Source organism: Lepidochelys olivacea (genome assembly GCF_965140295.1).
Source record: "Lepidochelys olivacea isolate rLepOli2 genome assembly, chromosome: 4".
Lineage (NCBI taxonomy): Eukaryota > Metazoa > Chordata > Testudines > Cheloniidae > Lepidochelys > Lepidochelys olivacea.
The window spans coordinates 129,309,017-129,453,195 of record NC_140414.1 but is presented as its reverse complement, the minus strand read 5'-3'; the positions used below and the strand labels follow the sequence as shown (position 1 = coordinate 129,453,195).

The window sequence follows — 144,179 nt, the reverse complement described above, 5'->3', positions numbered from 1 at the left end:
CCCTAGATGTGGACTCCTAAGGTTTGAAAGCAAAGTGGTTTCAGTGAATGAACCTAAACTCAGGTAACTTACTGAGCTTCAGAGCATGGTACCAGGCACACCTTTGTGGTCAACCCTTGGTCTGCCTTTTCATTATCATCACAGTGCTTTTCCTTATGGTGGAATAATCCTGGGAAGTGGGTTTTTCATACTTTCTGTTGTGGGGAGTTTAAAGTAATGTGCTATGTACATTGAATGGTTACCGTATGCCCATAGGTCACAGTGATTATGATCACATAAGTCATTTCTATATTTGATTATACTCATGTGAAAGTAACTCTGAAAGCCAGAGAGCAAGTTGTTGTTGGATCATTACTGATGCATAACTGATTGCACAGTTTTTCATTAGTACCACAATTCCCTAGACTCTAATTAGTTATGGGCAGCTGCTTTGTCAAATCACTGTGTGACAGCTATGTCAGTCTCCCACATGTCTTCGGGAGCTCTTACTGTATTAGGTTTATGAATTATTGTGGATCAGAGGTTGTGTGTCTTTCTTCTCCAGGAACTAAGAATGGGGGAGGACAGGGTGTGACTGCGCAAATTCACTCAGGTTATAATACTTCCAGAGAGGCTCACACATACTAGTTCTAGAGACCAACTGAAGTGACGTGGGACTCACCCGGCAGCACCTCCTGCTGGTCATCCTGGGAATTAGCTCTGTTTCTAGCTCCGGAGCACCCTCTGCCAGTCTGTCTCACCTGTCGTTGGCCCCCGTGTCCCTCCCAGACCCTGGTGCCCCTCTACAGCAGGGTTCTGTCCTCCTCCATACCCCCACAGCTCTGGGTCTCCCCTCCCCAGGGAACCCCCAGCCCTCTATCCCCACCTCGCCTCAGTCTATGGCTACTGCCAGTCACCATCTAGCCACTGCTCACTGGGGCAGACTGCAGTATACAAGCCATTCATCATTGGCAAAGAGGGGTTTGGACCTGCTGCCTTTGCCTAACCCCTGGGTTGCAGCCTCTGCAACCCCAGTACTTGGTTCGGCCTTTGACAAGGCCTGCAGCCTGGGAAGTTGCCAGGCAGGAGCTCCCCTGCTCCTCTCACCTTTCCCCAGCCCTTCTCAGTTGCCTGCACCCTCAGCTCCCAGGCAGCTAGGTCCTTCTCCCTCTGAAGCTGGAGGGAGAGTGTCTAGCTCCTGGCTCATAGCCCTTTTATCAGGGCCCGCTGTGGCCTGATTGGGGCATGGCCCAGCTGTGGCTGTTTCCCCAATCAGCCTTTCCCCAGCAGCAGGCCTCTCGCAGCCTCAGCCCTCTCCCAGGGCTGGTTTAACCCCTTCAGGGCCGGAGCAGGGTGACTATCCCGCTACACCAACATACAAAGAAAGGACTTTTTGATAAATAGCCTGAGTTTAAACCAACTCGGGGCCTTCTTTCTGATCCAGCAAATGGACAGGGCCTCTTGTCCAAGGGGAGCCCCAATGCTTCCTGGGAAGGGTTGGAAGGACTTTTGCCTACTGAGGTCCCGTAAGATTGATGGGTGACCTCTTTCACCATGCATATGGGAATTCTTAGCATGTGTGTAGGAACTTCTATTGTTTTTAATGTTTTCTTTGCAGTGCTTGGACCTTAAAAATAAATGTGCTTGCTTATAAAGAGCTGTGTGGTAACTCATAACTGCCACTGTTCATAGACTTTGAAGAGTAAGCCAAGTGCAGATGCTGGCCTGTTTAGGCAGTCTGGCTTTCGGAATATCCCAGGGCAGGCAGGGAACTGTGCAGCCTGGGAAAAATCCCACCAGGAGAGAAAGAAACACGGGTCTCTACCTAAGACTGGTGATGGCTAAGGAGCCAGGAGTGGATGGCCTTGAGGGACCACTGAGGGGGAATACAGGTACAATTGCCTTGAACTGTGACACACTGCATGTTTATTTCTCAAAAACTATGGAGTATGCAAACCTCTGTACTTTGATTTGACTGACAGCGACTATTAGTCAATCAGAGTGCAGCAATTTGAATAATTTTTCAGTAACTGCACTGTGAGTTTGCAAATCTCTCTACCCAGGCTACTATAATCCCTCTGCTCTGATTGGTTCAGCTCCTATATTCTGAACTTTCAAGCTGTATTCAAGCAATGAAGATACTGCCTTAGCTTCTCACTGCCTTTCGGTTAGGCAGATGACAACCTGGGACCTCAGAGACTACTGACTGATGCAAAATGGGTCCATTTTACTTTCTTTATCCTCCCACTCCTCAAGTCTTCCTCCTGCCTGTTATATTTACCTGTTGAGTCTTGTCATAATCCTAAATTGCAAGCTGTCTGGGGCAGGGACCTTTTTTGTTTTACTTGATCGTACAAAGTGCCTAGAACAGTGATTCTCAAACTCTTTTTCGTGGACCACTTGAAAATTGCTGAGGGTCTCAGGGGACCACTTAATGATCTTTCCCAATGTTGCTTGTACCATTAGCTAACTATTGTAAAGCGCTTGGATAAAAGCGCTATATTAAAAAAAACAATAATTAACTTTTTTTTGTTCTACAAATAAAAGCACACAAGCACCATTCATATTTTAATATGAGTAGTCTTACCTTTCTAGTGCGATAGATGTGCCTTCTCTCTTCCACCATGGCAGCCCCCGAGCTGGGGCTGGGAAGGAGGGGGGTTCTCTCCCCGCCACAGCAGCCACAGAGCTAAGGCTGGGAAGGAGGGCCATCTCTCCCTTGCAGCCACAGCCCTGGAGCTGGGGAAAGTCACCTCTTTCTCTGGCCACCGCAGCCCTGCACATCCCAAATTCCTCCCACCCCCTCTTCTCACCCCACTGCCCCCTCCCACCTACCCCATATTCCCTCCAAGGCCACCACCTCACCTTACTTGTGCATCTTCTCCAGGGTCGAGGCACCTAATTAGTGGAGCCACGTTTGCACAGCTCCACTAATTAGCTGGGTGGCCCTTCATTCTCTGGTGTATGGCCACCCAGGCATGCACCTTAGAGGGAACTATCCACGGACCACCTGAATAGAGCTCGCAGACCACTGGTGGTCCACGGACCACAGTTTGACAACCTCTGGCCTAGAACAATGAAGCTGTGATCTGTGATTCAGCTTCTAGGCCAAGAGAGATTTTAATTTTTTTAAAAACCCATTACCATTTCAGTACTTTACTAACCCATTTAGGTTGTTTTGTAGGTTTTATATTCTCTTTAATTTAAAATGTCCATACAATAAAAGAATAGCCCAAATGTGCTTTGTATTAACTAAGCAATAATCATATTCTAGGTTAATAAATTCCTCCTCTTTAGCCTGGGTGTTTATTGTAAACACGTCAGTGGTTGACCTTTGAGCTCAGTCAGCTAGGAGACAGTTCTTTCCTGGTTAATAGGAGGCAGCCTGAAACCATCATGTAACTATATATACACAATCATGTCATCGGGGGTGTGTATACATATATTTTAGGAAAATAATAAACAAAATATTTAGAAAAATAAAAAGCTTTTAAAATCAAGATTGGAAAAATAATTAGCAGGCAGAAAAGACATGGTCTATTATGCCGTATCTAATCTCCTGCCAAGAATCTGATTTAATAATAGAGCAATAACCTTTTTTTTCTTCATGACCAGATCCTGAGCCTCTCACAATACATGAGCACAATATAAATACTCCAAGAGCCCCATTCCCACATGCTTGCTTTTCCTGGTAAGACTGCAATTCTCTGTCTTGTTTTTTTGAGTCTGGGCTAACACTAGAAGGCAAGTGAAGTGCTGTAATACTGTCTGCATGCAAGACAATCTTTTTACATTTTGTTTATTAACCACTCTGATTCACAGAGCTGGCCTGTGGATCCTGGGAAGCCAATGACAGCCCCTCTCCCAAACAGATAAAGAAAATGTGAGCTGGCATAAACTGGCTGCTCAATTTTGTGACGTGAAATCTTTTACTGTGTTTTTTCTAAGTTCTAAAAAGGCAGAAAAAAAGAAAAAGTCATTTCAGATTGGGTGGGTTGATTGTTTTATGGGGTTTTTTGTTGTTGTTGTTTTGGTTTCTTCAGTGTCAAGAAAAAAAGGAGAGATTGATAAAATGAAGGAAGGGAGAGATGAAAAAAATGTGTGTGTGGTTGTGGTGGGGAAGGGAAGTCTTATTTCTACCCTTTGTCCAGATCCTATAAATCCTGTCTGTGCCCCGGCTTGTCACATCTCACATCCGCAGAACTGGCCATAACATTTTTGTTCAGGCCTATAGAATAATCTTTTGCCACTTTCCTCCCAACAAAATATAAGCAGTTCCCACCCACCATAGTCAGACCACTCTGCACAAGGGTGGCCAGAGACTCTGGGAGGATTAGTGAGCTTCCTCTGTGGGATACACTCCAAATCAAACTGGCTCATTTGATACAAAGTGTGTGTGTTAGAGGGTCAGGGGATCTCTAGGTTCCCACAGGCTCCAACTGCCGAAATGGGGGCCCAGCTGCTTTTTCCATTCAACCTAGTGATCAGTTTATGCCCATTCATATATTCAAGGCTCTTTACAAGAAAAAGGGCTAGGCCAGTGTTAATTTTTACCTTCCTAGCTGACCCCTATTGGGTGGGGGAGGGGCTGTCCCAGGCTTCCCCAGGGCTCATAGGTCAGTTCTTTGCATCAGAGAATATAATGAAGTATAAAAGAGCATGCTCCTTGCAGTAAAAAGAACGAGGATTACTTGTGGCATCCTCCTCGTTCTTTTTCCTGGTACAGACTAACATCGCTACCCCTCTGAAACCTGTCTCCTTGCAGTGTTTCAGGTCTCCCCTTGCCCTCTAGTGGTAGGCCAGACTCAATGCGAGCTACGGAAGTGCACTCTGAAAAGCCAGACCCACCTATTCTCTCAGGCCTTTGTCTGAGGGTTTGGGAGCTGCCTTCTCTGTGTATCTGCATTGTGCTCATCCACCATGGTAGTGAGCATGGTATAAAAACCTAGAAATATTCAGGGGTTAAGTTTGTTTGTTTTTTCTGTTAAAATTGGCATGCTGAGTTCTGATTGTAAGAAATTGTGCATGGGTCCCAGACACATTGTAACAGACATTTGATGTATGCTGAAAAGTAAATAGAACTGCTCTATTATCTTTTATTATTATTATTTATTCTTATTTTATTCCATGCCACAGGGCAATGAAAGCTTCTCCTGGCTTGGTACGGCTGGCTTCTAACCCCACCTCAGGGGATTTCTGGTTCTACAGAGGAAGGGAGCATAGGAAATGAATAGGGTGAAATTTCCAGGTTGAATGACCAAGGAAAACCCCAGTCTTTTACAGCCTACATATGAGCCCTACTTTGACTAAACAGCAGAGGCTGTACACTCCCATTCACGCTGGAAAATGTGCTGTGCTCAAAAAACATTTTTAGAAATGGATCAAAAAACCCAATTTCAGTTCATCAGCCAAAATGGCCAGCCCTATCATTATTGCTTAAGGCCCTTCCCTCTTATCTTTTTCCACTCTCCCTCTTATCTAATCTAAATCTAGCAGGCCTTAATTTTTGGCTATTTTGGTGCCCTGTGATTTCCTAGAAACATAATGTCTAGAGCTATCTGTGAATTGTATCAGAATAAATTTTAACAGAAATGGGTTGTTTCATTAGGAATTAAATAAACTCCAAAGTTTTAAAAAAAATCACAAAGTTCATGATAGCTTTTTAAAGAGATTTGTTTATAATATGTGCCCTGTGTTCCCACATTTTGTGCTATGCACAACCAAGAAATAAACTTCAGATAACATGATCAGGAAGAGATAGAGCCGGCATTCACAGTGGACACCAGGAACAAGACATGAATTCCATTGAAAATCCTTCTAAAAGAATGTTGCCATTCTCTCAGAGAGAGAGCCCGACAAGGCCCAGCATATCTAAGCACTGAACACATCATAAACTTTGTAATGGATTCTGGTTGTCACCTTTCACAGGTTCCAATCTTGGAAGGATTTTTCTTTGCTTTCTGTGTATTAGTGTTTGCTTGGTTTCTATATGGCATGAAGACTTTGTGGCAACCTCTGAAGACAGTTAGGCTTTCTCTTGGTGATATCTCCTCCAGAAGTTGCAAAGTTCAGCACCCTTGAATGCTAACTTTATCTGTAGCACTCAAGAGCTTCAGCGTCAGCCTTGTTAGCTGCATTGTTCCAGAGGATCAAGAATGGAGAAGTGGTCTCTGATACAGCTATGCCCTCACTTGTTGATAGCCGTGTAGATTAAGACCAAGGCCTGACCCAGCCTGCTTTGCCTCCACTTTATCCTTCAAGTCCATCCTATTTCTCCCAAAAGATATTCAAACTAGAGTCTGCTCCTAACAAAAATATTAATAAAAGCGCAGAATATAATTCTCTTTCAGGAAAAAATAAACTGACAAAACACATGCTTGCCCCACTCAGCCGCACTGCTGCTTTTACAGGCCACCAACCACTCTTGTCTAGTTAGATAGTAGTACACTCTTTGGGCAGAGACTTTGTCATTTTTGTTGTCTGGAAAGTGCATCTATCTCTCATCTGCAACCATCACTGTAGTACCTGAGCACTTAGCCTGTTGTTGAAACAATAACTAATCAAACTGTGATTACCTTAGTCTCAAGAATGGTTTCCAACAGCCATTTAAAAATGTTATGTTCTGTTGCTGATAGTTGGCAAGCTGTTACTTGAAATCATTGTTAAGGTTTTGTCTGCACTAGCAAGTTGTACTGTTTTAACTATACCTATATAGTTAATGCAGTACAACCTCACTAAGGCCTGGTTTACACTGGGAGGGAAGGGGAGGATCGATCTAAGTTACGCAACTTCAGCTACGTGAATAATGTAGCTGAAGTCGATGTACTTAGATCTACTCACCGCAGTGTCTCCACTGTGGTGAGTCGATGGCTGACGCTCCCCCGTCAACTCCACCTACGCCTCTCGCTCCGGTGGAGTACCAGAGTCGACGGGAGAGCACTTGGGCGTCTGTGACAAGTTGGGTCACAGAAACCCCCGGGGAGTTGCCACCTGATGTGCCAAGACTACTTCTGCCCCTGCTTTCCCTGCCAGTTTGGGACTCCAACATCCTGTCTTGCTGAGCCAGACATGCCAGTCTGCTCCAACACAGACCCAGGGTCTGAATCACGTACCCCAAAGCTGCAGACTTAACTGAAGGCAAGTTAAGAAGTGTTCCTGCCTTTAACACCCAGATGCCCAACTCCCAATGGAGTCCAAACCCTAAATAAATCCGTTTTACCCTGTATAAACTTTATACAGGGTAAACTCATAAATTGTTCACCCTCTATAACACTAATAGAGAGATATGCACAGCTGTTTGCCCCCACCCTCACCCCCAGGTATTAATCTCTGGGTTAATTAATAAGTAAAAAGTGATTTTATAAAATACAGAAAGTAGGATTTAAGTGGTTCCAAGTAGTAGCAGACAGAACAAAGTGAATTACCAAGCAAAATAAAATAAAACATGCAAGTCTAAGTCTAGTGCAGTAATAAAACTGAATACAGAAAAAATTCTCACCAGTTTCAGTAAGCTTTCTTTTACAGACTAGTCTCCTTCTAGTCTGGGTCCAGCAATCACTCACATCCCCTGCAGTTACTGTCCTTTGTTCCAGTTTCTTTCAGGTATCTTTGGGGGTGGAGTGGCTCTCTCTTTAGCCAGCTGAAGACAAATAGTGGGGTCTCCCAGGGGTTTAAATAGACTTTCTTCTGTGGGTGGAGACCCTCTTCTCTCTCCTATGCAAAGTCCAGCTCCAAAATGGAGTTTTGGAATCACCTGGGCAAGTCACATGTCCATGCATGACTGAGTTCCTTACCAGCCAAGCCACATTCCTTGGAAAGCTCAGATGTGGACTGGCATCTCCAAGTTCATTGTTGGCTTAAGGGCTTCTTGACTGGGCACTTACTGAGAATAGTCTTTTCTCAGGAAGCTGACCAACTGCTTCACTAAAATCTACTTAGAATCAGACAAGTATACAGCCAATATTCGTAACTTCGAATACAAAAATGATACATGCATACAAACAAGATTAATAGATTCAGTAGATCATAACCTCCACAGAGATATGTTACATGGCATATGTAGCATAAAACATATTCCAATTATGTCATATATATACATTAATAAGCATATTTCCATAAAGCCTTATGGGGGACACTGTCACAGGTGTCGATTTATCGCATCTAGACTAGACATGATAAATCAACCCCTGCTGGATCAATCTCTGCCTGCCAATCCAGCGGGTAGTATAGACAAGCCCTTAGTGTGGATATAGCTTCGTCTCACACAGGATATATAGCTCTGTCTCATACAGGAACATATAAGTCATCTTTATACCAGAATAGCTGCATCCACACAAGGGTTTTTACTTGTATAACTATACTGTTAACATCCACTAGCTGCATATAGTTATACCAGTATAGCTTTTCTAGTGTAGACTAAGCCTAAAATCAGGAATGGTTTCAGAGAACAGCCCACTAAACAGATTTTTAGTGGCAGAGAATTGTGTTGCAAGATAGTTGGGAAGCTATTATGTTAAACTACAAACCCTGCAAACATCAGATTTGATGTGTAAGTGGGCTGTAAAATTCTGGCCACTGTACAAGTGGTATCTGCTTTACGTTCTGGGGTAAGGTGAAAGCCTGCTCATCTCATGCCACAGCACCATATAGCAGGTGATTTATACAGTGATTTGTAGCAGCAGCTGAACACAGGAATTATGTGTTTCCCTGAGATACCAAAGTGTGATTACTGAAAGTCAGGTGTTATGAACTGACCTTCCCCCAGAGCAATTCAGTCAAGTTTGAGAGAGACCTGGTGGTTTAACCATTTATTGAAAACTACAATAGGATCTAAAAATATGATCCTGGCCCACAATTACAGCAACCAAGTAAAATATCACTCCCCGTGGTCAGATGAACCATTTCCTCTGTCTAGAGGAGTCTGTCACCTCTACACCACACAGAGAAGCTCTTAACACACTCAAATATATCATAGGCTACACTAGGGTGTCTGGTTTTTGACTGGAATGTCCGGTCAAAAAGGGACCCTGGCGGCTCTGGCCGTTAAAGGTTTGGTCGGTGGCGCAGTGGGGCTAAGGAAGCAGCTGGGGGCTCCACGTGCTGCTGCCTGCCGCCTGCCCCCACCCCAAGTACCGGCTCTGCAGCTCCCATTGGCCAAGAACCGCAGCCAATGGGAGCTGCAAGGGCGGTGCCTGCGGACAGGACAGCGCACAGAGCCGCCTGCGGCTCCACGTAGGAGCCGGAGGTGGGACATGCTGCTGCTTCCAGGAACTGCCTGAGGTAAGCGCCACCCAGAGCCTGCACCCCAACCCCCCTCCCATGCCCCAACCCCCTACCCCAGCCCTGATCCCCCTTCTGCCCTCCAAACCCCTCCATCCCAGCCCAGAGCACCCTCCTGCACCCTAAACCCCTCATCCCCTGCCCCACCCCAGAGCCTGTACCCCCAGCTGGAGCCCTCACCCACCCCCAACCCTCTGCCCCAGCCCTGATCTCCCTCCAAACCCCTCGGGCCCAGCCCGGAGCACCCTCCTACACCCCAAACCCCTCATCACCAGCCCCACTCCAGTGCCTACACCCCCAGCCAGAACCCTCACCCCCTTCCGCACCCCAACCCCCTGCATCAGCCTGGTGAAAATGAGCAAGTGAGTGAGGGTGGGGAGAGCAAGTGACAGGGGGGCGGGTGTGGAGTGAGAGGGGGCGGGGCCTCAGTGAAGGGGCGGGGCAGGGGCGTTCAGTTTTGTGCAAGTAGAAAGTAGGCAACCCTAGGCTACATATGAGTCCTGTGACATGCACATACACAGTATGTCCAGACATGCCCAACCATGGCTCCCCCTACTGCTGGAAAACATGAAACACATACTAAAAAGATAAACATTAAAAACAAGAAGGGTAAAGGTGCCTCACCCAGGGGACACAGGAGCATCTAATGGTGAGGCCTGTATGGGGGTTCTCCAGTCCCCTAACACAGGGGATACTGATGTGTTGGAATAGAAAACCAAAATCTTTTTCCAGCCTGGGTGACAGGCTTACTCAAAAGGGGAATATATAGTTGACATAATGGTCTAGATAATATTTAGCCCTGCCATGAGTGCAGGGGACTGGACTAGATGACCTCTCAAGGTCTGATACTGGATAGTGATACTGGATTTCCACCAGTGTACTACCATTGACTTGAAAGGCCTTACTCCTGATTTATTCCAGTGCAAAAGGGTAGTCTTTCTGTGGGGGAAAATCTTAACTCCATGACAGTATTTGATGTTCAAATGCCATTCTTAAAATACCACCATTTAATAGTCCCTACTATTTAATGCAAATATATTTTGCACAGTCTTTCATACAAACTGCAACTCAAACTGAGGTAAATAATACAGGCCCAGATTGTGTCTTCCCATGGAAAAACCCACAGACAGTGACATAGCAGGGGTTCCCTTGTAAAGCTCTCCACAGTTGGGGTTGGGTCTGTAGAAAACGTTTTAGGGACCACCTCCAAAATCTGATGTATGCCCAAGGATTGCAAGAAACTCCAGAGATCTGTAGGAGATCGGGGCCATCCAAGCAGAGGCTGTATGCCTCTGCACCATGTCTAATCCCAACACCCACTCCCCGCAGCTCCCTGGTAAAGCACTTGTGCAACCTACATAAAGGGGAGGTAAGTCAATTTACTTACTTAATTTACTTACCAATTAATTCTGTGCTACAGAACTCCTCTATCTGATATACAGCAATTGCACAGACCATGAGTTCATATCCTTGTGAGAGATTAGATTTTCTATGGGAATCCTCTACATACTAAAAGTGGGAATTATAATAGGATTCACTTTCTTTCTCTTCTTCATTATTCAGTGGCAGTCTTTTCCGTAAAACAGGTTACGCACACTCACGTGGGCATAATTAGCAGTTTTAAATTTATTTTTAGAGAATAACACTCCAAAAATAAACCGTTACAACACAGAGTTACAATGCTCCCTTGCTGGACTAACATCACTAACTAGAGATTTGTTATTTTATTTTAAAAAGAAGATAGTACAAGGCCTAAACCTTAAATTATATATATTTATATCTTACAAAATAAATAGATTGGAACTTCTGACAATTGGATATCTTCTGCTTTCACATAGGCCCTAGGTATTATATTGACAACTAGATAAAACGTTTAGTTGTACCACCAAACCAATTGTTTCAGCATTCACAATATGGAGCACATACAAAATAAGAGAAACTGACAATTGCATTGTTGTAAGGCTCACGTGGTGTCTTTGGTTCCATGATGTAATACAACTCATGAAGACATTTGGCCTCCAATCTACAATTCCTCCTTTATGGTGTTTTCCCAGCCTAAATCCAACTGATTTTTATAAGATTACAGGAAACTGCACTGAGATCCAACTCACAGATTCAGTCTGGGTTACACTGGCAGCGTTAGCTCCTCCCTGCAGGGCTGAGCTGGATCTGACTGGTGCTCAGCAATGGCTCCCAGTTTGTACCCCATATAGAACTCACTGCTGGTTGGTCAGGAGCTTCCAGTCTCTAACTAAGGGCTTGTCTACACTGGCACTTTGCAGCGCTGCAACTTTCTCGCTCAGGGGTGTGAAAACACACCCCCCTGAGCGCAGCAAGTTTCAGCACTGTAAAGAGCCAGTGTAGCTAGTGCACCAGCGTTGGGAGCCACACTCCCAGCGCTGGTAGCTATTCCCCTCACGGAGGTGGGTTTTTTAGAGCTCTCTCCCAACGCTCTGCTGCGGCTACACAAGCCACGTTAAAGCGCTGCCACTGAAGACGTGCCCTTAGGGTGTATGTGTGTACATGCAGGAATGTCTTCCCTTAATGAAGCTTTCCAAACTAGCTTCAAAACAGCAATTGAGCATTGTTAACTTCCTGCAGTCCTAGTGTGTTGAAATGGCAACTACTTGTTTGCAGTCACTCAAGCCTCTATACTGCCACCTTGTCTTGGAATGTTTCCCTATCAACTCAGAACAGCAGCTGTAATTACAGCAATGGGTTTCGGCAGAACACCAGACAAAAAGAAAAGGGGGTTACACTTGTGCTCCCCTCCCCCATGTACATCCTGTGTGTTGCAGAATGTTCTAAAGCAAGAATAAATAGTAATGATAATAAGTTTAGTTACCACATAAAGACAAAAAGAAAAGGAGTACTTGTGGCACCTTAGAGACTAACCAATTTATTTGAGCATAAGCTTTCGTGAGCTATAGCTCACTTCATCGGATGCATACTGTGGAAAATGTAGAAGATCTTTTTATACACACAAAGCATGACAAAATACCTCCCCCCACCCCACTCTCCTGCTGGTAATAGCTTATCTAAAGTGATCACTCTCCTTACAATGTGTATGATAATCAAGTTGGGCCATTTCCCACTCTCCTGCTGGGCCCAACTTGATTATCATACACATTGTAAGGAGAGTGATCACTTTAGATAAGCTATTACCAGCAGGAGAGTGGGGTGGGGGGAGGTATTTTTCATGCTTTGTGTGTATAAAAAGATCTTCTACACGTTCCACAGTATGCATCCGATGAAGTGAGCTGTAGCTCACGAAACCTTATGCTCAAATAAATTGGTTAGTCTCTAAGGTGCCACAAGTACTCCTTTTCTTTTTGCGAATACAGATTAACACGACTGTTACTCTGAAACACATAAAGACAGAACTACTCTTGATTTTTCTGCATCCTTCCCAGCAACATTAGCAGGACATCCACTGCAGATGAAGGGGAGTAAAATCATGACACCTGGGTTATATTTCTTGATCTGGTTTGACTCATGGCCCTGGTCTACACTGGGGGGGAGGAATCGATCTAAGTTTTTCAACTTCAGCTACGTGAATAATGTAGCTGAAGTCGACGTACTTAGATCGACTTACCGTGGTGTCTTCACTGCGGCAAGTCGACTGCTGCCGCTCCCCCGTCAACTCCACCTGCACCTCTCGCAGCGGTGGAGCCCAGCAGTCGACGGGAGAGCGCTCGGGGATCGATTTATCATGTCTAGACTAGAAGCGATAAATCGATCCCCACTGGATCGATCGCTGCCTGCTGATCCGGCGGGTAGTGTAGACATACCCATGATGGTGTAATCTGACAAGATGTGCAAGGCATTTGGCCAGATTCTGATGTCAGATACATCAGTGCAAACCCAGAGTGAGATCAGTGGTAACTGAGAGAAGAATATAGCCCATTGCATGCAATTACCAAAGGTCTTGGCTCTGACAGAACAGCAGATAAGAATTTTTTGTTGCTTAAAATCTTCCAGAGAAATATATTGAGAAGAGGGGTATGTGGGGTGTTTCCAGCCTTATCAGTGTAGTTCATTAAAGTGAGCAACTCTGTAAAGTCCCTTGGCCATTTCCTTCTGCTTTTAATCTGCTCAGTGTAAAGTTCTCTGTTCTTTATGCTTATTCCTTTGGACATATTAAATATCTTAATATTAGTAGTAATAATAGTACTTTGCTGCTTCAACACCTTTCATCCCAGGCTCTCAAAAAAACTTCACAAACATTAACTGATTAAGATACTCAACACCTCTGAGGCAGCTAAATATTTGTTGTGTGTACCCATTCTGCAGACAGGTTAAATGAAACAAGCCAGTGGCAGAACCAGTTCAGTCTATTGGTTCAATGTACTTAAAATATGTAATTAATAAGATATGGAGTAATCCAGTGGACTGAATATGAAGATAGGGCCTAGGATCTTCTGATTTTTATTGTTGGCTCTGACATGGATTTGCTGTCTAGCTTTGAGCAAGTCACTTTACCTCCCTGTGTCTCAGTTCCACCATCAGCAAGGTGCAAAGAATAAGTTACCTGCTTCACAGGGGTGTTGAGCATTTACTACTGAGTTTGTATTTGTATAGCATTTTGAAAACAGAGAGCGCTATATTAATGTTAAGAATCCTCACGAGGGCTTGAGTTGTTACCACAGACTGTTGTTATGGGTGTTCTCATGCACATCCAGACTGCAGACCAATAGGTTGTCACACATCCCACATCTCTTGCCCTTTGGTCTGGGGTCCACCTCCCTTGCTATTCAAAATTGTGCAGCGTATCTCTGAGTTCTACAGTTACTGCTTCCGTAGACATTCCTTTCCCACTGATAGCTAGCAGTGGCCTCCCCACTCAAGGCTGCAGACCCTGATGGGGCCCCAGTTTCCTCTCCTCCTTCTCTTTCATAGCAGTGAAAGCCGGTAGATGCAGCTAGCCTGACTCCTCCTCCTTATTTCCAGGGCTTTTACAGGCTTTTAATTGAAAGCAAGAGCCTAGGTGCCTGTGAAACTGGAAACAAAGAAGGAAGTCATGCAACCAGCCTGCTCTTCGTGAACCACCAGCAAGCAATCTGACTGTTGTGAGGGAAGAAATTACAGGACTTGGTCACAGTGTCAATGTGGTGGAGAAGGAGAGGGTAGGATTTAAGATGAGCCCCAAGCTTGCAAGCTTGGATGGAACAGGGAGATAGTGCAGAGAGCTTGAGAAGGAAGATCAGGGGCTCTGTGTCAGCCATGTTGATTTGATGGCAGTTTGGCTGTTTCTAACTCTAGGCAGGGTTGAGGTAGAAACGCCTAGCAGTTGTGTGGTAGGGGAACCAGGCCCTCTCACTCCACCAGGTTCCAACCCAGGGGCCCTCTTGAGCACCATAATGCAGGAGTCCACCACCTGGGCTTCTTCCTACCACTCTTCTCCTCTCTTTGGGGCTCATCACGGCTGGCAGTTGGCCCCCGAGACCTAGTTCATGTTTCTCAGCAGGGTAGGGAGTCCCAGTTCAGTGCAGCAGATTTCCCGCTAGGGATGCCTACCTGACATAATCCCTTTGCAGCAGCAAGTGCAGGTCTGCCTCTCTCTGCCCACGACCCTGCTGTGCTGAAGAGACTTCCTTGTAAGTCCGTCCTCTAAGCAGAGCATGCCCAGCCGGCTTTTCACGGCAGGGTTTCCCAGGCCCAGTGCTGTTCCTGCACCCTTAACTATCTAGTGTGGGGTTTATTCACTCTGTCACACTGGCAAACACTATTTGGAAAATACCTCCGCATTTTCAGAGATGGAGGAACTTGCATGGGCATGCATGCAACCCCACACGTGCACGTACACACACACACACACACACTGGATAAGTCTACACTGCAATAAAAGACCCCATCATGGCCGCAACTGGCCTGGGGCGTGGGCTGTGGGACTATAAAATTGTATTGCGAATGTTCGGACTCGGGCAGGAGCCTGGGATCAGCAGCCCTGCGAGGGGAGGGTCTCAGAGCCCAGGTTCCAGCCTGAGCCCGAACATCTACACTACAATTTTTAGACCTGCAGCCCAATCCCCGCAAACCCCGTGAGTGCTGAGACTCAGCACTGCAGGTTTTTAGCACAGTGTAGATGTACCCACAGAGACCTGACCCCAAGAAAGCTTTATGTTTCTACGTCTCCTTAGCTTTTTTTAAATTTAACAATTGTGCCCCTAGAAGGCAGCAATGGGGATATGGCGACACTGCAGTCAGGAGGTGTAATTGCAGCACTTGTAGAGATACCTGAGCTAGCTTTGATCTAGTAACAATCGCAGTGAAGCCATGGTAGTACAGGCAGCTTTACGGACTAGCCCTGCCCTCTTGGGACACTGGGTACATACCCTAGCTTTCACTGCTAGCTCCAAGCTAGCTTGGGCATGGCTACACATGCTGCAATCAAACCTTCCGATTGCAATGTAGACATACTCTCAAAAATGAGGGCAAGGGCCTGGAAGCAGAAAGAATTTTAGTGCCTAGGATCTGGGTAAGCTTAAGGCAGAGCTTAGAGGGTCTGCAATGGAATGTAAGACCAGAGTTAATGGAACTCGAGTCAGTAGACCCTGGGTTTGAGAACCCAGTGCTGGAGCATCTACGTTGATTGCTGACCCTAGGTCGAGATTTTTTGAACCCAAGCCCCAACCTGGAGCTCCAACATATGTACAGCAGTACACAGGCCTAAGTTCAACCAAACATACCACAGACTTCCTAGTGCCCTTCCAAAATGCTCTACCCCTTTGTTTGCGGTGCAGTGTGGGAACATTTGACTGTCCACTCACACAGGACATTTGAGCTGCCTGCCAGCACATCCTGCTGAGCCATCATTTTGTTCCATGTGCTCCCAGTGACCGGAGCCAGCAACGAGAAGGCATCACCATTTGAAGAACTTCTCTTGCTTGTGCTTTCACTCTTGTTTAAGGAAACAGGAAGAGCTGATGGATATTCTGGTGGCATTTTCTGACCCACTGAAGGCACCTGACAGAGCTAATGATAGAGCAGAAGAAAGAAGAGGAGGAGGGTACAGACATGGCAGACTCAAACTCGCTGATGCTGCCCATGACAGTCATGATAGCCACTTCTGGAGCAGGGCCACAGGCAGTGCTTAATTTGTGCCAGGGCTTGCCAGGGCTGAGCCCCGGTAACTCTAGGCTTGGCAGTTCATAGCCCAAGCACCTCTGGGCTTGTTGCATCAGTTATGAATGTAAAAAATTTGCTTGAACCCTGGTGCCTCTTTCATCACAAATTAAGCAGGGTCACAGGCACAGACTGGTGGGACCACACAGTCATGCAGACCTGGGACGACCAGCAGTGGGTCCAGAACTTTCATGTGAAGAAAGCTACATTTCTGGCGTTGTATGAGCAGCTTGCCTTGCCCCTCCAGCATTAGGACACGCACATGAGGGCAACCATGTAGTCCCAAATCAGGTTGCTATAACTGTATGGAAGCTGGTTACTTCAGGCTGTAGCAGGTCTGCTGACAACCAGTTGGTTTGGAAAGTCGATAGTGAGTAGAGTGGTGGTGGAGGTTTCTGAGGCAATCAGGTGTGCGGTTTACCTGAAAGTGGCAGTAACTGCTGGCTTTGGGAAAGCAGAGTTCCAAACTGTGCCAGGGCCATTGATAGGACTCAGGTGCCATTAGTCTGCACTCCTGATGGAACATCTGAGTACACAAACCAAAAAGGGGACTACTCTATCATCATGCAGGACCTTGTGGACTTCAGAGGTTGATTTAGGAACGTCAACATGGGTTGCACTGAAAAAGTTCATGATGCCAGGATTTTCTGCTGATTGGAAGTCTGCATTCAAGGATGCCACCAAATGTCATTGTCATAAATGGAGTTACTGTTCCCACTGCTATTCTTGGGGACCCCGTGAACCCTCTTTTGCCTTCGTTTATGAAGCCATATACCGATATCAGAGAGCCTGGCAAAAAAAGGTTTAAATGGACTCTAAGCAGGTATGGAATGCTGGTTGAAGGTGCATTTGGCAGATTGACATCCCATTGGAGGGGTCTACAAACCCACTTGGATGCCAGTGTCATCAGTGCTGTCCATATTATTGTGGCCTGCTGTGCTCTTCACAACCCTGAGTCCAATCCCAAGGCTGAGAGATTTGTATGTAGACAAAAGAGGGCTTAGGGCTTGAGCCCCTGTCTGAGCTCAGGCTTACATTGCAGCACTTGGCTTACATTGCAGCTCAGGCTTACATTGCAGCAGCATCCCTAAATCTCCACTTCCGAACCCTGGCAGCAGGATCTAGGATCCAGTGTCCTGGGTCCAGAAGCACCCAAAGTCCAGAGGTGTTTAGATTCTGAGTTCCAGTTCAGAACTGATGATAAGCAATTAAATATTTAATTGCTAGCCTACCACTGGTTACCAGCTTCCCCTCAAATCCAGTATGTTGAACTCCTAACCACTGCTACATTCTTGCACTAACCAGGATAGCCATGTCATTAAGAAGATGAGGTTTGCTCATTTGTTTTGTTATGTGCAGTCTCATATGATGCAGTTGGTTTACACATGGGCTGTAATCAAAATACACTTCAGTTGTGTGTATTTTTCAGTTTGGTTAATTACGTTCACTGCATCTTTCACTGATAACTGGTGCTGCTACAATGTTGGGACTGATAAAAAGCTGCAAATATTCTTTACTTCCAAATAAATGTTCCATAACCTCTTGCAAGCCATAGTAAATCTACACTCCACATCACTGAGTTAAACCCAGGGTCCCCAACGTGGTGCCCTCGGGCGCAATGGTGCCTGCCGGGGCAGTTGTGAGCACTTGCAGGACACCGCCCGCCGATACGCCGCCGAGAAGCGTTGCTGTTTCTCGGTGGCATTTCGGCAGTGACGCTTCTTGCCGCTGCCACTTCTCGGTGGCATTTCGGCGGCGGGGTGTCTGGCACCTGCCACAGTCTTCTGGGAATAGGAATATGCTATTCCCACAGAAAGGTTGAGGACCACTGAGTTAAACCATCACTATATAAGTTAGTGCTGCCACTTGCTGGCTGTTTATTGTCTGTGCAGATGCTAAACCCTGCAGCTAGATCCCATAGGTGGGGAAAAAATGGATACTGTAGTATCTACCAGTCAAATCAGTAAAAAGAAAAGGAATACTTGTGGCACCTTGGAGACTAACAAATTTATTTGAGCATAAGCTTTCATGAGCTACAGCTCACTTCATCAGATGCATGTAGTAGAAAATACAGTGTGGAGATTTATATACACAGAGAACATGAAACAATGGGTGTTACCATACACACTGTAACAAGAGTGATCAGGTAAGGTGAGCTATTACCAGCAGGAGAGCCGGGGGGGGGGGGGGAGCCTTTTGTAGTGATAATCAAGGTGGGCCATTTCCAGCAGTTGACAAGAATGTATGAGGAACAGTGGGGGGTGAGGGAGGGTGGAATAAACATGGGGAAACAGTGTTACTTTGTGTAATGATACATCCACTCCCAGTCTTTATTCAAGCCTAAATTAATTGTATCCAGTTTGCAAATTAATTCCAATTCAGAAGTCTCTTGTTGGAGTCTGTTTTTGAAGTTCTTTTGTTGAAGAATTGCCACTTTTAGGTCTGTAATCGAGTGACCAAAGAGATTGAAGTGTTCTCTGACTGTTTTTTGAATGTTATAATTCTTGACGTCTGATTTTGTGTCCATTTATTCTTTTACGTAGAGACTGTCCAGTTTGACCAATGTACATGGCGGAGGGGCATTGCTGGCACATGATGGCATATATCACATTGACAGATGTGCAGGTGAACGAGCCTCTGATAGTGTGGCTGATGTGATTAGGCCCTAGGATGGTGTCCCCTGAATAGATATGGGGACACATTTGGCAACGGGCTTTGTTGCAAGGATAGGTTCCTGGGTTAGTGGTTCTGTTGTGTGGTGTGTGGTTGCTGGTGAGTATTTGCTTCAGGTTGGGGGGCTGTCTGTAAGCAAGGACTGGCCTGTCTCCCAAGATCTGTGAGAGTGGTGGATCGTCCTTCAGGATAGGTTGTAGATCCTTGATGATGCATTGGAGAGGTTTTAGTTGGGGGCTGAAGGTGATGGCTAGTGGTGTTCTGTTATTTTCTTTGTTGGGCCTGTCCTGTAGTAGGTAACTTCTGGGTACTCTTCTGGCTCTGTCAATCTGTTTCTTCACTTCAGCAGGTGAGTATTGTAGTTGTAAGAACGCTTGATAGAGATCTTGTAGGTGTTTGTCTTGTCTGAGGGGTTGGAGCAAATGCGGTTGTATCGTAGAGCTTGGCTGTAGACAATGGATCGTGTGATTTTAATAGTATACAGTGCTAAGAATCACAGGTCACATTAGTTTAATTTGCCTAAATTTTGCAAACAAAAAGTGTTCAAACTCCATTAAATAACATTTAACCATTAGCTGAAAACAATTTAAAGCATCTATCCCAATCCCTGCCAGTTCAGCCTCCACCTTCAGCTCTACTTTCCTGATTCAGCCTTGGCAAGGCAACAGGAGCAGTTGCCTTTTTAATATCAGTTATATACATGCTCCCTGATCTTTACCTAAAAAGCAGGATATTTCACCGCCTTCTGCTCCTTTTAACAGCCACGTGTAAACGAAGGCAAACAGCATCAACCAACGAAGGGGCAAATCCTAAGAAGAAATGCTGCCTCACGTTCAAAGGAGAGTGGCTGGGTGAAATAGTCGAAACAGAATCTTAACTGGCAAGATTCATGTACAACTGAGGGAAATAGTCCAGTACACTGCTGATGTGGGCTTGATCTGCAAAATGTATGCTGAAACTAGAATATCCAAAGATTTCTCTACAAGAAAGAAATGGGACGATGGATGGAAGTTGGATGACATGAAGAGGCATTTATCAAGCAAAGGTCATGAATCTGCTGTACATATTCTTAGAAGCATAAATTCTCACCCACTGGGATTTGACTTGCAAAGTATTCTATTAGAAACCACTAATGCCAGTGTGACGATGCTGCCTGTGGGAGCCAGCTGAGGTCACTCAATTAGGGTGAACTGCGAACAGAACAGGGTAGACAAACCCCAAATGCTGGTGGATATTCCAATACTTAGATTTACCAAGCCAGCACAAAACAGCTTCTATTGCACCTCACTGGTTACTCAGAAGTCCAAACAACGCAGTTCCCTTAAAGTGCCCAGCCTCTGGCCTCCATCCAGACACACATGTCTGATATGATGATGGTTACTGAAAATCTTATTTCATCATATAAAATAAATTGGTTAGTCTCTAAGGTGCCACAAGTACTCCTTTTCTTTTTGCGAATACAGACTAACACGGCTGTTACTCTGAAACATATAAAAGAAAAGGTTCTCCTGACCCCAAAGGACCAAGCCCCAGAGACCCAGGTCAAATAATAACTTAGATCTTACCCCAAATACACACTTATAGTCAATTCTTATTAACTAAACTAAAATTTATTTAAAAAGAAAAGAGAGAGAGTGTTGGTTAAAAGATCAATATACATACAGACTTGAATTCAATTCTTGAAGTTCAGATACATAGCAGAGATGAGCTCGTAGTTGCCAAAAGTCCTTTTAGAAATAGTCCATAGATTATACTCCAATGTCCATATTCAGGGTGACTCCAGTCAGTGACTGGGGATCTCAATCCTTATGGCTTGAAACCCAAAGCATATCTGAAATGAAGAAGCATCCTGTCCCAAGGTTTTTATACATTTTCTGCAGCCTTTTGGCCTGAGAAAACAATAGGCTTAACTTTCCTTCTTCCAAACATCATGGCAATTAGCACAGGATAATTTATCCATTAAACAGTTCAGATACAGGTTAACACAACCTTCAAAGAGACATAGACAATAATACTATTTCATGCAAGCATATGTTAATATTCTTTTTTTAATCTTTGAATCAAAGCTATAGCCATAGACAAGACTTGTTTGCTTACATCACAAGACCTGAGCAAAAATCTACTCTTCTATCTCCAACAATACACGCTTGCATTTCAAAACTCTATTCATTTACATATCTTCCTAACCAGTCTTTAAAGTTCAGCCATGGGTCAGGTTAGTCTGTGAAAAGAAAAGGAGTACTTGTGGCACCTTAGAGACTAACAAATTTATTTGAGCATAAGCTTTCGTGAGCTAGACAGTTGACAAGAAGGTGTGAGGATACTTAACATGGGGAAATAGATTCAATATGTGTAATGACCCAGCCACTCCTAGTCTCTATTCAACCCAAGTTAATGGTATCTAGTTTGCATATTATTCCACTCTTACTCCACTTTTTCATGTTCTCTGTATGTATATATATATCTTCTTACTATATGTTCCATTCTATGCATCTGATGAAGTGGGCTGTAGCCCACGAAAGCTTATGCTCAAATAAATTTGTTGGTCTCTAAGGTGCCACAAGTACTCATGGTCTTTTTGCGGATACAGACTAACCCAGGTGCTCCTCTGAAACCTGAGTTAATTAACTCTTTCTGGCCTTATCACCTTTCAATGAGATATTATATTACACTCTTAACGTCACAGCCAGACAGAAGAGACTGGAACTGATGGAAAGACAATGTTCAAAGCCAGAAGAAATAAAAATGCTCATAGACAATGTTCTGCTTGCAGTACAAATGAAGAGCTCCATGAACTGTGCAAAATATAAATGGCAAAATATCTGCATGTACCAACGAGCTGGTGTCACAAAAATTATACTTTTGGGTTTTTGGAGTCAGTCAACAGTGTTGTCCATGCAGAAATCATGTTGCAGATTCGTCTGTCTTCCTATCATCCACTTATTATTGATGAAAACACAGCTATTTCTGTTAACAAGATGCTTATAATTTACTTTAAATTCAGAACTGCAGCATCTGCAGTGCATAAGACAATGCTTGGTGAAATTATTAGATTATCTGCTTGTAATGTGCAAGCTATTACAGCTGCTATAAAAGATTTCTACACTCTGAATAAGCTGGACATGATGAAAATGATGATGTTCACTTCAGATGGTGCTTCTGTCATGCTAGGGAGAAACAATGGTGTTGCCACACAAGTCAAGCAGTGCATTCCACATTTAATAGAACAACACTGTGTGGCCCATCGAGAAGATCTGGGGATAGTCAATGCTGGTACCAATGATGAAGAAAATAGAGACACTTTTGAAGACCATTTATACAGTCCTCTGTTGATCCTCAGTCCAAACAGGACAATTTGAGGAAATGGCAAATCTCACAGAAAATGAGACTATATTGTTTAAACCTCTTAATGAAGTGAGATGGCTATCTAGACATTTTGCTGTAAGTGCTTTGATGAGCAATTATGAGACCCTTCTTAGATACTTTGAACATCAAATCTCAGAAAATAATGACCCGATAGCAAAGTACTGCCTGAATAAGCTCTCGGATACTAATTACCATATCACTCTAACTGCATTAAATGATGTCTTATATGAATTAGCAAAACTGACCAAATGCTTTCAGAAGAACTCTTTTTAACAACAGTTGAAGCTGTACAGTTAGCAAGGGCCCAGATCCGCAAGATGAGAGGACAGTGTCTCAAAGAAACAGTCTCTTGGAGCAACACTATGAAAAATCTAATTGCATCTAGCACAAGAGATAAACAGTTCAGCGGTGAATCTATTCTACGTTTCATATCCCTACTGTGTGATCATCTGAATCAAAGGTTTCCAGAAAACGAACTAAAGGAATGGGCAGCTTTTGACTTTGCCTTACTTTCATCACAGCAAATCAGTTATGAATTTGGCACTGAAAACATTAGCAAGCTAGTTGACAAATATAGAAAAATTTTGGACGTTAGTCAAGTGAAGTCATCTGCCCAAAACACCATGGAGAAGAACAAGTTCATTGTGAGCCAGTACAATGATTAAAAATACATAATTGTGGAGAAACATGAAGCAAAGTTGATGACAAATTTCCAGGAAATGATGAGTTTCAGTCTACAAAATGCAGAACAATACAGTGTAGTTTTATGACTGGTGGATATATGTGCAACCTTTCTAGCTTCCAGTGCTGACTGTGAGCGTGGCTTTAGCCTTATGAATAATATCAAAACTAAATCACGAAACAGATTGAAAGAAGATCACCTGGATATGCTAATGAGGATCAAATTTCACACTTCAAGTGGTGGAGAAGTAAACTTTGACACTGTATATAAACACTGAAAAAGTGGTAAAGACAGAAGAGAAAAGGTTCGTGACCAGTGGCAAGTATCTGCCCCATCATCTAGCCTGCCAACTACTGGCTCGGGGTCTCATTCCATGACAGTGATTAGTGGTCTCCTAAATTAAGAAAATAAATAAAGTAATTTCTTTCATGTGTCATAACAAAAGAATGTTTAATTTTATGTGTCACAAGTCACAACAAAAGGGGATATATAGCATACATAAAAACACTAGATAAAAAACTATTTTGTGTGTCAAGCCAAGAGATGTAATCTTTAATTTCAAGCATAAAGAAACTGTAACAATTATTTTATTTCATGCATCAATACTAATGATAAAATATTTTGTTTTCTATGTCAAGAAAATTGATAATTTTATTTTATGCCTCAAAGGAATAGGTACATGTAAGATTCTAAAAGGCTACTGAAAATTTTGCAGTGTTAATTTTCTTTTTATTTGATTTCATATTAAATAAACATCCTAAGCAGTGCACCTTGTTAATTATCCCTTGTTTTAATAATCTTTCTTCTTCTTCATGGTAACCTTTTAAAAATATATATTATATCTAGGTTTTTCGTTTCTACTGGTGGCACACATCGGCACATTACCTTGATATTCATGCTGCACATAAAAAAATTCATTCCACATATGGATGGAAAAAAATAGAGGGAACATTGCCTAGGGAGGGGGTCGGGAGCTGCTGGAGGGGGGCTTCCACTTCTCGGCACTGCTGCAGGGAGCTGGGTCGGGGCACGGGGGCTTTTTCTGCTCCGCCTGCCTAGCAGCTGGGGCTCATGGCTTCTGCCGCCAGGGGAGCGGGGGCAGGGGGAATTTTTCCAGGGGCTTGGCCCCACTTCAGGGACCACTCTCACAAGGAGATATTCCATCTGGAGGTGGGCTTTCTCCTACAGCAAGGGACTATAGATCAAGTGTCACCTCAGCATCAAGGGAAAGGGTGCTACTGCCCATATTTCATAGTTCCCAAGAAAAAAGGAGGCTGGAGACCCATTGCTGACCTACATCAGCTGAATATCTTTATTCGCAAATCAAAATTTTGCATGGTTACACTGGCATCAATAATCCACTCCCTGGAAAAGGCATGTGGTTCATGGGTTTCAACATGAGAGATGCTTACTTTCATGTGAACATTCATATCTTCAGATTCCTGGTGGGACAAGACCACTACCAGTTCATAGTACTTCCATTTGAAGCAGGGTCTTCATGAAAGTCCTCTCGGAGGTGGCAGCCCAGATGAGATGAAGCAGCTATACCATCTTCCTGTATCTGGATGACTGGCTCCTAATGGACAGATCCAACCAAGAGGGTCAGTTGGCAGCCCTATCTTTGTCCACCTTCTGGCATCCTTAGGAAACTGTGTAAACAGAAAATCTACTTTGTCTCCCACAAAAATACTACAATTTATAGGAGCACCCCTAGACTGAACCTCAGCAAAGGCCTACCTCTCTGGACAGGGTCCAGGCCATGAACAGCCTGACAGCATAAGTCACTCTCAGACCTCAAACCACAGTCAAGTCTGCCTCTCTCTACTAGGCCACATGGCCTTGTGTACCTACATAACACCATTTTCCAGGTTTCACCTCTATTTCCTACAGGTCTGGCTCCACTCTGTTTACTTACCAGACAGAGACAAAATGAACACCAAGGAAATAATTCTTGCCAAAGTCAGGACTTCTCTTGTATGATGAATGAATCTGGAACAAGTGTATGGAAGAGTCCCTTTCCTTCTGTACATATCCAATGCAACCATAATCACAGATGCATCCCTCCTAGGCAGGAGAGTCCCTTTGGGCAGTCACTCTGTGCAAGACACATGAACTCAGGGCTGTCCCTACCCATACACAAAGTATGTAGCTGCATAGGGCATCAGGAAATTTGGTGACCCAAATTTCCTGGTGCCCTATGCAGCTGCGTGCTGCTCCAGCCCCTGCCCTGCCTCTTCCCCATGCCCCCCTGCCTCTTCCCCAACCCCGCCTCTTCCCACCCTGCTCTGCCCCAGCCCTGCCCCCATTCCCCTGAGGACTGCAGCAGTGCCAGGCCTGCACTCACTGGCAGTCAGAATAGACCCAGACCCAGCCAAACCACCAGTGAGAGCTGGGGGGCAGTTTCCCTGCCCCCCAAGCCAGCCCCCGCCCCCCCATGGAGGCCTAGGACCCCACACATACATACCCTGCAGAGGGCTGCGGAGGGTCCCAGAATAGCTAGGGACAGCCCTGCATGAACTCCTCAGGAGTTCATGTACATATCATATGTGCATGTTGCATATCAATCTCCTAAAATTAAGGGCAGTCCACCAACCCTACAATGCATTCCTCCCACTTGTATGGTCCTGTCACAGACAGATAATGTCAGACAACATGACAACTGTCTTCTATATAAACAAACAAGCTGGAGTGAAATCTCTTACTCTATGGCAGTGATACTCAGACTGAGGCTCACAAGCCGCAAGTGGCTCTTTAATGTGTCTCCTGCAGTTCTTTGCAGCATATGATATTAAAACACTGTGTGATTTATTTATTAACCAATCAAGATGCTTTTACTGTGTTATTAAGCAATTGTAGTTGATAAAATAATAATACTTCATCAGTCATTTTGCTGTGAGAATAAAATATACTGCAAAACCCCGTTTATCCAATCTAGTTGGAACCGGGGCCAGATCTGATAATCAAAAATACGTATAAACTGGAGAATGGGAAAGTGCAATGCTACAGCGCCATCTAGTGGCCACAGGAGAGAGCGTCCCCTTTTGGCCTGTGTGCTTTGGTTGTCTGGTTAACACGAGAGCTGCATAATGAAGGGTCGAATAAATGGAGTTATATATATATACATATATATATATATATACATATATAAACTAAATATTTCCCCTGTCATACTGTTTAAATATGAATCTATACAGTAGTACTATAGTAAATGAATTCACACTACTGTGGCTCTTTTGGGTAAAGTTGATCATTAATTTGGCTCCTGAACCACTGAAGTCTGAGTATCACTGCGCTATGTATAGAAGCAATAAGTTTATGGAAGAGGTGCATAAGGAACCACATCACAGCCTCAGCAACATATCTACAGCATGCACAGAACTCTCTAGAAGACAATCTCAGCAAGCACTTCTCCACAGACCACAAATAGGAGATACACAGTTCCATCCTGAACGAAATCTTTGTGGGGAACACCATCCTGGGACCTGTTCACCTCCCAGACTTACAAGAAGTTCCCCTTCTGTTTCAGAGTAGCACTGGGCAAGGACTCCAGGGGAAATGCCTTTCTGTTATCCTGGATAGACCACCTGAGGTATGCCTTTCCTTCCATCCCACGGCTTCCACAGTTTGTGCAAAAGATTCAAATATGACAAAGCTGGAGTCATTCTCATCACACTGAACTAGCCCAGACAATTCTGGTTTCTGGACTTTTATGGATGTCAATCAATCCTCCCATCAGCATCTGTCCCTTCCTGGATCTATTAACTCAGGAGAACAGAAAGATAAAACATCCAAACCCGGACCCTCTTCACCTCTTGACCTGGTGTTTGGAGGGCATCAGATCTAGAACATTCATGTTTGGAGGCAGTTCAATTAAGTCTCAATCAAAGGAGAAAAGACTCCACCAGAAAATGTTAACTAGTTAAGCAGAGGCATTTCTCTATCTGGATACATCAGTTACTCCAGAAACAGTGGGTATTCCTGCTACTTTAGACTACATCCTCACTCTCAAGACATTGGGGCTTTCCATTAGTTTGCTAGCAGCAATCAGTGCCTTCCATCCTCTGGTTGAAGGATATTCTACTTTTAGGTTTCAGAGTAGCAGCCGTGTTAGTCTGTATTCGCAAAAAGAAAAGGAGTACTTGTGGCACCTTAGAGACTAACCAATTTATTTGAGCATAAGCTTTCGTGAGCTACAGCTCACTTTGTCGGATGCATTCATGAAGTGAGCTGTAGCTCACGAAAGCTTATGCTCAAATAAATTGGTTAGTCTCTAAGGTGCCACAAGTACTCCTTTTCATTCTACTTTTACTCACCTAGCAACAGTCAGATTCCTGGAAGATTTCATTAGGACCTTTCCATTGGTGGTGAAACAAACACAGCAATGGGACATCAATCTTATGTCATCAATACTTTTCAAACCACTCTTTGAATTGCTGGCCACATGTTCCACCTGTCCATGAAGGCTGTCTTCCTATTCGCCATCACACCAGCCAGAAGGATGAGTGATGTGGGAGCACTCATAGCTGGCCTGCCATGCACCACATTTCATAAGGAGATGGTTTCTTTTGACTCCGCCTGAAATGTATCCCTAAGGTAGTTTCTGAATTTCACATAATCAACCTATTCGCTTACCACTATCCTGTCCAAAACCTCATGTTTCCAAGGTGGAGAGGAGACTTCACTCTCAACGTCAGATGGGCTTTAATGTTCTATCTGCAGAAAACAAAATCAATTAGGAAGACACCTAGATTATTTGTTGCTATAGTGGAGCAATCACATGGAAGCATTATCTACTCAGCGACTTTCTGTGTGGATCTCTGGCTGTATCACTCTTTGTTATCAGCTGCTGTGTATACCTACTCTGGACAGGGTGAGGGCCCATTCCACAAGAACACAGGCAACCTCAATAGGATCTCTTCAATAAGTACCTATACTAGACCTTTGCAGGGCAGCTATGTGGAGCTCCATTCATACCTTCATGAAAAATTATGCCATGGTCCAGGCCTCTTCTGCAGATGCAACTGTTGCAACAGCAGTATTATTGCTCTGCAGTCCTAGTAAACCCCCTGCACCAGGAAGCAGCAAGTGACAGGAATGGAGCAGCGAAGGTGGGTCCTCCAGGGCTGCCTAGAGAGGCCTTACGGAAGCAGCCAGGCTCAGATAAAAGGCGCTGTCGGGCCTTAGCAGTTCAGTAAATTCCTGGCTGGGACCAGAGGAGTGAGGAAGGGTGCTTCTTTCTGGCCAAAGCCACCTGATAAGTAGCCAGGGTTTATGACTGGCTGAACTTACACTGAGATTGAAGGAGGGTGCGGGGAGAGAGAGAGAGAAAGAACGAACCTGAGGATGCTGGGTCCTGAGATAAGACTGGAGATAAAGCAGCCTGGTAGGAAAATGCTCACAGAAATAGCAGTGATGAATTGGAGTAAGCAATTTGTGGCTGCTGTTCATAAGATCCCTGGATTGGAACCTGGAGTAGTGGGCCGGCCTGGGTTCTCCTACTGGCCACAGATAAAGTGGTGTAAATCCCAAGAAGGATTATATGGGAGCCTGAACAAAGGGCTGAATTTAAAGGGCCTAGAGCTGGGGCTGAAGACCCTCGCGAGGGGAAATAGACTCTTTAATACTTTGGGAGGAGTTCATTTGGATTTTGACTCAGCCAGAGGGTCAAGCCACTGAAGACATCCCAAGTTTGGCTGACACCCTGCAGTGGGTGCCAGGAAAGAAAAGGACTGTGGTACTCTTTCCAGGTGCTTGGAGGCACTCAAGGTGACTGCCACTTTACAGATAGTAATGGCTCCATAGGTTGTAACACATTATCCATTATACTCTAGAGGTGGGGGAGGGGAAGTGTTCCCATTTGTAACATGGGACTACTGATAATCTTTGCCTACTTCACAGGGGTGTTGTGAGGATTAATTAATTAATGTTTGTAAAGTGATTTGAGACAGACAGCTGCAGCAGCACAGGAGCTAGCAAACAGAGCTGTAAACAGGGGAGTTTGAGTGGGAGTTCTGTTGGAGGAGAAGGTATTTGTGTTTGTTTGGCTTTGTATTGGTAGTATTTGTATGTGTAGAGGCTTGTAGGGGCTTTGTGCTGGGAGAGAAGCTGAGCCCTGATTAGGGGGCGGGGCTTCACTGACTAGGGGTCCTATAAAGGTAGCAGCCAGTCAGGCAGCAGCACAGACAGCTGTAGCGGCACAGGAGCTAGCAAACAGAGCTGTAAACAGGGGAGTTTGAGTGGGAGTTTGAAAGGGGAGTTTGTCTTGTGGTGCTTGTGTGGGGTTTGGTTTTGCTGTGGGTGGTGGTGTTTTGGTGTGGTTTGTGTTTCCCAGATTAACAGGATTTAGGTGGGAAGGCTATGACAGATTCAGAGGTGGCAGTGGGAGTGACCCATGTAGCAGATGACACAATGAAGATGACTGGATGTGGAAGCTGTGGTATGTACATGATCCTGGAGGGGGCACCTGGTAAGAGTTTTGTCTGCATGAAATGCCGTCTGATAGAGCTGATGGAGGAAAAGATCAGAGGTTTGGAGATGCAGGTGGAAAGTCTGGTAGAGTTTAGGAAGGGGTTTGAGCAGATTATGGAGCAAAGACATGAGGTATCTGAAGGGAAAAGCTCAGACTTGCAGATGGAAGCAGGACTAGGGAATTCTGAGGGGAGACTGGGTGAGGAAAGTGGTCAGTGGAAGCATGTGACTAAAAGAACTAGGCAGAGGAAAAGACGGGCTAGTGAAGGAGAAATAGAGCTTCAGAATAGGTTTGCAGAGTTGGAAAATGAAGAAGGGGCTCAGCAGGTAGTCACTGAAGGTGACAGGGCAAGGAAGAAGAGAAGAGCGGTTAGTCCTATAGGAAAAGGGGAAGAGTTAATGGAGATTACACCAAATATGAGCCCCAGGAGGATACAGGATGGGTTAAAAAGGATTACAAGGGAGAATGGGAATGGAAAAAACTTGCAGCCAGAGGGAACAGGGGATAGACTGGAGAATAGCACCGTCACTAGGAAAAGGCAGGTCTATGTGATTGGGGACTCTTTATTGAGAAGAATAGATAGGCCTGTAACCAGAGCTGATCCAGAAAATAGGAGGGTGTGCTGTCTTCCAGGTGCTAAGATACGGGATGTAGACCTGAGGTTAAAAAGGATTCTAAAGGGAGCGGGAAAGAATCCCCTAATTATCCTTCATGTGGGAACAAATGATACGGCTAGATTCTCACTGGAAAGTATTAAGGGAGACTATGTTAGGCTGGGGAGGACGCTTAAGGAAATTGAGGCTCAGGTGATCTTTAGTGGGATTCTGCCTGTTCCTAGAGAAGGGCAACAAAGGTGTGACAAGATTATGACTATCAATAGATGGCTTAGGCAGTGGTGCTATAAGGAGGGCTTTGGGATGTATGGCCATTGGGAGGCATTCATGGATAGAGGACAGTTCTCTCGGGATGGACTTCATCTGAGTAGGGAAGGAAATAGACTTCTAGGATGGAGGCTGGCACAACTGATTAAGAGAGCTTTAAACTAGGAATTTGGGGGAGATGGTTGGGAGATGTCCAGGTAATCTCCACGCCAGAATTTAGCATAGAGTGGAAAGAAAATGAAGTAAGAGTGGATACAGCTGTAGGTAGGAGGAAGGGCAGTGTAGATACAAGTCTAATAGGTTATACTGGTAGTAAAATAACCGTGCCTAATAGGGTACAGAATGTGAGTGAGGCCAAACAGCAAAAATTAAGATGTTTGTACACTAATGCAAGGAGCCTAGGTAACAAAATGGAGGAACTAGAGTTACTGGTGCAGGAAGTGAAACCAGATATTATAGGTATAACAGAGACCTGGTGGAATAGTAGTCATGACTGGGCTACAGGTATTGAAGGGTATGTGCTGTTTAGGAAAGACCGAAAAAAAGGTAAAGGTGGTGGAGTAGCACTGTATATCAATGATGAGATAGAATGTAAAGAAATAAGAAGCGATGAAATGGATATGACTGAGTCTGTCTGGGCAATAATTAAATTGGGGAAGAAAACTATTAGAGCCTCCCCTGGGATAGTGCTTGGGGTGTGCTATAGACCGCCGGGATCTAATTTGGATATGGATAGAGCCCTTTTTAATGTTTTTAATAAAGTAAATACTAATGGAAACTGTGTGATCATGGGAGACTTTAACTTCCCAGATATAGACTGGAGGATGAGTGCTAGTAATAATAATAGAGCTCAGATTTTCCTAGATGCGATAGCTGATGGATTCCTTCAACAAGTAGTTGCTGAACCGACTAGAGGGGATGCCATTTTAGATTTGGTCTTGGCGAGTAATGAGGATCTCATAGAGGAAATGGTTGTAGGGGATAATCTTGGCTCAAGTGATCATGAGCTAATTCAGTTCAAATTGAATGGAAGGATTAACAAAAATAAATCTGCAACTAGGGTTTTTGATTTCAAAAGGGCTGACTTTCAAAAATTAAGGAAATTAGTTAGGGAAGTGGATTGGACTGAAGAATTTATGGGTTTAAAGGTAGAGGAGGCCTGGGATTATTTTAAATTAAAGCTGCAGAAGCTATCGGAAGCCTGCATCCCAAGAAAGGGGAAAAAATTCATAGGCAGGAGTTGTAGACCAAGCTGGATGAGCAAGCATCTTAGAGAGGTAATTAAGAAAAAGCAGAAAGCATATAGGGAGTGGAAGAAGGGAGGGATCAGTAAGGAAAGCTACCTTATTGAGGTCAGAATATGTAGGGATAAAGTGAGACAGGCTAAAAGTCAAGTAGAGTTGGACCTTGCAAAGGGAATTAAAACCAATAGTAAAAGGTTCTATAGTCATATAAATAGGAAGAAAACAAAGAAAGAAGAAGTGGGACCGCTAAAAACTGAGGATGGAGTGGAGGTCAAGGATAATCTAGGCATGGCCCAATATCTAAACAAATACTTTGCCTCAGTCTTTAATAAGACTAAAGAGGATCTTAGGGATAATGGTAGCATGATAAATGGGAATGAGGATATGGAGGTAGACATCACCATATCTGAGGTAGAAGCGAAACTCAAACAGCTTAATGGGGCTAAATCGGGGGGCCCAGATAATCTTCATCCAAGAATATTAAAAGAATTGGCACAAGAAATTGCAAGCCCATTAGCAAGAATTTTTAATGAATCTGTAAATTCAGGGGTTGTACCATATGATTGGAGAATTGCTAACATAGTTCCTATTTTTAAGAAAGGGAAAAAAAGTGATCCAAGTAATTATAGGCCTGTTAGTTTGACATCTGTAGTATGCAAGGTCTTGGAAAAAATTTTGAAGGAGAAGGTAGTTAAGGACATTGAAGTCAATGGTAAATGGGACAAAATACAACATGGTTTTACAAAAGGTAGATCGTGCCAAACCAACCTGATTTCCTTCTTTGAGAGAGTAACAGATTTTTTAGATAAAGGAAACGCAGTGGATCTAATTTATTTAGATTTTAGTAAGGCGTTTGATACTGTGCCACATGGGGAATTATTAGTTAAATTGGATAAGATGGGCATCAATAGGAAAATTGAAAGGTGGATAGGGAATTGGTTAAAGGGGAGACTACAACGGGTTCTACTGAAAGGTGAACTGTCAAGTTGGAGGGAGGTTACCAGTGGAGTTCCTCAAGGATCAGTTTTGGGACCAATCTTATTTAATCTTTTTATTACTGACCTGGGCACAAAAAGTGGGAGTGTGCTAATAAAGTTTGCAGATGATACAAAGCTGGGAGGTATTGCTAATTTAGAGAAGGACAGGGATACCCTACAGGAGGATCTGGATGACCTTGTAAACTGGAGTAATAGGAATAGGATGAAATTTAATAGTGAGAAGTGTAAGGTCATGCATTTAGGGATTAATAACAAGAATTTTAGTTATAAGCTAGGGACGCATCAACTAGAAGTAACGGAGGAGGAAAAGGACCTTGGAGTATTGGTTGATCATAGGTTGACTATGAGCTGCCAATGTGATATGGCTGTGAAAAAAGCTAATGTAGTCTTGGGATGCATCAGGAGAGGTATTTCCAGTAGGGATAAGGAGGTTTTAGTACCGTTATATAAGGCACTGGTGAGACCTCACCTGGAATACTGTGTGCAGTTCTGGTCTCCCATGTTTAAGAAGGATGAATTCAAACTGGAACAGGTACAGAGAAGGGCTACTAGGATGATCCGAGGAATGGAAAATTTGTCTTATGAAAGGAGACTCAGGGAGCTTGGCTTGTTTAGCCTAACTAAAAGAAGGTTGAGGGGAGGAGATATGATTGCTCTCTATAAATATATCAGAGGGATAAATACCAGAGAGGGAGAGGAATTATTTAAACTCAATACCAATGTGGACACAAGAACAAATGGATATAAACTGGCCACTAGGAAATTTAGATTAGAAATTAGACGAAGGTTTCTAACCATCAGAGGAGTGAAGTTTTGGAATAGCCTTCCGAGGGAAGTAGTGGGGGCAAAAGATCTATCTTGCTTTAAGATTAAACTCGATAAGTTTATGGAGGAGATGGTATGATGGGATAACATGGTTTTGGTAATTAAATATTCATGGTAAATAGGCCCAATGGCCTGTGATGGGTTTTTAGATGGGGTAAGATCCAAGTTACCCGGGAAAGAATTTTCTGTAGTATCTGGCTGATGAATCTTGCCCATATGCTCAGGGTTTAGCTGATCGCCATATTTGGGGTCGGGAAGGAATTTTCCTCCAGGGCAGATTGGAAGGCCCTGGAGGTTTTTCGTCTTCCTCTGTAGCATGGGGCACGGGTCACTTGCTGGAGGATTCTCTGCTCCTTGAGGTCTTCAAACTACAATTTGAGGACTTCAATAGCACAGATATAGGTGTGAGGTCTTTTTTAGGTGTGGTGGGTGAAATTCTGTGGCCTGCATTGTGCAGGAGGTCAGACTAGATGATCATAATGGTCCCTTCTGACCTAAATATCTATGAATCTATGAATCTATGAATCTGTGGCTGAAGGGCACTATAGAAGTGAATAGTATTATTTTTGGTACCTAGATACTACCATGATGGAAGCCCTTGAAATAGATAAACTTTCAGTAGCAGGGCTACAATGCAAGCAATTACCCCCAGCAACTGATCACTTATCTGTGTTTCTCTATATTCTGAGATAGAAGAACAGCATACATGCTATGTTCCTTATTTTCCATATTAATTTGCATAGCACACTCCCTTGAATGGAAAAACACATGGGGTCTGATTCTCCTTTCACTTGCGTAGATGTTACTGGTGGGCGTGATGGCAGAACCAGAACTATATTCTTTAAGTGAATCACCATGGGAAACAATATGGGTTTTGTTTTATGAAATAATTTGAATTCACAAATATTTTCAAAGCTTTGGTCCACCTGGTTTGTCCTTTGTATTCTACTTGGTTTACCTGTCCATAATCTAGGTAGACTGATAGGTAGACTCTATAAGTGAAAACTGTGTATCTAGACTTCCATCCATTGGTCTGTACAAACATGAAGCAAATCTTACAACACAACAAGATTATTTTTATTTCTATTTCAAGGAGGTGAAAACTGAGGTTTGTAGTTCCGTGGTCCAAAGTCACACAGCAAGTCAGTGGCAGTGCCAGGAACAAAATCACTCTTTTAATGCTAACTTTAAAATAGTGCAGCATGGAGTGCTAGGGACTCTAAAAAAACAGGATTACCTTTTGAGGTCTGGAGGATCAAGCACAAGCAGCAAAGAGAAGTCTGAATTTGTCTGCCCTGAATTTGTTTGATCTTCTGGATAAAAATAATTTGAGCATCTAATGCTACCAAATTAGTTCAATGGCCATGATTCTCCAAATCATCTGAGCTGTGCTTGGAGGCATTGAATAGGGGTGGCTGCAGGGACCTGTTTACAGATTCCAGACTTAGAGCTTCCCAGTTTTTGCACAGCAGTAGCTCTTGCTTACTCCAGAGGAAGATCAGGCATAGCAGAGCTCTGTTCCACTACACTCTCACCGTCCCCTGCCCCCAGAATGCCCTGACACACCCGCCTCTTCTCTTTCCCTTTATGCTGAGACTGGAAGGGCATCAGCTGTATAAGGCAGCAGAGGTGCTTCCTTGAGAATTATGCTAATGGCTAGTGTCCCTACACAGAGGGAATTCTCCACTGGCTGTCTGCAGCCACTTTAAGGCCAAAGACTCTGGCATACTAACTTTCTTGCAATGACACAGTTGATATATGAAGTACCTATGTCCAGAATGTTTCATAGTGGTAACTGGGTTTTGTAAAATGTGCCTGTCTGTACTGATGATGAGCAGCATATCTGTCATATTTTAGATTTAGAATAAACAAAGCACAAGCTCTAAGTGCTCTGCCAATAACTTAAAATTACAACACGAAAATGCAATACCATCAGTTCACCCTCCTACAAAACCATTGCCCATACTCAAATGCTGCCAGCTCCACACACGCGCCAGTACATCAAGCCACCCACTCCTATTCAAAAACCATGTTAAAAACCTGCAGGGCCCCCCCCCCCACACACACACCTTTTTTTCTTCACCATCAAGTCCCTGATTGAGCAAAGCACACACCTAACTCCCTTTGCTGAATCAGGGCAGGTATCACTTTGCTCACATTAATTGATCCTCACAACACCCTTACCTGAGAATAGGCAGAGTCTGTTTTTTTCTTCACTCCTTAAAAAGGTGTTGGGGAGCACCTTTGAATAGCAAGTTAACAAACGTGATAGTTATCTTGCGGTGAAATGCTAAATGGAGACAAAGCACTGTAGTGTGTACTTTGAGGTAGCTAGGTGAGGTCAGAAGGCCTGGGATTGATCGTGCCTAGTTTACTGCACAGTAAAACTCCTCTGTTTTTACAATGGGATAGCTAATGCACATTAATTATTCTGCAGTAAAAACACACTGTTTGGCAGTGAAGACAGACTAAGGCTATATGTACACAACCCCAGAGTCTAGTGCACATTGTTATCCACACCCCTGTAGTTGTAAGTGCTGAGCTGTAAACTCCCCGATTCCTTCCCCACCCCCTTTGGACTCTGCAGGCACGAGGTTCCTAGTTTGCATTAACATAGTCCTGTTTGGTTTCAGAGTAGCAGCCGTGTTAGTCTGTATTCGCAAAAAGAAAAGGAGGACTTGTGGCACCTTAGAGACTAACCAATTTATTTGAGCATGAGCTTTCGTGAGCTTATGGGTTTCGTGAGGAAACCTTTTGAAGTGATAAACACCCATTTTTTCATGGTCTGTGTGTGCATCCTCACTGCATTTTCCACTTTTATGCATCCGATGAAGTGAGCTGTAGCTCACGAAAGCTCATGCTCAAATAAATTGGTTAGTCTCTAAGGTGCCACAAGTCCTCCTTTTCTTCATAGTCCTGCTTGAAGAGGATTGCACTAACATGGACTAGAAACCACTTAGTTTGTGCCCACGGCGTCCACACGGGGGAGCTGGAGCTCAGTACTTTGGTGTACACTGCTACTCAGACCCTGGCAGCCAGAACTGCAGGGCAGTGTTATCAAGCTCGAAGCTTTACCAGAAATCAAAAAAGTAGTCAGCATCAGAGGCTGAATTAAAACCCAGGAATTGCTGCTTCCCGGTCCTGTGTCCAAACTACCAGCCTGCACCTGTGTGACAAACACTGCATTGACATGAATGGTTAAAGTGACTTTTATGGTGTCTTTTCTGTCAACCCAGTGGAAACTGCTCCCTCCTATGACACAGAAAACAATCTGACATTATTGCAACTGGGCGGGTGAACCTTCAACATTTCCTGTTCTGTCCCTTTAGCTCTCATTCAGTTCAGAATGGCGTTTGTGTCTAACACATGAACACTTCCAATGAAGTATTGTTGCCTTGAGATTCTTGTTTGGTTATACTTGAGTTTCCAGTTGCTGCCTTTGCCTCCTATTTGGGTCTTTGCAAGCATAGGACCATTTAAAAGTATTCTGCAAAAGAAGAGAAATTGGGCTTTTGTCCTTTTTGCTTCCTCATGATGAAGATGACCTGAAGAGTTTTTTTGTAATGTCTTAAAAAAACAACAACAACAACAAAAAACTGTTTAAAGGAGGACTATTAAAGTGGCAAAGTCAAGCAATCAGATTAGGAAATGTCAGAATTAAGGTTTCTGTACAACTATAATTCCCCCCCACCCACACCCCCGTGCGTATGCATTATGATACAGTCTTTAGTTACATGGTCACATAGTTTCCCTCAGGACTCCTGCCTTATTCAGTGAATTAAACATTTCGTATTTAACACACACCATCCAAACCCTGCTCTGAACACACAATTATTTCTACCTGGGTATTTCTTTGGTGCTCTCACCATAGTATGAGTGACAGGTTTCAGAGTAACAGCCGTGTTAGTCTGTATTCGCAAAAAGAAAAGGAGTACTTGTGGCACCTTAGTGACTAACCAATTTATTTGAGCATGAGCTTTCGTGAGCTACAGCTCACTTGTAGCTCACGAAAGCTCATGCTCAAATAAATTGGTTAGTCTCTAAGGTGCCACAAGTACTCCTTTTCTTTTTGCATAGTATGAGTGTTTCATACACACTAATGAATCTATTTTCACAACATCCTGGTGAGATGAAGTGGTATTATTATCCCTATTTTATTGCTGGGTAACTAAGACACACAGATTAAGGCTAAAGCTGTCTTGTTCCCACTAATTTTGGGTGCCCAGTTTGAGATACCTAGGCCCTGATTTGTTTTCAGAGTACTTAGCATTTTATGGCGGTTTGTGTTCACAGCATTCATTCAGAACTAGTGAAACTGATATCCCATAAGACAATATTCTGGTTTTGGGAACTGTACCTTTAAGTGGTTTAGCTTCCCAGGGTGGGAACTTGGGGCAGACTACTACAGAAGCCTATGTTCTGTTATAGAGAAGCTGTTGGAACTGGTCAATGAATAAAGAGGATCTTTCAAGCACCTTGGAGTGATTACTGAACACCACAGTACGGATTTGTGTGGGGGAAATGGGTACTTGGGTACAAAATTATCCATTTTTGTTTCTCCAGATATAGTTGCATGCAAAATTAGCTGTTTGGGCTTACACTAGTTTAGTGACTAAGTGCACATGTACCACTGACCTCTGGAATAGCAGACCTGCTATTTGCCTATATTTGCCTATATTACCTGCAGTGTAAAGGCTGCAGTCTCTAGATGACACAAGCTCTAGTAGTACGTCTACAGAATAGTACAGCCTTAAGTTGAAGAAGTAGAAACCTGTGGTTTTGGAAGCAAAGGTCCTGGGTACTAGTCAGAGTGCCATAAAAGTGCTGTTTAACCTGAGTGTGGTGTCTAGACCATTGACTCTAGATGTACATATTTTGGGGGGTACAGCTGAGGTGCCTATCTTTGAAAATTTTGAGCAGAATAATAATTTTGCAGCGCCAACAGTCTGAGTCCCCATCCAAGAGTTTCATGTCTCAAGTCTCAGGGAGGACTGGCTGGAAGTAGGTTGGTCTTGACATTTAGAGCATCTGTCATCAGGCAGAATGCAGACTCTAGTAGTAGGTGCAAATCTGGCGTCATTTACCCTGTGAATGCCCTGGGTCAGGAGTGAACATTAGCTAAGCCCTGACTGTATAACTGTTCCAAGCTCGCTCTCCCATCCTTCTAACTGAGTGTTATATTCATAGCAAGCCAAATTCCTCAGGAGTCCTAGGACTGGAGTGGGGAATATTAGAGAAAACAGGGAGAAAAGATCTGCTGGCAAATAAGCCCCTTATCCCAGCTTGCTTGCCTAAAATGGAAACTGTGTAAACATGAACTATCAATCTTGTGGCAGACTAAAAACCATGTGACTGTCAAACAACATGATGGAGATATGATTTTCTCTCTGATGCATCACCTCTCACATCATCCTGCTTTGAAATTCCTTGGAACTACACAGGAGCATAATTGAAGACAGAGACAGGTAATTTGTTTTCTCATCTATTTCCAGTGAATGATTAGTCATTGATGCTGCCGCCAGTTGCCTGGTTGCGGGTTTTGTAGGAGAAGTTTTTGGTTTATTATGCCCCATGCAGGTTCCGGGGCAGCTGAGGAGGCAGTATGTGCTATTCAGCTTCCTGGGTTCATCAGCAAAGCTAAGATTTTGTCATAGATATTTTTAGTAAAAGTCATGGAGTGGGCAATAAAGAAAAAATCATGAAAGTCACAACCTGTCCCTGACTTTTACTAAAAATATCTGTGACAAAATGGGGATCTGAGTGTAAGGGGACTGTTGGCCCCTTACTAAAATTCAGTGGGGGTTTTTTGGTTGACTAGTTCCCAGTACCAAAAGAAAGGGGAAGGGGACAGTCCCCAAGGGGACTGGGGAGAGGCCAATGCTCCAGGTCAGCCTGATTGACAGGGCAGATCAATGAGGGAGTCAGGAGGCCGGAGACGTTCCATCCTCTGTGTGAGCTGGAATTGCCTGGGTCAGACAGAGTGGGACCGAGCTAAGGAGAGAGCAGGGGCCTGAGCTGAGTTGGGGAGCAGGGCCATGCCAGCCAGAGAGAACCAGAGAAGCAGCCCAGGGAGCAGGTCAGTGCTGGGAGCAGAGCCACGGAAGCAGCCCAGAGAGCAGACCTGTGCAGGGAGGAGAGCTGCAGCAATCAGAGCCAGAGGGGCCAGAAAAAGCAGCCAAAGGAGCTGGAGGCAGAGCATCAGCATCAGTGCTGAGGCAGAGTACAGCTGGAGCTGGATGCCTGGCAACCCTACTCAGGATTAGGGGAGCATAAAGGAGGAGCGTAGAAGTGGTTTAAGGCCACCTTTGTGCTTCTCTCCTGCTGCATTATTGCACCAAACACCGCTCACCAAGAGGATCAGGGCCTTCAGTTAGTTTCACTTTTCCAACTGTACAGCAGCCATGTTTTGTTGTTATTGTATAGTAGTTCTATTCCCTCTCTTCTCTTCTCCCTTTTCCCCTCTTTCATTTATTAATTATCTGGAAAAGGAGGTGACAACTGAGGTGGCAAAAATTTACAAAAAATACAAAATCTTCTAGGTTAGTCAATACTGCAGAAGAGCATGGAGAGCTTCAGGAGACCCCCCAACCAGTTAGGTGAATGGGCAGTGTGACAGCAGATGAAATCCTTTGATGAATATAAGGTAATAACATACTAGAAGGAATCATTTGAACCACTCATACACCTCAGTGGGTTCTAGATTAGCTGTAGTCAGTTTAAGGAAAATCTCCAGTGAACGTGCAGCAGCAGACAAAAAAAATTGAAAACGTAATACCAAAATCAATGGTATGACTTCACCTGGAATACTGTGTGCAATTCTGTTCACCCTGTCTCAGAAAGGTAAAGAAGAAATTAAGGGGGTTACAGAGACAAGCAAATGAGACATGGAGTCAGATTACGGCATGAGGACAGAATATAAAGATGGGGACTGTTTTGTTCAGAGAAGAGATGAATAAGGAGAGAAGTGACAGATGTGTTCAAAATAACAAATAGAGAAGGTACTTCCCATTTCTCATAATACGTCAAGGGAACATTTAGTGAAACCAAAACACACTAAAGAAAACACCATTTTACATAGTGCACACTAGCCTATGGCTAACTCAGAGCCACAAGATCTCATTGAGGCTAATAGCAGAATTTATAAAAGGATTTGATGTGTATGGATAATGGGAACATCCACAGTGATGCTAGATAGGTTAATTTTTAAAAGGAATACAAACCCTGAGGCTTCAGGGCATAAACCAACCTTTTAATGATGGGATTAAGAAGAAAAAAATCTACTATGAGCAGGTTATAACATAATTTTCCATCGGGGTTTCTTGCACCTTCCTCTGAAGATTATGATACTGGCATTGTTGGAAACAAAACACAGTACTTTAAAGAACTCTGATCTGATTCAATATGACGGTATATTCCTGTATGCACGGTCCCATTGACTTCAATGTGATTACTCATGTGGGTAAAGGTATTCACACACGTTTCCAGAATCAGACCCAAATCTTGTAAGTATTGTTTGGAGCTCATTGAAACCTTTTTATGGGTAGAGTTAAAACCTTGCTGAGATTGAAGGGTGAACTAACTCTTCAGTTAATGTAACTGTCAGGATCAGTTAATCAGAATCCCTCCACCTTTGGCTATGTCTACACTACAGACCTTACAGCAGCACAGATGTAGTGGTAAAAAACGCCTCCCACGTAGCTGCTGTTTGCCAGCAGGAGAGAGCTCTCCTGCTGGCATAATTAAACCACCCTCAATGAGTGGCCGGCATTATCTATGTCAGCAGGAGAGCCTCTCCTGTTGACATAGTGCTATCCACACCAGCACTGTTGCTGGTGAAACTTATGTTAGTCAGGGGGGTGTTTTTTTCACACGCTGACTCACAGAATTTTACCAACAAAAGTTTCACTGGCAAATCCAATACATCCAATAAGATACCAGATTCTAGTCCCAAAGTCTACTTGGGAGTAGAAAATCCGCAGGGTCCCAAACTTTGACTAGCTGCTCAGGTGAAAAAGGGGCAACAGTATTGTCCCACCACTACCAAACTGAAGCCACTAACCAAAAGTTAACATGTCTGACTGAACTTCCTCTTTCTAGTGCCACTAACCAAGCACAGAGGTTCTGCTTTACATTTGTCATTCATCTGTGGTGAGTGTGTGTGTGGGTGGAGTGGATAACAAAGAAAAGAGAAACGGATGACTTTGTGTACAAAACATACATCCTACGTAGGCAGTAATTAGAGGGCGGCAGCTATGTTTAGACTCAAATTACAAAAATGGTCCAAAAATAGATAGAAGTGTTACTTCAAACACTACGAGTAAGATGTTGTGGGCAAGTCAAACCCAGGCCATTGCTATTTTTAAAGTGTGTCTGTGGGCTGACAGACTTAGATGAATTAATTCACTTTTGAGAGTGAAGAAAAATATGAAAAGCAAATGAAAAGAGGTTTGGGGGTGGTTGTTATTAAAGGAAATGAAAAAGTGAATGGAACATATTAGTAAAGCTCAAATGCAGTGGCTTAGGGCTTAGCTCTTCACTGGCACACTCTAAAAAAACCACCTGCATGAGGGGCGCAGCTCCCAGCACTGGTGCACTGTCTACACTGGCACGTTACAGCGCTGAAACTTGCGGTGCTCAGGGGTGTGTTTTTTTCACACCCCTGAGCAAGAAGTTTGCAGCGCTGTCAAGTGCCAATATAGACAAGCCCTTAGATTTTCAAAAGTGACTAATGACTTTTGATGACCAGTCTGAGATTTCTTAAAAGGACCTGGACCCAAAACTATAAACACTCTTGAATATGTACACTAGATCTTCAGAAGGGAGATGTGTCGCATGGCAGTAAGCATGTTAATGTACCCCTGCAGGGATATCTGTGTGAGCATTAGAGGACATAACATGGCCTTTATATTTAAATGTCAAAAAAGATCAGTGTTCAGTCGCTTCCATTGTACATTGTATTTGCTTTCCCACACTTCTGATTACAAATGAGTTTTGTCACAACAATTCATCTTTCCTAATAGCATACTGAACAAGCCATATGACAGGGACTTGCTTAGTGTCTGACTAAAGTCAGTGGAACGAGTCCAGTTCATTTCAGTGAGATTTGGATCAGGGCCCACAGGGTCAGCTTTGAGGGTGGAATTTCATCTTGGTGAAGGCAGTGTTCATCAAGACCAAGTTAACAGACTATCAGCCCTTCAGTTTACAGTGGGGAAGACAGTATGTTAGGGTACTTCCATGCTATAGAGCAGTGGTTTTCAAACTTTTTTTTTCACGGACCACTTGAAAATTGATGAGGATCTCAGCAGACCACTTAACGATCTTTCCAAATGTTGTTTGTATTGTTAGCTAACTATTGTAAAGTGCTTTGGATACAAGCGCTATATTAAAAATAACAATAATTAATGTTTTTTGTTCTACAAATAAAAGCACACTACTCATATTTCAATATCAGTAGTCTTACCTTTCTAATGCGATAGATGTGCCCTCTCTCCCCCACCGTGGCAGCCCCGGAGCGGGGCTGGGAAGGAGGGGGGTCTCTCCTTCTCTCCCGCCCCACATCAGCCCCCGAGCTGGGGCTAGGAGGGCTGGGGGGTCTCTCCTCCAGCAGCCACAGCCCTGGAGCTGGGGAAAGTCGCCTCTTTCTCTGGCTGCCACAGCCCTGCATGTCCCAAATTCCCCCCATCCCCTCTTCTCACCCCACTGGCCCCTCCCACCTACCCCTCTATTCCCCCCAAGGCCACCACCTCACCTTACATGTGCGTCTTCTCCAGGGTCCAGGCACCTAATTTTTGGAGCCATGCCTGTGCGGCTCCACTAATTAGGTGGGTGGCCCTTCATTCTCTTGTGTGCAGCCGCCCAGGCACACCCCTAAGAGGGAACTATCTGCGGACCACCTGAATGGAGCTCATGGACCACAGTTTGAGAACTTCTGCTATACAGCCTAAATGTTCAGATACTGTGTGCACCTCCCAACCTCTGACACATAAGCTGAACTGCTGTGAACCTCCTCTCAAGATGCCTGCCCAGAGGATGTCTGAAATTAGTCTGCAGACAAGTCATAATTTCTGACAGACAGTGATGTTTAATAATGTGTGTATTACTCATGAGGAATACACAACTAGCCAACACATTTCAAAACCAAAATGTTTCTGCCTGTGCTGTGTGATAAGAAATATTTTTAAAGGGTGCTAATTAACACCTCATTTTCCCTATGTGGACAAAGTCAGAGTAGTCTCACTGAGGGGTAGTGCATGGCTTGAAAGAGTATAGAAGGTACAATCTCAGACACTATGGTTATGGGAATCAATAAATACCTAGGCACTAATGGTATCTGTATACCAGTCATGGACCAGTCATTCTGTGGGTGGAACTGACAATGCATTGACATCCAAAAATGTCAGAATAGTGGGCCCTGTGTAACTGAATGCACTCCTGTATTCACACCCTGCACATTATTCTAGTAATCTTTGTATAAAATGTGACTCGTGAGGTATCATTTAAATCCCCCCAGGAAATGTTAAAGGAGCCTGTTCAAACTCACATAGCCCCGATTACACACAACTAGTCAAGCAGGTCTTAAACAAAGGGATGTGTGGCTACCTCAATTTCTATATAAGCTGTAAACAGAGTCCTCAGACAGGAAGAGAGAAAAGACAAAGAATCTGCATCTCAGCACACACAGGTGAAAGAAAATAGCATGAAGCATCTTTCCTCACCAGACTTAATATCTCCTTGCTCTCAACTGAAAAGAACTTTGGGGGGACTGAGCTATAAAAGTGAGGGGCAAACATCCCAAGTTATCTCTTTCCCTGTCAATCTCCCTCTTTGCACCTCAGAAGACAAAGGAAACAGCCATTAGACTTTGGGGGAGGGGTCCTGACCTGAAAAATTTTTGGTCACTAATGGTGTTAGAAGAATGTGGTAAGGACTTTACTATGAATCAAGTATAGTTTTAAGTTAGGCCCCAGAAAGCATTTTATCTTTTTTCTTGTCACCATTTCTAACTTTTATGCCTCATTACTTGTACTCACTTACAGCCTCTTTTTAGTTACATAAACTTGTTTTATTCCTTAATTAAAACTAATCCAATGTGGTTAAGTTTTCTGGGTAACTCCATTTAAGGCGGCAAGTTTGTTGGGTATTGTTCCCTTAATGAGATAATGGACCTAATATCCTTGGACTGTTCAGGAGAGGGCTGCACAGTACAGAACATACTTCTGGGTGTCTGGGACAGGGAGAGTGTTGGGGTCACCCTGCAGAAGTAACCCAGGCTGTTAAAAGCCAGAGTGTAACCTAAGTGTGGCTGGCAGGCTGCAGTTATACACAGATACCCAGGGTATGACTTGCATGCTGAAAGGCTATCTGAGCAGCCCAGGTGACAGCTGCAGCAGCAAAGCATTGTAACTAGGGCTTTCAATTAATCACAGTAAATTCACATGATTAACTCAAAAAAATTAAACGTGATTAAAAAAAGTAATTGCAATTAATCGCAGTTTTAATCTCACAGTTAAACAATAAAATACCAATTGAAATGTATTAAATATCTTGGATGTTTTTCTACATTTTCATATATATTGCATTCTGTGTTGTAATTGAAATCAAAGTGTATAATATTTTTATTACAAATATTTTCACTGTAAAAAATAAATGAAATAGTATTTTTCAATTCACCTCATACAAGTACTGTAGTGCAATCTCTTTGTCTCTTTGCATGGCACTTTTGTAGCCAGCATTGCAAAGTATGTATGTGCCAGATATGCTAAACATTCGTATGCCCCTTCATGCTTCAGCCTCCATTCTAGAGGACATGCTTCCATGCTGATGACACTCGTTAAAAAAAAAATGCATTAGTTAAATTTATGACTGAATTCCTTGGGGGAGAATTGTATGTCCCCTGCTCTGTTTTACTTGCATTCTGCCATATATTTCATGTTATAGCAGTCTCGGATGATGACCTAGCACATGTTGTTCATTTTAAGAACACTTTCACTGCAGATTTGACAAAATGCGAAGAAGGAACCAATGTGAGATTTCTAAAGATAGCTACAACACTTGACCCAAGATTTAAGAATCTGAAGTGCCTTTCAAAATCTGAGAGGGACGAGGTGTGGAGCATGCTTTCAGAAGTCTTAAAAGAGCAACACACCAATATGGAAACTACAGAACCTGAACCACCAAAAAAGAAAATCATCCTTCTGCTGGTGGCATCTGACTCAGATAATGAAAATGAGCAAGCGTGGGTCCTCACTGCTTTCAATTATTATCAAGCAGAACCTGTCATCAGCATGGACGCATATCCTCTGGAATGGTGGTTGAAGCATGAAGGGACATATGAATCTTTAGCGTATCTGGCACGTAAATATCTTGCAACGTTGGCTACAATAGTGCCATGAGAATGCCTGTTCTCACTTTCAGGTGACATTGTAAACAAGAAGCGGGCAGCATTATCTCCTGAAAATGTAAACAAACTTGTTTGTCTGAGCGATTGGCTGAACAAGAAGTAGGACTGAGTGGACTTGCAGGCTCTAAAATTTTACATTGTTTTATTTTTGAATGCAGTTTTTTTTGTTCATAATTCTACATTTGTAAGTTCAACTTTTACTTGTATTAGGTGAATTAAAAACTACTATTTCTTTTCTTTTTTACAATGCAAATACTTCTAAATATAAAAAGATCACTGTACACTTTGTATTCTGTGTTGTAATTTAAATCAATATGTTTGAAAATGTAGAAAACATCTGAAAATATTTAAATAAATGATATTCTTTTATTGTTTAACAGTGTGATTAATTGCTATTAATTTTTTTCATTGCTTGACAGCCCTAACTGTAACACACACAAGGTTGCAGGGCAGGTGTGAGACAGCCCCTCACCGGCCTGGATTGCACCCTGGAATGCCACAGCCTATTGGTCTGCGTTGGAGGAAATAATGAGGTAGATTTTTTTCTTTAATTATTCTCTTTTCCAAAGATACTTGTTTTCCAAAGTATCTCTTGCAGTTTGACTGAGATTTAAATACAGGTCTCCAGAGGTACAGAGCAGTGCAGTAATCCAGATTTAGTTTGATCTGGACTACATTGAAATATTGGTTAAACAGGAAAAATAGAAGGATTTTAAGAGCGACTAGAAGTTTGGGATAGGAATATACTTTATTTCCCCACCCCCACCGCCACGCACCTCCCACCCACCATACATGGCTCAGGATCTACCATAACAATGCTGTTATTATAGAATGGGCAAATGTCAGGATAGGAAACTTGCCACTGTCTGGCTACAACTAAGAGGAAGAACTAAAGTCTCCTGTGCTCCCACGCCACTGTCTACCTGTCATCCATACTAAATGGTCTTGGCTGCAGAGGGAATAAGATTGGAAGAAGAGGGGGTTAAAAGAAACTTGAATTAATAAAGGAAGATTCTCATTAGGATTCTGCTGACTCTCAAATGTTCTGATGTTTGTTTTGTTTGGCTTTTCTATTTGTAGCATGGCATAAACCCCTCCAGTTTGAATTTCAATTGATTCCTTTTGGACAGGCCAGACTGCATTTTAACTGCTAGAAGACTGAAGGCCAGACTCTAATCTCAGCTGTGTTGGTGTAAATCAGGAGTAACTCCACTGAAGTCAATGAAGTTAATTTGGATTTATACCAACAAAAATGAGATCAGATTCTGGCCCTATCTTTTGCAAATGTATGTCTTAAGCTATGTCGCGTTTAAAAAAAACAAACCAACAACTTTGCTATCTTTTTCCAGGGAATTTAGTGTCCCGCAAAAAGTACTGGATTGATAACCCTGGAGACCAAAGTCTTTCATGTACAGAATGCATACAGCACTAGAAGCAGCAGCGCAAGCTTCCCCACACTGCCCTGCCAATGTGCTTCAAACCTGACATGAAAGAATCATTTGTAAGGATAAAAGGGTAGTTCAGTCTCCATACACAATCAAGCCCCAGCCATAAAGAGCCAGAAACAAGGACCATACAATATCTCTCCAGACTCTTCCTTCTGTCTTCTCTTAACTTCAGGGTTCTCTTGTCCTGACTTGTCAGTTTACTTGTTCTTTGATACAGTTCCACAATGTTCAGTTCTAGTCAGCATCCATTTCCTGTAGGAGTGTTTCTGGCCGCTGTGATGCTATAGTTGTTATTTATTTGAGCCTGGTTTCTTTGGATACCCAGATTATGATTCCATCAAGCAGTTTTATGTTTTGCTAATGATATGATGCTTCATGTTGTAGTGGATTAATCATAGTGAATCTCCCACATTTATTTCTGGATGATTTTCTCTATTAACTTCCTCTCATGCCTCCTCCTAAGATTTCCACCCCCCACTCCACCCCCAGTGCTCTCAGAGGATCCAGTCATTCGCTGGATTTGGTTTGTGAGAGAGGGCAGTTTATCCTGGACTCTGAAACTTCTGTAGCAGTTAACAGTGCTTATGAGAGTCTGTGATGGCTTTTGCATTGCTGATATGATTAGCTTGTAAGCTGGAAATATCACCTAAGGCAGGGGTAGGCAAACTACAACCCGCAGGCCGGATCCGGCCCATCAGGGCTTTGGATCCTGCCTGCAGGATTGCCACCCCCCGTGGCACTACAGGGCTAAGGCAGGCTTAGCTTGGGCAGTGGAAGACGTACATTTCTGGAGGAAACCCTGGGACTGAGAACTTGCTGGTATTGCTCTGCAGTGTAACTCATCAGTGGCGGGCCATAGCACTCATACAGTACAACTGGGAGAGACTTACATGCTGGAGGCTGTGTGTGAGCAGACGAGGAGTGAAAGCTCTCATAGCAAAGCAGGGTAAAGGGCACCCCAGGTGGGGGAACTGAGGGGACACAACTGTTCAAGAATCCAGATCGTATTCTGGGTAATGTCACAGGGCAGAGCAGTGCACTCTTCAAAACGGCACCCCCCACCCAATACTGGACAATACTACATCTGGTTTTGTCTGAGTACGACGCTTGGGACAAACCTGAGCAACAAGACTGTACAGTTTAATACCGGATGAGTTGCCTGCCTATGTATGGCATCGTTTGACAGGTGAGGCACAGGCAGCTGATTGAACAGTAAGTGAAAAGCAGGTGGCCTCCTGTCCTGTGGTGAAGGCTGCCATCGTGGATAGACTGGGACTGACTCTGGAGGTGTACTGGTGCTGTTTCAGATCAAACCATTCCCACAGGGGGCATGACTGTGGACAGTGGCTCAGATTATAGGACCTCGCTACATGAGGGTTATGCCCAGAGACTACTAGTTCCACAGGGAAAATCATGAAGGTCCTTTCCAGGGGAGCCCAGAGCTGCCTTAATGGGGGAGCCAGTCAAATGGTCAGAAGCCTTCTTTAAGGCTGAAGTAGCTGAGCATGAGCAGCCTGAACAGTGTGACAGACTAGTGGTGGCCCCCTAGGGAGACCAGACAAGAGGATAACCTGGTCTGAGGAGTCACCAAGAGGCTCTCAATGGAAGAAGAACCTCAATAGCTGAAAACAGGGTTGCATGGGAACTACCAGAGTGCTGTTCAGTCCCAACTATAGTGGAAGCGCTTCTGGGACAGCCAGGGAAACTGGGAAGTCCAGTGTTCCATATCAGATGCAGCAAGCCTGGGCATATCGGGTGAGTGCCCAATAATTTAGTGTGATTACCTGGGCTGCTGTTACAGCCAGGCTGGGGGTCTGGGGTTTACTCTGAATGATGCTGGGGCAGAGCCATACCTGGAACCAGTCAGACTGGGAGGAGTGCCAGTAGAAGGTCTTGGACTTAGGTTATGGATGCACCTTTATCTGGGAAAATGGGGTGTAGCAAAGAGGATGGACGGGCGCCTTCCCATACATGTCTCCCTATGGACACGAAACAAGTGTCTACCTTATGACAGAGGCTGAGCTGGGGGCCCAGGGCTGGTGGCTAGGCTGACCTAAGATTTAGGTGAAGGCCTGGCCTGAGGCACATTGTTACTTGCACAGTGTCATGCAGGAAGTCTGTAACAGAGCTAGAAATTGACTCCCAATCTCCCAAGTCCCAGGTCAGTGCTTTAACCATAAGATCACCTTTTCTGTCTGGCAGAGGGCCAGGTTGCAGTGGAGCAAGGTAGCTGCCACATGCTTTGGTGGGGGAGGTGGGAGGCCACCAGTGCACCTCTGACTGGAATGATGGCCTGGCTAGGCTGACCAGAAGAGTGTTTATTGAATGCCTTCTCTCTGGAGCACTCAACTATAGAGATCCTAGTGGGAATTCATGCAGCTCCCTACTGCTAGAAGGAGCAGGGAGTGCAGCAGTAGAAACACTGCCTGGCCTCTGCAAGGGTAAACGCTTCCAGGGCATAAAGAGATTTGCTAGCATAGGGAGGGACGTGGGCACCTCTCTGTGACAACTTTAGTGACTCTCATCCCAACTCCTTGTGAATTAGGAAAATTTGATTTGGCAGGTTTAAACCTTCAGTAATAGTGTGGATCTCTTTTACCAGAATGGCAGCAAAATGGCTCCTATTTAGGAAACTGAGGGCATGGCTACACTTGCAGGTGTAGAGCGCTTTGAGTTAAACCAGCCTTTGTAGAGCGCAGTAGGGAAAGCGCTGCAGTCTGACCACAATGACAGCTTCAAGTGCACTGGCATGGCCATATTTACGGCACTTGCAGTGGCGTTGGGAGCGGTGCATTATGGGCAGCTATCCCAGCATGCAAGTGGCTGCAACGTGCTTTTCAAATGGGGTGGGTGGGTGGGTGAAGTGTGACAGGGAGTGTGTTGTGTGTATGTGGGGGGGAGAGAGAGTGGGGTTTTGGGGGGCTAAGAGCATGTCAGCATGCTGTCTTGTAAGTTGGGACAGCAGCAGACCCCCCTATTGCTCCTCCCCCCCACCTCTCTCTCTCTCACACACAGCATTCCACACGAATGGTTGCTTTGTCTCTGAACACATAAGCAGCCAGCTATCAGAAAGGGAGCTTTCCAAGGGCATTTCTGCATTCCTACAGCCGATTCCAAACAATGACAAGAGTGGTCACTTGCCTTAAGGGGATTATGGGACGTTTCTGGAGGCGGATCAGAGCGCAGTAAAGCAACACCTCGTTCACACTGGTGCTGCAGCGCTCCAGTGAGGGCGCAGCAAACGTTATTCCACTTGCCGAGGTGGAGTACCAGCAGCGCTGTAGCTGTGGAGTCAGAGCACTCTATGTGCCTTGCCAGTGTGGACAGGTAGTGACCTAGTGCACCCAGAGCTCCTTTATTGCGCTGTAACTCGCAAGTGTAGCCAAGCCCTGAGACTGAAAGTGGCTGATTAGTCAACAAAGAACTAATGGAAACTGTGACAGGTTGGATCACAGAAACCCCCTTGGGGCTGCCAACTGATGTGCCAAGACTACTTCTGCCCCTGCCTTCCTCACCAGCTTGGGACTCCAGAACCCTCCTGGTTGTGCCAGATATGCTTGCTGGTCACAAACACAGACCCAGGTCTGAACCACATCCCACAAACTGCAAGCTTAACTGAAAGCAGCTTAAGAAGTGTTCCTGTCTTTAGCACTCAGATGCCCAACTCTCAATGGGGTCCAAACTCCAAATAAATCTGCTTTACACTGTATAAAGCTTATACAGGGTAAATTCATAAATTGTTCTCCCTCTATAACACTGATAGAGAGATATGCACAGCTGTTTGCCCCCTGACCAGGTATTAATACATAGTCTGGGTTAAATAATAAGTAAAAAGTGATTTTTTAATACAGAATAGATTGATTTAAGTGGTTCCAAGTAGTAGCAGACAGAACAAAGTGAATTACCAAGCAAAATAAAATAAAACACACAGCTCTATGCCTAATACAGTAAGAAAAGAGAATACAGATAAAATCTCACACTCAGGTGTTCCAGTAAGTTTCCTTTTACAGACTAGTCTGCTTCTAGTCTGGGTCCAGCAATCACTCATCCCCTTCCCCCCCGCCCCGTGGTTACTGTTCTTTGTTCCAGTTTCTTTCAGGTATCCTTTGGGGGTGCAGAGGCTATCTCTGGAGCCAGCTGAAGACAAGATGGAGGGGTCTCCCAGGGGTTTAAATAGACTTTCTCTTGTGGGTGGACACCCCTCCCTCCCCCTGTGTAGAATCCAGCTACAAAATGGAGTTTTGGAGTCACCTGTGCAAGTCACATGTGCATGCATGACTGAGTTCCTTACCAGCCAAGCCACATTCCTGAGAAAGCTCAGATGTGGATTGGCATCTCCAAGTTCATTGTTGGCTTAAAGGCTTCTTGATTGGGCACTTACTGAGAATAGTCTTTTCTCAGGAAGCTGACCAACTGCTTCGCTGAGGCTATTTAAAATTAAACAAGTATACAGCCAATATTCATAACTTGGAGTACAAAAATGACACATGCATACAAATAGGATGAATATATTCAGTAAATCATAACCTTTTCAGAGATATGTTACATGGCATATGTAGCATAAAATATGTTCCAGTTATGTCATATATATACATTCATAAGCATATTTCCATAAAGCATTATGGGATGCAACATCTCAGAAACATTGACACTATTGGAGAGATCATAGGCAACAAAGCTGCCATAGGGAGACTCTGCATGCTACAGATTCTTAATTCCGTGTGCCTATAAATACATGTGCTCTGCCAGTCCCTCTGTTCCATTAAACCTTTATATGTAGTTAATCAACTCCCTAGTCCTCTGCCTGTCAGTCTTTCTACCAGCAAATTGGTAAATGTGTGTATAATGCACTTTGTATTTATACATACACATCCAGTAAAGAGGTGCACATGCTCTGAAGCCTTGCTGTGTCTGTGAAGTGTAATTAGGGGGAGCATTAAAAAGGGAACTGAGGACAGAAGAAAATGAAGTCTTTCTTCAGAGTTCACTTTCTTTGATCTTATACTGCTGTATGTTCTGTACTAGCTTTCAATCAAATCCTGCACTGCTTACTGAAGCCACCTCTGCACTGGGTTTTAATTTTGGGTACAATTTTCAAAACCATTTTGGTGTCTTAGGAGCTTAATTCCAATTTATTTCCAGTGAGACTTGGGCTTCCATGTCATTTAGGCACTTCTGAAAATTTTACCCTCTAACCCTATGTAAATTTACACCAGTCCAGCTTGTCTGCACGAGGGCTAGATACTGATTGAAAGAGTGACTTGCACTGACGTGGCCCACCTGGTTTGAAGTGGATGTGCAAGTCATCACTTCTTACATCTATGCAACCCATCTATAGTCGCAAAAAGAAAAGGAGTACTTGTGGCACCTTAGAGACTAACCAATTTATTTGAGCATAAGCTTTCATGAGCTACAGCTCACTTATGCTCAAATAAATTGGTTAGTCTCTAAGGTGCCACAAGTCCTCCTTTTCTTTTTGCGAATACAGACTAACACGGCTGTTACTCTGAAACCCATCTATAGTCGGAGTCTATCCTGGCGCAGCTACATCAATGTAGCTATACAGGGGCAAAATCCCCATTGTGATCAAGGCCCCAACACCCATTGACTTTGCAAGTGTCAGGATTTGCAGTACTTAATACTAGAGGATTTGAACCAGGTATCACACAAATGTAAAAGCTTGCTGGGCCAAGTTTTCTAAACAGGAAGATTAAGTTCTACGTGAACAACAGTGCTTATCTCTGCCCATGCAGTCACCAGGATTGCATGCACAAACCGGATGATTTTCATGTGAAAATGGTTGGTACTACGTAGCCTTTTATGTTTTTAGTCACCCAATTTGCACCAGTTAGGGTAGGCACACAACTGATTTCAAGGGAAGTTTTTCCTGAGTAAGCAGGGCAGAACTGGACGGAAATTAGGGTGCAGCCCTGCTCCTGCATAATGCTCAGTGGCTATCAAAGTCAATGGAAGCTAAGGCTGCTTCTACTTTTCAGGGCTGGACCTTATAGATTGAAACATAGTGCATTGAAAATTGGAAAAAAAAAAAAACAAGATTACAAACACCTGCATACAGTTTTTTCATTCTATGGGCCACTTTGTACAATAATGTCCATCTCCTCTGCCCACACAGAGACTGGTGGACTGGCTGCCTAATGCAGCCAGATTTCTCTCATAAAACCAGTCCCATAGCCTGTATTTTGAAACGTTTGTGTAAGGAAGAACTCTTGAAAATTATATTTATTGTAGGATTACAATACCTGTGTACAAAGATGTGCTGATGAAATATTGAAACAGCAGAATATAAAGCAGACTAGCAATGTTAGACATTACCAGCTGGTTTGCCTGCTGAGTATAAACCAAAGAAGAAAAGACAAAATGAAAGCTTCTTCATTAAAGCTTATGATCAATTATGAATGATATTTTTATGAAAGTTTTGAACACAGGACAGGTTATGAAAAATTTACTTAACTGTCTTCAAAAAAATACATTTCAAAACAGATTTGATGGAAAATAAAGATACCCTATGACAGGTCATTGGAAATGTGAAAAGAAATCAAAGCCATCCCAGCTATACCTAGACTCATGTTAAAAATCATTATGAATGCTGGTGACACAAAGAATGAAGGGAAGAGAGGCCCAGGAAACTGAACCTTTACCATAGTCGTGTGGGCCTGTTGTAATCCATTACAGGCAGGTTTCTAGGCAGAACTGGAGAGAACACTCCATCTCCAGGCAAGAAGAAATGTAGTCTATGATAATTTATTTGACAAAGGTATTCCCCCAAGGTCTGAGTTTGCTCTGTGATTGGTTAGCTGAAGTGGCAAGCTGTTAGCTAGGTAGAAGTACTGTAATTAAATATCAGTTGGATTTGTGGTTCATCATAGATGCTACTAGGATTGATACCAATGTAGCAAACAGTGTTTACGTAATGGAAAGTAAGGCGGTGAGGGAATCCCCAACTGAATCCCCAGATGAGCCAGTATTAAAACTAGTGGGAGCCCTATTGTAGACAAAGGTTCCAGCAGGGAGAACCATTATTACTGTTTTAGTTAAACACAGTGGCAGAAATGATTACAGCTGCCAAAGCCTTGCCTACATTAGGGCTTGCTAGGGTGACCAGATGTCTCGATTTTATAGGGACTGTCCCGATTTTTGGGTCTTTTTCTTATATAGGCTCCTATTACCTCCCACCCCGTCCCAATTTTTCACATTTGCTGTCTGGTCACCCTGGGGCTTGCACTGATTTTAACACTTTTCAATGAACTAAGTGGGGAATTTTTTAGTTTAATTACCTGAGGAGGGCTTCCAACTTTTCTGATTTTTTTTTTAATTTTTTTTAAACTGGACCCCCTGATCTGCTTCTTCTCCCCAGGCCCTGCCCCCTGCTCGCTGCTCTCCCCCCTCCCCCTTACTAGTCACTCAATCCTCTCCACATGCCACCCTCACCAGCAGGGCTCCTCCTGCTCCGGGGCTGGGATGGCACCTGCAGCCCCCGAAGCAGAGCCTGCCTGCCCAGGAGATGCAGGTAGGGGACGGCCCTGGCTGAGCAGGGGCTAGTGTGGGTTGATGACCCGGCACCTCCCTGCCTGCAGTAACCAGACTTTTGGTGTCCGGTCAGTATATGCAACCAGACGCTGTCAGGTTCCCCCTTTCGACTGGACTTTCTGGTAGAAAACTGGACACCTGGCAACCCTATATCGGAGTGATTGTAAAGATTTAAAAATCAAGATTCAAATAAGTGGCTATTTAGGAGAAATTAAGTGGAGGGGTTGGCTATTATTTAAAGCATCCCAAATGTTACTGAGATGATGAGTTCCACGGAAGTCAGTTTTTTGTATATTTATGTAAATGTTAGCAGTTATTCATGAAGGTAGACACACATGGGATACTAGTTTGTATAACACAATTTTACTATCCTACTTACAGTTAAATACATGCCATGCTTAAAGAATTCAAAAATACTATTCAAGGATCTGATCTAATCCTGAACAAATAACATAACCTGGGCAAAATTCCTGAGAAGGCTGCAGACCATACACAAAACAAAAGAACAATTGTCCCTCTCAGATGCTATGACTGTGCATGGGGATCCTTTTCAGTACTCTTTCTTGGCAATCCTCTCTATTCCTGTCCCAAAGATGAGAGATATCACAGCAGGCCTGGGACCCAGTATAGCTACAATCTCATTGTTCAACCTACACACAACCCAGAAGTAATCTAAATACATAATCGGTCACATTTTTATATCACTTTTCTATCTGTGGATCTCGAAGTGTAACAACCATTAATTAATCTCACAATAACCCTATGAGGTATGGAAGTATTATTCCCATTTTACAGATGGGGAGATTGAGGCCTAGAAAGGTTAAGTAACTTGACCAAGGTCAGGTAGAAAATTTGTGGCAGAGCTAGTTAGAGTCCAGAACTTTCAGTCCCATATTGTAACCATATGATCATCTTCACCAGTGATCTATAATTAGTTTTTCTTTTAGCAATTCATGCTGTATTATGTTTTGTATTTTTACTTGTAATGATTAAAGCTGGTGTGATAATTTGTAAATATAATTTTAATTCAATAATGTAATGGTTGAATACTAGGTCCATTTATTGGATGTTGAATTGGGCAAGTAGAAAAACTAAATGAAGTGAAAGGCCCACTACTATAGTGGTTAGATGTTGTATTTTTCCCCATTTTTTTATACTGGTGCATAATATTTATTTTGTACTCCATTGATTTAATGTTATTTTGTCTTATTTTAAAATAAATGCTTTTTCAAAGTAATTTTAACCCCCATGCAAAGAATAGTTCCTGCACACAGTTTTATAACTGGCTGCATTCTGTGACATGGAAAAATATTTTAGATCCCTTCATATACTAATGTGAAAGTGAGACTAAAGTTCCAATCCTGCTTGTAGTCAAATCAATGGCTAAACTACCATGACTTCAGTGAGAGCAAGACCTGGCACTAGTACACTGCTCAACAACATTATTGCTTATAGGAATGACACTTTTTGGCTTGAAAAGCTAAATTAACTATTATTAGAATATATGAATAATATAGATGCAGCTGTCAGGGGAGAAATCATTTACATGTCTGATATGTTTAACTAAACAAATGCTATTTTTAACTATTATTTAACTAAACAAATATTATATTTATAATTAGAAGCACAATTTATGCAAAATATACTCTTTGATGTTCAAAGTGAGCTATCTGCATGGGTATTTAGTTAACATTAGAGAGGGCAGGGGACAGAGTGCATATAGCATACCTCTCAATCTGGTTCAAAGACACAAAATGAGAGGGACCCATAATTCTAAACAGGAAGCCTGTAATACTGTGGTATTCCTTCCTTTAGTGTGAATAACTCTGTAATGTCAGTTTCATTATTCTGTATTTCTGATCTACAATAAAAGGGGACACTAGATTTGTGGGGAAAGTAGCTGACTTTGAGACTAAAATGAGCCATGTCCTTCAAAAGAAGGTACAGCTGAGAGGTACGTCAGTGAGCAGGACTATATATTTTTTTAACCACGGTACAATATAAATAATCATAAAGGGTCAAACTGTGCACTTCTCAGGGCACATTCCAGTCCTACTGAAGTCACTGAGGCTCAGATCCTCAAAGATATTTATCTTCCTAACTCCCACTGAACTCAATAGAAGTTAGGTGCTTAATTACCTTCAAGGATATGAGCCCATGAGTCCGTCCATTGACTTCAGATGGTGCAATATCAGGTAGCTCCATCTGATGCTGGCAAAATTTTCAGACTTTATTAGGAGCAGAATGAGTCATGGAGTTGCTTACTGACTTCAGTGAGTTTTACCTGAGCAAGAATTGAGGAACAAATCCTACTTTCTCTTCTGTGGTTACACAAGACTCCCAACTTGTGTCAGAGGAGGAGGCCCCAGGACCAAGCCCAGCTACCATGGCTTAGCTCAGCAAAAAGGATTTAGCCCTGAGTGTGGACTGCAGGATTTAGCCCAATAATACATTGCATTCTTCATGCCTTTAATCTGAGGATCTCAAAGTACTTTACAAGCAATAACAAATTGACCATTTCAACTCCCCTGTGGGATAGAGTAAGGGAGATGTAAAATACACTTTATGCTGAAAGTATGTGGTTGCTCCGTCATGTTTGGGAAAATAAATTGCAATCATCTGATTTTTTCCCCCTGGTTATGCCTCAGAGTTAGCAGAAGGAACAAAGATCTATGGGTAAACAAAATGAAGACTGAGAAACCCATAGCATACAGTTAGAGACTGGTGGGATCTGAATTTTGAAATTCAGACCCACCTTAATTTTACACTATCCCTTATACCCTCTATATCATACTATATTGCCTTCCCAGAGCCTCAGTAGCTCAAACATTAGCTTACTATCGGCTACAAATTACTACAAATTAGCTTGCTATCGGCTTCCTGCTTGTCATGGAAATTGTAAGCCTTGAGGGCATTGGGTAATAATAAGGCTTTGGTTGATTATTGCAATGTTCTGGCTTTCCGTGGTGTGCAGTGACCTAGCACACTGGGGCAGGCTGGCAAGAAACAGCAGGTTGGCATTCTTCCTACTGTATCCTCATTTGACTTTGCTATGTGATACAAACAATGGTTGTAGTGTCAAAGTTATTCCTTAGAACTCCACTAGCCTCTCCTGTGTTTATTTTGTCCTGTATTGTCCTTGCTTGTGCCTTTAGACCATAACAGGAATCGATTCTGTTCCTTGTTTGACTAACATTAGCTATCTAAAAATGTCATATACATTTATGATGCTAGAGAGAAAATAAAATTGCCTGTCAGTGGTAAGTCTTGAATAATGGTTACCTCATATTTCCCTAACCCAATTCCAGTCTAACAGATTTTGCCACAGGGACTGTTACAGATGGGCCTGTGATATAGCATTAGCCTGGACAAATTTGCCTGGAAAATATTGCTCTTGAAATATTCTTTCAGGTCTCAAGTCAGGGACTTCTGTCAGTCCTGTTTCGCTATGTCAGTCACAGTCACTGAGTATGTGCTCTTCTGAATTGCACTGAACAGTACCATACAGTGTCCCTGATGAAACAACACTGCCTTGTTTCTTTTAGTCATGTGTTTTGCTTATTAGTTGAATTCTTGGCACATTTTTTGGACAGATGTCTACACTTGTTACAAACCCAATGCTGTCTTTGCGCTTCTGGTTGTTAAATTTGGCTTTTTAGGAACTTAGAGCTCCTTTCATTTATTGGCCGGAAGAGGGTCCAGGCCCTTCTTGGTGACTTGCTGTATCCCTTACCATCAAGAAAGTTTGATGAGGAAACCAGAACTTTCTCACCTTTACAGTTGGCACCTCTAGGTCAGAATTCAGGGTACAGGACAGTTCAGCTCAGTCTCTGTGCATAGATATTTCTGAGAAGTTTTCAACCTGGCTCATGCTGAGACTCCAGGTTTAAGCCTGTACACTACACTTCCAGTATTGATCCAAACCTTTCAAACTGTGCATTCAAAGCATAGGAGTCAGCACAGGATCTAATCTTGCAGAAATTTCTAATGCTTCCTCTGAACCCAATTCAGCTCCCATTGAAGTCTGTGGCAAAAATCTCATTGGATTCAGTGGCTGCGGGGTTGGGCCCTATGTGAGCAATGGATTTAACATGGCAGCTCAGGTGTTAGGAACCAATTAAATCAGCAAGCAAAGCTTATCAGATGGCTGCAGAAATATCCATCCATCCATGCTCTTTTATACTAATGAGGAAGCAGTTTATCATATATATTGACAGTTTCAGTTGTCCCTCTAATCCTATTACTCACTGGATTTCCCCCAACTGAATACTCCTTTCCAGTCAAAACATAATTATCTTCTTCCTCCTCTGCTTCTAGCTTCATTTTCTCCAGCTCAGACTTTTGCTTCACCGTTAACTGTACCAGAGTCGCTGATTTCGTTTTATCCTTTCCATCTTGGCTCCTTTTTCTCATTCTTTTTTTCCTCATCCACACATGGAATGACTTTCCTGAACAGATCCATAAGGCTGCTACCCTCTCCTTCTTCAGCTCCTTTCAAGAACCTCCTCTATGGTGACTGCTACCAGAAATTAGCAAACTAGGACACAAGCAGGAATAGTTTATATTATTTCAATTTTTAAAAATGTGTATTAAATTATATATATTCTGATTGCATCCATCTCCCAGATCCCTTGTAGGTTGCTTGGATTTCTAGGTCCTGTCCTGCAAGCAATTACTCATATATACTTAATTTTATACAAGTCAAAGTCTCGTTGACTTTAGTGGAACTACTTGCATGTGTAAAGCCAGGAATATGCCCAACTTCAGGATTGAGATCATAGACTGTAAGCTCTTTCGTGCAGGCACCAGGTCTTCCTATGCCCATTGGAGCCTAAATACTACTGAAATATAAATACTAAGTCATTAGTTCTTCTCTTTGTTCTCATGTTAATTATTTTCCAGTAGTTTTTTCTTTGTATTAAATAGAATCATAGAATTGTAAGACTGGAAGGGAATTCGAGCACTCGTCTAGTCCAGTCCCCTGCACGCATAGCAGGACTAATATTATCTATATTTTAAAGAAGATGAATTACCGAGGAGAGAGGGACAGATGAAAATACATCAGCCAACACAACCCTAGAGTTATGCATTAATTCTTAGCAGTGACATAGCATGTGCTTCACAGGCATGCATTGGTCCTTGCAACACTTCTGTGGGATACGTATTTCTTTCAAATGGGAAAAGTGAGACACAAAGAGTGAAATCCACTATTGGTTTGAAGGGCCACCACATGGGGCAGTACAACACCCTGATGCTCCACACGATCAAGTGATGGTGTGGCCATGCAGGCTTGTCTGTGCCTTTTAGCGTACTGTGGAAATCATCTCTGTGCCAGGCTTTCGTAGGCCAGTGTTAACATTCACTTTGGAGTGGAGTTGGGGTGGAGCGTGGGGGCCAGGAGGGGCTAGTGGATCTGACTCAGGGAGGCTGCAACTCCTACTCCAGCACAGAATATGTGGATTGATGCTGCAGGGAGGCTGCCAGCAGTTCTGTGGTATGAGGCTAACATGCTCCTTCTTGCAGGCTCCACAGACACATTTCAGTGGAATTAAAATGCATTCACTCACTTCCCTTTGCATGACACAGTGGGCAGATGTCTCTCTCAGGGTATGTCAACGCTACGAAATTAGGTCAAATTTGTAGAAGTCGGTTTTGTAGAGAGCGTTTTTATACAGTCGATTGTGTGTGTCCCCACACAAATGCTCTAAGTGCATGTAGTCGGCGGAGTGTGTCCACAGTACCGAGGCAACCATCGACTTCCAGAGCGTTGCACTGTGGGTAGCTATCCCACAGTTCCCGCAGTCTCCACAGCCCATTTGAATTCTGGATAGAAATCCCAGTGCCTGATGGGGCTAAAACACTGTTGTGGGTGGTTCTGGGTACATATTGTCAGGCCCCCCTTTCCTCCCTCCTTCCGTGAAAGCAAGGGCAGACAATCATTTTGCGCCTTTTTTCTTGAGATACCTGTGCAGACGCCATACCACAGCAAGCATGGAGCCCACTCAGCTAACCGTCACCGTATGTCTCCTGGGTGCTGGCAGACGTGGTACTGCATTACTACACAGCAGCAGTTTATTGCCTTTTGGCAGCAGACAGTGCAGTATGACTGGTAGCCGTCGTCAATGTAGTCCTGGGTGCTCTTTTAACCGACCTCGATGAGGTCAGGGGCGCCGGGGCAAACATGGGAGTGACTCAGCCAGGTCATTTCCCTTTTAAATTTCATCTCGTGGCGATTCAGTCCTACTGGCAGTGCACTGTCTTTTAATCAGCAGCCAGCAGAAGATGATGGCCAGCAGTCATACTTCACTGTCTTCTGCCAAGCACCCAGGAGATGACGATGGCTAGTAGTCGTACTGCACAGTCTGCTGCCAGCAAGATGTATAAAGATAGATGAAGTGGATCAAAACAAGAAATAGACCAGATTTGTTTTGTATTCATTCTCTCCTCCCTCCCTCCGTGAAATCAACGGCCTGCTAAACCCGGTTTTGAGTTCTGTCCTTGAGGGGGCTATTCTTTTTCTCGCAAAGCCACCCCCTTTGTTGATTTTAATTCCCTGTAAGCCAACCCTGTAAGCTATGTCATCAGTCGCCCCTCCCTCCGTCAGGGCAACAGCAGACAATCGTTCCGTGCCTTTTTTCTGTGCAGACACCATACCACAGCACGCATGGAGCCCGCTCAGATCACTTTGGCAGTTAGGAGTACATTAAACACCACACGCATTATCCAGCAGTATATGCAGCACCAGAACCTGGCAAAGCGAAACTGGGCGAGTAGGCGATGTCAGCACGGTGATGAGAGTGATGAGGACATGGACACAGACTTCTCTCAAAGCACGGGCCCTGGCAATGTGGGCATCATGGTGCTAATGGGGCAGGTTCATGCGGTGGAATGCTGATTCTGGGCTCGGGAAACAAGCACAGACTGGTGGGACCGCATAGTGTTGCAGGTCTGGGATGATTCCCAGTGGCTGTGAAACTTTCTCATGCATAAGGGCACTTTCATGTAACATTGTGACTTGCTTTCCCCTGCCGTGAGGCGCAAGAATACCAAGATGAGAGCAGCCCTCACAGTTGAGAAGCGAGTGGCAATAGGCCTGTGGAAGCTTGCAACGCCAGACAGCTACCGGTCAGTCGGGAATCAATTTGGGGTGGGCAAATCTACTGTGGGGGCTGCTGTGATCCAAGTAGCCAACACAATCAAAGATCTGCTGATATCAAGGGTAGTGACCCTGGGAAATTTGCAGGTCATAGTGGATGGCTTTGTGGCAGTGGGATTCCCTAACTGTGGTGAGGCCATAGATGGAACCCATATCCCTATCTTGGCACCGGAGCACCAAGCCGGCGAGTACATAAACCGCAAGGGGTACTTTTCAGTAGTGTTGCAAGCACTGATGGATCACAAGGGACGTTTCACCAACATCAACGTGGGATGGCCGGGAAAGGTACACTCGCATCTTCAGGAACTCTGGTCTCTTTCAAAAGCTGCAGGAAGGGACTTTATTCCCAGACCAGAAAATAACTGTTGGGGATGTTGAAATGCCTCTAGTTATCCTTGGGGACCCAGCCTACCCCTTAATGCCATGGCTCATGAAGCTGTACACAGGCAGCCTGGACAGTAGTCAGGAGTTGTTCAACAACAGGCTGAGCAAGTGCAGAATGGTGGTAGAATGTGCATTTGGACATTTAAAAGTGCACTGGCGCAGTTTACTGACTCGGTTAGACCTCAGCGAAACCAATATTCCTACTGCTTGCTGTGTGCTCCACAATATCTGTGAGAGCAAGGGGGAGACGTTTGTGGCGGGGTGGGAGGTTGAGGCAAGTCGCCTGGCTGCTGGTTATGCACAGCCAGACACCAGGGTGGTTAGAAGAACACAGGAGGGTGCGGTGCGCATCAGAGAAGGTTTGAAAACCAGTTTCATGACTGGCCAGGCTACGGTGTGAAAGTTCTGTTTGTTTCTCCTTGATGAAATCCCCCGCCCCTTGGTTCACTCTACTTCCCTGTAAGCTAACCACCCTCCCCGCCACCCTCCCCTTCGATCACCACTTGCAGAGGCAATAAAGTCATTGTTGCTTCACATTCATGCATTCTTTATTAATTCATCACACAAATAGGGGGATAATTACCAAGGTAGCCCAGGAAGGGTGGTGGAGGAGAGAAGCTCCAGGAGGGGTGGTGGAGGAAGGAAGGACAAGGCCACACAGTACTTTAAAAGTTTAATACTTTAAAACTTATTGAATGCCAGCCTTCCGTTGCTTGGGCAATCCTCTGGGGCGGAGTGGCTGGGTGGCCGGAGGCCCCCCCACCGCGTTCTTGGGCGTCTGGGTGAGGAGGCGATGGAACTTGGGGAGGAGGGCAGTTGGTTACAGAGGGACTGTAGTGTGGTCTGTGCTCCTGCTGCCTTTCCTGCAGCTCAACCATATGCTGGAGCATATTAGTTTGATCCTCCAGCAGCCTCAGCATTGAATCCTGCCTCCTCTCATCACGCTGCCACCACCTTTCAGCTTCAGCCCTCTCTTCAGCCCGCCACTTACTCTCTTCAGCCCACCACCTCTCCTCCCGGTCATTTTGTGCTTTCCTGCACTCTGACATTGTCTGTCTCCACACATTCGTCTGTGCTCTGTCAGTGTGGGAGGACAGCATGAGCTCAGAGAACATTTAATCGTGAGTACATTTTTTTCACCTTTTAATCTTCGCTAGCCTCTGGGAAGGAGAAGATCCTGTGATCCTTGAAACACATGCAGCTGGTGGAGAAAAAAAAAGGAACAGTGGTATTTAAAAAGACACATTTTCTAGAACAATGGGTACACTCCTTCACGGTAAACCTTGCTGTTAACATTACATACATAGCACATGTGCTTTCATTCCAAGGTCGCATTTTGCCTCCCCCCAGCGCATGGCTAGCCCCTCCACCCTTAAGAAAAGCACCCTATTTCAACCAGGTGACCATGAATGATATCACTCTCCTGAGGATAACACAGAGAGATAAAGAACGGATGTTGTTTGAACGCCAGCAAACATACACTGCAATGCTTTGTTGTACAATGATTCCCGAGTACGTGTTACTGGCCTGGAGTGGTAAAGTGTCCTACCATGGAGGAAGCAATAAGGCTGCCCTCCCCAGAAACCTTTTGCAAAGGCTTTGGGAGTACATCCAGGAGAGCTGCGAATGCCAGGGCAAATTAATCCTTTCATATGCTTGCTTTTAAACCATGTATAGTATTTTAAAAGGTACACTCACCGGAGGTCCCTTCTCCGCCTGCCGGGTCCAGGAGGCAGCTTTGGGTGGGTTCGGGGGGTACTGGCTCCAGGTCCAGGGTGAGAAACAGTTCCTGGCTGTTGGGAAAACCGGTTTCTCCGCTTGCTTGCTGTGAGCTATCTACAACCTCATCATCATCATCATCTTCTTCGTCCCCAAAACCTGCTTTTGTGTTGCCTCAATCTCCATTGAAGGAGTCAAACAACTGGGGCTGGGGCTGGGGTAGTGGTGGCTGAACCCCCATAAAATGGCATGCAGCTCATCATAGCCATAGGTTTTGGGCTCTAACCCGGAGCAGCCGTTTGCCTCTCTGGTTTTCTGGTAGGCTTGCCTCAGCTCCTTAAGTTTCACGTGGCACTGCTTCGGGTTCCTGTTATGGTCTCTGTCCTTCATGCCCTGGGAGATTTTGACAAATGTTTTTGCATTTCGAAAACTGGAACGTAGTTCTGATAGCACGGATTCCTCTCCCCATACAGTGATCAGATCCCTTACCTCCTGTTCGGTCCATTCTGGAGCTTTTTTGCGATTCTGGGACTCCATCATGGTCACCTCTGCTGATGAGCTCTGCATGGTCACCTGCAGCTTGCCACGCTGGCCAAACAGGAAATTGAAATTCAAAAGTTCGCGGGCCTTTTCCTGTCTACCTGGCCAGTGCATCTGAGTTGAGAATGGCGTCCAGAGCAGTTTCAATGGAGCACTCTGGGATAGCTCCCGGAGGCCAATACCGTCTAATTGTGTCCACAGTACCCCAAATTCAACCCGGCAAGGCCGATTTCAGCGCTAATCCCCTTGTTGGGGGTGAAATAAGGAAATCGATTTTGAGAGCCCTTTAAGTAAAAAAAAAAAGGGCTTCGTCATGTGGACGGGTGCAGGGTTAAATCGATTTAACGCTGCTAAATTCGACCTCAACTTCTAGTGTAGACCAAGGCTTAGTTTGCACACACAGTGCCCATAAAAAAGTATGGCACAAGTTCCTAGGTATTTCCAGGTCTACAGCCGGAATGCTCAGGACAAGATGCAGACATAGCCTCCTAACAGCATTCAGGTCCCCTTATCCTCCCACCCCCATTAAATGGAATCCCCTTCATTCCCCATTTATACCCTTCATTAGCATATTTAATCCGCTTCATTCTTTGCAGATTGAGATTTTCAGACTCCCAAAATATTTGGATGCCCAATTCTTATTCATCTTAATGGGAATTGCGTGTCCAAATCTCTTAGGAGGCTTTAAAAACCTCAGCCATTAAATCTCCTAGTGTTCGTGCTTTATAAGCACAAACACAAGCTAAACACCACTTTTTCTGAAAGGCCTTATCCCTTTCTTTGGCTTGAATTCACTCCCAGCAATCCTGCTGGTATAAGATAACACAAAGGTTTTGTTTACACTAACAGTAGTTTCCTATTGGAAACTTTGCAGCTACGATGTTTGTATCACTTTGACAGCATGAAAGTAATTTACTCAGCAGTAGACTGGAATTATGTTTTCCATAACTGTGTACTTTTTTTGTAACAGAGTGGAAAGAGTGGGAGGAGATCACAGTATGACGTGGTCTACTCAGATTATTAAATACATGGAGGGGCTTTCAGAGGATTATTAGTATTTGGAATTCTCTATCCCTGCAGATACTGGTAAAATCCACTTACTTGGATTCAAAATGGGAAAAGAACAATGAGACCAGTTTCACTGAGGGGGTATGAATGGGGATAAGTGTTTAACTGTTGTGTTTCTTGATCACATGCACAGGGTTAAATTGACCACTGCATTTTGGGTGAGGAAGAAATCTTCCCCTGATGTACCTGGCAGAAACTCTTCTGTTTTCCCACCTTTCTTTGGAGGACTGAACAGGAATGATCAGATAAGATCAGGTGGTCACACCCCATGCTATCAATTTCCAGCCCTTGCAGCGGATGGGTGTTGGTGAACCGTGGTCCTTCCTGTCTGTTCTCATGTGTGTAATCGCCAGCAATGGGTTGCCCAGTGCCATCCTGATAAACAAGGACAGTAATTAATTTTATGACTTGCCACAGCCTTTCACTGCTGCAGGGAAACAGTGCTGAAAGGAGGAGATACAGGCTTCATTCAGACGAGGATGATCAGATAGCAAGTGTGAAAAATCAGGGTGAGGGGTAATACGCACCACCTATATAAGAGAAAACCCCAAATATTGGGACTGTCCCTATAAAATTGGGACATCTGGTCACCCTAATTTAGACATATCCTAGTGAATGGAAATTCCCAGCTAAAACCCCTGGGCACAATAGATTGCTCTTCCCTTCATCTAAATTTCTGTTGTGCGCATATTTCAAATATCTTCCCTCCACCCCCCACAAACACTTTATTCCCCTCCCCGAACTGTGCAGCCTCTGCAGAGCCATAATTGAGCCCTAAAATAGATTGACTTAAATTAACTGCAATATGTTTCAGTATTAGTGTAATTAGTGTGAGACTAAAGGTGATATGTATCAGAGGGGTGGCCGTGTTGGTCTGTATCCACAAAAACAATGAGGAGTCCGGTGATACCTTAAAAACTAACATTTATTTGGGCATAAACTTTCGTGGATAAAAACCCCACTTCTTCAGATGCATGGAGTGAAAATTACAGATACAGGGATAAATATACTGACACATGAAGAGAAGGGAGTTACCTTACAAGTGGAGAACCAGTGTTGACAAGGCCAATTCAGTCAGGGTGGATGTGGTCCACTCCCATTATTGATGAGGAGGTGTCAATACCAAGAGAGGGAAAATTGCTTTTGTAGTGAGCCAGCCACTACCAGTCCCTATTTGAGCCCAAATTAATGGTGTTAAATTTGCAAATGAATTGTAGCTCTGCAGTTTCTCTTTGAAGTATGTTTTTGAAGTTTTTTTGTTGAAGTATGGCTACTCTTAAATCTGTTATAGAATGTCCAGGGAGACCAAAGTGTTCTCCTACTGACTTTTGTATGTTACCATTCCTGATGTCGGATTTGTGTCCATTTATTCTTTTACGTAGAGACTGTCTGGTTTGGCCAATGTACATGGCAGAGGGGCATTACTGGCATATATCACATTAGTAGATGTGCAGGTAAATGAGCCCCTGATGGTGTAGCTGATGTGATTGGGTCCTGTGATGGTGTCACGAGAGTAGATATGAGGACAAATTAGGCAACGGGTTTATTCTAGGGATTGGTTCCTGGGTAAGTGTTTCTGTCGTGTGGTGTGTAGTTGCTGGTGAGTATTTGCTTCAGGTTGCAGGGCTGTCTGTAAGCAAGGACTGCCCTGCCTCCCAAGGTCTGTGAGAGTGAGGGATCATTTTCCAGGATAGGTTGTAGATTGTTGATGATGTGCTGAAGAGGTTTTAGCTGGGGGCTGTACATGATGGCCAGTGGTGTTCTGTTATTTTCCTTGTCGGGCCTGTCCTGTAGTAGGTGATTTCTGGGTACCTGTCTCGCTCTGTCAATCTGTTTCCTAACTTCCCCAGGTGGGTATTGTAGTATTAAGAATGCTTGATAAAGATCTTGTAGGTGTTTGTCTCTGTCTGAGGGATTGGAGCAAATGCGGTTGTATCTTAGGGTTTGGCTGTAGACAATGGATCATGTGGTGTCCTGGATGCAAGCTGGAGGCATGTAGGTAAGTATAGCGGTCAGTAGGTTTCCGGTATAGGGTGGTGTTTATGTGACCATCGCTTATTTGCACTGTAGTGTTCAGGAAGTGGATCTCTTGTGTGGACTGGTCCAGGCTGAGGTTAATGGTGGGGTGGAAATTGTTGAAATCCAGGTGGAATTCTTCAAGGGCCTCCTTCCCTTCCAGATGATGAAGATGTCATTAATGTAGCGCAAGTAGAGTAGGGGCGCTAGGGATGAGAGCTGAGGAAGCGTTGTTCTAAGTCAGCCATAAAAATGTTGGCATACTGTGGGGCCATGCGGGTACCCATAGCAGTGCCACTGACTTGAAGGTATAAGTTGTCCCTTAATCTGAAATGGTTGTGGGTGAGGACAAAGTCACAAAGCTCAGCCACCAGGTGTGCCATGGCCGCATCAGGGATACTGTTCCTGACAACTTGTAGTCCATCCTCGTGTGGCATATTGGTGTAAAGAGCTTCTACATCCACAGTGGCCAGGATGGTGTTTTCAGGAAGATCACCAATGCATTGTAGTTTCCTCAGTAAGTTGGTGGGGTCTCAAAGATAGCTAGGAGTGCTGGTAGCGTAGGGTCTGAGGAGAGAGTCCAAATAGCCAGATAACCCTGCCGTAAGAGTGCCAATGCCTCAGATGATGGGGCGTCCAGGTGTTGGGGCTGACCGCCCGTTACCTTGGGCTATTGTTACAGAATGGTTCGGAGGGAGCTAGTAGTGAACTGGCTTTGACCGGCCAGGCTGGCTTGCAGACACTTGACTGGATAAACAAGGAAAGAGATAAGGAAGGCCTGGAGAGTGTTGAGTGTGGGAATAGAGAGCAGTACTGTTTCTTGCCAGAGCCTCCTTGTGGGTGAATACGCCCCCACCCCCCATTGAAGGAGATGATGATAAAGGGAACTATGAGAATTGCTTTAGATGAACAGTCTCACCTGCGGACCCTGGCCTTGTGGGTGCCCAGGAATTCCCCATGCTGGAGCAGTGCCTGCTACAAGCCCACAAGGACAAGGCTGGAGGGTCCAGGACTGTGCATAGCAGAAGCGGTGTAAGCATTGATTCTTGCTTGCTTGCTGGAAAGCACGTATTTAGTAATGTGTGAAGGCTGGGAAGCTTATTATATTTTGGCAATAAAACCAGTTATACTTATGTACCTGGTGTGGTATCATTGAGTGTATCCGAGCCTCCCGCTCCCCCAGGGTTTCCATGTTTATGGATCTTGGGTAGCAGATAGAATACCCCTGGTCGGGGCTCTAGAGGTGTGTCTGTGTAGATTTGTTCCTGTGATATAGCAGGGAGTTTCTTGAGCAGATGGTGTAGTTTCTTTTGGTACTCCTCAGTGCAATCAGAGGATAGTGTCCTGTAGAATGTGGTGTTCGAGAGAGGCCTGGCAGCCTCCTGTTCATAATCTGACCTGTTCATTATGACAGCAGCACCTCCTTTGTCAGCCCCTTTGATTATAATGTCAGAGTTGTTTCTGAGGCTGTGGATGGCGTTGCATTCTGTATCGCTGAGGTTATGGGGCAAGTGATGCTGCTTGTTCACAATTTCAGCCTGTGCACGTCTGCAGAAGCACTCTGTGTAGAAGTTCAGTCTGTCATTTCGACCGTCAGGAGGAGTCCACGCAGAATTCTTCTTCTTGTAGTGTTGGTAGGAGGGTTCCTGTGGTGCACTGTTCAGTGGTGTGTTGAAAATATTCCTTGAGTCGGAGATGGCGAAAGTAGGCTTCCAGATCACCGCAGGGCTGTATCATGTTTGTGGAGGTGGTGGGGTGGAAAGAGAGTCCCCGAGATAGGACACACTCTTCTGCCGGACTAAGTGTGTGGTTGGATAGATTAACAATATTGTTGGGTGAGTTACGGGCACCACTATTTTAGCCCCCTGTGGCATGTAAATGGCTTGTCTTGTGTTTGTAAAGTCCAGCCATGTGGAAGTTTGTGTGGAACGTTGGTTTTGTATGAGAGTCTCCAGTTTTGAGAGCTCATTCTTGTTAAAGGTGATATGTGCCCAATGAACACGGAAGAAATACTCTATATGCAAATATTTGTTCTTATTTTATCTATTTATCTTTGTACCTGAGAGCCTTTTCCTGCCTCTTTAGGGCTTCGATTAACACAACTACACAACATCTTTACATTTAAAATATTTCTATTTTTAAATGCTAAATGTATGTTTCTTGGAGGAACAGTTAGTATCTTCATATATCCAAAAAGCAAATATTCTTTACTTATATTATAGTTGCATTCAGAGGCTCCAATCAAGATCAGAGCCTCTCTGGGCTGGTTTTCTTGAAGTTTTGTTTCTGTGATTTCAGTTGCAATATATTCCCAGATGGTGACAGAAACTAACGTAAGCAGAAGGAAATTAAAGCAATACTGGCTGTAAGTCCATTTTAGCATGATAGAGTGCACATCACCTGAGAAATTCTTGAGATGCAAAGTATCTTTCAGATTCAAATTACCAACCTACTCAAGAATCTGAAAATTGGGAATGTGTTAGAATCACAACATAATCTCAGTTGTTCAAAGGACATTAAAATGTCATACTGTGTTTGTCTGGCACTTCCCTGACAAATTTTATTTTCAATCAGAATATGAATTTGAGATTTGGCATAAATGTCTCAGCTTCTTGAAAATGAACATGTTTTCAAATATAGTCATAGAGAATTTTACAGAATGGTTGTTATGAGTGTAAAAAAATATAGCAGATTTGAAATGCTTTTGCATTGTGCTTGAAATTCCACCCAGTGCAGAGGACTTATTCCAGGCTCTCCACACCACTTAAGCCTCAAATTAAGAACTAGGACCCAGATCCTGCAAAGACTTAGGCCTGGTCTACACCTATAATTTAGATAAATCTAGTTATGTCACTCAAGGATGTGGAAAAATTCACACCCCTGAAAGCGGTAGTTTAACCAATCTAAGCTCTGGTGTAGAGACCGCTAGGTCAACAGAAGAGTTATTCCATCAACCTAGGCTACCATTTCTTGAGGGGGTGGATTTACTACAGCAACGGAAAACCCCCTTTTGTTGCTGTATTAAGTGTCTATGCTACATTGCTACAAAGGCATAGCTGGAACTTTATACGTGAGTAGTCCCCCCTTAAAGTGAACAGGATTATTTACGCTTAAAGTTAAGCATGTGCATAAGTGTTTGCAGGATCGGGGTCTAAATGCCAACCTCATTGAAGTCAATGACAAAACACCTTTAGATTACTCTGGGCTAGGATTTTGTCTCTAAGGGCTTAAGTGGTGTGGGCAGCTTTGCAGGGTCATCTGCAGTGGGGTGAATATCAACTTTTAAAACATTCAAAAGATTGGAAATGGGGAAAAATGTAAGTTTTTCATCTACTATGATACATCTACACTCTGTGTTGTACATCCTAAAACCAAAGTCAGTTATTATTAGAGTGTAAAAGTTAGTGAATAAAGTATCAGGAGTGGTAGGGAGAGGCTAATTATGTATTTACCTCAGTAGAAAGAAGTGTAGTCTAGTAGTCTGAGTACAGAACTGAGAGCCGTGAACTCTTAAATTCAAATCCTATCTCTGACAATGACTGGCTGTGCGGCCATCAGCAAATCACTTAGGATAAAATTTTCAAAAGCTCCTAAATAGTTTAGGAGCCTAAAGTCCCATTTTCAAAAAGTGATTTAGAGACAGATTTTTATCTAAAGATGCAGACAAGTGCCTAGTGCAGTGGAAAAAACAGTAACGTTTTGAAAAATGGCGGCGGGGGCGGGAACCAAAATACAACGAGAAGATGCATTTTATTTCAATTTTTTAATTGAAAACTTAAAAACCTGAATTTTTTTGAATGAAACTTTGTTTGAAAATTAAAATAAAACAAACCGAACAGCTCTAGTGCATTCATTAAACCAGATTACAGATGTGTTTATTAAACTGATAATACCTTGTCCTCCTTTATTTTACAGATGGGGAACTAAGGCATAAATAAATTTAGCCCCTGCAAAAATTTATGCATGTTTCACTTCAAATATGTGGGTTGCCCTAGTGGATTCAAGTTAAACACATGATTTCACTGGGATTCCTCACCACAAGTGTAAACATATCTTTCAAAGCTCAGACCCCATGTGACAGCAAGATAGTGACAGAGCTGGGACTAGAAGCCAGATATCCTTGCTCCTGCTTGGCCTGTCCTCATCTCTCTTTAATAGCCACAATGCCCACAACAACACAAAAGCTCATTTACCACTGGGGTGCAAAGTGATCCAGGAGCAGATCTAGACAAACACAATCACGATCTGCTGCTGGCTTCAAAATGACTAGTAACGCATAAACCCTGGCGTGCGTAGAAGTACATGACGGGCTCGCTAAAGAAAAAAACAAACAACACTTTTTGTATGGGGCTAATAGTGTTAGGTCAGATTCACCCTCAGATTGGACTTGACAGTCCCAACATCCTTCAGACCTGCGCACTGTCACTCACGGGCCTGCCTCACCACGTCTCGTTGCAGGCAGCCCGTGACTTTCGCGGGGCGGGCTGAGCCTGTCTCCTGCACCCTACCTGGGCCGCCCCAGTCCCGGCCCCTTCCCCGCGCCCACAGAGGTGCAGCGGGGGGCGCGCGGGAGGGAGCCGGGCGCGTCTCGGGGAGGAAGAGCCGAGCTGGAGCAGGTGGAGGAAGCGGCCGGGCTCCCAGGGAGCAGGCAGGGACTCGGCTCCAGCGCTGGAAGGGGCTGCGCGGCCGGGCCTCCGCTCCAGGTGCGACTGGAAGCCGGCGGCAGCCAGGTGAGCTGCTGGCGGGGGGGGCTGAGCCACAGCGCCCGGGAAAGAGCCTGGCCGCCCCTGCTCCGCTCCGCTCCGCTCCCTGGGCGGGTTGGGGGGCGTCTCCTGCTGGCTTAACCCCTTCCAGGCCGCGCCCCCGGGGATTGCCTGGCGGGGCTGTCTTTGGGGCGCCCTTCCCGTGGCCCTGGGCGAGCCTCTCGCCCCCTGCCTGCTCCTGCTGCACGGTAGGAGGGGGGCGGCCCCTCGCCTGCTGCCTTTCGCGGGATGGGCTGCGGGGAGGCCGCTCGTGGCTCCGTCCCCGGCAGCGCGCTGCAGCAAGCGCTCTAGACTGGGGGCGGCCCCGCTCTGCTCTCCTGGCCGCGGGTGGGGTGGGGGGAGTTGTGTGTGGCATTAGTCACCGAGCGCTTTGCAGACTAAGCAGCATTGCTTAGGTCGAGGGCTGCCGGGCTAATCCTGCAGCCGTAGCCTAAAGGCGGCTGGAAACTCCGATGACTCACAGTGGCTTAAAAAATTTTAAAAAAAGTTTTGTTTCAAATGCAAACATTCCCTCTTGGTGAGCCGGGCACGTTTTGAGTTGCTGGGACCTGTTGGCGTATTGTGTGTTTTGCACCCATTATTTGGCTTCAGAGAAATTACCTGCAACAGGTCCAGGCTGGAAGCTCAGCGTACTATCCGCAGGGCTTGGAACGCGGCATGCCTGGTGTAGTTGGTGCTAGAAAGGTGCTTATGGTAGGGTTGCCAACAGTCTCTTATTACAAGGGATGGCCCTTATTTCTTCATCTCTGTGTACAACAAGATCAGGAGTTGCTGAGTGCTTCAAAAAGCTGCAAATAATACTTCTGGCAAGTGTAGGTGAGTGCTGCTTATTACTATTGCTAATGTTAATTATAATAACGATGATGATATGGAGAGGAGAGGTGGGGTGCTAAGAAAGCAGACCCTTATTTTTGACAACTTTAGCAACCCTAAAAATAGTATGCCTGTCACCATGGTTTCTCAGAGGAGAGTCTCTGTGGTAGTCCTTAGGGGAGAATAGATCTAGCATCTGACCCTTGCAATCAGCATTCACTCCTCCTTTCAGATCTCTCTTTGGTTTGTGTGTCTGTAGATCAGAATCATAGAATATCAGGGTTGGAAGGGACCTCAGGAGGTCAGATGGAGGGAGGGATAGAGCAGCTCAGTAGGGTGAGCCCAGAAGTCTGTTGTATTTGAGGGAAAGTAGGGGGAGACTTGTACGGAAACAACTTACATTGTTTCCAGGTCAGACTAGATGATCTTCTTTTGGCCTTAGCACAAGGCACCCACTCAGATTCAAACAAATTCTGTCTTTTAAAAATCATCACTTTCCAACTAACTTTGAGCCTTTATGGTGTTTTGGTATTTGAATTACAAACTGTAGGCATTCACAAGTGCTTCCTGGTATTTTTCCAGTCATGTGAAAGTTAGATATTAAAGCATAAGGCTGAGAGGCTTTTTAAAGGTGAGGTGTGCAAAGAACTAGATGGCTTAAAAACATTTTCCTCAGGGACAGCAGTGTAGTAGTGGTAAGATATTCCTTAAGCCCCTGAAAGCTTTGAAGATCACTTTCCTCTGCTTTAAACATACCTCCAGTCCCCTCAGGCTTTGCATCTAACGTTTATCTGAGAAACTGAACTCTATGAACATCCCTGCTCAGGTCACCAGAGCTGGGGAAGCTGGCTTAGGTAATAGTATGTAGTGGGATCTGGGTCCTTGAATCTTTTAGGTGACCAGCTTGAATCCAGCCCAGGTCAATGATGACTGAAAGCTGTTGCCATCCAGAATTAAAGGGAGGAGGGTGCGACGGGGAGGAGGAAAGAAGTGAATTGGCCTGCTTCTCAGTGGAAAGTTCACATTCCAGAAAACACCATAATAATTGGCATGTTTTGAGCTTGTGAGTAACAGAGAAGGCCAGGAATAAATGAGCATGGGGACTTACCTGCTCTTGTACTCCTATGAGGTGGCTATCATGGGTAGGCTGTGGGCCCATCGTTGGGGTGATGTGGAGACGCTTCTCCTGCTGCTGTTTGTGCTGTATTTGGTCTGTAGATGTGAATCACTTCAGCTTTCAGTGTGGTGTTAATCTGCCACTTTCCATGAGTCCTAGTATTGTATTTAGTTAAAGGTATTTAAAATAAATTATCTGATAGGCTTGCTGCTGTGAATGGCTAGTCTCTGCCTCCTACTAGCTTGTGAATCTGAGACTGGGATCTGAAATCAATTCACATGGCCAACTACATATCTCCCTTCTTATTTCTAATTTTTATTTATTTGTGCAGGAATGTATAGCTGCAGACTCTGGAGCATGTTTTATTCAGACATAACTTGCACACCAGATGCAAAACATTAATTTCCTTTTATCTCCAAAGATGTTAGAATGTTTCTCTTCCTCCCCGCCACCTTTCTGTATTTCACCATGAGGAGGTGAGTCATTGATCTCTAGTCAGTGCCCCACTGATAGGGAGTTACTAGTGAGCCTGCATAGTGGTAGGTTAAATACTGTTTCCTTTATAATCTCATCTCTGTGTGTTTTTGTTATAAATCTCCAAATGTTCAATAAACTCCTTTTGGCTTGAATTTTTTCATGCTTTGTCAAAGGCAAGAAGACAGATTTTTTTTTTTCTCTTTTGGGGTGTGGAAGGAACCACTTTTTGGCTAAGGTTTAAATCTTTGTATTTGTGATCTCTCATAGCTCAAAAATGTCTTGTTGCAGAAATTTCAGGCTGGTTTATACAGACTTATTCATAAGACCAGTATTGTCACAATTTAGATCCTGATGCTTTAAGTTCCCATGCACAGATAGACGCTGCACATAAGCTTGCAAGAGCACATCCTTAGTTTTCAGTTTAGTTACTAAAGATCAAATACTTGAAGGGGTGCTGTCGGGTCAGCCTACATTTTCTTAAGTAATATTTGACAAAACCTAATGCCAATAGAAATGTTTCCACTGAAATAAAAATATGAATGGGAACAGTTTATTTTTAAAAGCTATCTAGCATTCTAATGTAGTGGCTGAAAACCAAACATTGCAGTTATTTTTCCGATGCATGCAATCAGAAACTGAAAGATTAAAAACTGAATGGTTTGTTTACATTGCTCAAACTGATAGAAATGCAAGAAATGGACAGTCTAAAGCCTGGAGCCTACAAACTCTTACAGCTGTGCTTAATTTTACCCATGTGAGTAGTCCAACTGTCTTTGATATGAATAAAATTAGGCAGATGTGCATTTGCAGCATAAGAACCTAAGAGGTGAAAAATAAACTCAATTTCTAAAAATCTGAGGTGCTAGCAACACAGGTGGTTAATTCTCTCTCTTTTTTTTTTATATGAATTTTAACTTGTAAGTGTCCTGTTACTGTTGGAATTTCTGTCCGGTTGCATGGTGCTGAACATCTGACAAAAACAACAATTACAAGTCTTCTGGCAATTCATCATATTTTTACTTTCGGTGGGACGTGTAGCCCTGTGAGCATCTGGTCAGTTATTTGTTGGTGGTTTAGGCCCTGATCGTACAGATGCTTACGGATGCGAGTAGTCCCATTATACATAAAATTACTGTATGTATGTAAGTGTTTGCAAGATCAGGATCTGAGTTTATTGCTTCTGCAGGCCCGTTTGTTTTCTAGAAGTGTCAGATTTTGCCAAGATAACTGATAGGTGAGTCTTGTAATGTTGGTGAGGTGTTTAGCAGTTACCACCTCCATGAGACCTTTCCTACCCAGATATAGTGGCCCAGGCAGCCTCCAGAGTTTCATCAGAAATACCAAATGACCTTGGAGTACTTCACCCTGCATTCAGTCTTTTGACGCAGAGGATTCCAAGGGTTTCTGTTGATGCTGCAAAACCTGAAGGATTTAACAAATGGGAAGTGTGTTACACCTTTTAGGGCCCCGATTAACCTGTACAGGTCCTAGGGAAGGAGTGTTATAAGTCCTCAGGCCGATCCATGTTGCTGGGGGAAAAAATTCTGTTAGGCCCCAGGTCTTTGTGACCTATTGATCCTTCTCCAAATAGCCAGCAATGCTTGTAACTTCCATGGAACCTCACTCTCTTTTAAATGTGTCCCTTAAGTGAGGCACTTCAGAGTTGCCTCTAAAGGCTGTGGTGAGTTGGGGCAAACCAGGATATTACAAGAGTCTGTGGGAGGAAGCTGGGGTGCAGACAATTGAATGGAGGGGTCATGGAATAGCTGAGATGATGTGCGAGCCTGGTTGAAAGGAGGCTTTTTGGGAGGGGTGTGGCGGGATGCTAGCCACCTTCTCTAATGAGAATGTGGAATGGAGTGTGTATCTTTTAAACTGTCTCTTTCACATTTGTATATGTCCGCCTGTTCTTATGACACAGATGCATTTAATGATCATTTGTTTTTGTTTTTTCTCCTGGGCTTTTCAAAGTATCCTATGTTAAAGTGTCTAGATCAAATAAGGAATATAAAACACATCCTTAATTGAAGACTGAGGCCAGTTGAGGAATCTAAACTATGTTCTTTGTTGAAAAGAGTCCATGAGACACTGAAATATATTGAGTGCTAATTTTTTAAACTACACTGTGAAAACTGTTTCACAAGAACATAAGAATGGCTGTACTGGGTCAAGACCAATGGTCCATCTAGCCCACTATCCTGTTGTCGAGCAGTAGCTAGTGCCAAATGCTTCAGAGGGAATGAACAGAATAGGGCAATTATTGAGTGATCCGTTCCCTGTCTGGCAGTCAGAGACTTAGGGACACCTGGGACTTATTGCCATTGATGGATCCATCCCCCATGAACTTGTTTAATTCTTTTTTGAACCCAGTTATACTTTTGGCCTTCACAACAACCCCTGGCAATGAGTGTCACAGGTTGACTGTGTTGGGTGAAGAAGTACTTCCTTATGTTTTAAGCCTGCTGCCTATTAATTTTTTGGTTGACCACTGGTTCTTGTGTTCTATGAAGGGGTAAATAACACTTCCCTGTTCACTTTCTCCACACCATTCATGATTTTGTAGACCTCTATCATATCCCGTCTTAGTCATCTCCTTTCTAAGATGAACAGTCTGTCTTTTTTAATTTCTCCTCATATGGAAGCTGTTCCGTACCCCTAATCATTTTTGTTGTCCTTCTCTGTGTCTTCCAATTCTAATGTATCTTTTGAGATGAGGTGACCAGATCTGCATGCTGTATTCAAGATGTGGGATACCATGGGATTTGTATAGTGGCATTATGATATTTTTTGTATTATCTGTCCCTTTCCTAATAGTTTCTAACATTGTGATAGCTTTTTTGACTGCCGCTGCACACTGAGAAGATGTTTTCAGAGAAATATCCACAATGGCCCCAAGATTTCTTTTTTGAGTGGCAGTAGCTAATTTACACCCCATCATTTTGTATGGTGTTGGGATTATGTTTTCCAATGTGCATTACTTTGTATTTATCAACATTGAATTTCATCTGCCATTTTGTTGCCCAGTCGCCCACTTTTTCCTTGAAACGCTTCAGAGTCAGCTTTGGACTTAACTATCTTGAGTAATTTTGTACTGTCTGTGAACTTTGCACCTCTCTGTTTACCCCCTTTTCCAGATCATTTATAAATGTGTTGAACAGTACTGGTCCCAGTACAGATCCTTGGGGGACCCTGCTGTTTACCTCTTTCCATTGTGAAAACTGACCATTTATTCCTACCCTTGGTTTCCTATTTTTTAACCAGTTACTGGTCCATGAGAGGATCTTCCCTCTAATCCTTTGGCTGCTTACTTTTCTTAAGAGCCTTTCACATTGAACCTTGTCAAATACTTTCTGAAAGTCCAAGTACAGTGTTACTCGTGTCCATAAGTTTGTTGATCCTGTCAAAGAATTCTATAGATCAGTGAGGCATGATTACCCTTTACAAAAGCCATGTTGACTCTTTCCCAACAAATCATATTCATCTATGTATCTGATAATTTGTTCTTTACTATAGTTTCAACCAATGTACCTGGTACTGAAGTATGCTTATGGCCTGTAATTGCCAGGATCGCCTCTGGAGCCTGTTTTAAAAATTGGCATCACGTTAGCTATCTGCCAGTCATCTGTAAGAGGTTGCATACCACAATTAGTAGTTCAATTTCATATTTGAGTTCCTTCAGAACTCTTGGGTGAATACCATCTGGTCCTGATGACTTATTGCTGTTTAGCTTATCAATTTGTTCCAAAACCTGCTCTGACACCTAAGCCTGGGATATTTCCTCAGATTTGTCACTTAAAAAGAATGTTTCAGGTGTGGGAATCTCCCTCCCATCCTCTTCAGTGAGGACCAATGGTAAGAATTCATTTAGTTTCTCTGTGATGGACTGGCCTTCCTTGAGTGCTACTTTAGCACCTTGATGGTTGAGTGGCTCCACGGATTGTTTGGCAGGCTTCCTGCTTCTGATGTACTTTATTAAAAAAAAAAAAAAAGCTGTTTGTTTTTTGTGTTTTTTGCTAGTTGCTCTTCCAATTCTTTTTTGGCCTGCCTAATTACACCTTTATACTTGATTTGTCAGAGTTTATGCTCCTTTCTATTTTCCTCATTAGGATTTGATGTACAGTTTTTAAAGGATGTCTTTTTGCTTTAACCACCTCTTTTACTCTGTTTAGCCATGGTGGCTTTTTTTTTTTTTTTGGTCCTCTTAATTTTTTTTTAATTTGGGTTGTATATTTAGTTTGAGCCTCTATTATGGTGTTTTTAAACAGTTTCCATGCAGCTTGCAGGCATTTCATTCTTGTGACTGTTCCTTTTAATTTCTGTTCAACTAGCCACCTCGCTTTTTGTGTAGTTCCCCTTTTTGAAGTTAAATGCTTCGGGGGTGGGTTTCTTTGGTATTTTCCCCCCTTACAAAGATGTTAAATTTAATTACATTATGATCACTATTACCAAGCAGTTCAGCTATGATCACCTCTTGGACTAGGTCCTATGCTTCACTTAGAACTAAATCAAGAATTGCCTCTCCCCTTGTCGCTTGCAGGACTAGTTGCTCCAAGAAGCAGTCGTTAGTGGTGCCTAGAAATTTTATATCTGCATCCTGTCTTGAGGTGACATGTACCCAGTCAATATGGGGGTAGTTGAAATCCCCCATTATTATTGGGTTTTCTGTTTTTGTAGCCTGTTCAATCTTCCTGAGCATTTCACAGTCACCATCACTCCTGGTCAGGTGGTCGGAAGTATATTCCTACAGCTATACTCTTATTATTCAAGCATGGAATTTGTACCCACAGAGATTCTGTGATACAGTTTGATTCATTTAAGATTTTTACTATATTTGACTCTGTTTTCTTTCACATGTAGTGCCACTCCCCCACCAGCATGACCTACGCTGTCATTCCTATATACTTTGTACCCTGGTATTGCCGTGTCCCATTGACTATCATTGTTCCACCAAGTTTCTGTGATGCCTAATATATCAATATCTTCATTTAATACCAGGCACTAGGGTTCACCCATAACGTTTGTATACAAGTTGTCTGCCTTCATGCGGTATAATTGACTTTTCTTCGTTTGACTGTTTCTCTTCAGTTCCTACCTGTAGTTTATCAAATTCTATCCTCTCCTCTTTACTAAGATACAGAGTATGTCCTTTAATAAATCTTCCCCTACTTGATGTCTCTATCCAAACTGCATGCTCCTCTGTCAGCTTTCCCCCAGCCCTTGGTTTAAGAACTCCCCAGTTTAAAAACTGGTTTCATTTTGGTTTAGGTGGACCCCATCCTTCCTGTATAGGCCCCTCCTTTCCCGAAAAGTTCCCCAGTTCCTAATAATCCTAAATCCCTCCTCCCAACTCTATTTTTCTCATCCACTCATTGAGACTCTGCAGTTCTGCCTGTCTAACTGGCCCTGTGCATGGAACCAGAAGAACTTTAGAGAATGCTACCATGGAGGTCCTGGACTTCAGTCTCTTACCTAGTGTTGCCTGATTTTATGGGAGATTAATAATATTGTTTAGATAATATGGGTTATAGGCTCACCAGTTGATCAGAAGATAAGGTTATTGTGTCAGAATCAGACTACACAGAATTTGCAGGGAGATGTATGATAAGGAAACTCACACTGAGAACAAAAGGCAGCTTTAAACCTTTTATTGAGATAAATGGAACAGTAATGGAGTAATCAAATCAAATTAATTACAAAATCAATGTTATTCTAGCAGTACATGTGGTATTATAAACTATAAAAGTTTATCAATTTAAATATTCACACCCTTCCTTGATAATAACTTGGTGATAAGAGACAAAAGGCTAGCCTTGCCTCAGGCATGCCAAGTGAATTCGATGGTCCAGGTTCCTCAAGTCTTGAATGAAGTGTGAAGAACTTAGAAGAAACTAGAGCTAAAAGCTATAGAAAGACTATAGAAGCTAACTTAGTTTACTTAAAACTAACAATTAAGAACTAACAATGATGAACTAACAATAAACAAGCTGAATCTGAACTTCCCCAACATGGTGGGTTGCCCCTATTATAGGGCCTGATCCCTAAGTGCCCTCCTTCCATGTCCAAACTTAACTTCCTCAGCCACAAAAATGTTAGGGTACCCTTACTCTATAGGCTGGCATGTTCATGCATATTAATGTTGTATTTGTAACTATTAGAGACCATTAGCTCATCCTCACCTCTCTTATATCTGTCCTCACCAGTTATTTTCTTGTTCTTTGTGGTGTACCTGTTAAGTCTGAAAAAGGCCATGAACTTGGGTGGCCTTACCTACCAACTTGCTTTAACTTTCCCACTTATCTGTGTGAAAGGTCACAAACATATATACTATATACTTTAGCTCATCACCACCTATTCAGGGTGAAGGTATTGATCGTATGTATGTTAACTTGCCTTAGCTTAACATACAGGATGTTGCCTGTAGGTTCCTTGCGTTACATCTAAAATACCCTAATTCAAATTGATAAACCTATTATAATAACAAACTTATAATGTAACAAATGATTAAACTCATAAGAAAAGATTTTTATGCAAGCAAGCAAGCTAGCCCTATAGGTAAGGCTAAGATTTTGTAAAAACCATGGACAGGTCACGGGGAGTAAAGAAAAATTCACGGAGCCTGTCCGTGACTTAACTAAAAATAACTGGAGGCAGGGCTAAGTAGGGGTGGGAGGAATGGAGTCTCATGGGGGAGGGGGAACGACAGGCCGAGTCCCCTGCCATGGTGGGGGACACAGCCCCGGCGGCTGCAGTGTGGGGCGCAGCCACAGCGGTGCTGAGCTCCCACTCCGGAGCTGGCTGTAGCTGCGGGACAGGTGTGCAGTCCCTGCTGCAGCCCCCTCACCCCTCCCAAGCCATAGGGCAGGGGCTGCAGGGTCCTGGTTCCAGCCATCCAGCCCTAGTTGCAGAGCAGGGTTACACAATCCCGCTTCCAGCCCAGCAGCTGAAGTGGGGTAAAGTCACGGAATCTGTGACTGCTGTCACCTCTGTGACTAAATTGTAACCTTATCTATAGGCTACACTAGCAGCCTAAATTTGGTCTCCAGGATCTCTCTCCTACCTTTCCCTATGTCATTAGTGCCTACATATACCATGACCACCGGCTCTTCCCAGCACTGCACATAAGTCTATCTAGCAAAAAGAAAAGGAGTACTAGTGGCACCTTAGAGACTAACCAATTTATTATCAGTCTCTAAGATGCCACTAGTACTCCTTTTCTTTTTGCGAATACAGACTAACACGGCTGCTACTCTGAAAGTCTATCTAGATGTCTCATGAGGTCTTCAACCAGCAGGCAATTCACTTTGCGGTTCTTCTGGTCATCAGAAATCAAACAATATATTTCTAACAGTCGAATTCCCCATTACTATTACCTGTCTCTTTCTAATAATAGGGGTCCCGTACCCCAGAGGGGTATCCTCCGAGTGAGAGGATACAATGACATCATCTGAAAGGAATGGAAGTTGTGTCCCTGAAAGTCTCATCTGTGTACCTCTTTGTATTCCACTTCAGACACTCTGGTTTCCTAACGGGATGAAATTTTCAGAAGAAAATTCTTCTCCTAACCTACATTACACACACACACATCTTCAAATTGTTTGCTGAGACATAAAATTAGAGGGCAGGTCAAACTAAGGCTAACAGTGGAACTGTCAATGTATCCTCAACCCTAGAGACAGTATAAGGCCTCCATAATATTTTGTGAACTCCAGTCTTGAAGATTTTTTGCTGCTGTTCTTGCAAACTTGCCTTTTAAAATAGTAGAGCTCTCACCATAAACTTCTTTTCTGTTTATAAGTGCAAATAGGTAGGTGTGTGTGTGTGTTGAAAATAGCATCTGAGATGATGAGGTTATAGAGGTAGATTGCCCAGAAGGAATTTTGTGAAAACTACTTTTCCCCAAGCAAGGGGTGAATTTCATACAGTAATGGCCTGACTTCTGGAGGTTTTGAGGATCTCAATACAGAAGCTGCAGGTGCTCAGCCATAAATGCTTTGGCAGAAACACAGACTTTAAAAAAAAAAAAAAAAATTAAAGAAGTTAACTGGTTTGAAAACATTAAAGAAGTTACAGTAATGCAACAAATCTGCTCAACAAACCTCCCATTCAGAAACTAAGGACTTGTCTACACTTACAGCACTGCAGCAGCGCAGTTGCACTGAGAAATCTGCGCTGCTGTAGTGCTAAGTGAAGACGCTACTTGTGTTGACAGGAAAGCTTCTCCCATCGGCGTAGGAACTCCACCTCCCTGAGAGGAGGTAAATATGTTGACAGGAGAAGCTGTTCTGTCGACATAGCACTGTCTGCCTTGGAAGTTTGGTTGGTATAACTGCATCACTCAGGAGTGTGGATTTTCCACACCGCTGAGCCATGTAGTTATACCAACATGACTTCGTAGTTTAGACCAGGGCTAAAATTTGCTCTCTATAATACTAGTGTGTTCATCTCATGCAGATTTTGCTTTGGGACAAGTGAGGAAGGGGAATAGCTTGAATTCCTGTGGTAAATTGCTGTGTGGTATGCGGCACCTCATGGTCTCGGACACCATCCGATGGCCTAGGGATATCTACATTGAACACATCACCGGCCACCAACAGTACCAGGAGGTGTGAGCTGGTATGACATCGTGCATCAACTGGGAAAGGGACTGAGCGACTTTTTCCATTGGACCATATGAACTGGAACCATAAACTCACTGAACATTAAATCCCACCAAATGAGGGTAAATGCATCCTCATCGTATCCACTCATTCTACTCCACACCTGACCATAGCCATTATATGAACAACATACCCCCATATCTCAATGTCTGTACTTTGACCCGTTAAACTTTTATCCCCAGTTGGGGAGATTGCAGATTATGTATTCCTTACGCCACCCGTTCCTAAACTGAATTTCGCACCCCTTGATAATCTGTACCTTATTCCCTGATAACCAGAAACTTCTGTGCTTAAACGCCGTACGGTTTTCTTTTTACTTCAACATCATCTTAGTAAAATTATTAAATCTGTAAACTTGACTAGCTAGGGTTTCTCTACTAGAGCTCTTCCTCAGGAAGTTCTTCTCCCTGTCATTCTTAGCCCAGGGAAAGGGAAACTGGAATGCATAGGCTCTGGCAATTAAAAAAACATATTATAAAGAGCTGGGCTAAATAATTGCCCTTGTATGATAGCACTTTTGGCCACTTATAAACCTAGCCATCTACCATGCCACTAAAGGGATTCTGACCATCTCTGTGGACAGTTGATGGTGGAGTGAACAGATATCAAATAAAAGTGTTATGGGAGTTACAACCTGTTCAGAAGGCCCAGAAACTCAAGGAAGGCCAGAGCTGGAGGGAGTCCTGTTTAACTCTTTTTATATTTAGAAATAACTTGTAACAGAGACTAGTTAAAAAGCTTTCTGAATTTACTTCCATTAATGGCATTGGCTCTCAATCTGTAGATCATTGACCACCTATGATCTGCGGTACTGCTTCTGTCTAGGGCTGTCGATTAATTGCAGTTAACTTGTGATAAATTGCAATTAATTTTTTTAATTAAAATTAATTGCAATTAATTGCAGTTTTAATCACACTGCTAAACAATAGAATACCAATTGAAATTTATTAAATATTTGGATGTTTTTCTACATTTTCATATATATTGTATTAAGTTGTAGTTGAAATCTAAGTGTATATTATTTTTATTGCAAATATTTGCACTGTAAAAATGATAAAAGAAATAGTATTTCTCGGTTCACCTCATACAAGTACTTTAGTGCCACCGCTGTGTCGTGAAAGTGCAACTTACAAATGTAGGCTCTGAAGTTTTACATTGTTTTATTTTTCAGTGCAGTTATGTAACAAAAAAAATCTACAAGTCCACTTAGTCCTACCTCTTGTTCAGCCAATCGCTAAGACAAACAAGCTTGTTTCCATTTACAGGAGAAAAATGCTGCCCTCTTCTTATTCATCAGCAAGTGAGAACAGGCATTTGCATGGCACAGTGCATTAATTACATTTGTGACTGAACTCCTTGGGGAGAATTGTATGTCCCCTGTTCTGTTTTACCCGCATTCATGTTATAGCGGTCTCGGATGATGACCCATCACGTTGTTCATTTTAAGAACACTTTTGTGCAGATTTTACAAAACGCAAAGAAGGAACCAATGTGAAATTTCTAAAGATAGCTACAGCACTCAACCCAAGGTTTAAGAATCTGAAGTGCCTTCCAAAATCTGAGAGGGATGGGTGTGGAGCATGCTTTCAGAAGTCTTAAAAGAGCAACACTCCGATGTGGAAACTACAGAACCCAAACCACCAAGAACGAAAATCAACCTTCTGCTGGTGGCATCTGCCTCAGATGATGAAAATGAGCATGTGTCAGTCTGCACTGCTTTGGATTGTTATTGAGCAGAACCTGTCATCAGCATGGACACATGTCCTCTGGCATGGTGGTTGAAGCATGAAGGGACACATGAATCTTTAGCGCATCTGGCACATAAATATCTTGGCATGCCGGCTACAACAGTGTTAGGAGCATGCATATTCTCACTTTCAAGTGACATTGGGGTTTGGTTCGACTAGGAAAAGAGGTCAAGCTCAGATTGTGCTTCACTGGTGTGCTAAATAATCCTGACCTAAACTTGACCATTTTCTCCAGGATAGATTGAGAGTATCACCTCGTCGTACCATTTGTAGCTGGTTGAGTTCTAGCCTAGCTACATGGACTGACAAAGTGCCACCCTGCATTTATACTGGGGGAAATGGTTGTGTTTAGGTCAGAAATAGCTAGCATATTAGCTAAACCCAACCTAAATGCAACCAATCTTTTTCATAGATTATAATGCGATAAGGCTAAGAACCAATCCCTATAGGACCCCACTAAAAATACCCACTAGATTTACAATTGCATTCTGCGACCTGTCATTTAGGCATTTAATGTGTACATACTGATTTTATATCATTCTAGTTTCTTAAAACAAAATGTCATTCAGTACCAAATCAAATGCCTTACAGAAATCTAAGCATCAGCGCTACTATCTTTATCAACCAAATTTTATAATCTCATAAAAAAAAAAAGCCAAATTAGTTTGATAGGGTCTATTTTCCATAAACCCTTGTTGACTGGCATTAATTATATTACCCTTCTTTAATTCTTTATTAATCAAGTCCCATCTCAGTTTTTCCATTATTTTGCCTGGGATTAATGTCAGGCTGACAATTCTATAATTACCTGGGTCATCCCTTTTACTCTTCTTAAATATTAGCACAACACTTGCTTTCTTCCTGTCTTCTGGAACTTCTCTAGCTTTCCACGACTGATTTGAAAATCATCATCAAGTGCATGTCTACATTGCAATAGAAGACCGATGGTTCAGATGTGGCTGGCCCAAGTCAGCTGACTTGGGCTCATGGGGCTTGGGCTGTGGTCTATAAAATTGTATTCATAGAGTCATAGAATATTAGGGTTGGAAGAGACCTCAGGAGGTCATCTAGTCCAGGCCCCTGCTCAAAGCAGGACCAACACCAACTAAATCATCCCGGCCAAGGCTTTGTCAACCCAGGCCTTAAAAACCTCTAAGGATGGAGATTCCACCACCTCCCTAGGTAACCCATTCCAGTGCTTCACCACCCTCCTAGTGAAATAGTGTTTCCTAATGTCCAACCTAGACCTCCCCCACTGCAACTTGAGACCACTGCTTCTTGTTCTTTCAAACTTGAAGAGTTTGGGCTTGGGCTGGAGCCCAGACTATAAGACAGCACAAATTGAGAGGGTGTCAGAGCCCAGGCTCCAGCCTGAGGCTAAACATCTAAGCTTCAATTTCATAGCCCTAGAGCTCTAGCCTGAGTCAGCTGATCTGGGCTCTGAAACTCAGTGCTATGTTTTTTTATCATAGTGTAGGCATACCTTGACAACCCAGAGAGCTCCTTGGCTAGGGCTTGGCTTCTTGCATCTAAATTATCTGGACCTGCTGATTTTGAAAATGTCTATCTTTAGTAGCTGCTGTTAACAGCCTCCTGAGTTACTGTTGGGATGGAAAGTGTTTTGTTACCATGCTGTGACTATATTATCTGGCTTTCTCCCAAATACAGAACAGAAATATTTCTTGAACACTTCTGCATTATTGTTGACACTTCTACCACTTCCCTCTACTAACACCAATACCAGTTGTAGGATTTTTTTTGTTCCTAACATACTTTCAGAAAACTCATTATTGTCTAACGCTGCTGGCAGTACATTTCTACTTGTGTCCTTTTGCTTCCTTTGCCAGTTTTCTACAATTACTAGTTTCTGATTTACATTCATTATTCTCAAGTTCCCCTTTCTTTTATTTCTTATATTTTTTTAAGAGACAAGATTTTACTGGACCAGCTTCTGTTGGTGGAAGGTACAAGCTTTCAGACTTCAAGGCTTACACTACAGTTTAAGTCGACATAAATTGTCACTTGCGGGTGTGAATCCGAGCAACATAACTTATGCTGACTTAAGTGCTAGTGTAGACAACGCTATATGGGCAGGAGAGCTCTGTGTAGAACGACTACACAGAGAGCTTACATTAGTGCAGCTGCACCATAAGCTCTCTAGTGCAGTGGTTCTTAACCTTTTCTGACTACTGTATCCCTTTCAGGAGTCTGAAGCCTGAGCCCTGGGGCTCAAGTCCAAGCCGCTGCTGCCTAGGACTGAAGCATGTAACTTAGCTTTGTGGGAGGGGGGGGCCCTGTGGCGTGGGGCCCCGGGCAATTGCCCTGCTTGTCATCTCCTAACACTGGCCTTGCACTTGTGACCCCCCCAACCCATCCTGCGACACCCTCCCTCCCGCGGGGTTGTGACCCCCAGATTGAGAGAGACAGATCTAGATGAACTGATGTACTCCTGGAAGACCTCTCTGTACCTCTGGTCGAAAACCTCTGTAGCCATAAGCCACAGAGTTTTTCTGATCTGGGGAAAGAAATCAGAGTGAGTTAAGTACAAGTAAGGAAAGATAGTTAAGAATAAAGCATAAGGTGGTAGGAGGTCACTTAAGATAGTGTGGGCAAAAAGGGTTAGATTGTTATGCAAAAGGGGTTTGAAGTGGGCCATTAATGGTTAGCAAGCAGAGGTGGTGTGTGTTTCAGAATGTTGCAATGGGTCATGAAACCAGTGTCCCATTTAAATCCAGGGTTTTTAGTGTCTAGCAGTGTTATCAATTCAAATTCCTAGGCTCACCTTTTGAAGGTGTTGTGCAGGTTTCCTTTGCGAACAACACTGCAAACATATTTTTTTAAAAAAATTGTGTGCTTTCACTTCTTTTCTAAGTCAGGTAGGCTTTTTTTAATCAGTGTGGCCTTTTTTCTCAATTGTGTGATTGCCACCTTTTTAGGCAGCTAGTAAAATGTTCTTAAGTTTCCAATTAGCATGCACATTATTCTCTTTAAATTTTTTCCCAACTGATTTGACTCATAATTGTATTCAGCTTTGTGAAATTGACCATTTTAAAGCACCAAGTATATAATTAAGACAAACCTCTGCTGTGCGATTTAGTGATTGGCCTTATAATAATGCATAGAGGCAGCCTTAACTCTAAACATCCTTACATTGGGGTGATTAATCATTCTCCATCTTCATGTTGTGTTAACATAAGATTTTGCATTTAATTTCATTGTTTCTCTTTTTTCTTTTGCTTTAAAGAGAATCAAAATAACAAAGAGGAACATTTGGAAAAATATTTCACTGAGTACATTTGACTCTATTTTTATGTTTGATATTCAACCAGCTGAAGGAGCCTTTGCCCTGGCAGGGTGGGAAATCTTTTTCTTCTGCCCTGAAATTCTCCTCCGGGTCCGCTGGTAGATGCAGCACTCCTTGCAGCAGCTTAGAGATTCTGCAGCAGATCTGAATAAATTAAAAAGTGTATGTTTGTTCATTTTCATATTTAATTTAACAATTAGTAGGTTTTTTATTTAATTGGATAGTAAATTGGTTGATTTTTACTCTTCCTCCATCCCAGAACTCTAGTGTGCTCCAGAATTTTGTACTTAAAACTCCCAACTGCTTGTAGAAGTTTTGCAGAGAAGGGGAAGAGAGAGAGAAAGGAGCTAAAAGTTTTGGCAGAGGAGACATTTGGGACTTTTGGCTCCTTGGAAGGCATGGGGGGCAGTTTGGAAATTGGGAACCAAGCAGGTGGTTGAGATTTTGGCACAGAAAAGGGAATGAGTCTCCTTTTTACCTCCCATTTGTGCAACAGCACAGAGTTGATTTTAAACGTGTGAAAGAGGCTTCGAACTCTTATTTTTTCCATTCCAGCAACTCTTGATAGCAATCAGTTGCCCAGTGCCCTACTGCTCCTGCACCCAACAGTGGTAGGTTAGTATATTGATTTGGCTGGATGTGTTTGTGCTAAAACAATGATCAATGAGAGAGTTAAAAATATATATAAAGATAACTTTGCCATTAGGATTCTGAGTTAATTATTCATTTATATGAATGGGGGCAGTTTGCCTTTCTCAGAGCTATTGTTTTAGGCTGGCTGCAAACTCAGGAAGACAACTATGTATTAGTTAATATTTATTTTGTTATATAGAAGATTTTCTGCACAACTAAAAGTGCTAGCAACATAAGTGTAAAGTGAATGCTTGGATTCTGGAGCACAACTTCTGTAGCAAGAAGTCGGTTTGGCAGATCATAGACTCATAGAATATCAGGGTTGGAAGGGACCTCAGGAGGTCATCTAGTCCAACCCCCTGCTCGAAGCAGGACCAATCCCCAATTTTTGCCGCAGATCCCAAATGGCCCCCTCAAGGATCGAGCTACATAACATTGCAAATTTTAAACTTGATTAGTATCGGAGTGCTTGAACATAATGAGTGTTTATGGTTTGTGAGATTCTTCTAAAACATCTAAGAAGCTTAGATTATAATTCTTTCCTCTTATTTAAAGGTTAATGTGGAAAAATAACTTGAAAACTAAAATGTCTAGATAGGTTGCATTTAAATGTGAGGGAAGAAAGGAGGAAGGGAGTTGGAAACTGATTAGACAAAACTGAGATATTTTTAGTCTAGCAAAGTCTGCCTCCTCAGACCAAAAAATAGAGTAGCAGAGAGTGGTTTGGCATGAACCTTTGTTTCCCCTAACCTATTTTTAACTTCAGTTACTATACCAACAGAAACTAATCATCATCCTGGAAACAAATTAATCTTTTAATAACAAATGTTTGCATATTTTCCTTTCAAAACTATTTCTACTATCCCTTTTAAAATCAACCCTTTCCCACTCGTGACTGTTTAAATAGGCAGGATACGTCATAAATTCCCAGACTTTTGCTGAAATTTGTTACAAAATCATTAGGGGACAAATCTGCTCGTGGGTCGAGACATATAACTCTTCTTAACTTCAGTGTGAGCTGCTTACATGCATCTGAGGGCAGACGTTGGCCTTAAGAAATTACTTTATAACTTTGCAAAAAGAAAAGGAGTACTTGTGGCTGTAGCTCACGAAAGCTCATGCTCAAATAAATTGGTTAGTCTCTAAGGTGCCACAAGTACTCCTTTTCTTTTTGCGAATACAGACTAACACGGCTGTTACTTTATATCTTTGCAGCTAACCCTGCAGTGTGGCTCCTCTGAGGAAAATTTGGAAGGGTTAATCATTATTCTTGTGACAGTGCTGCTAGAAACTGAAAGAATTATTAACTTGACACATTGCTTAACAAATATATCTGTTAAACATTTGAGAAGTAATCCAGTCTTTTTGGACTGGGAGGAGTGTGTACAACCTGTTACTTCTCCATTGCTCTCCTGGTCACAGATTTGGTCTGTGTTACAGTGATAAGGGCTTGAGACCACCTCAGATAATTGCAGCTTTATAGCACCTTTCATCCCCAAACACTTGGGTATGTCTTCATTGCAGTTAGCCCAGGGTCTTACTGGGTGTTGTCCCTAACCCACCTGCCATCCACACACAAACCTCTCACCCGAGTTTGGTAGTGCTTTCAACTGGGGCTAACTCCCTTGACTTCAGGTTATTCACAGAAGTTCGAGTGGTGCTTTCATTTGGGCCGGTACCCTGTCCACTTTGCAGTGAGGATGCAGGCTAAAGTACTCAGTGCCATCCCACAATTCCCTCTACGTGCCCAGATGGATAGATGAGTTCTCCCACAATTCACTGGGAAAGAATTGTAACGTGGCTCAGCTTATTGCAGCACAAAGAACCTTGGGATATACCCCCAGAAGCCCACGCAGTGCCGGTGAGGACAAGTGACTCGGCATGGCAAGGTGGCTGCTTTCGCCCAGGTGCCAATTACCCAGACTACTCTTCAGTCAAGACATATTCTATGAAGACTGTCCCTCATTTGGAAACTTGGCTGACCGGAGTTAGGTACTTGGGTCTGCATATAGGCAAACAAGTAAGTGACCTGGTTTGCAGAGGTGCTGAGCACCTGCAACTCCTAAGTGACTAATTAATCAACCAGACGTGAACATTTTTGAGCTCCTGTAATTCAGAAGTCACTGACTCACTCTCTAGTAAAGTCTCAGATAGGAATGTTTTCAAAGCATTGCAGACAGTTCTAGCAATGCAATTTTCTGGGTGGAATGGGATTTAGTCATCTAAATCAGCGGTTCTCAACCAGGGGTGAGCGTACCCCTGAGGTATGCAGAGGTCTTCCAGGGGTACATCAACTCATCTAGGTATTTGCCTAGTTTTACAACAGGCCACATAAAAAGCACTAGTGAAGTCAGTACAAACTAAAATTTAATGCAGACAAAATGAGAAAGTAAGCAATTTTTCAGTAATAGTGTGCTGTGACACTTCTATATTTTTGTCTGATTTTGTAAGCAAGAAGTTTTTAAGTGAGGTGAAACTTGGGTTACACAAGACAAATCAGGCTCCTGAAAGGGGTATAATATTCTGGAAAGGTTGACACCCACTGATCTAAACCTCTGCCTCATTCTTTGAGAATATGCTCCCTATGGCAGGCTGTTAAAGGGGCGGGTACACCAGCTGTTGTGGGAAGCAGCAAACCTTTTCCAACCCCTGCTGCTGCAGATGTGGAAACTGGTCTTTGACAGGCTGTCCATCCCTAAATAATGTCTGACTGGGGACTTGTGTTGGGGATATAAGGAGAGCTTAGAGAATTCTTCTCCCCCTCGCCCCTCCTCCACATGTTACAGATGCTACAAAATTGTTTGAAATGGGCAGCAAACTAAAAGTTAAGGAAGTGTTAGACCTTTGAGAAACAGAAGCAGATTATCTAGATGAGGAGATGTAGCAACTAGTATAAGTAGCTATTTTATTTTAATGTTTGTGAAAGATGCTGGATTGTGTACCCTGGAACCATACTCTGGAGAGGTCAGAGAGAAGAGTTTGCTCTTATGGGCTGCTCCATTGGTACTGCCAGCTAGGGAGGTCCTAGTGGGGAGCCAGCTATGGTCACTCAATTAGGGTGAACTGCAAAGAATGTGTCAAAGAATCACCATAAAGCTGATGGATAGTCCAATACTTAGATTTACCACACCAGCACAAAACAGCTTCTTTATTACCTTACTGGTTACTCAGAAGTCCAAACAACACCGTTTCCTTAAAGTGATCCAGCCTCAGGCCTCCATCCAGGTACCCACGTCAAATATGATGAAGATTTCTGTAAATCTTATTTCTTCATTTAAAAGAAAATGTTTACCAATCTCAAAGGATCGGACAGATTACCTCCCAGGCTAATCAGTGTTTCAGATCCTACCCAAATACACGCTACAGCCAATTCTTATTAACTAAACTAAAATTTATTAAAACACAGAAGAGAGAGAGCATGGTTAAAAGATCAGTATACATAGAGACGTAAGTTCAATTCATTGAGATGCAGATTCATAGCAGAGCTGGTGAGCTTTGTAGCTGCAAAGAGTTCTCTCAGAAATAGTTCACAGATTATAGTCCAATGTCCAATATCACCTTCAGGGTGTACCAGCACAACTGGGACCTCAATCTTGCGACTCAAACTTCCCCTGATGAAGCTTAAGCAGATCTGAGATGACAGAATCAGGATCCAAGGATCTTTTATATAATTTCATGTCTTTTGACAAGTTGGGATTTCTTCGGGGAACAAAAGGTAATTGGGATGACTTTGAAGGAAGTACTTAGCTATACGAATTAACATAAGGCCATTTGCTTGTTCCTCCACCATTCACAGTACATTTCAAAGAGAGATGAATACCGAGATATCCCGTGTTTACAATTAATTTAAATGCTAGGCTGTTCTTTTGGCCTCTGAATTATCAGAATACAGCACAGACAGGGACTGTTGATTACATTGTTGACCCTACTCATACAGATGTAAATACACAAAAACACAAACATCATCTCCCCACATATCTTTTGAGGGTTATTTATTTTGCCGGATGTTTAACCCTTTCTAGCCATGCGTCACAGCTAGCAATTAGTGCTAGTATGCTCTGCTAATTATTTGCTTTACATTTTGTGTGTGTGTTGTAGGTGTTTGTTGGGAACTGGACTGAAAATCCAGTCTCACTTCATGTAGTCCAGAGTCTGTCTAGCTGTAGAAAGTACAAGGGAGTTAGATAAATTTTTGATTTGTGGGTTTTGGAGGGAATCCTTTTGATACATCTGATAAGTAAACCACAGGACAGATGTAGCTGATACTCTCTGATACTCAGATACACAGGACAGATGTAGCTGATACTATCTGATACTCTCCAGTAGCTATAACTGCCCTTTTTTCAAATATCTATTGGAAGCCTTAGTGGAAATCTCTTAGCTTGAAATCTGTTTCTTCAGAGAACATCTTCGTGATGTGGAAAATCCTTTTCCAGAACAAAGCTTCAAGTAAATCAGCTGCATGCCCACAGGGACAGGAACTCTCACCACTGCCCTCAGGCCACTGCTAAATGGTACAGCTGCTCTGCAGGTGCGCTTGCTCACTAAGCTTTATCCCTAACCCTTCTGTGGGAGAAAATTGGGCCGTTAACTGGTGGATGTATGAACCTGCCCAGCTTCAACCGCCCTGCGCACTGAGGTGCAGGTAGCTTCCTGTGCTATTCTCTGACAAGTAAGGGATCTGCACCGCTTGTGTGGGCAGCTCCCCAGCACAATGAGAGTGCATCAGTTCTTGTCTCCTCTCCTAAAATAGAAAAGGAGTACTTGTGGCACCTTAGAGACTAACCAATTTATTTGAGCATAAGCTTTCGTGAGCTACAGCTCACTTCATCGGATGCTGTAGCTCACGAAAGTTTATGCTCAAATAAATTTGTTAGTCTCTGCGGAATCTCCTAAATAGCCTCTTCATTCCCTGATCAGCCTAGTAGCTCTTTTCTGCACTTGTTCCGATTTGAATTCATCTTTCTTGAATTTCCATGAGCAGAACTGAACACAGTATTCCAAATGAAGTCTTACCACTTCCTTGTACAATGGCATTAATACTTCTCAATCTGTCCTAGCAATGTACATTTGCTTTTTTCACAGCCTCCTTATGTTGGTAGTTCATGGTCATCCTGTGATTGACCCCCACATCCAGGTCTGTCTCCTCTTCTGTCACTTCCAGCTGAGGAGCTCCCAGCTTGTAGCAGAAATTGTTATTAGACCCTACGTGCATGACTTTGTACTATTGAGTTTTATCCCATTTCTGTCACTCCCAGTCTTCAAGATCATCCAGATCTTCCTGTTTAATTCCTGTTTAATATTCTGATCCTTGTCCGTATTGGTGATGCCTTCCAACTTGTACATCTGCAACAAGCCTGGATTTTAAAAAAAATGAAAATAATATATAATTCCCCAATTCGCTGTCAGATTTTAGTTCTAAAGTAGGTCAGATTAGGGCATGAACTACTTGACAGCAACTGTTTTAAGGTCAGTGTTGTATTACTTTTCTTATTTTTTATTATAATATTTACCCTGTCCCTTCCAACTTCAGACTTAACTTTATCCCATCCAAATAAACTAAAACAGTTGCAATTATTAGCCTCGCTCATGTGAGATGGCTGTTTCCAAGGGAACTCTAATACACATTTGTGTTTTATTGATGTAAGTGACTTTTCTAAACAAATTCTGCTTTCATGTTCCCAGGCAGCCCACCAACTTCACAGGCATTGGCACAGGCTATAAGTGAGAATAGAATCTGGCCCTACTAAATTCTTAAAAGCTTCTGGTAAACTTAGTAGAGATCTTTCTCTCCACCCACACTTCTCTCTTTCTCATGTAATCCTTGGGGCACAATAAATGTACAATAAATGTCATGATTTACACTCCTTTCTGTTCTAATGAACCTTTGCATCAACTAAAGGGTTGTATTAGAATCCACTGTAAATAATTTTAGAGTATTGTCATGATCCATGAAGAATTATTTGCAAGATTAACAAAAGCAAGAAAAAGCAGGAATTACTTTGCAACTCCTGCAGTCTGCATGTCAACTGCCCATGCCCCTAGTTCGCTGGGGTGAACCAAGGCAGCTATAGAGCAGAGACAAAAGGGAACCATGATTGAGAGATGAAAAGGAAGAGCAATGAATTCATTTGGTTGCTTTCCAGTGTAACATTCTGAAAGTGGAAAGAAAAATGTCACTTCAGAGGGATGAGTTTTTACTGATTTTTTTCATTATATTGTGAAATCAAAACAAGTTATCTGGACTTGAAGTAAGTAGATTTCCCCTCCCCCCGCACGCCCCCCGTGAAAATAAGTGTTCAGGAGTGTGTGTGTGTGTGTGTGTGTAAAATATGTCTGTGTACACACACACACACCCATAAGAATCCATGGAGTTAATACCCAAATTAGTTAGGGAAGAGACATGTGGAAGATATGGGGCTGATCTTAATTGAATCCCTCTTTCTCTTTTGCTTGCATGTGAATAGAAATCATTCTTGTCCTCAAGGTTAGACTGCACTGGCAGCTGCTCACACCCAGCCCAAATCTGGTCCGTAGTCTGGTCATGGCTTCCAAAAACAAGTATCTGCACAAGACGAGCGATATCTGAGTATTTAAAATCATAACTCCAATAGTGTGCTTTTTTTTTTTACACACCATGCTCTTGGTACTATGACAATTATAATTATGTACAAATTCAATCAGAAATACTGTGGTCAGATTTCATAAAGCTTTAAATTCATGTAAATATTTTTTCTGTTAAATGTAATCAAATGTGTGCTGTGGTATTGTACATGGAATGTCTATCCTATCTGGAGAGGGGCCTGCATTAATCCTGAATTTTTTTAAAATACATCTTTAGCTTCAAAGGAACAGGTCTGTGTTGTGCTAATACTCGCACTCGGAGCACAGTACTGTTCACGAGAGGATTTTAACACCCCCCCCCCCAAAAAAAGAGCCCCACTTCCCACCTAGGACTTCCTAACTCTAAAATAAGCTGCAGTGTCATTGAAAGATCTCCCCTGATTGATCCCTTAGTATTCAAGCAATGGTAAATGCATTTTTATAAATCATACAGTAAAGCAAACTAGTTTCACAAAACTATAACTGTTTGCAGAGTTATTTTAAATCAGAGGGGAAAATAGTAGCTTCCTCACCTGCAAAAATCCATTTATTGCTGTCCCGTATAGTGGAATCCCTTTCAACCAAGTATTTCATCTGAAGGTGAATAAAAACCCAGTATCCCAAACTTAAGCAAAGAAACACATGAGGAGGTAGAGGCTGCCAGGCTCTGCTGTTGACATTCTTAAGCACAGTCTGCTGGTAACTCTTCTGTCTCTCCTCTTAAACACCCAGCAGCACCTTATCCCTATGGAACATAGTAGTGCTCTGTCTTTAAACCTAACTTTAACTCTGACTTTTCCAGATACTTTTGTGTCCACCATGCCCCCTCCTCTTCCCATCCTCCAAGAAGTAGTATAGTAGTTATTTGCTTTGATGCATTGGCTAGAAGCCTTAGTCATGGACCAGGACCCAGATTTGCTAAAGCACTGTACTAACACGCAACAAAAAGACAGTTTCTGCCCCCAAAAGCTTATAGTGTAAGTATTGTGGTATATTATTTATAACCAGATTACTACAGTACCAGGCTCCTTCCTAGATTAAGATTAGCCCATTCTGTAAAGTCTTTTTTGGTGGTTTGCGTGGCAGTGTGGTCCAGTGTTTTGGTACGTGGCTGGATGATCAGGAAACCTGGGTTTTGTTTCTGGCTCTGGCACTGGCACTGACCTGCTTTGTGGGAAAAGCACTTCCCCTCTGTGCATCAGTTTCCTCTCCCACCCTTTATCCTGTCTGTTTAGATTAGAAACTCTTTGTAACTGGTAGTCCCTTCCCTAATGTGGCTGCACATTGCCTAGCCCAGTTGGGGCCTCGTCTAGGCAGTACTGTAATATAGAAAATAACACGCAGAAGTAGATACTGGGTTTATTTTTAAGTCACCTGTTCCTAGTTAAAGTTTCCAAATCCGAAGTCTAATCTCTATACTGTAGCTTTGCTGCATCTCTGTTCGGAGAGCAGCACTGTCTAATGCTGTGCAGCAGTAAATTTACAATGGAAGATGATCTTTGTTATTTTTTTGTCTTTAAATTGTATCACACACTATTTTTTTTTGTAAGCAGAATTTAAAAAAATGTCTTTCATTTTCTCTCTCAGGGTCTGACAGAAGTTGAGCTTCCTCCTTGGTGCTGGGTGCAGCAATCTGCCTGCAGAGGTAAAACTTGATATATAAAGTAGTACCAGTATCCACCAGGAGAGGGGCTAATTTCCACCTCCTGTATATCAGAGACAGGATCATATGCTTCCTAGTGGGGACGGGGGAAGGAGAGAGTGGCTCACTAGGTTTATTTAGCATCTAGTTAAATACAGTAACTCCTCACTTAACATTGTAGTTATGTTCCTGAAAAAGTGACTTTATGCGAAACAACGTTAAGCAAATCCAATTTCCCCATAAGAATTAATGTAAATAGGAGGGGGTTAGGTTCCAGGAAAATTTTTTTCACTAGACAAAAGACATTATATACATATATAGTATAAGTTTTAAACAATTTTAAACTAACAGTTTAATATTGTACACAGCAATGAATGATTGTAAAGCTTGGTTGAGGTGGTGGGGTAAGAGGGTGGGATATTTCCCCAGGAATGCCTTGCTGCTAAATGATGAACTAGCACTTGGCTGAGCCCGCAAGGGTTAATACACTGTTGTTAATGTTGCCTCACACTCTACAAGGCAGCATGGACTGAGGCAGGAAGGAGGAAACACAATAGATGCAGGGCAGTAGCTGCAAACAGTTCCCTACAAAAACAACATGGTGAGCCCACGCTATCCAGCTGGAGCACAACACTCCCTCCTCTTGACAGCACATGCACGGCTGCACAGGTGCTGACTTTCCAAAGTGCTGTGGGTGGGGGTTGCGTGCATGAGTGAGAGAGAGAGATGTGAATTGCCCCTTTAAGTACACTGACCCGCACTTCAAGTACATTGCCCTTTTAAACAGATCAGCCAGTTCAGACAGGAAGTGACAGCTTCCAGCAAGCTCCCTCCTTTCTGTCCCTGAGCCCTGTCCCCCTCCTCCGCTTTGTGGAGACGGGGTATGGAGCAGGGGGACATCCTGACATCAGCACCCCTCTCCCCCCTCCCCCAGCAAGCAGGAAGCTCCCGGGAGCGACTCCAAGGCAGAGGGCGGGTCAGGAGCTGCACGGCAGTGGGGGGAGGGACAGCTGAACTGCGGCTGTGCAGCTGCCGAGCCACAGACCTTACAGGGAATTTAGGGGAGTAGATGCGGGGGGGCTACCGCCACCCCCCTGCCCCTTTCTAATCCCCATAAGGAGGGGCTGTTCTTCCACAGAATCCTGCAAGCAGTGGACAAAGCAGGCAGCTACCAAACAATGTTATATGGGAGCATTGTGCAACTTTAAACAAGCTTGTTCCCTAATAGATCAGCAACGTAACAACAAAACAACATTAACCAGGACAACATTAAGTGAGGAGAGAGAACAGGAGTACTTGTGGCACCTTAGAGACTAACAAATTTATTTGAGCATAAGATTTCGTGAGCTATAAGTCACTTCATCACGAAAGCTTATGCTCAAATAGATTTGTTAGTCTCTAAGGTGCCACAAGTACTCCTTTTCTTTTTGCGGATACAGACTAACGCGGCTGTTACTCTGAAACCTGTTAAGTGAGGAGTTACTGTCTTTGTTTGGAACAATAACAGTATTTATAAACTTTCTCATTGCAGCTGTTTGCTGGTAGATATTTGAAAAGATGTTACTGATGGGCTTTCTTTTTTTTTAAATGTCATACTCTAGGGATCTTCTTTTAAATGATTTTTATTCAGTGTCTTTTCTACTCAGTTATTTTTTATGTTTTTGAAAGAACAATAGACAAAACTGCAACATCCCAGATTTCCTTAAAATGGAAACTAATGAAACCCTGTTCCCATGTCCTGCATGTTCTCCTGATCAGGCCCAGGGCTACTGCTGCATGTGTTTTGCTTGAAGTTTGTACTAGAGAGATTTTCAATGAGGGATGTGTGCACATGCTTCCTGCTTCCAAAATGCCTTAGCATCAGGAACAGCCAGAAAATAGTAAACACAAAAGTAAGCATGGATCCCACAGTGTTTCGGTTTCTTTGCAATTTTTGCTGCACTCTGATAATCTGCAAATTCCAAGATTTCCTTAAATATACCAAACCAAAAAAAAAATCTTTCCATTAGGAAATAGAAAAAATAGGTTCCAACAGTAACTCTACCTCACTGCACACTTGTATTAACTGGGGTTCCTTTTTTTCCTGGTTAAATAAATTTTATGACCAGCAGTAGGTCCTAAAATATGTGGGATGTGGAGTGTAGCTGAGCTATTGTTGATTTTAGAGCCATCATTTCTGCATTTTCTGAATCTTTGTGTAAAATTCGCATGACATTAATGTAGGTTTGCTGTGGGAGTTATGATAGGTGTGTTTTTTTTTTAATGTATTAAGTAAAATAGGCAATAAAAGCCAGGTAAGTTCTCTGTTTTATTGATAGAATGGGCAGACTAGAGTCTCAATGATAAGAAAGGAGTTTCAGCTGCTTGCTACTCAGTTGTCCATAAGCAACAAGGCAAGCTAGAATTTTTGCATGTGTTGCAGACTTATACAAATAAAAGTATTAGCTAAAATATCACTCTCTAAGCAAAAACCAGTATAACTGTTCTTTCTGCTCACTCAGCTCTGTATCTGTTGCTTTTAAACTTTGGAACTCCTGAAGTAATAATGGATCTTTAAAGCCCATTTATTTTCAAATTTTCAGTTCAGATCTCTCAAACTGTTCTGCAAAAACAACAAGGAGTCCGGTGGCACCTTAAAGACTAACAGATTTATTTGGGCATAAGCTTTCGTGGGTAAAAAAAACCCCACTTCCCCACAAAAGTTTATGCCCAAATAAATGTTAGTTTTTAAGGTGCCACCGGACTCCTCGTTCTTTGTGGATACAGACTAACATGGCTACCCCTCTCAAACTGTTCTGTTTATTAAAGCTGACAGCTTAATTGTATGGTCTGAGCACAGTTCATAGATGAGATCATCTGTGTTACCCACAACCTATAATTGTAAACAGTTCATCGCAAACTAGCCTACTAGTTGAAATGCTTCAGTGATAGCATGTTACAGTCGGAGCTGAGAACTCTAGCCAAAAACTTCCCCCTGTGTTTGAGGAAACTCCCATTGCAGCCATCTGCAGTGCACTCACTGTCTGTGGGCTATGGAGAAATAGGGCATTGGTGGCTGCAAGGTGCAACGTCATTCACCTACATGATTTTAAATGTCTTTATTTGCTAGATGTGTGTGTCACCCTAAAATCACTTCATAATGATTTCAACTAGCCCTTTAATTAACAGCCATGTTTATAAGGAGGTACGTATAACAGAGAAGTAGTTACAGGGGGTGAAAGCTTGAACTAGGGTCAGACACGTGTGAATGGGAACAGATGGAAATCTTGATTAGCTAAGGGGACCTCAAGATTCCAAAGAAATTATGATTTAAGATGAGGGGCTAAAATGTTTGGGGTAAGAACTTCTTTGCCTTAGAATTAAGGGTCTCAAGTTAAAGAACTTTTTGCCAGTGAATTAAAGATAAGCCTCTCTTAGGTTAAGGAATGTTCCTAACTGTATATAATTCTACATGACAGGTTTCAGAGTAGCAGCCGTGTTAGTCTGTATCCTCAAAAAGAACAGGAGTACTTGTGGCACCTTAGAGACTAACAAATCTATTTGAGCACAAGCTTTCGTGGGCTGAAGGTGCCACAAGTACTCTAATTCTACATAGTGACTCTTGTCTCTTATTCTCCAATTGGTTACTTGGGCTTTATAACGGGGCACTGAGAGACACTTGTTGCTCACTGTGCTCCCTAACATGATGAAGAGAGAAACTCAACAGCAGATGTATGTCGCAGGATTATTTTTTCTGAAAGCAGTGTTGGAATATAGATAAGGTTTTCTTGGGGTCTTAGAAACAAATATAGTACACTGAGGATTTGGGGGAGGGAGGGCATCAAGCTTTCTGAAGTCTACTTTTTTAAGGACTTATCTACGTGGGAAAGTTTTACTTATATAATTATACCAATATAATGACAGGGTTCAGAGTAACAGCCGTGTTAGTCTGTATTCGCAAAAAGAAAAGGAGTACTTGTGGCACCTTAGAGACTAACCAATTTGTTTGAGCATAAGTGAGCTGTAGCTCACGGAAGCTTATGCTCAAATAAATTGGTTAGTCGCTAAGGTGCCACAAGTACTCCTTTTGTTTATACCAATATAGTTATATTGCCATAGTTTTCCTGGTATGACACCCTGTGTGGACACTCTTATTGTGGTATAAGAGTAGGGTTTTTTGGCATAGTTTAAACCCCTTCCAATATGACATACGATAAACCCCCCACCAGTCTTATAAGAGTGCCTACACAAGGAGTTATACTGGTATATCAGTTTAAATGCACACCTTAGGTTTTTATAGAATAGCTTTCCCAGGTATACAAGCTCTTAAATACTTGTCCAGATCCCGCTGATGCATGACAACCTGTTTGAGTGCAGTGGTGGTCTGCCAAGTTGCAGTGCTGTGATACTTCTGTTTCTCTTATTGTGAAGATTAATTTAATTGTGAAAAGCTTTGGGTGAGGTTGATCTGTGAATCAGTCCAGCTCCATTAAAATTAGTTTTCTTCCTTTTCCACTTGATATATGGATCTTCATCTGCGTCATGGTCATGTCTACAGCTAGTTAGTGCTGTCTTGCTTCGTAGAGGTTCCAAGCACACACTCTGCTGAAGTTTGTTCATAGCTCAGGTAGAGGGGAGGTAGAGACTCTAAGCTGAGAGACAGACCTGACTTTTTTTCTATTTTTAATTAAAGTAGTGTGTCTTCAAAGTTATTGTTGCTGCATCCTCTACAAGACTGACAGGTTTCCTCAGGCTTTTTTCTGGCTAAGGGGAGTTGGGGAATGACGGATTGGGGCTTTATTTGGGGTGAAGGGATTGGAGCTCATTTGGGTTGGGTTTTGCAGGAGACCTTATTTTCTGTTTTTAATGGTTGATATGATTTTCACTTTGCAAAGCATCTAGAAAACTCTGATGGGGCTAATAGAAGTAAATCTGAACAAATAAACTGCACAAATGGAATTCACATGAGCAAATCCCATTGGATGTAATAGGAACTGCACTTGCAGAGTGCATTGTCAGATGAGACATCTGTCAATATGATTATGATGTGCTTTCTACCGTTTACCGTGACTGAAATGGCCAAACTCCATTTTAAGGTTTGGATTTCTGGGAATGTACAAGTTTCAGATCACTTTTAGATTTCACTGGTGAATTACTGTAAATTACTGGGACAGATCCAGTCCTGATGTAAGATCATTGAAGCCAGCAGACTTATAGCAAGAGGGAATTTAATCCCTTGTTTTATTTTACATCTCTCTCTCTCTCTCTCTCTCTCCCCAAGTCTACAATGTAAGGTCAATACAGACACGTAGCAAGGTTATTAAAGATACTCTGCGGTATTCATTCAGGCAGCTGACTTTTTCCTGGGGCCTGGAGAAATTAGCACTTTATAAAGAAAAAAGTGGTATTTTCATTTCTTGCTGCTTTGCTCATTCGCCTGTGTGGCCTGTTGCAGGGCTGCTTACGGTCTGCTCTTGGCCACACACAGTGCTTCCTGTAAATTGGTCAGCAAGAGGAAACTGCTTGCGGCACTGCAGAGCCCGCTCAGCACGGTGCTGCATCTGGACTAGAGAACGAATGCCAGCAAGGGCAGCACAGTGTTAGAGATGTATATCTCATTGCTCTTGTTTGCATGCACCTAAGGTAGAGGAAGAACAGGTTTTGACTGGGAAAGGTAGAGAGTGGGGAACACAGAAGAATCAGGGAAGGATCCAAATTCCACATTTCTGCTGGCATGAAATTCAAATGCCACTTGGGCCTTGTCTACACTTCCAAGTTTTGTCACCAAAAACTGTATGCAAGAGTGAACACACTACAATGGGACTTTTGTCACGAAAAATGCCCAGTGTTGATGACAAAAAACTTCCACCCATACGAGAGACTTTTGTCTTTTCCCCTCCCTTTACTGTCGACAACGAGCCAGTGTAGACACTGCTGATTGTTTTGTCGACAGAACTGGCTTCCTCCAGTAGCCCACAATGCCTGCCCTAATTGCCCTGCTCAGTGTTTTGATCTCTGCTGCTCTGCAGCATGCGCCCTTCCCCTTTCAAAGCTCCTGGAAGTATTTGAGCGCTGCTCCATTTGGGGAGCAAACAAAGAGCAAACCATTGGAATGCTCCTGTTCTGCCCGGCATTAGGAACATGGCAGCAGGCAGACTGCTATGCCGCTTTGCCGTTCCTCAGCACGGAGAGCTCACAGAGCTGCTCATGGTGCTGCTCTCGGCAGCTGAGGGGGCTGTGGGAGAACTCGCGCAGCAATCAGGTCTTCCTTCCCACATCTTCCTTACATACCCACGGTGCATTGCTCACACAGTCGATAATGGTTTTCCCAATGGGGACATGATCTGTCGACAGAGGGAGCAAGTGTGAACGCCCTTTGGCCATTTTTGTTTTGTCCACTGTTCGGTGTCGACATAAGTTTTGTCAACAAAACTTGATAATGAAGACAAGCCCTTGGTTTGTGATATTCTGTCTGCAGTCTAATTCCCTGATTGAAATCTTGTAGTACTAAAGGGGTAAAATTGTAGTTAATCCTTCTGGGTGAAATTCTCCCCTGTGCAGAGCCAGCATGAAGCCTATGAGCCCTTGGAGTCCTACACTGAAGGCCTGAGTCTTAGTGGTGTGTAGGCCTTGTGCTGGCCTTCTTTGTGGGGGTGAATTTCACTCTTTGTGCAGAAGGATGTATGTAAAAGTACTCCCTATCTGTTTCACTGGGGTACTGTTACATTCCTACAGTTGCCAAGTTTGACTCTTCCCTTGTTAATCCATTTCAGGAAGATTTAACTTTTATCAGCCTTCCCATTTATGGTTCTAAAAGGCACAGTGATTCTGATTATTCCTGTGCTGGGAAATGACACACGTTCAAACTGCATCTTCTCCAGAATCAGGAACTGTGTAAGCATTCTTACCTAGTTTCTCACTCTAACCCCAATGCCTTCTACAGGAAACAGTTTTGGTTTTGACTGCATTTCCCTCCCTATGAGTATCTCCACAGAATTGAAAATCAGCCAGAAAATTCCAAAGGGGCTCTTGGAATTTGAAATGATAAATCCTTTTGGCACTATGTATCTGTCTGCCTTGAGTGTGGAAGGAGGCCGGTGTGGAATTCAAAGAGAGAAATAATGTGAACCAAGTAGTTGCTAAAGGAATATGCTCTGGATAAATGAGAGGGGATTGAGGTGGGAATGTGAACACCGGAGACCAACATGTTGTAGTAGCAAAGGCAGGAGTCAACTGAGATAGGCTTTTGCACTTGCCCCTAAGAGGTGGAAAGGAAGGGACAGAAGTGGCCAGCAGCAGGTCCGGCTCCTAGGTGGAGGTACGCAAGTTACTCCGCATGGCTCTCGTCTGCAGGCATTGCCCCCCTAGCTCACATTGGCTGGTTCCCGGCCAGTGGGAGTTTGGAGCTGGTGCTCGGGGTGAGGACAGCGCATGGAGCCCTGTGGTCCCCCCCGCCTAGGAGTCGGACCTGCTGCTAGCCATTTCTGGAGGTGCAGCGTGGTGTTGGAATAGCCTTAGCCGGACAGCACCGCTGACGGGACTTTTAATGGCCTGGTTGGTGGTGCTACCAGAGCTGTCATGACCCTGTGCCTTACATTCCGCAACCCAGTACTAGGTTGCAACCCACAGTTTGAAAACCACTAATATAGAGAATTAAATGAGAGGGTTTGATAGCAGCCTGGATGTGGGCTGCAGAGAAAGGAGATGGAGAAGTGTGGCACAGAAGTGTTGATCCTGGGTTAAAGGAGCCTGCTGATGGTATATCAGTGGTGATGTGGAGAGCTTGGGAGGAAAGAGGAAGTCACTTGCATCTAAGATTGATAAAAACTGATTGTTTTAAAATAACTTGGGTTTTTTATTTAAATTGTATTTTATTTAAATAAACTTACTTAAAACTAAATTTGAAATTGACTACTTATGTTAAGGCCTAAGCTTACTATCGATTAAAGTCATTTAAATTAAATACACAAAATGTTAAGCAGCACATGTTTGCTGCCAAATTTTAAAGAAAGTCAAACTCCTGTACTGGTGGAAGTCACTGTTGAAGTACCTGGAATCAGAATGTGTTTGAAGGGCAAAACCAGCTTGCGTCAGCAGTAGCCTCTTCTGCAGGTGCACAGTGAATATTTTCTTTATTTCAGTTTATTCAATTAGTTAATTTCAATGATTAGTTTATTCAAAGTTAAGAAACCAACTGGGAATTGAAAAAGCAGGAAAGCTTGTTTTCCTCTTCCAAGCAATGAATAAAACCTAGATGTGACAGGATTTACTATTTCTAAAATCTTGAAAGACATAGTAACCAGAAAAAAATTGGTTCTCCTCACTAACTATAGATAATACTTCTTTTTTAAATAAATCCATTGTTTATCAAAGCACATGTATCCAGCATTTTTAAGGTAGTTTTATTTAATAAAATAATTTAAAATACTGTTTCTTTCCATTTTTAATGGAAATTCAAATTGAAAGTAAATAGCGCTTGATGCAAATAGCAAGTAAAAAAGTAATCACCACCTAGTAAATATGTACTGCATTATGCACCATTTTGCTAACATCATAAAAAAAATTCAGTTACACTATATAATTGTTTAATTGTGTATAGTTATAGTGCAGGAGTGACCAACCTTACTGACCCTCCGAGCCGCATACAATAATCTTCAGAAGTTTGAGAGCAGCAAGAAACGCACAACCTGCTCCGCGGGGCGACACCTGCTGGGGTGCGGGGCTTCTGCCCCAATGCCCCCCATCCCCACTAGGCTAAAGCCGTTCGACCCTCCCCCGCCCCCGCAGGGCAGAAGCCCCTAGTCCCACCACCTCACCGCAGGCCAGAAGTCCCTCGTCCCACCCCGCTGCTGCAGGTCAGAAGCCTCAAGCTCCAGTCTTGTAGGTGTGCATGGGGGGGGTTCTGGGAGCCGCACTTTAACTGTAAAAGAGCCGCATGTGGCTCACGAGCCACAGTTTGGCCACAGCTGCTATAGTGTATCCTCCTAGTCATCAAAAAGAAGTACCAAATTTAGTGTAAAGACTATATTTTGTTGCAAATCCACATGTTTTAATGGTTACCAACCAATAAGAATAACCTCTTAAGAAAAATAACTAAAATGTACAAGTGCAATACATGATTAAAACTGATGGTTTAAATCAAGGTTTCCTATTAGCTGATTTATATCATAATTTAAATTGGTGATTTTAAATAATCCACCCTGCTTATATCCACTCTGATTTGGAGTTGGTGAGGAGATGTTGGAGAGATGTGGAGATTCTGTCCTTAGGTTTATCATCCTATTGTTTGGAGGAGGTTTAAATTGGGATCCACCTTGTATTGTATGTAGAGTAATATGGTGCAGTATAGTGGTTAAAGCAAGTGATTACTACTCCGGAAATACAGAGCTTTAGTCTTGTCTATGTCACTGAGTCCCAATGTAGCTTTGAGCAAATAACCTCTATGCCTCAAGCACCTGATCTGTAAAATGGGGTTACTTACTGTGACAGTCTGTACCCCTATGTACAGCCCTGTTACAAGACTGATAACTTTTATACAAAGTACGCCTTGTGAGATGGTAAATGAAAACTCATAATTTGCTGATCATTATTGTCCTAGTAAAATGTGGAGCAACTTTGCATGTAAAGTTATAGAATTCCTCTGTGTGTTATTATTGGACATGTTCCAAGTATGGGAGGAGCAGCCACAAACCAGTTCCCCAGAGACAAAAAGCTAGCCAGTGCCTCAGCCAGGTTCAGCAAAATCAAATGGACCATCAACTGGTTAAGTGGCCATCCTTTGGCAGGAAAGAGGATGTGAGTAAAAATCTTTATCTTGGCAAAATAACAGCTGTAGGTTCCCATCACACAGACTTTCTGTCTCTTGAACCTCAGCTAGAGATGTTTTCTCTTCTTTGAGAATCTATAAGATGAGAGAGGGAGCACCCTAAATCATTCCTTCCTTTCTCTTTACCTACGGCATCCACAACATCTGAAGAACAAAGGAAACAGCTTTGGAATGGGAGAGAGATTCTGACTGAAAGGAGTTGTCGGTAAGACTGCTGTAACATGTAGTGAGAGAGAACTTTGCTTTAAATTCACTTAGCTTGTTAAATTAGGTATTCGTTGCATTTTATTTTCTTGTAACCAATTCTGACTTTTATGCCTCATTACTTGTTATCACTTAAAATTAGGGCTGTCAAGCAATTAGAAAAATTAATCGTGATTAACTGCGTGATAAAAAATTGTGATTAATTGCACTGTTAATAATAGAATACCATTTATTTAAGTATTTTTGGATGTTTTCTACATTTTCAAATATATTGATGTCAATTACAACACAGAATACAAGGTGTACAGTGCTCACTTTATATTTATTTTTGATTACAAGTATTTGCACTGTAAAAAAACAAAAGAAATAGAAGTTTTCAATTCACCTAATACGAGTACTGTAGTGCAATCTCTTTATCATGAAAACTGAATTTGCAAATGTAGAGTTATGTACAAAAAAACTGCATTCAAAAATAAAACAATGTAAAATTTTAGAGCCTGCAAGTCGACTCAGTCCTACTTCTTGTTCAGCCAGTCACTCACACAAACGAGTTTGTTTACATTTGCAAGAGATAATGCTGCCTGCTTCTTGTTTACAATGTCACCTGAAAGTGAGAACAGGTGTTCTTGTGGCATTGTTGTAGCTGGCATCCCAAGATACTTATGTGCCAGATGCGCTAAAGATTCAGATGTTCCTTCATTCTTCAACCACCATTCCAGGGGACGTGCGTCCATGCTGATGGGTTCTGCTCAATAACAATCCAAAGCAGTGTGGACCCACGCATACTCCTTTTCATTAGCTGAGTCAGATATCACCAGCAGAAGGTCAATTTTCTTTTTTGGTGGTTCAGGTTCTGTAGTTTCTGCATTGGGGTTGCTCTTTTAAGACTTCTGAAAGCACACTGCACACCTTGTCCCTCTCAGATTTTGGAAGGCACTTCAGATTCTTAAACCTTGCGTCAACTGTTGTAGCTATCTTTAGAAATCTCACATTGGTTCCTTCTTTGTGTTTTGTCAAATCAGCAGTGAAAGTGTTCTTAAAATGAACAACATGTGCTGGTCATCATCTGAGACTGCTATAAAATGAAATATATGGCAGAATGTGGGTAAAACAGAGCAGGGGACATACAATTCTCCCCCAAGGAGTTAAGTCACAAATTTAATTAACACATTATTTTTTTAAAAAGCATCATCAGCATGGAAGCATGTCCTTTGGAATGATGGCCGAAGCGTGAAGGGGCATATGAATGTTTAGCATATCTGGCATGTAAATACCTTGCAATGCCGGCTATAAAAGTACCATGCAATGCATGTTCTCACTTACTGTTGAAATTGTAAATAAGAAGAGGGCAGCACTATCTCCTGTAAATGTAAACAAACTTGTTTGTCTTAGTGATTGGCTGAACAAGAAGTAGGACTGAGTGGATTTGTAGTCTCTGAAGTTTTACATTGTTTTGTTTTTGAGTACAATTATGTAAGGAAAAATCTACATTTGTAAGTTGTACTTTCACGACAAAGAGATTGCACTATAGTACTTGTATGATGTGAATTGAAAAATACTATTTCTTTTGTTTATTTTACAGTGTAAATATTTGTAATAAAAATAATATACACTTTGATTTCAGTTACAACACAGAATACAATATATATTGTGACAGGGTTGGGCCAGATGGGTACAAGAGAGTGATAGAAGGCAGATATATTAGCCCCAGGTTAAGTAGGTCCCTTTTCCCTTGGTAAGGTAACAGGGAAGGTTCCAGGACAATCAGGAACTTTCTGGAAACAATTAAGGCAGACAGGCTGATTAGAACACCTGCAGCCAATCAAAAAGCTGCTAGAATCAATTAAGGCAGGCTAATCAGGGCACCTGGGTTTTAAAAAGGAGCTCACTTCAGTTTGTAGTGTGCGAGGAGCTGGGAGCAAGAGGCCCAAGAAGCTGAGAGTGAGAAGGCGTACTACTGGAAGACGGAGGAGTACAAGCATTATCAGACATCAGGAGGAAGGTCTTGTGGTGAGACTAAAGAAGGTGTTGGGAGGATGCCATGGGGAAGTATCCCAGGGAGTTGTAGCTGTCACTCAGTTGTTACAGGAGCCACTGTAGACAGCTGCAATCCACAGGATCCTGGGCTGGAACCCGGAGTAGAGGGCGGGCCCGGGTTCCCCCCAACTCGGTACTGGAGGAGTTGAACTGGACTGTGGGTTCCACCAGAGGGGAAGGTCTCTGGCCTGTTCTCCAAACCACTAGGTGGATTAGCAGAGACTGTGGGGATTGTTGTTCTTCCTTTCCCCATGCTGGACAGTGATAAGGCTAACTGAGTGAACGGCAGATTTGAGTCACAAAAGTGGTCCAAACTGAGGGCTGCTGTGAACCTCTGAGGCGAGAAAATCCGCCAATAAGCACATTGGGTCCTCACCAAGGCAGAGGAGGAACTTTTGTCACAATATGAAAATGTAGAAAAATATCCAAAATATTTAATAAATTTCAATTGGTATTCTATTGTTTAACTGTCTGATTAAAACTGATAAATTGTGATTAATTTTTTTGAGTTAATTGTGACTTAACTGCAATTAATTGACAGCCCTGCTTAAAAACTATCTTTTGTAGTTAATAAACTTGTTTTACTGCTTTATCTAAATCAGTATATTTGGATTCAGGTGCTTGGGAAACTCCATTTGGGATAACAGGATTTGTGCGTATCATTTTCTATTAATAAAACGAGGGGCGTTGTATGAGCTTGTATTGTCCAGGAGAGAGCTGGGCAGTACAAGACATACATTTCTGGGGTAAAGTCTGGGCCAGGGAATTTGCTGGTGTCTCTCTGCAGTGTAATTCATAAGTGACTGGCTATAGCGCTCATATAATATAAATGGGGGTAACTTACTTGCTGGAAGTTGTGTGTGAGCAGACCAGGAGTGGTGACTCTCACCAAAGCAGTGTAAAAGGCACTGGCACAGTGTAAAAGGTTGCAGAACTGAGGGGGAACAGCTGTTCATCAGTCCAGATTGTACCCTGGATAACGTCATGCATACCCACCTACCTCCCACTCTTAAATTCTCTCTAAGCTGTGCAGCCATGTGGTCGCACAGCTGCCTATTAAGCCCTGCTGTGGGGAGAGGTGCCCCTCCCTGCTGGCCCTAGCACAGACCAGTCTCGGACTTGCTGCGGCCAGGGGAGAGGAGCCCATCCCTCGGCTCGGCCCGGTCCAGCCCCGCCGGAGCTGCTGCAGTTGGGGAGAGGCACCTCTCCCCCAGCCCCAAGCTCCTGCAGTAAGAGAGGGCTTGGGGGGGGAATCCTCTCCCCCCAACGCAGACCAGGGACAGCCTGTACCCCAAACTCCTCATCCCCTGCACCCCAACCTTCTGCCCCAGCCCTGAGCCCCCTCCTGCACCCCAAATTCCTCATCCCCAGACCCACACCCCCAGCCCTGAGCCCCCTCCCACACTCCAAACCCCTCGGCCCAACCCTCACCACACAAATTTTGTTGTGTGCACCAACATGAAGGTAATGTGTCACACATCACCTCCATATTGGTGCACATAACAAAATTCATTCTGTACACGGACATAAAAAATTAGCGGGAGCACGGCTCCCACCGTGAGGTTTTGTTAACATTTGTGGCTAAGTGTAGAGACGTTAATAACTCACCTTCAGGGCTCTGTCCCAGTGGTACTCAACCTTGGAATTGTGTAGAGGTTTCAGGTACTTTCAGCCACCCTTGCCTATTCTTATTACTAAGTGAGGGGAGGGGTCCAGGGAAGGTGGAAGGAGGACTTCGGGGGTGTCCTGGTATGGAAAAGGTTGAGAACTGCTTTCCTACCCAATACCACCGCTATCTGTATCTCAACCTAGATTATTTCATCCTTCTCGTACAGCTTTTGTTCTCCTTAAGCCATGCACCTAACCATACCATTTGTAGCCTTCTCCTTTTTCCATATTGTTCCTTGTGCTTGGAACCTCTCCCCTTCCCTTTTGAGACCCGGACTCGTATATTCTTAAAACACACATCTTCCTTAAAGCCCGTTGGTGCTGATCCACCAAAATAGGTTTTCAGTACACAGCATCCCTCTTTAAAAAATGTCTTGTCCCTACCACTCTGAACAGTGCTAGTCATCTATTGTATTATGTGGCTTTACTGTGTTTTCTATCCTGTGGTGTCACTTAATTCAGCCTGGTTAATTCCCACTGACATCAGTAGGGCATGTGAATTTTTTGCATCTTTATAATTTAAGACCCTCAGTTGAAGGGGCTATAACAGTATAAAATAGTGGTATTTTATATATCATCATCATCATCTGATGGCCCTTAGATTGTAGAATTTTGCCTTTACGTTACAAGCGCCTTAGGGAAGGGTTTTGTCTTCCCTTATGCTTTGTGTAAGGTGAAGCATGCTGACAGTACTTAAGATATTCCTGCTTTCATAGAGGGTGAACTTTCTGCATCAGTTTTGTGAGTATTTAACAAGGTGGCTGTCTTTAGTTCCTTTGTTTGAAAGAAGAAGGGCAATCTCAGGTTGCTTTGGGTAACATTAGAGATAAATATTTAATCCATTCCATTATTATAAACCACCACCATCTGAAACATTTGCTTCTCTTCTTAAGCACTAAGCAATCATTCTGAACCAGGCTTCCACTTGAGTGTAAATTCAAGCACAGAGCCACACACCCCCAAAACTTCCTCTTTTTAATCCTCCATTTCCTCATGAAAAAAGTACCAAACCAGCTGTAATGGAAAATTCTCTCCCTTTTTGGGTAGCTGTCTGCCACAGGTTGAGATTTTTGTAAGTTTCGTTTTACTACCTCTCTGGTGTATCAGGAAATTCTGATAGAGATAATGCTGCCCAATGACCCCAGGAACAGGAAGCAACACACACAGAGACACACACAGCCAACAAAAAAGGAAGCAACCCATTGCTGAGGCGTCCCATTTGACCCTACTGCACTGCCTGGAAGGGTCAGGGCATGGTTTTTTTCCTCCCTTTTCTAATATGAAACCTGAAGCTGCTGCAGCAACCGTGACAAAGATATTTAATCAATAGGTGCACACTACGGGGAGATATGCTAACTTTCTTACCTGAGGCAGATTATAAATGGCTAATGGCTTCATCTGTACAAAGGAAAAGCTCGTTCAGTGCCACGTTCAGTAAGAAAGCTGTGTACCAGTCAGATCTTGTCATCAGGTTAGTATGAGTTTGTGGTTTGTTAATCTATGCTCTTTTCCTTTTACCTACATAAAGAGTAAACTAATAAGAAAAAAGAAAAAAATCCTCTTTTGTTCTTGACTCTTGTATGTGGATTAAGAATGAATCAGTCATCATTTTTAAAAAAGGTGGGGGTCAGGGGGAACGGGGAAGGAACACACTTCCATGAAATTAAAAGCCAGTGAAGACACTATGTGCACATTAAACTTGTTCATAATTGAATGCTTTGCAGTGGGATTCAGTCCCCAGTGTCTCTCTTCCCATAATACTGACTGGACTTCCACAGCATTGCCAGTATCGGTAATTATCCTCTCTGACAGAACTGTTGCTGAAAACGGAGGCAGGAAAAGGATTAACCTGAGAAAATTAAATTATGTTGCGTATCTGATTTTTATTAGATGTTTCAGTGTGAAATTGATTTTTCTAGTGGAAGAGCACCTGAGATCTCTGCAAGGTTAGAAAATCCAGTTTTAGGAACAGAAAGTAAATGTGTGGCTAGCTGAAGCTGAAATGGTAGAGTTTTGTTCTGACATGCTGAGAATATGCTGTTTTTTTCCTTTCCTCAGTAACCATGGTCTTTGCAGCCGGCTACGTGTATAGTGTTCTCTCTCTCTTGACTAGGCCACCTGTGAAAGATGGAATTCTCAATTGTCTTTCCTTCTATCTTTATTTACTGCACCATTCCTTTTGTTGTATTATTTGTAGGTTCAAAAGCTTCCCAGCTGAGATCTCACTTTTCGTGGGTGTATTGTCAAGATGGGACTTAAAGATGAAATGCTACAGTACATGTGAAATTATGGCACTTTTTATAATTCTCAAATATAGTATGCTGAGACACTTCTGACAAACTGAACTCAGATTTAATGTTTTGTGCTGTAAATTTGAGAGGCTGTTTTTCATTTGCTGACCAAATTGATCCCCAGTGTTTAACAACACAGGGTGTAAATAATATCATGGAAAGCTAAGAAATCCAGTATAACCTCGGGTTGGTGAAAGCTCAGAGAGAAAAATAACATGGTTTTTAGGCCTGAATCCTGCAAGATGCTGAGCAGTAACTGCAAGATACCAAGTTGCCTCATTTCCAGTTGAATTCAGTGGGAGTTGGGGCATGCCGTGCCATGCAGGGTGAAGTCCTTATCTGTTAATCTGTATTTGCTTTAATTTAGGCTGGATGTCTTTGCAACATTCACATATTTTTAGGTTAATTGATTTTAGGGCCAAAAGAGTCTGTTGTTGTTCTACAATACACTCCAGATTTTGAGGGCAAAATTACATTAGTTTGGGTTCTTTTTATGTAAATCTAAATGCATAACTGAATCTAGCTGCTATATATACCCTATGTGCTCAAGAGATTAATGGAGGAATGGGTAGGAATAAGATTTCATTTCTCGATAAGATTTAGATAATTGATTTAAGCACCCCATCTGCCGCAGAAATCTGCAACTTTTGTGCAGTTGATGAGTTTCAGTAACCAAAGGCCATTATACCAAGATTGAGGACCTCTCTGCAACCTCATGTTGAAGTGGTATTACCAAGAGGACAATATAACGTGAATGGCATCTGCCTTCAGCTGTCCGTATGCCGTTGTTTGCAGTGCTGTTGTAGCTGTGTTGGTCTCCGGGTATTAGAGAGACAGGGTGTGTGAGGTAATATATTGGACCAACTTCTGTTGGTGAAAAAGATAAGCTTTCAAGCTGACACAGAGCTCTTCTTCAGGGCTGGGAAAGGTACTCAGAGTGTCACAGCTAAATATAAGATGGAACAGATTGTTGAGCAGAAGTTGTTAGCAATTATTTAAGGGACCATTCAAAGTGAAGGGGCCTATTAATGTCCCTGTAGTCGCAGGACAAAAAAGGGGGCTCATTATCAGAAGCAAGCTCCCCACAGGACCCACCAATTCAAAGTAGCACCAGACCCTGCCATAACAGATGCAAAACCTGTAAACATGTCTCCACTGCTACTATGATTGATACCACCACCAACAAACCCTTCAAGATCCATCAATCCAAGGCATACCTCTCACTATGTGTAGTGTGCCCATCCAGTGCACTAAATGCCCCAATGACAACTAGGTGAGTGAAACCAGACAATCACTACATTCTTGAATGAACTCGCACAGAAAAATGATAAAAGACAAAAACACCGTATCACCCATGGGCGAATACTTATAAAATCACTCCATGTCTGACCTCTCAATCTTTGTCCTCAAAGGAAACCTGCACAACATCTTCAAAACTGTGCCTGGCAGCTTAAATTCATAATTTTGTTAGACACTAAAAAATAACTGGATTTATGATTTATTACAGTAATCTGTGATGCGTTAACACCCCTTTTGGCCTGTGACTGCAGAGGTGTAAATGGGTCACTTTAACTGGAATGGTCTCTTAGCATGTATTCTACCTACTTATGCTAAACAATCTGTTCCATCTTGTATTTAGCTTTAGTACTCTGAGTACTTTTCCCAGGCCTGAAGAAGAGCTCTGTGTAGCTTGAAAGCTTCTCTCTCTCACCAACAGAAGTTGGTCCAGTAGAAGATTTACCTCAGTCACCTTCTCTTATGTATGCTGTTATGGCTTTCACAAGCGTTGGCACAAACATGCTGTAGCAATACTTTTTTGTCCAAATAACTTCTCAAGTAATCCATCACAGCAACTGCAGCTATGTTCAAATTACCTGTGATACAGACTCAGGCGAACCTAACCCCTTAATACTCCGTTCATTTACCAAAAATGTTGCAAACTCTATTTCTAATGGTTGCTTTGCAAAAGAAGAAACACTCGATATGTGTTAAGTACTTGCTCTAGGTAGAGTATGAATAGGCTTTGAGGTATGCTGGAGAGTAACGTGACCACACTGTGCAGTGTTTCAAAGAAAACTCTTCAGTATTGAATATAGTGCTATAAATTACTGTTCCTGTGTTCCACCCCAGCATACTATAGAGCACAGAGTCTTCCTAACAGACATGGGATTGTCCCAGAAAATCCCTGAGGAGTCAGGTACAACAGGGACAAGGCCCTTTCTGGTGTGCTTTGATTGTCTTTGGATCAGTCTCAGTACTACTTGAGGTGAGGAAGGATGTGTGTTCAGTGGGCACTCTGTTTTTGTTTTTTTTTGGGAGGGGAGAAGGATGGGTTGTTTTCTTGGCTTGGTCAGCATGACGAAAATTAGGCAAAAGAATGTATCTGTTTCTTAAAAACAAATGCTTTTTGCTGTTACAAGAAACTCACAGAATGAGTTGGGGAAAATTTTCTGAGTAGCCTCAGCAAGAGGCCCCATTCTTATCCTGGTTAAACTTGGTGTACTTACACCATTGTAATTGAGGCTAGGTACACAATGCAGCTTACATCAGTGTAAGTGATGTCTCTTGGGTGCAAATAAGGCACCCTCCTGAGCAATGTAAATTACACCAATCTAAGCGCCACTGTGGACAGCGCTATGCTGGCGAGAGAGCTTCTCCTGCCAATGTATCTACTGCCACTCGTGGGGGCTGGAGTAATTAAGTCAACGAGAGAGCTGTCTCTTGTCAGCTTAGAGCATCTACGCTAGCAGCGCATCTAAGATCAGAACCTGGCTCAGGGTCTCTTGTCTTGGCCTGCAGTCTCAGGTATTTAGACATGTAACCATAATCTGAAAAATGAGTTGGCATTCCCTGTCTATTAGTGATCCGAGAGCTTAATGTGCTCAGATTATAAATCATACAGTGATTTACTGCAATAACTGCCAACTCCAGTTGGGATTTGAAAATCAAGCTGTTCTTTGTCTCTCCTGTATCAGCAGTAATAAAGATCCTGCAATCAGAACTTTTCTGACAGTTGTGTCCATGAAATCTGAGGCAGAATAGAATCTAGTGCTCTCTTTTCCGTAGATATTTTTGGATCTGAGGTATTATCAAGAGTAGTATTAGAAAAATATGTTTTTTCCCTAATAGAGTAAGCAGTTGTGATATGAAGATATATATGGGGCTTGAAATTGGTCGGTTACATTGGTGAGACTTCACTAAAGTCAATGAGTTTATTCCAGTTATACTAGTATAACACAGAAGAGACACTATCCTGTTAAATAGAAAGATTCCATTTTTACTTAATCTCCTTTTTAAACATAACCAAATCTCAGGAAATTTCATCAGTTTGATTTCTGATGATTTCAATGTATATTTTGACTGATGTTTGTCATTTAAAAAAAATATTGTCAGTCCCGGATTTCCCCTTCACACCCTTCATTTTAAGGAAATCACTCCCATGATGACACTAGAGTGTTGCAACATTTGGGTTTCTACAGCCAACTGAAAATGTGCTCACATTCCCTCATGCCTACTTTTCAGCTTCTGCAGTATAGACAAAAAATATTTAATCCAGTTTTGATTTCAGTTTGCAGGAATAACTTCAATGATTTTTTGGAGTTTAAAGCTTCTGTGCATAGTGCATCTCTGGCTCATTAACATGTTGCTTTTATCAAAGATCTCTGTGAGTGCAGTGGAACAAGTCGTCTCATGATTGGGGATTAGGTAATGGGTTGGGGAGAGGCTTCAGTGGAAGGTGGCGCAGATACAGCGTATGTGCAGAAGAGGAACTATTTCAGTGAGAATGGGAAAGTATTTGGGGCAAGTGAGGGAGTTCCCGTTGTACTGGTGGAGCCTATAGTGGGCTAATGGTGGTGTTCGAGTTAATCCATCATGGCTCCATCTGTTGTCTTGGGTTTGAGACTAAAAACATTGCAGCCCCCCGCCCTCCATCTCTCGAACCCTTTCTAAAAATAGAGGGCAAAACTAACATCCATGCCTGAGCGCTAGGCTGCTTAGGAAAACTAGCACTGAATTTAGCAGATAGACAATGCAAGTATGCATAAATGCATAACACTTCGCAAAAACGTTCTCATCCAGGGCAAGTTTAATTGCTCTTGAGGGAGAAGTAAAATATTACTGGCTTTTTCCCCATCATTGTCAGCACAGCAGGGAGCTGGCAAGTAGGTTGGATCCTGCTCTGGTAACTTTTTAATGACCATTTTTTCAAGGCAACATAAGGTGGTGTCATTCAGTGGTGAGAGTGGGTTATGTTGATTGTGACCTGGTCAAATCAAATCCACAATCTAGTATTCTGTGTGACATTTGTGTACCTGGCTTCACCACTTTGGCCCATAAGTTAATACATCACTGCCTCCGAGAAAGCAGGACATGTGCATAGGAGATGGGGCCTCTCTGGAAGTATTGGGAGGGCGGGTCAGAGAGAGAACAGAGGGAGCAGCATGGACTGGCAATCTTCTGAGCAAGAGGAAGAGACTCTGGGAACAGCGAGCTGAGTAGATCGGGGAGTTGAAGGTTGGGATAGAATCAGTGAGAACGGAGAGGGAACAGCGTAATGAGGAAGACTATTAGGAATATAGAGAAACTCAGTGGATGGAATAATGATATTGGGGGAGTCCCCTGGGGAAGAGTTCATTACTGAGGTATAGACACCTCATACATATCTAAAATATAGCCAGGTGGCCCTGGGTGGGGACAAGAGCTGGTAAGATAGTTGGTTCCATTCAGAGTGCCTCAGAACTTTGCGGCCTAGGGCACCTTGTGCAGTTTTGTCTTGCTCTGTTTTGAAAAGGAAGCTAGTAGGGTACTAGTTACTTGTGGTGCAGCTCACGCCTATGGCTTCAGAGTCACTGCTGTTACCTCAAACACTGATTCCTCTCTCGTTTCAGAATAATTATGATTTTATTAAACAAACATGGACCAAATTCTTAGTGGCTCTGTTCAATCAGAAAACTAGTATGGAAAGAAAAAAGTACCCACTGTACATGCTGTGGGAAAACAGAAGCATGTACTGTACTACTGCAATGAATCATTCAGCAAAAACAAACTCCTTGCTCTCTTCACAATGGGTACTTTGAGTCAGCACGTTAGGCTGAAGGGAATTTAGTTAGTGAAATTATATGTGTGGAAAGCACGTTCCTAGGTTATAGATTGACAGTGTTAGCATTTTTTTGTGGAAAAGATGGAGTAAACAGCATCCTTTAAATTTTTAGTTCTTTCTGCTCCGCGTCCAACATCTGTTCAAGTCACAAACAGCTTGAAATCAACTAATAATAGCTGAGGAACTTTAGCAGTTCATGAGCCCTGCTCTCTCCCGTTGAGGTACTCTGTTCAAGCCTTGGGAATAATACAGCATTGTATGTGAAGGTCAAAGTTTCTATTCAGTTCATAGAGGGTGTTCTCAGTACTAGATAATTAAGGGATTTATCCAAGCCCTGCACAATGCCTTTTATTGCCAGTTGAAGAAAGAAGGGTCTCTTTGTGATTATAATCAAGCTGATAAAACTAGTTATTAAGGAACTAATACTCTGTAGCCTGTAAACTGCATAAGAAGGGAGAGCAGAAAGAACTGTAATTGCTAGGATACTCAGTGCAGTGTGGCAGCAATAATTAATGTAGGCTGCCATTAAATGAAACATCAAGGGAGGGTGAATTTGAGTTTGATTATATCCTCACTGTATTGCATGTGACACTAAAAGCAATGTTATGTAATACACACTCCGGTTTATGACAGTACAAAGAACTGAGATAGATAAGAAATGAGGTGCACTCTGTATTTGAATCACAATGTCACTTCTTCGAATAATGGGGGTGGATCTTAACCCTTCCAGCAGCAAGGCTAAATACGTTACTACTGGATTGAGGCCCCCCCCCCTTTTTTTTTTCTTTCATGGAAATGTTTTCACAATGTGTTGCTACAACGTGAAGTTAAACTTCTTCTCCGGACCACTGTCATTACCTTGGTGATATGTACAAAAATAAACGGGGACTTTGTGCACCATATTTTTTTTATGCATTGCAAACTTCCTGAAATCTCTGAGACACTAGTTTATTCCACATACTTGGCTGCTGTACTGTTAGTTATTTCCTTAAACATGTTTTCCAAACAAGCTTCCTTTCTGAAAGTTCATTTCTTAAAGCAAAATATACATACAATGTGAAATACTTTTTTCATTCTAAATTGCAGAACAATGGCCGCAGAAGAGCAGCACTGGCCAGTCCCAATGAAGGCAATTGGAGCACAGAACCTACTGACAATGCCTGGGGGGGTTACCAAGTCAGGATACCTGCACAAAAAAGGAGGCACCCAGCTGCAGATCTTAAAATGTAAGTTGGGGAGGATGTTAGTTGGACTGCATCTGGTTGCTTTAAATGTTTGCATTTGTGGACAGTGACAGGCAGGCATTATAGGCAGGCAGTTAGTGTTCCTGTGTTTATAATGAAGCTTTGCCCTTTTATGTGTTTTGTTCGTATTGGATTTAATTTTACAGTAATATCTAAAGACGATGCTTTCTTGTTTTAGAATATTAAAAATTTTAGATGGGGGTGCGGTGAGGATGTGCATTTCTTTCTTCCCTCTAGTTTGTTGGATTTGGATGTCAGTGCCTCCAAAAATAAGACTGAGAAAATGAATCTACTTTCTCTCCAGTGTACTTGGAATACCTCATTTATTTCAAACATTTTGGTCCATTATTTTCAAAACAAAGTTCTAGTCAACTTCTTGTCCAGATTGGAATGTATGAAATCTATTATTCTGAACTGGAGGTATACCTCCCCGAAGCCCCCTACCTTAAGATTTAGAGTAAACATATTTTTCATATCAGTAATTGCTCCTGGAATCCACATACCTTTAAGGTAAGAAATCCAAGGCTGTGTGTTTTCTTTGTTTCTAGGAAATGCATAAAATATAGTTTCATTATAACAGATATGGAAAGAAATTGCTGCTTTTGATATAGGAGGGAGAAACACTGGAATTTGATTTTTTTTTTTAAACTACTCAGTTTTATTGCCAACTTCTCTAACTATATGAAGGCAAGGGAGGCTTAGTTCTGGTTTTGGGGTCAGCGTGAACATGTTTTGATTTTAGTTTCAGTCACGAAGTGTGGCTTTTTTCGGAGATCGGGTATTGTTGGCCTTTGGGTTATGTTCCTTGGATGTGGTTTGGGCTGCAGTCTCATGCTAGTGCTTTCCTCCACTAGAGAAATACAGGTATGGGTCAGCCTTACATCCTTTGAAGTACCTCCCCACTCCCCTTCAGAGCAGCTGTCTCTCAAATGAAGAGAACTGACAGCACATTACATTCTGATAGGCTTATGAGTTGACTGCAGTATCATGTGACTTGTCATTCAGCTAAAAAAATCATCAATTATATTGATCTATTAAACTAGCCAGAACTGCGTAATTCAGGCAGAATTGTTTGAAAGTGCTTAGTAATTCACTCACTTTGAGTTGATTTTTTTCCTCCCACCTTCTCTTTCAAGGGCCACTGAGATTTGTGATTATCCATGAGGGATGTATTTACTACTTTAAGACTAGCACATCTGCATCTCCACAGGGTGCTTTCTCTTTAAATGGCTATAACAGGTGAGTGGTACAAAATATTTATATTATACACAGACACCGTTTAATGATAAAAGCATGGCTTTTACTTAAGTTTTAAGTAACATTGACTCAGGGAAAAGTAACTTTTTCTAGTTATGCAGATTTTGTTAATTAGAGTTTACTTAAGGAACATTTAATGCACCCACAGTGACATTTCACTAAGGATTATTCCATTCACTCCATACAAATCAGATAGTGATCAGGCAACTGGGAAAGGGATCTTGGGGTTGCCTTTTCAAGCTGCAAACTGTTGGCATTATGTTATCTGAATAAACTGTTTTGTCAACATAAATGCCCTTAGAGATACAGGCTATGTGCCAAGGCACATGCTCTTATAAATACATATTCACTACAGATGTTTACAGTAATACTGCTGTAGTGTGTTTAATTCAGGGAGGAAAACCTACATTAACTCCATAATACAGGCAGACTTCTCACTGTTGCTGTTGGTGTTGCACCGTATTGCAATGTGAGATCTCTGCTCCAATAGGTAATATGACGTTTTTCCTTACTAGAAGATCCTATTCCTTTCACCTTTTACCATTTCTTCAGAGAAGCTATCTAAATGCTAACAAATAGGATCAACTTGATTTCTGATTTACACTGATAGATGTGGCCTTTTTGTTTTTGGCAGATATTATCACAGTCCCCATGTTTTCTAATTATCTTCATCATCATCAGAAAATAATAGAAATACTTTTGGAGTTAACTGGTGCCAGCCAATGTTGCCTCCTTATAGAGGACATGCTAAAAGGAAACGATACAAAACCACCCATATGGTCATAAACAAGAGAATATGCATGCAAAAATCTGTAACCCATCTAGCTATGTATGTGATATGTAAATTAAATATTTGCTTTTAAAATCGGTGATGACAAATCTAATTGACACATTCTTTCAAGCTGTACAGTACTGTCAAAATTTGATAGGTCTGTACAGAATATATGAGAGTCACATTAATAAATCAAAACTGATTTAGAAAAACAGCACTATAGTTACTGCCAATACAAGACCAAACTGGATACAGAATCTGGAGTACATTGCCATGTTAGTCACAACCGCTGAAATCAAGATATACTCTAGCAATTATTTTGGGGAAGTTCTATGGCTTGTGTTATACAGGAGGTCAGACTGGATTATCACAGTGGTCCCTTCTGGCCTTGGAATCTACAAACTTATGAGTTTTATTATTTTTCTACTGATTCTTCACTCTAAGGCCACATACGCATTCTCATACTTATTTGTAGGGGATTTTCAGCCTTAAAGTATTAGTAATGTGTGACAGTTCTTCAACAGTGCACAGCTGTGCTAAACAACTCTTAAGGGAAGATAGCAGAAAACACCATATCCAATTAGAAGTGCACAGAGAATTTATATAAACAGAATAAAGTTAACTGAGTTGAAATTTGGCCATGATAATAGGGTTAACACCTCTGTTCATGTGAAATATGGGAACTGTCATTGACATGGGTGACGTATTACATATTACATTTACATATTTATATTATACCACCACCCAAAAGTCCCAGGAATTAGGGCCATGTTGTGCTTGGTGGTGTTCAAACCCAGACATAAACACTGTCCTTGCCCCAAATATTGAATAAAAAGCTTACAATCTAAGAAAATGTGTGCAACTCTCATTCATATCAATGGGAGTTGCACGTGCTTGTCTGAAAAGAGGATCTGGGTCCTTGAGTAGACCTTGGTTTTACATCTCACGTTCAACAGTCCTGTGTCTAAAAGTACAGAGGAGCATTGGGTTCAAGTGACTCAGAAGGAAGAGTGATGTCACTTGACTCACCAACACCAGTCCTAAAGCACCGTGGGTATTTCTTACACTGACTTCCTTATGTCTTTAATTAGTAAGAGAACATGTTCCTGTTGCATTTTTAACCTTTTCTGTGAAGACTCCATGTCAGCAAACTATAGCTAGGATTTAAAATTAGACAGGGAATCTTGAATATCTGGCCATAGATCTTTCTAAAGTGTTCAGCAGTCCTTAATGGCAGCTGCTGCATGTTGGCCAGATTTAAAAAAATATATTTAACTTTGCTGCCTAAATGAGAGCAGAGTGTTTCTGAAAATCTGTCCCTGGAGTTCAAAATCCAGCTGGTTCAGGGTCTTCTAATGAGTTAGTGACTCTAGGAAAAGCTGTTCTTTAGAAGGAAAATAGCATTGAAAAGAGGTGAAAAGAGCATTGAAAATAGCATTGAAAACCACTTCCTAATGAGAGCTATGAACTAGTAACTGTGATGATAGTCATAAGCCTAGTTCCCTTTGGCTTTTGTGGATACAAGTATTTTTTCAGACTACCAAAAATCTTAGCACTGAGAGCCCCAAACCTCTTTTTCTCTCCCCAAAATCCCATGTTATGAATTTGTAAGCAATTTCCATGTGAGGTCTGTCTGAGTTGTGCACCTGAGAGTAAGGTCTTACCTGGTGAGGAGGGGAAAACAGAAACAACTATATCTAACCTATCTCCTCAAAGGAGCTGAATGACACGTGTCATTAAGCATCAGTTATTTTAAAAGGACTCTCTTACACTAAAATGAGTGGAAAGGCAAAATAAGGCCTAAAGTTCATATTAGTTCTCCTTTATGTTAATGGAAAAGTAGTGTCGTGAATTTCCCTTGTGAGGACACTTGAAATGAGGAGCACAACCACACAAATACCTCCTGTCATGATATGAAGTTGGGGTACAATAACATAACAAAATTAAAAATCTATAATGAACAAGTTTGTTACAAATGTAGCAGGTATCCTTTTTGGTGATTTCGGTAGTGAATGATCTCTCCCTTTCTCTTTGGCTAGCATCCTCCATTTTCATGAGATAAATACTGCAGATGGCACTATGGGTATTAGATTTTCTTTAGCCTTTTGACAAAGTTGATTTGAAGGGCCATTTTGTAGCTGAACATTAGGACCCTACATTTACCTGCGCAACAGAAATAACTGCATTGACTAGGCTTTTTACACTGTTGCTTTTTCTGTTTCTCAGGGTTATGCGGGCAGCTGAGGAGACAACATCAAACAACGTGTTTCCTTTCAAATTAGTTCATATTAGCAAGAAGCACAGGACCTGGTTTTTTTCTGCCTCCTCTGAAGATGAAAGAAAGGTGAATAACTTCCCATGACCCAAGAATATATTCCAAGGGGGTGGGGGAGGGAATGAATATGTTTTCATAGGAATTTAGAAATTGGGTGCCTAATTCTCTTACTGTGATTTGGGCACCTAACTCCTTGGCCTCATTTGAAAAGCCTGAGTTCTCACTATTGTACTAATCCAGATATTGGTACAGCATGTTATGTCTTCAGATCCTGACTTTTGGTTCAAGAAATAAACAGTATAAAAGTTTTTATAAACATGGAAAATGACTTTGTTAAATCCTTTCTCCATATATAAAATGGGAATATTAAATTACCTGGCTTTCTAAGTAGCAGTTTGAGATCTGTAGAGCAAAAGTTCCGTAAGTGGTAAGTAACATTTTTAGACTGCTCTAATACCTTATATGTTCAAAGCACAGGAACTTACAATACCCTTGTGAGTGAGTAAATGTTGTTATGCAGTCAATCCATAATTGCTAGCACCTCCAGCCTTTCAGAGGGCAGACACTTTATACATTTCTTTACTAAAAGCAATAGAGTAAGTTTACATGAAATTGTTTCTTTTAGAAGTGGATGGTCTCACTGAGGCATGAAATAGATTACTACCATGACAAGAAGGAAACTGTAACAGATTTAAGGTATGCACCTGCTAATTCTAGAATCACTTTCTTGATTCTTGCACTTTATCAAAAATTCCTTAGTAAAGAGTAAGGCCCTTGCTTTTATTAGGCATTGCTACAGTCAGTGTTTAAATGAGGAGATTTAGACTCCTAAGGTCCTACATCATTTTTGAAAATGAGAGTTGGGCTCCTAAATCAGTTGGCCTTGTGATGCTGAGCACAGTAACACCTAAAAAAAAAAAAAACCTTTAAAAATCTGGGCCCATATGTTTATAAAGTTGCTTCCCATTCTTTGCACCTGATGACAAAACATGATTTTTTTGTTTGTTTTATTACCATTAAACAGTAGCAAGTACAGTAATTCCTAACTATGTCTGACTTTCTTACTACATAGGTTAAGTACAATAAAATATAAACCTTTTATAAAGAGCACTTGAAATATCAACTTTATAAGTCCTTAAAAATTAGAAGTATTTATTTGGCTGTTAATTGAAAAATGAGACTAGATCAGTTTTTCTGCTGCTTTCAATATTCTAAGACCAGCACTTGCCAATGTGCTCTTAACCTGAATATCTACTGTTAAATCCCATTAAGGCAACAGTGCACCTCTTACTATAAAATCCCTTTCCTTTTCTTTGTGTAGTGACTCTGGTTCTGATGCAGACAGTTTCTATGGCTCAGTAGAACGCCCCATCAATATCAACTACTCTCATTCTACAGAAAATGAAGGTGAGACTTTAATTTTGAATGTTTCCCTCTTTTACTCCTTACTCCATCAATAAATTAGACTTTTTGATCACTCCTTCCTCGTCAAACCACTCTGAGTTTGCAGCACTTTTATGGGCTTAAAAAAAAATTCAAATAGCTGAAATACTATAAGAATGTTTGGCCTAGTATTACAATAGAAAATTGTTAATGCCTATGATAACATTACAATACATGAAAGGTTACAATAATTGTAAAATAAGGGACACTTGGGATCAGATTCTGAGAGATGCTCAGCATCCTAAACCCCCGAGTGAAGTCAGTGGCAATTGAAGAAGCAACCTTACAGGGGTTGCTAAGCACCGTAAAAGATTGAGCTCTTAGTAGTTGTCCATCAGTTTGTCAGAAAGTCATTCTGCTCGCCCATACATCTGACTGAAGCATGGATGAAGACACTTTTTTTTTTTTTGGAACATTCAGCCATGTCTGTCTGCCCTATATGGGAATGCCAAATGATCTTTATTAAAGCTGACAATGAGAGTGATTAAATGCCCTTTACTTTTACAGAAGCCGCTTAGAGCTATAATCACTTAAATATAATATGTTCTAAAAGCTTAAAAAGAAGCAATACAGTGAATTATGTGGACTTTTAGCATGACTTTCTGTAAACCACCTGCTTCCGGCACAAACTGTAAAGTTAACCTATTAACCATTCGTGTAGTATTAGAATATTTTTGCATCTGGAGGAGTCCTCCTCCAGAGGAATGAGGAATGAGTTGTTGTTAGGGCCTTATAAACCAGCTGGGTTGAGTAGGCCTATGACAGAGACAGTGGGTACAATTTTCAATGGGACTTAGGCTTGTAAGGGTATGTCTACACTGCAGACTCGTGGGAAAGGTGAGCCTTTGGGGACTCTGCTGAGAATGGAGTTTCAAAAGCCTTTATGTCACTTATGGTATGTCTATACTGCAGTTAAACACCTGCAGCTGGCCCATGTCAGCTGACTTGGGCTGCAGGGCTGTAAAATTGCTATAATACTTTATATTATAGCTCCAGTTTATATTTATATTCCAGACTCTGGAACTATCCCCATTCACAGGGTCCCAGGCCCAAATGTCTATGCTGCTATTTTAGAGCCCAGCAACTGTGGAGAAAGCTGAAAGTTGGCGCCTGTGGTTCTATCCTGAGTGGAACTAGCCAAAATTACTTAATCTTCTGTCTTGTGTTTTCCCTTGTAATGGAACCAGATTTTCATTAATTATAAAAAAATCTATTTTTTTTAATAAAAATCAGCATATGCATGTTCCCTGTGATCAGATCCCAATGAGTACTTTACAGTTTTAAACACATTTTAATTTTATCTGCAGATTATGACCAGGAAGAAGATGAGGAATCTTACTTACAGCCAGATTCTACGGATTTAGGGAGACCAGATGGTAAGACAATATTCACCAGTCATGATACCTTTTAAAGATCTCAGATAAAGGTGACACTCATGTGAAATATAAAAACATCTGTAGGCTGATGCTTTAACTCAGTATGTGTGAAGCGCCATGGGTAGTTACAATAATTGTAAAGGTTTCAGAGTAGCAGCCGTGTTAGTCTGTATTCGCAAAAAGAAAAGGAGTACTTGTGGCACCTTAGAGACTAACCAATTTATTTGAGCATAAGCTTTCGTGAGCTACAGCTCACTTCATCGGATCTGATGAAGGGAGCTGTAGCTCACGAAAGCTTATGCTCAAATAAATTGGTTAGTCTATAAGGTGCCACAAGTATGCCTTTTCTTTTTGTGAATAATTGTAAAGCAATGAATAAGTGGAGCCTTAACCTGAGAGGTACTCAATGTCTAAACTCTCAGTGAAACCAGTGGCAGTTGAGGAAGCCAAGAACATTAGCACAAGTGCTGAGTACCTTTAAATGACTGTGTTTCTAGCCATTGTCAGCCAGCTGAATATTGGAAGGTCTTGCTGCTAGTCCATGGATCCGTCAAAAGGATGGATGATTCTTTTCAACATGCTTCTGGACTTCCTTCCATCCTAACATAGGCAAAACACCCAATGAAGTTAATGTGACTTGTGCCAGAGTAAGGACTGCAGGGTTTGGCCCTTAGTAAAGTCCAGAACTGTGTTTCAAAGTTAAGTGTCCATCTGGCACTGAGATATCATGATGATAGGTGCCCTAAAATATCCTAAATCAAATAGAAACTTCACTTCAAACAAAAGGAGAGTAGAATCTTATTTTCAATTTTTAAATTTAATTCCTCATGTTCTGTGGGGTTTTCTTACACAGATAACATGATCCTCCCACCAGCCTACCCGCCACCTCCAGTTCCTCACATCAGAAAAGTTCCCTATGCAGAGACAAGGGTGCACTCCTATGCAGGCCAGTCCACTGGGCCTATGGTTCCTCCACCACCTCCTAAAAGAAGCTTACCTGATATAAAACCAGAGGATTCCTTAAATACAAGGGGAGAATCCCAGTTTCATTGCAGAGCGGAGTCAAATCTAAAAATACAGCCATCAAGCCGTAGAGTAAGTGATCTACCACCACCGGTGCCCCCTATGCCTCATCTCAAAAATCTTTCCTGTGTCAAAGAGAGCTGCTCGCCATCAGCAGAGAGCCTACCTCTAGTCTGCATTTCAATGGGCAGTGAAGGATGTGAGGGGCTAAAACAAATGAACCTTTCTCCACGGGTCCCACCTCCATTACCAAGCAACAAACCCAAGCTATTAATGGAGAAGCCAGTGGAGGCCAAAGTGCCAAAAGAACACAGCAAACCTGGGATGTATGTTCCACAAGTGCCAGTGGAGACCAGAGCACCAAAAGAACATGGCAAACCTGGACTGTTCGTGCCACAAGTGCTACCTAAACCGCCTGTGCCTGTATTCAAATCTAGATCAGAGAAATCTTTACTTCCCCAGTTACAGTAAGTATGAAAACAGATCAAACTTTCTGTAGCATATTTACCAAATGATATCTCTGATACTTAGTTCATCAGGCCCAAGTCAGCATTCTCCCTCTTCCCCAAGCTTTGCAGTGAAGTTACTGCACATTTTTGTAATGTTCATCAGTGAAAGTAAACAAACCAATTCTTAGTTTTACTGTTATACGCCAACTTGATATGATACTTCTCAAGGAGATATAGAACAGATGCAGTGTGGTTGATTGTAAGTCATGATACATGTAAGCATGATCCAGGATGACATGAAAAAGACTGAGATGTTAATGCCTATTTTGATTCAGTCTTCCCTAAAAAGGTTAATGGTGACCAGATACTCAACACAATCAACATTAAGAACAAGGGGGAAGAAATGCAAGCCAAAATAGGGAAAGATCTAAATATTCTTTATCTTGATAAGTTAGATGTATTCATGTTAGCAGGGCCTTATGAAATTAATCCTAGGATACTTAAGGAACTAGCTGAAGCAGTCTTGGAACTGTTAGCAATTTTCTTTGAGAACTCCTGGAGGATGGATGAGGTCCCAGAGGACAAGAGGAGGGCAAACATAGTACCTATTGTTAAAAAGGGGAACAAAGAAGATCCTGGGAATTATAGACTAGTCAATCTAACCTTGATACCTGGAAAGATACTGAAACAAATTATTAAACAATCAATTGGATAATAGGATAATAGGATAATAGGTATATTAAGAATAGCCAGTATGGATTTGTCAAGAACAGATCGTGCCACTTACTGGCCTTGTGGTGTGGGGAAAGCAGTAGACATAATATATTTTGATTTTTTAGAAAGGCTTTTGACACAGTCCGCCACTGACATTCTCTTAAGCAAACCAGGGAAATATGGTCAAGATTAGTAGTATTCAACCTGTGCTCCCCAGACCCCTGTGGCTTCACAGACTAAGATTTCTAAATCTCCGTTTGAAATTTTTTTAGGGGTCTGCAATTGAAAAAAGGGTGAAAACCATTGATATAGATGAAATTACGATAAGGTGGGTGCAAGTCTGGTTGAAAGACTGTACTCAAAGTAGTTGTCAGTGGTTCGCTGTCAATTTGGGTGGGTGTATCTGTTGCACAGGGATCAGTCCTGGGTCATTTTCATTAATGACTTGGATAATGGAGTGGAGAATATGCTTATAAAATTTGCAGATGACACCATCCTGGAAGGGATTGCAAGCATTTTGGAAGACAGGATTAGAATTCAAAATGACCTCGACAAGTTGGAGAATTGGTCTGAAATCAGCAAGGTGAAATCAATGAAGACAAGTGCAAAGTATTTCACTTAGGAAGGAAAAATCAAATGCATGACTACAAAATGGGAATAACTGGCTAGTAGTAGTAGTACTGAAAAGGATCTGGAGGTTATAGTGGATTACAAATTGTATATAAGTCGTCAATGTGATGCAGTTGCAAAAAAGCTAATATCATATTGTGGTGAATTAACAGGAGTATTGTATGTAAGACACAGGAGGTAAACGTCCTGCTCTACTTGGCACTGATGTAGCCTCAGCTGGAGCACCGTGTCCAGTTCTGGGCACCATACTTTAGAAAAGATGTGGATAAATTAGAGTCCAGAGGAGAGCAACAAAAATTATAAAAAAGTTTTAAAAAAAAACAACCCCAAAACTTGGGCATGTTTAGTCTTGAGAAAAGAAGACTGGGTGAGGTCTAATAAGTCTTCAGATATGTTAAGTAAGGGCTGTTATAAAGAAGACAGTGTTCAATTGTTCTCCATGTCCACTGAAGGTAGGACTGTAAGTAATGGACTTAATTTCCAGCAAGGGACATTTTAATTAGAGACTAGGAAAAACTTTCTAACTATAAAGGTAGTTAAGCTCTGGAATAGGTTTCCAAGAGAGGTTGTGGAATCCCCCATCTTTGGAAGGTTTTAAGAACAGGTTGGCCAAACATGTCAGGAATGGTCTAGGTTTACTTTGTCTGCCTCAGCACAGGGGACGACACTTGATGACTTCTCAAGGTTCCTTCCAGCCCTAAATTTCTATGATTCCATGTTTAAAAATTGCTACACTAAGGAATCTGTCTGGAAGTTTTATGGTATTCCCCTACTGTCTTCAGGGTGTGAATATGTCTGATGTTCCTTATGAGACATTATATAGTCACTGATTTTGTCTGTAATCTTAACTGCACAGCATTTGAAAACCCTGCAACAAACTGTGGCTCTTGGAAATACAGGAATAAGTATTATACAACCTAAAGTAAAGCACATAAGAACAAAAGTGTATCTTGTCTGTGTCGGGTTATGCTGAAAAGATACAATAGAGTCTTAGACTGTAGCTGGTAAAAAGCCTTCACATCAGGATTTCAACAGGAATTGAAAAAATAGCTTTATGCTCTTAAAGCACATGCAGGCTCTTACAGAGAAGGAAATGTATGCTTCAGTGTAAGTACATTCCTTAGTAAGGGACATGGTGTATATCTGCAAAAATGTCCTTACAGATGAAAGCCTCTATGTCCATTGCATTGCTCAGCAGTTTTGAAGTGAATAATAAAAACTGTTAAATGACCAATAAGGAGCTAACGGAAACAGAACAAACTGGTTCTGCATTTATTGTCTCTGAATGTTTTTTCTGCAGAAACGTTCTTCAGTTTTGTTCTTTCTTCCAGGAGATCGCCACCAGATGGGCAGAGTTTCCGAAGCTTCTCATTTGAGAAACCAGCATTACCTTCAAAGCAAAACAAGTCTGGTGAAGATTCAGATGAAGATTATGAAAAAGTAAGATCAGATGGCACATTCCTAAAGAGAACACTTCTAAGTTTTAGGGGGTTGTAAATTTGGGCTTGAGTCAGGTCTGTAAGTTAGAAAGGAGTTAGTATAATTAGTAACAATACTTCACTTCAGAATACTGCTCCAGTGCATTGGCCAACTTTATGAGAGCGCTGGTAACAGATTTTGATTCTGTCAGATACGCCAGAATGTATTAGCGCTTTTGAAGGAGCACACAATAGGGAATAATAGTATAGTAACAAAATCAGGAGACCATGGGTGTAATTTAATTCTACAAAATATTTGCTGTACCATAGAAGTTACCTATAAAATTTGGGCCTGAATTTAGAGAATCCTAGGTAGCTGCAGTATGTCAAAAGACACTTTGCTCTGTTTCAGTTATTCCAATCATCTTTTTAAAATATTGCTGTTTACCTTACTTTACACATTTTAATTTTTTTTAAACGCTGTCTTAACAGGTTGAACTGCCTAATTCGGTATTTGTCCAGACCTATGAATCCACTGAAGTAGAAAGGTAAACTTAACGTTTTTTCTTTTTTTTGGAAAGAGGAGTTGCTTATAAATCCTCAAATAAAATGACCTGCAGTCTAGAAAGCCATATTGTGAGAGTTAAGACTAGTAAATCAACCTGAGATTTCTATTGAACGCATGAAATAATTTACCATTAGTTTGTATATAAATAAAAAATTACAAGTCCTTTAAATTGAAAACCAATGGCCTCTAGGAAAGCTAATTACATGTTAAAGTATTCACCATAAAGTAGTAATGCATAAGATTTATTCCTTCTGGGACAATGAATTGGACTGGGGTCTGGCTTAGGGTTATATAGAACTTTTAAACTCTAGGTCACTGGTTCAAATGTAGCCCAGACTGGTAGTGACCAAAAGTCATTATAATGTGATGGCCATTTCATGACCTATATGAAATGAATTTGATGGTCTTAGTTCAGTTCCCAATGGACAAGTATCCTCAACAACAATTGCCACCATAAGCTTGTTGGCAGTCCTCAGCAGAGAGGCCAATGATAGAACGCGTGCGACTGAATTGTCCTCTCGCGCTCTAAAGGTGATCCCTCCAAGTAAAAGCTGGAGAATTGGGGAGCGGGAAGGGGGAGAAGAAGGGAGCGCAGTATGAGAAAATTGTATTGCTACTGCCTGCTCTGTTGTTGTTTGTTTCGTACCATCCAATATATGCTAGTGAGTTTTGAATTACTCAGGAAGATGATCCAAGGATGCCTGGAGAAGCTGATGATCTAAAGAGAGACAGAGACATAGATAGGTTAGGAGAAGGGGAACAATAGGCAATTTGACTTGAATGTAACTTGATTCACTGGTCTGTGGAGAAAGAGACCTTCATGCTTCAGTGCTACCAGTCAGCATGTTTCATGAGCATAGAATCCATTAAAAAAAAATTGAGTCTAAAGTATTGTGCAAATATTAATCAACTGAGATCTTCACACCATCCATCCTAGTAGGTAAATACAGATTGGGAAAGTGAAGCCGAGAGTCAGTGATGTTTTGAAAGCCACACAGCAAGTTGGGGAGAGAGTAGAGATTAGAGACCTAGAGTTTCTTTTTTCCAGCCCGTGCGCAATCCACTAAGACATCACTACCTCCCTATACACTAGCTGCTTAAGGACCCTAATGAGTCTTCCTAAAATGATGAGGTTCTATTAAGTGTCCATTACCATCAGTCTGTGAAACTGCCTTCCCAGCCTTTAGTCAGTTCTTAGGCTAAATCATTACAATCCGTGAAATGATGATTTACATTAAGGATTTTGAGATGTAGACATATCCATTCTATCCAAAATCTGTTAAGTTTGTTAGTATTTTCTGAATGTGATATTTACAGTTTCCATATTATTTTAGGATGTTCAAAGCTACCAGCTCAAGAGGACATCCACAAAATGGATTATACTGTATTAGGAATTCATCTACCAAGCCTGGAAAGGTAACTCACAATAGGGGAACCTGTGCTATAAGTTAATTAAATGTAACTCCCATTTAATTGTTATTTGCAAATTAACGATATTGGAGTTTAATTACAGTAATGTATTTAGCAATTTAGACATGCCCTTTTTTAAAAAGGGAAGTAGGTCTGAAGCAGTAGCTGTACATCCTAACTTGCATAATGCTCAATGCTCAGTTATTTGAAAGAAATGTAACTGATTCCTCAAAAAAGGTAGTTTTGAGTTTTTTCTTCATAAATTTGTTAGGAAGACTTTTTTATGCATGCTGAATGTAATATTGCATTTTCTTTTTCAAGGTATTAGTTGTATGGGATAAATCTGCTGAGAAAGTGAGAAACTACAGAATCTTTGAAAAGGTTGGTATGAATGCTGTACATAAAAAGGGCCTCTATGGTATATTTACACCTGCTCTAGTTACATCATACAGTATCAGCCTAAGGCTTCCCGTTACCTCCAAACACCCTCTCTCCCCCTTCCTCCCTCCCCCCTCTGCAAAAAAAGTACAGATAGGCCTGAGCTGCAAAAATCAGATCTGGATTTAGAGCCGGAGAACTCTGATCTGGGCCTTCCATTTATGAAGATAGGAAGTCTATAATGTTCAGACCCAAATATGATCTTCAGTAAAATTATAGGGTGTTTGGATCCCCAGGTTTGGTTTGGGCTTATCATTTATGTGACATGAGCTTAGGGTTAGAGCTTAGGTCACATACATAATACTTTGCAAAGTAGTGGTCTGTTTGGAAAGGCTTCATAGGTGCCATTGATTACAGGTGTATTTTCTATCCCTACAACAGGATTCACAGTTTTACTTGGACTCAGAAACCATGTTTTGGAACATTGGAAGTTTGGTTGAATACTACTCCACCCATGTCTTACCCAGCCATGACAGCTTGATTCTCAAATGTCCTTATGGTTACTGTGGACCAAGGTGACACGGCCTGCAAAATGAACTGACTGTAAGATCAAACACACTGTGGAAAAATGGGCACTTAGAGGGATGGTAGTTTTCCCCCCAAAATTAAATAGGAATTCCCATGCCACTGGGTTTGATTTCCTGAACTTTGCACACAGAAACTGTTTCTGCCATTTGTTCTCCCACTGCCTACAGACTTGCATTTAAAGTATCTCTTTGATAAGCCCTTCCAAACCAGGCTGCTGGATTTCAGACCCTCGTTACAGCTCTTTCTGTGAAAAAAGGCTGATCTGGCTCTGCTGTGAAAGGTATTTACAAGACGTGCCCTTTGAGGAATCGCTGCTGCTACTTTCCTAATCATGTGGATGTGAAGTTGGAGGAAGGACCTGGCCAAAGAGGCATTGTGGACAAAACTATTAGGAAAGGAGAACTTTTGAAAGAAAAGCACTGTCCATTTGTGACAGGGAATACTAATTTTCTGACTTGTATTGCTTCTTGAGTCAGTACTGGTGCTTGACTGAGATTTTGTAATAGTTTATAATTAATCTGTAAATAACAAGGATGCTTATGGAAATAACTTGGTTCAATGGTGGATATAGGAAATCAAGGAAGTGGGCTTTGTAAGTCATGCCTTACAGAAGGCCCATCTCTAACTCCTGCAATCAGCCTCCAGTGGTATGCTCAGCTCTGATGGTGGGTGTGGATTTTTATATATTGCTTACTGATAACCTCTCTGGACAATTGTGGACCAGTATTAAGTTTGCTCCATCAGAAACCCTATTCACAAGTTCTCAGTCAGAAAGATAGTTGCCAATAAAACTTTTTCATGTATGTATGAAAGAAAAAAGGAGGATATAGGCTGAAGTGGCGAATAATCTGGAGACTAACCCAGATTGAGATTGAGACTTCTCCCATATCATCACTATCAAAGGCAATAGGAAGGATGGTAAATAATACATAAAACTTCTATTAAATCATGTGGATAAAGTTGTCAGCGCATCAAATTCAGTATATGTAGAGCACAATGGTCCCATTATACATTGTGTAAATCACAAATTGTTCTTTCTGTTGGTTTTAACATGTCTATTCAGTTTGGAGTCCTTGTATAAAATAAATGATCCCAAACCTACTGTTCTCACTTCCTGTCAGCTAAGATAAAATTGCAGCATTAACAACCCTATTAATGGTAGGTGCATGTAACTTTTGTTGACATATATTTGTGTAGGAAAATCCTAAAGCCAAGGTGTTAATAGGAAGAGCAACATTTCCACATAACTGACTTTTCCAGTGTATGTTGTTTAACAAGGGGAGGGAGGGAAAAAATACCGTACTTTAATGTCCTGTGTTTCTTAACTTTTGTGTCTCAAGAGTACTGTAATGGTAACATGGTGATGAGCTCAAACTCCGTAGAAGGAGAATAGAACTGATCCAAGTTTGTATGATAAGGTTTCTGAATCCAGATTGGTGAATAATCTCTCCTGGTGTTGACTTTTATATCTTTATGCACACCAGGTTTTATTTCTGACACTGTTTGTATTTAAGTTATTTCATGCATTTAACAAAGGTGTTATAGGGTAAGATTTTCTATTTATAAAAATAATAAAACGGGATCCACATTAGATATTACCTATGATTGAATTCTCCTTTAGAAAAGAGAGATGTGATCTTTGAACTGGATTTCGAGCCAAAATCCTTGGGTTCAGCTCCCAGCTTTTAACACAGTGTATGGTTTTAGGCAAGTCACTTAATCTCTGTGCCCACCTTAAAGGAACGTTGAGTATAAACTAAGGTTTATGTGGTGCTTGGAAAATGTAAAGCACTATGCAAGTTTTTGATATCTTTTAATAGGTTAATATTTGTGAAGTTTTAATGGGAATCCTCTAGGTTTCTCTGCTTCTCCTCTAATATGAGGAGCTGAATGTGAAGCATGCTGTCAATCAAGTGTTTGCAAAAAGTCATTAGAGCTGGTTCTACTCTATGTGGAGAGAACTAGTGTGAGGAGAGGATTTCTCAGAGGTAACCCAGAAAATGTTTGTTTACTTTCGACCTCTGCTTTTTTCTTTTTTTTCTTTTGCAGATTTTGATCAAATGAATTCTGTCCTGTCTGAAAACAACTGACTAGGTCATACCAGACCATTGACACTTACAATATACTGTCTTGCAGGAAGCAGTTGATTCAGATCTAGAATTATACTAGCATTTTGTTTATTTCCTCTGACAACTATTATTATTCATCTTGAGTGCCTTAAACTGCAAAAGTACTTACATAACACAGTATAGTAAAACTACATAACACTGTCTTGTGTAATAGGTGAAATTTGCACACATGTAAATATTCATTTTCTATGAATTACTGCCAATTTCCTTGTGACAAACCTATGAATGTATACGTTTCTGAGGTAAATAAATTTTTAAGACGAATTCATACCAACTGTGTAATTTCATTGACCTACCATACACACTAAAAAGGAAACTTCTCCTTTTGTTGTGCTATCTTTAAGGAGCATCTGATTCTTTGATTTTGATTTTCAGCACCATTGAGAAGTAATGTTGTATATGGAAAGATCTTTCAGAAAATCATTATTTCTGCAAATAATTGTGTATCAAGAATAGATTAGACAAACATCTGTCAGAGATGGTCCTAGGCAGGAGTGGACCTATGCATTTTGCAAGCCAGAATGGAAAACATTTTCAGCAACCCCTTCCCTCCACCCCTGCTGAGCAGCTAAACAAAACAAAATATGGCTAGCCAATCAGCAAAACTGAACAAAGATACTCCCATGGAAGTTGACGTCCTAGAACCAGCCCTGAGTCTAAGTATATTTAATCCTGCCTTAGTGCTGAAAGATGGACTAGATGACCTCTTGAGGTCCCTTCCAACTCTATATTTCTACGATTCTGTGATCATGAAACTGTACCCTATTGTGAGGTGCAATCAATAAATAAATAAATATTAAGGAGAAAAAATCACTAAACATGGGAGCCTTAATGTAATTGAGAATCAGCCCAGCAAAGTGTAGTGGAACTGTCTGGATGCAGAGGTTATTTGATGCCCCTACGGGAGTCCCATCATCAATTCCATAATTGTGCCTCTAGCAAGAGACCCCAACAGGTTATAGACTTGGCGATTTGTTTAAGGTTCAGTCCCCAGCTGAGAGTATGTCACTGAAGGCTCTGTGTAAGCTTGAAAGCTTGTCTGTCTCATCAATAGAAGTTGATCCAACAAGATACTACCTCACCCACCTTGTTCCTCTAACGTCCTGGGACCAACACGGCTACAACAATACTGCATACAATCATTGAAGTGAGGCAGTCTGTGCAGCAACGATCTTGCTAGATTTTATCACTAGAAGTTTGTGCTTCTATCGGATGTATTATACCAACTGACACACCACTGATTGTGCTTGTCAGTGCTAGCCACTCTCATTAGGGTTTCTTCCCCTGCATCCAGAAGTAAGCACCGAAATGCTAATTTCACTTAAGGACACAAAATGCTGAGCGATGCCTATAGCAGAATTAGATGAAGAACATCTTGGGTGAATGGGCATGTGTGAATCAAGCAAGGAACAGAGTCTCCCTGAGGAACCTTCCACTGGGTTTATGGGGGGTGACAGTGGGTCTGCCTACTTACCAGCACCCAACAACTGCTATCTCTTTAAGATTTCAGAAGGGCAGAGAAGGCCAACCAGCCAGTCTTCAGACTACAAGATAGGACGTAGTGCAACACTAGATATAATCCCTTCAAGAACCAAGTAGAGGGAGAATATTCCAGCTGTAGCCTCTAGTTAGTTCCTTCCGTCTATCTGAATGTGGGGTACGTACATCCCATCACAAGCTTTTTATATCTTTTTAATTCCACCAATAAAGCACTTTAAAAAGGCATTTTTCAGCAAAGCCAACAAAACAGAAAATTGTAGGCCAAGCCAATGGGGAGATATGAGGCAAAAAACAGCTTACAAGACGAGACAACAGGTGGAGACAGACAGATGGGAGAGCACAAACTAGACAATACTGGTCAACATGATTATGTAGCTGGTGTGCTAAAACCACTGCCATTTTAGCCTTGTAATCAGAATATTCATCTCTAGTGTCAAATACTGTCATGAGGAAGCTATAAACATAGAGATGTTGATAATTAAAATATTTCCAATTAGCTTTACTTGCTTTCTGTCCTTAGAAAATGAAGGTGCTTCTACATTGTTCCTTTGTTACAGATGTCTCTGGAAGTATTGTACCCTTGATGTTTGTAGCTGGAGAGATTAAGCAGGTAAATTGAAGTTTACTGACATGCACATACAAAACAGTTTGATAACATATATGGTCTGTGCTGCTTCATGCTTTGTGAAGATTTTGTTGTCAAAGTTAACATTGCTTTTTTTTAGATTTCTTGAGCCTCTGTGGCAGTTACTTTGAATTTAGTGACATCAACTGGTCAAGCAATAAAATAGCACTATGCACGATAAATTCTACATCTGAATACATTCAACAAAGATTGGGTGATTTGGAAAAAATCCTTGTTATATGAACTTGTGAAACTCTTAACAGAAGCTAGGTCTTAAAGCTCAAGTCTCAATATCAAGTGAAAACTTGATGGGATGGAACACTACTGTAACTGGCTTTGGGTGTAACATCATGTGACCAAATCCTGCTCACATTTCTCCTATAAGTAGTTCCACAGATGTCAGTAGCACTCCTCACCTGAATAAGACAGGATTTGGCCAAGGGAAAGACTGAGGCAAATTTCTTGTGATATTCCTTATGTTTAAATTACTCTAGGAAAAACACTTTCCGTTTATAGTATTTGCACAATGTTGGGCATCTGGTCTCATGACAAATCAATATTTATTCTATCCCAAAACCTTACAGGATTGCTGCTGATTGTTGTGAAATTGAAATATTTTTGGCTGGAAAACTGTTTGACCCCATATCAAACATATCTGATATCTCAAAAGGGTTTCTAGCCCCTTAAATGTTCAAAGTTTCCTTTAAACTTTGATGAGGCACTTTTTTGTTTCAGCAATAGGAACATTGGGGGATGCCAGACTATTTGTACAGCTCATTAAATATAGAATAACTTGTAGTTCTTCCATCTGAAAAACACTTTGCAAACCTTAGCTTCACCACGCCTCTGTACCTCCACTTTTACAGCTGGGTAAACCGAAACAAAGAGGTTCAGTGAGCTGAAGATATATAGGAAGTCTGTGGCAGAGCCAGGACAGAAATCAGGTCCGCTGACTCCCAATCTGTGCCTCAAACACAGGGCTATCCATTACTACCTATCCTGTATATACCCTAATGATAGCATCTAATCTCTGTTTGTTAGGGAGATGGCCATGCAACCCGGTCATGACACGGTTCTTTCCCTGAGGGGCCTACAGTCTAGACACTGCAAACAATCATTTCCATGTATAACCTTATCACACATTCTCACTGAAGCAAATGGATTTTTCATGGAAACAGGATATTTGCTGAAGTAACTTTTTGCAGGATTAGCCCCTGATTTAGATGCAACATGTTTTGAAGAAGGGGAGATGAAATTGAGTGAGGCAAAAAGAGCAAGTCAACAAAATAAGATTAGGAGACTTCTTGTTTTTTGAAAGTCACATTATTGTTCCTTTTTCATTTGTCTAATGCTTTTATGAGGCTGTTTAATGCTTTCAGCTCTTCGCTGTAGCTGCTTCTCCTGCCTTTCGCTATCCCCTCCACACTAACTACCCTCTAAACCAATGGTTTTCAAACTGCAAGTTGCGACCCAGTACTGGGTCGTGGTGGCTCTGGTCAGCATCGCTGACCGGGCTGTAAAAAGTCTTGTCAGTGGTGCTGTCCAGCTAAGGCAGACTAGTACCTACCTGTTCTGACACTGTGTGCCGCTCCTGCCCCAAGCACCGGCTCTGCACTCCCATTGGCTGGTTCCCAACCGATGGGGTGGGGGGGTGCCTGTGGGTGAGAGCCACGTGAAGCCGCTTCTGTGCCTCCGCCTAGGAGTCAGACCTGCTGCTGGCCACTTCTGGGGCACGGCATGGTCTACGGTGCCAGGACAGGCAGGAACCCTGCCTCAGCACCCCACTGCACCTCTGACTGCGAGCTGCCCAAGGTAAACCTGCACCCCTAGCCCACAGTCCCCTCCCACACCTTGAACCCCTCATTCCTGGCCCCACCCTGCAGCCCTCACGTTTGCATCCCAAATCTCTGCCTCAGCCCTGAGCCCCTCCCACACCCCAAACCCCTCATCATAGGCATCAACAATTTTCTTCAACTGGGTCACCAGAAAAAAAAAGTTTGAAAACTACTGCTCTAAACAACCCTTAATGTGACTAGTTCTTCCTTCATATTACCCACATAGACCACAACCCTGCAAGCTGTTCTGCATGGTTGAACTCCTACTCCCACACAACTCCATTAAAGTTGATAGGCCTTCACTCTGGTGCAGTGAGAGAACAGCCTGTAGAATTGAGGCCTAATATACTGAATTACAGAAAACATGACAAAAGAGGGACAGATGGCCTCACAAATTGTGAGTATGGTGCCTCAACAATCTCTTGTGATTTGTGCTTTACTTATATCCCACTTCTGTTTGCCTTTCCAATGGCTGCCAGACACACATGGTATGTCTATGCTGCAGCTGGGAACACACTTCCCAGCATGGGCAGACAGACATGTACTAGCGCTGCTCAAGCAAGCACACTAAAAATAGCGGTGTGGCTGTGGGACACAGGTGACTGCTTAAGCTACCTACCCAACCCCCGGGTACAAACTGGTGATTAGCCCAAGCCACCACCCATGCCCCTGCAGCCATGCTGCTATATTTTGGCATGCTAGCTCAAGTAGAGCTGGTGCGTCCATCTACTGGTACTGTGAAGCACGCTCCCAGCTCCAGTGTAGACATACTCATACGGTGGTCACTTAAGTACTATTTTCAAATCATACCTAGGTATTCTTGAAAATGTTACTTTCTGTTTATTGCCATCAATACCAGGCTTTTCCTGAATGATGTTTTGCAGATTGTACCCATTTGGCTTGTAATCTCTCTTGGCCATATTTCATCCTCATCCTCCTTGCTTTACACATCCCTTGATTTCTTCAATTCTTCCGTTGATCTATTTTCAGATGTTTCTTACATTAATTTCTCTTCAGTTCTAACTGGGCTATGAAGAATCCAAAACCTTTGCGACTGGCACTGTTCCTTTCTTTAATGCTCAAGGATGAGGAAGGTGTCCTTAAAGAAAGGGTAAGAATCCCATATCAATGAGTTTATTAAATATATCTAGAAACACTATAGCTACCATACAGGTCATTCATTTAGAGAACTCCACCCAAAATCTGTTAAGTACAGGATGTTTACAGGATTTTAAAAGTTGAGATGAGAACCACTTGCAAATTCAAAGGCTCGCTTTCACTTCAGAAAGGATTTTTCAGAAACGTCATAGTACTGTAACAATTTAAAAAGAAAAAATTTGTCACTTGCCTTTTGATCTTTTTCAGACCAATAATTACCAATGAAATCATCCTCCCCAAAATCTGGTGTTTTTAATGCAATCATTAACCAGCTTGATGTACTACTGTAGATTTCTGTTTAGACTCATTACAGTGTTTAACAATGTATTTATTTATTTTAGTGTGAAACAAAAAGTCATTATTTTTCAAGGTTACATAGATTATATGAAAATCTGGCAGCATCAATCATCCTTCTGATCCAGAAACTCTACCCTATTTTCCTACCTGCTGTTTCAGTTCTTTTTAATGTATTTTTCAGACCAAATAAACTCCAGATGTGAACGTGTGTAGCTGTGGAGTGACATAATTCAAAGCCCAGAGACTGGCTTCAGCTAGGTGAGTAAAGCAGAATAGTTCTTCTGCATCTTAAGTTTCACAGGGACGCTTTTATATAGGAAAGGTTTCAGAGTAACAGCCATGTTAGTCTGTATTCGCAAAAAGAAAAGGAGTACTTGTGGCACCTTAGAGACTAACCAATTTATTTGAGCATAAGCTTTCGTGAACTACAGCTCACTTCATCGGATGCATCAAATAAATGCTTTATGCTTATGCTCAAATAAATTGGTTAGTCTCTAAGGTGCCACAAGTACTCCTTTTCTTTTTATATAGGAAAGATTTCTTGGAATTTTTTTTAAATAGGCAGAAAATTTCCCCTCTTTATGTTACTAAAAATTTCATGAGGAAAAACTCCTTCCTATAAAAGGTCAAAATGCACCTGGTCAAAGGTAAGGCTTATAACAGAACTCTTGGCACAACCTTAACTATGCTATAAGATGTCTAAACTTTGGCAATTCTATACATGAAATATCCTTAAGTTACAGTTAAGGATGCTATGTGGAATTCAAAAGATAATGTTTGATTACACATATCCTGTACCAGGAAAAAAAAAATCAAAGCATTAAAAGTTAGGATAGTCTCAATGAAAAATTACCTTAAAGCATTCTGATACCAACTTTAGCTCTCAAATCACGCACACCTCCATTCTTACCAATAAACATAAAGGGGAAAGTCCTGCCATTTCAGTGAGATGCACAGAGCTTGCATCTAGACCCATATGCCCATTTTCATAAGGAAATTTTACCTTTATTTGTTTTTTCCTCTTTGAGCCAGGTCTTTCAGCAGTATTATCTGCAATGTGGGTCTTCCCTTTGTGGATCTACAACAAGGAAGTGTGCAGGCTTAGATCTTTCCCTTCAGGCACCAGGGAAAAGCTAGAAGAGAACTAATGAGGGGAGGGACTTTTAAAGGCCAGAGGAATTAGAGACCATCCCAGAAGAGCTGTTTCAAAGGCCTGGATCAGATGATAATTACAAGCCACAACATGGAACCACCCACAAATCCCAGAAAGTCTCACCCACAAATGCCCAAACTAGAGTCTGATGTCCCAGTGTGTAGAGTCTAGGACACCCGGAGAAGGAAGACTGCTGCTCAATGTGCAAAACACCCAATTCTCTAGGACCTAAGGGACTGTTATGGGCTATATGTGCCCTTTAAGACTGGAGGGGGCCAGAAGACCCCATTCCAGGGATATTGGAATGAACAAAGGCCCTGGAAATGGTCTCGTAGCAAGAAGAGAGGACTCAGTCCCAGAGAATTAGTAACTGGATGGGAAAAAACAGGATACTGCCCCTTTAAGGGCCTGCAACCAGGAGACCTGTGGGGGTGGAGAGGAAACGGGACTCCCTTCTCTCCCAATCAGGAAGAAGTTGATATATATGCAGCGGTATATATGCTGCCTGCTCTCAGAATAGGAAGTGCAATCATTGGAAGAAGGAAGCCAGAGCTAGAAGGCTGAGCTTCTACTAGGAAGGGCATAATCAGTAGCTCTGTGAAGAACGTTTCTCTGGGACAGAGAAAGAACTCCGTGTGTGGTAGAAGAGCAGGATGTGAGTATGAACTTTTGTGTTGCTATGGTGGACTTTATTTTGAGGACATTGAGGACTCCTTTGAATTGCTTTCGGCTATCAACCCAGCGCCAGGCAGTGGTTGGTGATAGTCCCAAGAAAGTCTGGAGGGAGCTCTTAAGGGGTTCCAAAGAGGAGAAACAGAGCCAGGGTGGTGCAGAGGCACCTTAGGCCAAAAGGTGGTGCTCAGTTTTGATGTTCTGTACCTTGTGGGAATGCCCTACCCCCCATGTTCATCCTTGTAAAATGATTGTGTGGTATCCAATGCAAAGTTTGTCATGTTGCGTGTCTTTGGAAGGCTCATGATGCACTGAGCATTGTTGTTACAGTAATGTTATAGGTTATAATTTCATGTATATAATTATGAGTCTGAAAATGTGTCCTCATGGCTAAACAAGCCCAGACAAAAACTCTCCAAGAACAGAGGGGCAGTTCAGACCTCATCAGGGCATGTATGGGACCAACCCAGCCCAGCCTCACAGGAACAAACGACACTGACCTGGGCAATAACAAAGGATCTGTTGGAGTCTTGTGTGAGTCACCCCCCTTCCTTTGGTCAGTCAGGGACTACGATGAGGTAATGCTCACCTGACCCTGA

The 144,179-nt window shown here is 42.4% G+C and overlaps 1 protein-coding gene across 9 annotated transcripts; it reads left to right on the top strand.

Annotated features, from left to right (window-relative positions):
• Positions 1–71,878: 71,878 nt before the first annotated feature.
• On the top strand, positions 71,879–136,576 carry SH3BP2 (SH3 domain binding protein 2). 9 transcript variants are annotated; one of them, XM_084626759.1, is made up of 14 exons: positions 71,879–72,506; positions 97,506–97,563; positions 119,753–119,892; positions 121,047–121,149; positions 124,166–124,283; positions 124,840–124,910; positions 125,536–125,621; positions 126,965–127,033; positions 127,887–128,523; positions 131,181–131,289; positions 131,760–131,815; positions 133,170–133,251; positions 133,567–133,626; positions 134,065–136,576. In XM_084626759.1, exons 3-14 carry the CDS (start codon positions 119,757–119,759, stop codon positions 134,200–134,202), a joined length of 1,665 nt encoding a protein of 554 aa, XP_084482885.1. In that variant the 5' UTR covers positions 71,879–72,506; positions 97,506–97,563; positions 119,753–119,756; the 3' UTR covers positions 134,203–136,576. The 9 variants fall into 9 exon arrangements, with proteins under 9 accessions (XP_084482885.1, XP_084482884.1, XP_084482888.1 ...); XM_084626758.1 differs by having other exon boundaries at positions 71,879–72,533; XM_084626762.1 differs by lacking the exon at positions 71,879–72,506 and adding an exon at positions 72,698–72,754.
• Positions 136,577–144,179: the final 7,603 nt, after the last annotated feature.

Coding starts and splice junctions, on each gene's coding strand:
- SH3BP2 (XM_084626755.1), top strand. CDS start 112,624: ATGCTAACTTTCTTACCTGAGGCAGATTATAAATGGCTAATGGCTTCA. Junction 124,911..125,535: donor GAAACTGTAACAGATTTAAG/GTATGCACCTGC, acceptor TTCTTTGTGTAG/TGACTCTGGTTCTGATGCAG. Junction 131,290..131,759: donor CAGATGAAGATTATGAAAAA/GTAAGATCAGAT, acceptor CTGTCTTAACAG/GTTGAACTGCCTAATTCGGT.